The sequence below is a fragment of the Macaca nemestrina genome, chromosome 20 (assembly GCF_043159975.1).
Source record: "Macaca nemestrina isolate mMacNem1 chromosome 20, mMacNem.hap1, whole genome shotgun sequence".
In the NCBI taxonomy this organism is placed as follows: Eukaryota; Metazoa; Chordata; class Mammalia; order Primates; family Cercopithecidae; genus Macaca; species Macaca nemestrina.
The window spans coordinates 67,324,495-67,467,034 of record NC_092144.1 but is presented as its reverse complement, the minus strand read 5'-3'; the positions used below and the strand labels follow the sequence as shown (position 1 = coordinate 67,467,034).

The 142,540-nt window shown below is 44.4% G+C and overlaps 7 protein-coding genes and 1 non-coding gene across 13 annotated transcripts in view; 1 reads left to right on the top strand and 7 right to left on the bottom strand.

Annotated features, from left to right (window-relative positions):
• LOC105488090 (zinc finger protein 547) overlaps window positions 1–3,872 on the bottom strand; it is a 15,895-nt gene extending 12,023 nt beyond the window's left edge. Inside the window, exon 1 of one of the 2 annotated variants that reach the window (XM_011751837.3) lies at window positions 3,666–3,872. In XM_011751837.3, the coding sequence (XP_011750139.2) occupies window positions 3,666–3,872 (207 nt within the window). Of the gene's footprint in view, window positions 1–2,053; window positions 2,189–3,665 lie in introns of those variants that run through there. The other variant, XM_024794861.2, reaches the window with a different exon arrangement.
• Window positions 2,020–3,798, bottom strand: LOC139360537 (trafficking protein particle complex subunit 2B). Of its 2 annotated transcripts, none has more exons than XM_071088086.1 (2): window positions 3,666–3,798; window positions 2,020–2,558 (listed from the first exon to the last, which is right to left on the bottom strand). In XM_071088086.1, exon 2 carries the CDS (start codon window positions 2,537–2,539, stop codon window positions 2,117–2,119), a length of 423 nt encoding a protein of 140 aa, XP_070944187.1. In that variant the 5' UTR covers window positions 2,540–2,558; window positions 3,666–3,798; the 3' UTR covers window positions 2,020–2,116. The 2 variants fall into 2 exon arrangements, with proteins under 2 accessions (XP_070944187.1, XP_070944188.1); XM_071088087.1 differs by lacking the exon at window positions 3,666–3,798 and adding an exon at window positions 3,239–3,633.
• Window positions 3,873–8,638: 4,766 nt separating the features above from the next.
• On the bottom strand, window positions 8,639–17,363 carry LOC105488098 (zinc finger protein 304). Its single transcript, XM_011751861.3, has 3 exons — window positions 16,621–17,363; window positions 14,111–14,237; window positions 8,639–12,782 (listed from the first exon to the last, which is right to left on the bottom strand). Exons 1-3 carry the CDS (start codon window positions 16,651–16,653, stop codon window positions 10,963–10,965), a joined length of 1,980 nt encoding a protein of 659 aa, XP_011750163.2. The 5' UTR covers window positions 16,654–17,363; the 3' UTR covers window positions 8,639–10,962.
• A 20,602-nt stretch (window positions 17,364–37,965) lies between these two features.
• LOC105488100 (zinc finger protein 543) lies at window positions 37,966–47,877 on the bottom strand. Of its 2 annotated transcripts, none has more exons than XM_071088084.1 (4): window positions 47,386–47,877; window positions 44,134–44,260; window positions 41,235–41,330; window positions 37,966–39,844 (listed from the first exon to the last, which is right to left on the bottom strand). In XM_071088084.1, the coding sequence occupies exons 1-4, from the start codon at window positions 47,401–47,403 to the stop codon at window positions 38,283–38,285; spliced, it is 1,803 nt and encodes a 600-aa protein (XP_070944185.1). In that variant the 5' UTR covers window positions 47,404–47,877; the 3' UTR covers window positions 37,966–38,282. The 2 variants fall into 2 exon arrangements, with proteins under 2 accessions (XP_070944185.1, XP_070944186.1); XM_071088085.1 differs by lacking the exon at window positions 47,386–47,877 and adding an exon at window positions 46,128–46,327.
• Window positions 47,878–59,177: 11,300 nt separating this feature from the next.
• Window positions 59,178–89,696, bottom strand: LOC105488103 (zinc finger protein 460). 2 transcript variants are annotated; one of them, XM_011751872.3, is made up of 3 exons: window positions 89,520–89,696; window positions 84,932–85,058; window positions 59,178–76,971 (listed from the first exon to the last, which is right to left on the bottom strand). In XM_011751872.3, the coding sequence occupies exons 2-3, from the start codon at window positions 84,963–84,965 to the stop codon at window positions 75,440–75,442; spliced, it is 1,566 nt and encodes a 521-aa protein (XP_011750174.1). In that variant the 5' UTR covers window positions 84,966–85,058; window positions 89,520–89,696; the 3' UTR covers window positions 59,178–75,439. The 2 variants fall into 2 exon arrangements, with proteins under 2 accessions (XP_011750174.1, XP_011750172.1); XM_011751870.2 differs by lacking the exon at window positions 89,520–89,696 and adding an exon at window positions 88,808–89,160.
• On the top strand, window positions 89,212–112,465 carry LOC105488102 (uncharacterized). Its single transcript, XR_011617993.1, has 4 exons — window positions 89,212–89,365; window positions 92,287–92,363; window positions 96,617–96,739; window positions 99,719–112,465. It is a non-coding gene; the product is annotated as an uncharacterized protein (transcript).
• LOC105488101 (zinc finger protein 805) lies at window positions 99,161–132,260 on the bottom strand. 2 transcript variants are annotated; one of them, XM_071088082.1, is made up of 5 exons: window positions 131,939–132,260; window positions 128,898–129,024; window positions 124,605–124,700; window positions 117,422–119,636; window positions 99,161–101,176 (listed from the first exon to the last, which is right to left on the bottom strand). In XM_071088082.1, exons 1-4 carry the CDS (start codon window positions 131,966–131,968, stop codon window positions 118,006–118,008), a joined length of 1,884 nt encoding a protein of 627 aa, XP_070944183.1. In that variant the 5' UTR covers window positions 131,969–132,260; the 3' UTR covers window positions 99,161–101,176; window positions 117,422–118,005. The 2 variants fall into 2 exon arrangements, with proteins under 2 accessions (XP_070944183.1, XP_070944184.1); XM_071088083.1 differs by lacking the exon at window positions 128,898–129,024.
• Window positions 132,261–135,810: 3,550 nt separating this feature from the next.
• LOC105488104 (aurora kinase C) lies at window positions 135,811–140,564 on the bottom strand. Its single transcript, XM_011751873.2, has 7 exons — window positions 140,272–140,564; window positions 139,812–139,857; window positions 139,364–139,555; window positions 138,906–139,044; window positions 137,734–137,882; window positions 136,303–136,477; window positions 135,811–136,111 (listed from the first exon to the last, which is right to left on the bottom strand). Exons 1-7 carry the CDS (start codon window positions 140,327–140,329, stop codon window positions 135,941–135,943), a joined length of 930 nt encoding a protein of 309 aa, XP_011750175.2. The 5' UTR covers window positions 140,330–140,564; the 3' UTR covers window positions 135,811–135,940.
• Window positions 140,565–142,540: the final 1,976 nt, after the last annotated feature.

Below are 142,540 nucleotides of genomic sequence, written 5' to 3'. Positions count from 1 at the left end.
AATCTCCTGACCTCATGATCCGCCCGTCTCGGACTCCCAAAGTGCTGGGATTACAGGCTTGAGCCACCGCGCCCGGCCTATGCCTCCCTTTTTCTAGGCAGAGGACAAAATCCTTCCTATGGCAGGTCTGTGCCTTTCTAAAGTAAGTGTCCAGCTTATGGCTCCACCTATGGTCTGAACCCCAAGTATCAGCTCTCTCCTCCCTCACCACATAGCTCACAGGCAATGATCTTCAGACCTCCCTACCAAATTGGATCCTCAGGACCCAGTTCAATCTACACCCTCTATTCTTTTTTTTTTTTTTTTTCTTGAACAAACATCTTTATTTAAGAAATCAAATAGGGTGAAAATGATGGTAGCAATTTTACACAAGGATACAAGACAAAGCTTAGAATTACTTGCTCAAAAGTTATTCAGAATGGAACAAAAGTGTTCAAGTGCTCCCAATTAGCACAGGTTGTATTACTTGCTTTTCAATGGACATTTACCATTTTACAGTAAGATCTACTTATCATAGGAACACAGACACAATTCCCAGCCCCCTCTGATGTATTGCCTAAAAGACTGAGTACAAATGTTAATGTAATCCAAGCTTTTCTTTGACAACAATCCTAAAAATTGCCTTACAACTTTTACAAGTACGGGTATCAACAGTTTACTGTCTGAGGGAAAGGAAATAAAAGAATATAAAGTGACAGAAGCAACACACTTCACTGTGGCCTGGAACTGCTCCCAGCCTCCTATGTTACAAACATGATTCAGGTTCTCACATTATAGCAGGATCACTATTCCTACCCTCTGGCAGAAGCAAACATGTGACACATAGCACTGCACAAGTGTTTCTTTGGCTTCTTGAGTAGTGCTGTGTATACTGCCTATACATTTGTATAACATCTCTAAATGCATAACGTCCACATATGTGCTAACATATTTCACTCCCAACTGCAGAATATTTTAGTTTTAAATCTAGCTACCCAATCTTGACTATGACATTTGTTTTGGATTGTTACATTAAGATCAACCTATCTGGGCTGGGTATGGTGGCTCACACCTGTAATCCCAGCACTTTGGGAGGCTGAGGCAGGAGAATCACTTGAAGTTAGAAGCGGAGGTTGTAGTGAGCCAAGTGCCATTGCACTCCAGCCTGGACAACAGAGCGAAACTCCATCTCAGAAAAAAACAAAAGATCAACCTATCTGAATCGGGAAAGTCAAAAGCTTATTCCCAGCCAGGAACAGTGGCTCACGCCTGTAATCCCAGCACTCTGGAAGACTGAGGTGGGCAGATAACCTGAGTTCAGGAGTTCAAGACCAGCCCGGCCAAAATGGTGAAACCCCGTCTTTACTAAGAATACAAAAATTAGCCAGGCATATGGCTGTAATGCCAGCTACTTGGGAAGAAGGAGAATTGCTTGAACCCGGGAGGCAGAGGCTGCAGTGAGCCAAGATCGTGCCACTGCACTCCAGCCTGCATGACAGGAGCAAGACTATCTTAAAAAAAAAAAAAAAAAAAAAAGGAAAGAAAAGCTTATTCCCAATTTTTAAGTAAAAATATTTCATGGCCAGGCGCGAGTAATCCCAGCACTTTGGGAGGCCAAGGCAGGCAGATCACGAGGTCAGGAGTTCAAGACCAGCCTGACCAACATGGTGAAACCCCGTCTCTACTAAAAGTATAAAAAAAAATTAGCCAGGCATGGTGGCAGGAGCCCATAATCTCAGCTACTCAGGAGGCTGAGGCAGAAGAATTGCTTGAACCCAGGAGGTGGAGGGTGCAGTGAGCTGAGATCGTGCCACTGCACTCCAGCCCGGGCAACAAGAGCGAAACTCCTTCTCAAAAAAAAAAAAAAAAAAAAGAAAAGAAAAAGAAAAAAAGTCATTATTATTGATAACGAGCTCTTTATAAATAACACTGTTCACAAGGGAATACCAATTGATCTACTGATATGTGACATGAGACAGAATGTACTATTTTTAAATATAAAAGGAATTTCATTAAGTTTAGATAAGTTGAGAATACACAAAAGTTTTCCAAGCTATTTAATCAAGTAACTTACAATGTACACATTCCTGAGTATACACCACTCTGGTGGTATCATTTATTTTGGAATTTTCTGCATTCAGCTTAAAAGGTGTTTCTTCCCAAGAAACTGAACTTTTCTGTCAAATGCACTTGATCGAATAGGAGAATTGGGTTCATAAAATGGATTCATTGAAAACTTTATATATAAATCATAAACATCAGTAAAGAAGTTCTTTATTCCATCTTCTTGTCTTATGTCATGAAGCATAATAAACCTCATATGCCCCGCGGTGACAAATGCTGACACAAACCACTCGTTGAACTTGTCCACAGTTTTCAAGTACATGTTGTTCGACAGCCACATGTTCTCATCTACGAGGTCGAGAGCAGCATGAGCTATGAACTGGTTCAGATGACGATGGTCGTCTTTGGATTCTGCCTTCCCAGCTGGCAAAAACTCCATTTCAAAAACTGGATTATCATGGTGACCAACAATTACAAAGTAGAAGCTCCCAGACATGGTCTTCAATATATGGCTCCTGCAGCGGGAGGCCGACAACGGAAACGCAATGTCAGTTTCCGCGGAAAAGACCCGTGCTCTGCACCTTTTTTGACACAGAGTCTTGCTCTGTCGCCCAGGCTGGAGTGCAGTGGCGCGATCTTGGCTCACTGCAACCTCCACCTCCCGGGTTCAAGCAATTCTCCTGCCTCAACCTCCCGAGTAGCTGGGATGACAGGCGCACGCCACCACGCCTGGCTAGTTTTTGTGTTTTTAGTAGAGATGGGGTTTCACCATGTTGGTCAGGCTGGTCTTGAACGCCTGACCTCGTGATCCGCCCGCCTCAGCCTCCCAAAGTGCTGGGATTACCAGCGGGAGACACCGCGCCCGGCCACCCTCTATTCTTTTGAAGAAACTACACCAGCTCTCTTCTGTAGACTCCAGACCTTTCTGTCCCCCTACCCATGTGACATTTTCCACTTGAGACGCCTGAGAATGACACTGGCCAAACTGCAACCCATGATCTTCTCCATGAAACCTACTCCTCATGCTGCTGATTTCCCCAACTTCATTCTTTCAGATGTTCAGGCAAAATAGAAAAAAAAAAAATGGCCCCTCACTCCCTATTTTTGCTCACAGACACATCTGATACAGCAGGGAAACCTGTTGGCTCTATCTTCCAGGTCTATCCAGAATCCCATCACATCTCCCTTCTTCTACCATGGCTCTGGTGCAGTCTCTGGGATCCACTGCAGTGGCCTCTTCTCGGTCTCTCTGTGTCAATTCCCCACCCTGCTCGTTCTAACTCTGTACCTGCCCCTCCGACTGGTCCTCCCCTGACAACCTTCCATGGTTACTGGCTGCTCAGGTTGCCATTCCAAGAGAGAATTCACAAAACCCTCTTTCCCGCAGAAACAACACACACTCCGGGCTCCCCGACGCGGCCCACTCGGCAGCGCCTCCATGCCCTGAACCTGAGGTTCCCGAAGGGGAGCTCTGGGGCTGCATCAAACCAGCTGATACGGGGACCCCACACAGGAACGCCACCCTCTTCGGGACAAGGGGCCTGACCGGCAGGGCCCCTTCTGTGGGCTTCAGCACTGGAAGGAGGAGTCGAGCGGAGTTGGGCCTGGGATGGGGCACCCACCTTAGGTTCTTCGGCGCGGACTCCGCCAGCCCAGCCAGGGAAGAGAGGGGCGGGAGCGACAAAGGCAAGACAACGACACCGCCGTCCCCAGTCCTTATCAGCTGAGCCTCTGCCACTGTCAGTTGTGCCTGTGTCACTACCGCCTCTGCGCGGAGGGAACCCAGCCGCTTCTCGCGCTTTTCCGCTCCGTCGCTTCGGTGACGTCATAGAGCGCCAAAGGCCGGAGCTAGTGAAAACACCAGAGAGAACCAAATCAACTACCGCGGAGGACGCCGGAAGTCCCGCCCTCCGACGATGCGCACGCACGCACGCACGCACGCACGCAAACATTCCTTCCTGTACCTTCATTGGGTCAGTTGCGCCTCCGAGAACCGCAGTGTCTTCTGGGTTATGAAGTTTCGACCCCGCTTCTGGACTTGCCTTAGAGCGTTGGTCAGGCTTTATATGGCGGGTAGAGGCTCGGTGGCACCGTCACGGGAGCTGGTAAACGCAGTGCCGGACTCCAAAGACAGGACGGGGCTTGGGTTGCTCTTAAAGGCGACATAACCAGATTTTCTTGAAGTAAGGTCTAGGATACTCACAGAAATGTGAGGGACCTATGATATCGGATTGTGAAGCACAGCAAGTTCCCAGTGGCTACACCCCCCAAAGGGACACCCCATACCATAAAGGCACTCTGTTTCTACTCATGCCTCTCAGCCATATGTTGCTTTTCAAATACACATACAGTTAAGCTTTGACTTCTGTTTATTAAGCTTCAATATGCTTGGTCCAAGAGAACGAAGAAAGACTACATGGTTGGGAATTTGTACAAAAGATGACAGGAGATACCGACGTAGATTGAAAGGGTGAAGCTGTGCCTCTGGATCCAAAAGAAAACATCATTACTGTCTGTACAGTCAGTGATTGCGTTCCTACCAAGAGTACGATGCTTTTATTCTAATAATACTTATTACAGGCCGGGCGCGGTGGCTCACGCCTGGAATCCCAGCTCTTTGGGAGGCCGAGGCGGGTGGATCACGAGGTCAGGAGATGGAGACCATCCTGGCTAACACAGTGAAACCCCGACTCTACTAAAAATGCAAAAAAGTTAGCCGGGCATGGTAGCGGGCGCCTGTAGTCCCAGCTACTCAGGAGGCTGAGGGAGGAGAATGGCGTGAACCCGGGAGGCGGAGGTTGCAGTGAGCCTAGATTGCGCCACTGGACTCCAGTCTGGGCGACAGAGCGAGACTCGGTCTCAAAAAAAAAAAAAAAAGAAAAGAAAAAAATTAATACTTATTACTTCATGTCTGAAATATTTTACATTTATTTTAAAAGTCTCAATCCTATCTGAAAATGAGAGCGACTGATACATGCCATTTCCTGAGAGGACATTTTGTGCCATTCCACAGTTGGAGCGTATGTACACAGGGCACGTATTATCCCCAATAAAAACACAGAGTCTCACTCTGTCGCCCAGGCTGGAGTGCAGTGGCGCGATCTTGGCTCACTGCAACCTCCACCTCCCGGGTTCAAGCAATTCTCCTGCCTTAGCCTCCCGAGTAGCTGGGATTACAGGCGCCCTCCACCACGCCCGGCTAAGATTATCTCCTTCCTGAGAAGTGAGTTATCGTTTTACAGGGAGTTGAAATTGTGAAAATACTTGTGAAATGAAAATTACAGGCCAGGCGCGGTGGCTCAAGCCTGTAATCCCAGCACTTTGGGAGGCCGAGACGGGTGGATCACAAGGTCAGGGGATCGAGACCATCCTGGCTAACACGGGGAAACCCCGTCTCTACTAAAAAAATACAAAAAACTAGCTGGGCGAGGTGGCGGGCGTCTGTAGTCCCAGCTACTCGGGAGGCTGAGGCAGGAGAATGGCGTAAACCCGGGAGGCGGAGCTTGCAGTGAGCTGAGATCCTGCCACTGCACTCCAGCCTGGGCGACAGAGTGAGACTCCGTCTAAAAAAAAAAAGAAAACAAGAAAAAAGAAAATTACAGAAATCTATTAATAATGATTGTTAGGTTTTGAAGGGAAGGCGAGGGTTAAAGAAAGGCAGAGAGTTGGCAGCTCTACAGCAATGCAGGTTTTATGACCAGCACAAGACCTGCAATGGAGAGAACTAGCTTACTGCCAGAACCCACCACCGCTTTCAGGCTGGGGCAATTATAGGTCTGGGTGAGAGGGGTAAGGGGTGGGGTGAGGTGGGGTGGGGGTGGTGGGAGGGTATGGCTTGCTGCCCAGGAGGATGGTGGGGTTTTTGTTTGTTTGTTTGTTTTTTGAGGAGTCTCGCTCTTTTCACCCAGGCTTGAGTGCAATGGCATGATCTCGACCCACTGCAACCTCCGCCTCCCGTAGTTCAAGCGACTCTTCTGCTTCAGCCTCCTGAGTAGCTGGCTTTAGAGGTGCGTGCCACCACGCCGGGCTAATTTTTTTGTATTTTTAGTAGAGATAGGGTTTCACCATGTTGGTCAGGCCATCCGCCCGCCGCGGCCTGCAAAATTGCTGGGATTACAGGCAGGAGCCACTGCGCCCGGCTGAAGGATGTTCAAAAGATGTTCCTGAGGCAGTTTGGCCTTTTTTCCAGCGGGGTGTGATAGTGACCTCCCTTGGACCTTTTCCCAGCAGGATGTGATAAGAAAGTCAGGCAGTTGGTTAGGATGTTTCTCAAGGCCCTCACTCCGTGGAGTGCTTCACTCTGACCGAGGTCTGTGAAATGGCAGAGGGCTTACAGGACGGCGCAGTTTGGACTAACAGTGATTATATTGCTATCCAAAAAAAGTGGCAGAAGAGTCCTACAGAAATCTGCGACATGTGAAGGGGAAAAAAGCAAGCTTATAGTGAAGTTTGAGCAAAAGTCTGAGAAGTCAAAGAATGAAGTTGAGACTGGCTGTGCTGGAACCTTGGACACATTATGCTTCTGTCTCCTATCCGTAATTCTTTTTTCCTACTGAAAACATTGCTTATTAACTGTTTGGAGGGATAAGTAAAGATAATAAATGGAAAGACTTGTCAAAAAATAAAAATGAAGGCCGAGTGCGGTGGCTCATGCCTGTAATCCCAGCACTTTGGGAAGCCGAGGTGGGCAGATCAAGAGGTCAGGAGTTCAAGACCGGCCTGGCCAACATAGTGAAACCCTGTCTGTACTAAAAATACAAAAATTAGCCAGGCGCGGTGGTGGGTGCCTGTAATCCCAGCTACTCGGGAGGCTGAGGCAGGAGAATCGCTTGAACCCAGGAGGCGGAAGTTGCAGTGAGCAAAGATAGCGCCACTGCACTCCAGCCTGGGTGACAGTGCGAGACTCCATCTCAAAAAATAAAAATAAAAATGAATAGGGAAGCTGTGTGATGATGTGTATTTACTGCTCTACAAAATGTTCAATTAGCATGTATGAACTGGGTTTCAGGTCAATGGTAGGTACATGGGACACACTGGGAATAGGGCTGCCAGCTGCTGTGTGTATACAGGACTGTTATGTGTTTTCTTAGATTCTGTATTTGTCTTTTTGGTATTCACAAATCACAGGTACAAACTGACAGCCAAAGTTGTTAACTTCTCTGTCTGCAAGCCACTTACTCAGATGTGTGAAACTCATATTTAAAAAAACCGCAGGCCGGGCGTGGTGGCTCAAGCCTGTAATCCCAGCACTTTGGGAGGCCGAGACGGGCGGATCACAAGGTCAGGAGATCGAGACCATCCTGGCTAACACGGCGAAACCCCGTCTCTACTAAAAACACAAAAAATTAGCCGGGCGAGGTGGCGGCGCCTGTGGTCCCAGCTACTCGGGAGGCTGAGGCAGGAGAATGGCGGGAACCCGGGAGGCGGAGCTTGCAGTGAGCTGAGATCTGGCCACTGCACTCCAGCCTGGGCGACAGAGCTAGACTCCGTCTCAAAAAAAAATAAATAAATAAAAAATAAAAAATAAAAAATAAAAAAAATAAATAAAAAAAACCGCAGTCAGGCTGGGCACAGTGACTCACGCCTGTAATCCCAGCACATTTCAAAACAAAACGAAACGAAACAAAACAAAACAACCCTGCCTTTAAAAAAGAAACCCTGCCTTAAAAAAGAAGATATTCATTGTGTGTTATTAGGGAATTGCGAATTAAAGCAACAATGGCATACCACTACAAACCTATTTGAATGGCATTTTAAAATCCAAAATACTGAAAACGCCAAATGCTGACTAGGATGAGATGCAAAAGGAATGTTCATTCATTGTTAATTGGATGCAAAAATGGTACAGCCACAGCCCGTCACAGTGGCTCACCCCCGTTATCCCAGCACTTTGGGAGGCCAAGGAGGGTGATCACTTGAGGTCAGGAGTTTGAGACCAGCCTGGCCAACTAAAATAGGTGGAGGTTGCAGTGAGCCGAGATCATGCCACTGCACTCCAGCCTGGGCAACAGAGCGAGACTCTGTCTCAAAAATAATAATAATAATAAAATAAAAATGGTAGAGCCACTTTGGAGGACAGCCTGGCAGTTTCTTACAAGACTAAACATACTATATGACAGAGAAAATTGCACTCCTTGGCATGTATCCAAACATGTCTACAGAAAAACTATACAAATATGTAGTAGTTTTTTTTTTTTTTTTTTGAGACAGAGTCTCGCTCTGTCGCCCAGGCTGGAGTGCAGTGGCCAGATCTCAGCTCACTGTAAGCTCCGCCTCCTGGGTTCCCGCCATTCTCCTGCCTCAGCCTCCCGAGTAGCTGGAACCACAGGCGCCGCCACCTGGCCCGGCTAATTTTTTGTGTTTTTAGTAGAGACGGGGTTTCGCCGTGTTAGCCAGGATGGTCTCGATCTCCTGACCTTGTGATCCGCCCGTCTCGGCCTCCCAAAGTGCTGGAATTACAGGCTTGAGCCACCGCGCCCGGCCTGTAGTAGGTTTATTCATAACTGCCAAAACTTGAAAGCAACTGTCCTTCAATAAGTAAATGGATAAAGAAACTGAGGTATATTTATAGAACGGAATATCATTCAGCCATAACTTGCACACGAATCTTCAGAGGTTTATTTGTAGTAGCCAAAATCTGAAAGTTACCCAAACATCCATAACAATTAAGTTGACAAAAAAGAAAACTTGTGGTATACAATGGAATACTACTCAGCAATACAAATGAGTAAACAATTGATTCATGCAACAAGATAATGGATTAACCTTAAAATAGTTATGTTTACTGAAAAAGTCAGAGCCCCACCCCCTAAAAAGTACACACCATATGGTTTCATTTATAAAATTATAGAAAATGCTTGCTGTTGCTTGTGAATTGTGGAAAACAAGATGAGGAAAGACTGAGGATTATAAAGGGACAATCTTTTGTTGTGTTGGATATCTTGACTGTGGTGGTTTCATAGGTGTATACACATGCTGACACATAGCACATTTTACACTTTACATATATGCAGTTTATTGCATGTTAATCATACCTCCATAAAGCTGTTAAATAAATGTTCCTCATTAAAATCTATATATACTGTTCCACTAGGAAAATTAGACGTCAACTATTTTGGCTCTACAATACTCCTCTCCCTACAATTTAGGAGAGTGAGCCCTGCCTCAATGTTGCTAAAAATTGGTGAGCAATGAAGTCCGCGTCCACCTCAGTCACTAGGGATGCTGGCTGGGTCAGAGAAGACCCATCCCTGGATCTCTCTTCTATCACTGCTGAGGTTCCTGTCTGTGCAGTGATGGCTGTAAGGCCAACTGCCCAGGGAGACACAGGAATCCACATTTAGATTATTTCCTCTGACAGTGGCCTTGGCCACAGGAGATACAGATATCTGAAGGTACTGAGAATTTCTATGCACCCCCATCCCACACCATCATAACTGCACCAATATTTGTGGATGCCCTGCTAGAATGTTTGAATCTCCTTTGGTTTGCCACAGTCATCCCCACTCCATTATCTCAGTGTTTATGTACCAATCATGATTTTCACATTGCCCTAGAGGTCTTACAGTCAATGTCACTTGCCTATGGGATTCTGGATATCAGGGACTTGATCCTGTACAGGTACAGAAAACAGCAATCCCTCAACAGTGCTGGGGAGTACGTGACAGTCAAGGGACCCAACTTATGGTGCTTCCAGAAGCACAGATTTTCACACCAACTATGCCCTCATTGGGCTCACAGGAAATCCTGGCAGCCAGGCCACAAAGTTAGGCACAAAATTTTTTTTAGTCTTTCCAGCAGGCCTAGGGCAATGGTGTAAATTAGGTCAAACTAGACTGAGAGCTGTCTTCTGCCATCCTTTGGTCCCCTCTGAGGCACATAAAGGTGGTACCCACAAAAGGTGTTACTCCCTTCACGACAGAACCCAACTCTTTTCTCAATCTAGTCTACACGGTAACAAAATCCCCAAGAGTAAAGGCTGCCACAACAGGCCTTTATCACTGTCTAAACCAGAGCAGCATGGGACAAGCAGTTCCAAACCTGGGCGATTTGGCAATAAGACAAGTAAGTCACAGCGATCACGTTTCCTGACAAAATCTTGTCAGGAAATCCCAGCAGACCCTAGCTCAGGTCCTTTTAGCCAGAGCTAGATCATGTTTGCTCAGAACCTAATCATGAGGGAAAAGATGAGGACCCTCAATGGTGGGGGGTTGGGGGGGGCGGTCCTTGAAAATACTCATGATCGGCCGGGCGCGGTGGCTCAAGCCTGTAATCCCAGCACTTTGGGAGGCCGAGGCGGGCGGATCACAAGGTCAGGAGATCGAGACCACAGTGAAACCCCGTCTCTACTAAAAATACAAAAAAAAAATTAGCCGGGCGCGGTGGCGGGCGCCTGTAGTCCCAGCTACTCAGGAGGCTGAGGCAGGAGAATGGCGGGAACCCGGGAGGCGGAGCTTGCAGTGAGCCGAGATGGCGCCACTGCACTCCAGCCTGGGCAACAGCGTGAGACTCCGTCTCAAAAAAAAAAAAAAAAAAAGAAAATACTCATGATTATCTGCAGGGAACAGGAAAGAAAGCACAGAAGTCTGCCTTCCCTGAGCAAAATGGAGTGATTGATACACACAGCTGGTAGCAATAAGATGGCTTCCGCCACAGGCACTGGCAGTGATATAATTCCATCAAGAACCCTAGACAGTTACAAAGTGCAACACGCCTCATGAAAGCTTCCCACATATGTGGTGCTTATCAGGAATCTCCCCAGGGTGGAATGAAAGTACAATGCTCATCCGCTAGCTGATGGTTCTCTCACAAAAGGTACTCACAGAGCATTGCTCTGGTGTCAATCCTATGAGGATGATCAAGAAGATGACATATTTTCTGCATTCATAAGGCCTTTCTCTTTGTGTGAATTTTCTGGTGTTAAACAAGTTTAAGAGATGCAGCTAAAGGGTCACCAAAACTGGTGCACTCATGAGGTCTTTCTCCAGTGTGAGCTTTCTGGTGCCGAACAAGATGGGAGCTTCTGCTGTAGGCTTTCCCACATTCACCGCATACATAAGGCTTTTCTCCAGTGTGAACCCTCTGGTGTAGAATGAGGCCAGAGTTGCGGCTAAAGAATTTCCCACATTCGCTGCACTCATAAGGTCTTGCTCCAGTGTGAACTTTCTTGTGTTGAACAAGGTGGGAGCTGCTAATGTAAGCCTTCCCACATTCGCTGCACACATAGGGCCTTGCTCCTGTGTGAACTCTCTGGTGCAGAATAAGGCTGGAGTTGTGGCTAAAGCATTTCCCACATTCATTGCACTCATAAGGCTTTGCTCCAGTGTGAATTCTCTGGTGTACAATAAGGTTGGAGCTATGGCTAAAGAATTTGCCACATTCACCACACTCATAAGGCCTTTCTCCAGTGTGGATTTTTTGGTGTTGCACAAGTGTGTCTTTACGGCTGAAGGCCTTCCCGCATTCACTGCACTCATAAGGCCTTGCTCCAGTGTGAATTATCTGGTGCTGAACAAGTGTGTCTTTGCAGCCAAAGGCCTTCCCACATTTGCTGCACACATAGGACCTTGCTCCTGTGTGGACTCTCCGATGTTTAATGAGGCTAGAGTTATGGCTAAAGAATTTTCCGCATTCTATGCATTCATAAGGCCTTGCCCCAGTATGAATTCTCCAGTGTTCAATAAGGTGGGAGCTTTGGCTAAAGAATTTTCCACATTCACTGCACTCGTAAGGCCTTTCCCCAGTATGAAATCTCTGGTGCTGAACAAGTGTGTCTTTACGGCTAAAGGCTTTCCCACATTCATTGCACTTATAGGGCCTTTCTCCTGTGTGGATTCTCTGGTGCTGAACAAGGTGGGAGCTTCTGCTGTAGGCTTTTCCACATTCACTGCAGTCATAAGATCTTTCTCCAGTGTGAACTCTCTGGTGCTGAACAAGCGTGTCCTTGCGGCTGAAGGCCTTCCCACATTCGCTGCATGTATAATGTCTTTTCCCAGTGTGGAATTTCTGGTGCATTTTTAGGTGGTGCAAGTGAATGAAGGCTTTTCCACACTCCTTACACACATGAGATGTTTCTCCACTGTGGATTTTTTTGTGATTAATAAGAGCTGATTTCTCCTTGAACACATTTCCACATGGTAGGCATCTAAAGGGTCTCACCTCAGGATGAGTTATCTGGCTGTCAAGAAGAGTAAAGGTGTCCAGGAAGGCTTTTCCTTCCTCACCACAACTGAGGAGCATCTGTCCATCATAGTCTCCCTGGTGTTGCCCGAGACTGGAGCTGTGTGGGAAAGACTCCATGCATTCAGTCCTTCTGCAGGGACTCACCCTATTGTAAGTGGTCTGGTGCTGGAAGAGGCCAGAGCTGTCCGGTAAGTCCATCCCTTCCTCCCTGCAGGTAAAGGATCTCCCTAACATGCAAACTGTACAGCTCTTCACAAATGAGGCCCCTCCATCATCCCCTCTGAAGCAATTCTCTCTATTATGTTGCTTCTGGTGCTGGTAAAAGTCTGCACTGGATGAGAATCTTCTCCTACACGGCCCACGTGTGCACAGTTTCTGTGTAGGGTGTGATTCCTGGTGTTTGGCCAGGTGCAAAATGTCTTTCAAGAGTGGGTCACACATCTCACATGGGTGTGCTTTCTGGAAGAGACCTGGCTCAGCAGTCCTGACCTGTGACACTCCTACAGAAACACTCTGCTCAGAAGGTGCCTCCTCATTTTCTGCTTCACACCAAAAACCTGAAAGCAAAACGATGCTGGTGAAGTGCGTGTTGACTGTGGTGGGAGGCAGCGGCCCCATCACAAACGTGTGTCTAACACCAATGCGAGTCCACTGGCTTGTTGGCAGGACAAGAGAGCCGGGAGCAGCGTAAAGAAGGGTTGGTTGTCAGTACAGGCCCTGTACAGGTCACAGAATGGAGGAACCCTAACTACGGGGTAAAGACCTAAACACAATGGCATACAGGATCGAGAGTACAGGTTAAGCCTCTAGCTGATTTCTCCGCAAGAGGGTTTCAGCAGGGCCTTGGCTGCTGGTGTCAGGTGAGCTCTGTGCAAATGGGTGTGTCCATGCCCAGGAAAATCTGACTCCAAGTAAGTAGCTAGTTCTCGAGGACTATTTAATGAGCAAAACTCATAACACGTTAAAGTAAGCTAGTGTTGAAGAGAGGAAGTGAAACATGGAGGCCAAAAAAGTGAGAAAACAGCCAAAGGATGGAAGACAGGTGAGAAATGACAAACGGGAAAAGTGCCAAGAATGAGGAAAGAAAAGTAGATGTGAAGAATCACTATGGGCCTTGGCGACAAAACACTGACAAACACAAAACAAGTTGAAGATTCGATTTGAACCCAACCATAACAGACACCCTCTTCCAGCTCCCATTCAGCAGGGCCAGGCCCTCTGCAGGTCTCCTTCACTGTGGCTGCAGTGGTGTCTGCCCTGTCAGGCACCCAAGGTTTTCTGCCCCTGTCCAACTGGGCAACTGCATGGGACTGGGAAAATGAAAGCTGTAAAGCAAACAAAGGGCAGGTGAGTGGCGCAGGTAGGCCCACTCCACAGAGAAAACAGACTGTTTAGAAAAAATACTCTCCAAGGAGGATGTACCAGGACAGCCCTGTAATCACCAAAAGAAGTGATTGTGTCAGCTTGTGAAATTCCTGGCACAGTCAGGCCCCAGGAAATGTCATCCAGAGGATGAGGGGAGAACCTAGGACAAAGAGGTGCAAGACCTTATCTCTGCAAAAAGTAAAAATAGCTGCTGGGAGTGGTGGCATGCACCTACAGTACCAGCTACTCAGGAGGCTGAGGTGGGGGGATCACTTGAGCCCAAGAGTTTAAGGCTGCAATGAACCACGATCACAATACTGCACTGCAGCCTGGGTGACAGAGTGAGACTTTGTCTAGAAAAAAAAAAAAAAAACCCTCAAAATAATAAACAACAAAAAAATGCTCTGACCAGATTCCCAGTGCACTGAAATTGGAGAGATAATTAATTTTTATTGTTTGAAGTTACTAAGCTTTGGGATAATTTGCCATGTAGCATTAGACAACTAAAACACAGACTTACCTAGAGTGGCCACAAGTGCAAAGTTCTCCAGCATCACATCACGGTACAGGAATCTCTGTGCCTCCTCAAGGAGTTCCCACTCCTCCCGAGAGAAGTACACGAACACATCCTCGAAGGTCACACAACTCTGCCATGATGAGTACAGTTGAGTCTACATTCAGCATCTCTCCCCAGAACTCCCTCCTCCCTAGTCTATACACTCACACACCCACCCTTTAGTCCCTCACCTCCCCAGCCTCCCAACTAAGAGGAGATACAGACCTTGGTACCACTATGTCTGCTCTCTCCTCATGTCCCTCTCCCCCACGGTGTCCAGCCCAGAACAGAACCAGGCAAGTGTGCAGACAGATGCTGTCTCAACTCTGGGTCTGGCATGAAGGGTCCCAAACACTCTCCTACCAACCAGTTCTCCTGGTGTTGTCCAGACAATGCCTCTAAACACAACCAAACTTCAGCTCCATCTTCTCCCATGAGCTGCCTATACTAGATTCTTAAGGCCATCAGTTCATACTCCTCCCAAAGCGCACATTACTCTTTGGACTACACCTTCCTCACATCTGAGATCCCGACCACCACTGGTCCATGCCATAGGCACCTCCATGACATCTCTCCTCCCCCATCCCACTCTGCATGCGGTGTCCAGGAAGTGCTGGTGTCTTCACACTATCCACCACTGCCGCCCAGGTGCTTAAGCAACAGACCCAGTTTTCTCTCAGTCTCCAGTTTCAACTGTCTTACTCAATAACAGCATTACCACCATGACTTGAAGATACCCCATCCCACTCCACACACTGGTCACCATTTTTTTCAACTTCTTCAACAGAACCCTTCCCCAGAACTAAAATCCTGTGTGTCTTCTTGAGGCCTCAACTAAGATGTCGACTGAGATCTCTTTTTTTTTTCTTTTTTTTTGAGATGGAGTCTCACTGCTTTGTCGCCCAGGATGGAGTGCAGCAGCGCGATCTAGGCTCACTGCAAGCTCCGCCTCCCGGGTTTACTTAAGCCATTCTCCTGTCTCAGCCTCCTGAGTAGCTGGGACTACAGGCACCCACCACCATGCCCGGCTAATTTCTTTTTCTTTTTCTTTTTTTTTTTTTTTTTTAGTAGAGACAGAATTTCACCGTGTTAGCTAGGATGATCTCGATCTCCTGACCTCGTGATCCGCCCGCCTCGGCCTCCCAAAGTGCTGGGATTACAGATGTGAGCCACCATGCCCGGCCGACAAAAGACCTCTTAACCTAAACATGACCGAAACCTAATTCCTGATATAACCACTAAAAATCATACCTGCTGCCAACTTCTCCATCTCAGTTGATGGCATTTCCATAATTTTACCAGCTACAGCAAAAACCAACCAACCTTAGGGTCATCCACGACTCTCTTCTCTCATTCACCCTTCACATCAAAAATTCCAATCACCCTACTTAACAAACAGAAAATTTACCAACTTCTCTCACCTCCACAGCCACCCCTCTAGACCAGATACTATCAACACTACTGCAATAGCTCATCCCTCATGCTCACAGTCTGTTCTCAACCTGAAAGCCAGAGAGCTTGTTAAAATCCAAGTCAGATCATCTCCCTCCTCTGCTCCAAATCTCCCACGACTTTTACCACACTCAGGACAGGGGTCCAGCTCCTCAGCCAGCCATTCCTGCCTCACTCCTTCCTCTGATATCTGTTTCCAACAAAGGTAATTAAGACCTGAGGTTCCCTGAGCGCTCCCAACTCAGTCCTACAAGCATTTGAGCGTACCTGTTCCTGGGTCTGATATACTTTTCCAGTACTCATCCCATTGGTCACCAGGTGGTGACTTCTCCACATAACTCCATACAACTCATGGCCCAGATTCAGGACACTAAACTAGAAATGACCTCCATTCACCGCCCCCAGTCTCAAGTGAAGAGAGACATGTGAAGAATCCCAGGATATCATTACTACGTCTCATCAGAGAATCTGGTCAGCCTTACTTATAAAATACATACAAAACCCATACATTCTCTAACCTCTGCTGCCACCACTCTGGCCCACACCATCAACGCTCACCTGGACTATTTCAGTAGACTCCATCTTGATCTTCCCATCTATCCTATATTCCCCAGTCTACTACCCACCCTGCAGCCAGAGGAAGCCTTTTAAGAACTGCGTCAGAGGACCTCCCTTCTCTGCACCAAACCTTGCATGACTCCCAGCACCCTTAGAAAAGAGGACCAGCTCCTCGGGCTGCCATTCCAGGCCTACCTCTGACTCCCAGTCCCTGTTCTCACCAGGCACAGACGGTTCCCGGAACTCTCCAAACTCATCCTCATCTTCATGCATGCATTTGTACGAACTGCCCTGTGCCTTCGAGTCCGTTCCATACCTTATGCCATAGATAAGGGGGGCGGAACCCCTCCACATAATGCGACAGTGACCACCCTCCAGGGTGGTCAAGACAAGTGCGCGATGAGAGCGAACATCGCAGGACACACAGCCAGGCCGGTGTGCACTTGAGGGATTCCCCCACTCACCTGAACCCGGTCCATCAGCACCGCCGCTGCCATGAGAAGCAGGTGAACGTGAGAAGGGGGTGAACGGGCTGTGCCCTGTGGGCTCAGCCGAAACCCCACGCCTCCACCGCGCTGGACCCCCTCGGGCTGAGTGTAGCACTGCGAGTCTCAGTCTATCCGGTGTAAAAACGCTCACAAGACTAAGGCGGCTGCCGCCGGCGGAGACAAGGACAAGAGGGCGTGTGTGGAGGCCTCGGTAAGAGTCCAGCCCCGGCAGACACCTCCGCGAGAGGCCGCCCTTCCCACGACAGGGGTCATGGATTGTAACAAAAGTGCGGAGGAAGGTCCTGCAGCCTTCACTGTCTTTCCTTGCTAGGTTCCGCGAGAACCGAGTAGAAAGGCGACCCCATCTAGGACTCAGCCTTCACAACCAGAATGCACAGACCGGGCAAAGGAAAAATACGTCACGACGGCGACGCCAGAGGTCTCGCCCCGCCTCCCCGAGCAGCAGGAAACACCCAGTTTCTGGGCTGTCATTGGCTGCACTCCGGCTACCAATGCGCTGGGCACAGATTTCTGGGTAATGTAGTTTGTACTCTGCATCCAACCAGGCAACGAGCGACTTTCGGGTTCTCCCGGATGTCAGCCAAGAGGCGTCGCGCAGGGAGGGGAAGAAAGACTGTGAAAACGGTGTCTCGGAGGCCAAAGCTGCTTTTAAAGGGTATGCACCCTGATTTCCATGGCCACCTGGGACAAGGCCACGGCACTGAAGTCGCCAGCAAGGGACCCATTCTTTAATCCTCCTGCTTCTGAGGCCCTGGGAGACCTGCTTCACCTCTCAGATTTGGGGATTGAAACGTATGAATAAATTGAACGATGTCTGTATTTCGTTTGTGGGCCTTTTTGTAAAACCTTGAATGATCTTCTAGTTTTTTTTAACATATAAAGAAAAGAGATGTAATTTGCTACCTTTCTGCGGGCTGCACAGGAAGCATGGTGCTGGTATCTGCTTCTGGTGAGGCCACAGGGAACTTTTCTTCGTGGTGAAAAGCGGAGGAGCTTGCACGTAACATGGCGAAAACATGAGCCTCTTCTAATTCATTGATTCCCAATTTGATACGTGGTTTTACAGCATCAGCTTCACTATGAACTTATAAAAACTGAAAATTCTTGGACCCAACCTACACCTTCTGATAAACTCTGGGAATGGGACCCTAGCTGGAGTTCAGGAACTGGAGGACTTTAGAAGTCATTAGCCAAAAAAACAAAGAAAAATCAGTCAGATGAAAAATACTACAGCCAACCTCATTGGAAACATGGGAAGTGAGGTAAAAAGTACTTAACACTGGGCCTGGCATATCGTGCTAAATACATACAAGCTACTATCAGTCTTGCTCAACACAAGGTTCTCACACACACTGTTTTAGAAAGATAAATCAAAGATCTACCTTTTCAGGATCAGTGGTGATTTTGAAAAAACAAAAAACAAAAAACAACAAAAAAAAAACCAAAGTACAGCCAGGCGCGGTGGCTCACGCCTGTAATCCCAGCACTTTGGGAGGCCGAGGTGGGCGGATCACGAGGTCAAGAGATGGAGACCATCCTGGCTAACACAGTGAAACCCCGTCTCTACTAAAAATACAAAAAAAATTAGCCAGGTGTAGTGGCGGGCACCTGCAGTCCCAGTTACTCGGGAGGCCGAGGCAGGAGAATGGTGTGAACCCGGGAGGCAGAGCTTGCAGTGAGGTGAGATCGAGCCACTGCACTCCAGCCTGGGCAACAGAGCAAGATTCGGTCTCAAAAAACAAAAACAAAAACACAACAAAAAAACAAAGTATAATTATTCCCTCACTCATCAAGTAGCATCATAGGTAATAGTTATAATTTTTTTTTTTTTGAGACAGAGTTTCGCTCTTATTGCCCAGGCTGAAGCGCAATGGCGCGATCTCGGCTCACTGCAACCTCGGCCTCCCAGGTTCAAGCGATTCTCCTGCCTCGGCCTCCCGAGTAGCTGGGATTACAAGCGTACACCACCGCGCCCGGCTAATTTTGTATTTTTAGTAGAGATGGGGTTTCTCCATGTTGGTCAGACTGGTCTCGAACTCCTGACCTCAGATGAGCCACCAGCCTTGGCCTCCCAAAGTGCTGGGATTACAGTGTGAGCCACGGCGCCCGGCTCAGTAATGGTTATAACTTTTGCACAAAAACACAGCTATATATCACTGGACTCATTTAATTGAAAAAAATCACATGCAAGAGGGTTTCATAAACTACAGGTAGGTCTATCGTCCAGAAGACACATTCTTATAGGCCATATGATTCAAAACAGAACTATTAAGACTAATTGCTCTTCATAGTTTTTAACTCCACTGTCCACTTAGGTGTCACTGTAGTTAAAATTTTATAACCTGGTTTATTTTATGAGATGACATAGAAATAATTCATATTTAAAGAAAAATACATACACACACATAATGTATATATACACATATATATGCATATATAATTTATATACACACATACATAATTATATATATGTATAATATAAATTATCTGTCTCCACTCAAAGCCAATATAAATTTAGGTGTCAGGGACACAATGGAATAACATACTGAAGCAGTTACAGATACAACTGCCAACAGATTTCTATGCACAACAAAGGCACTGAATAAGAAAAACTGAAATAAGACTATTTAAAGCCCAAAATGAGAAATTTAATGGATAAAAATAACTGGCATAAAATAAAACTTTTAAGATCCTTGTTAAGGTTGAAGGAAAGTGATCCCAGGTGAATGGTCTGTGATGACAGAAGAAAGGAGGACCTGAGACAGGGGTGCATCTGTGGATTAATGAGACCACTCATTATCTTTATAAAATATTAATACTGCCAGGCATGGTGGCTCATGCCTGTAATTCCAGCACTTTGGGAGGCCGAGGTGGGCGGATCACAAGCTCAGGCGTTCGAGACCAGACTGCCTAACATGGTGAAACCCCGTCTCTACTAAAAGTACAAAAATTAGCCAGGCGTAGTGGTGTGTGCCTGCAATCCCAGCTACTCAGGAGGCTGAGGCAGGAGAATCACTTGAACCCGGGAAGCAAAGGTTGCAGTGAGCCAAGATTGTGCCACTGCACTCCAACCTGGGCAACAGAGTGAGACTCCATCTCAAAATAAATAAATAAATAAATAAATAAATAAATAAATAATAAAATAAAAGATTAATACTTACTTCTGGAAACAGAATGGTGGAATTACCATGCATATCCTCAATAGTATATAAACTGATATGGGCAAATTAACGAATGTACAAATTTCTTATATTTCTTGAGGAGAGCAAAGACATTAACTCTATAATGTATTAAATAACTGTTTTAAAGTTTAAACATTAACTGAATCAGAGTATATATCTTACAAATTTGAAGGAAAATGGAAATGTAAAGAGATAAAACATTAAAAAAAAATAAAGTGTACACAATGAGTAAGGCAAAGAAAAGCACACACACAACCAGAGGATGTATATAAACCCAAATATATCAGCTATCTCATGAAATGAGTATGGAATAAATTCTCAAATTAGCAGTTAGTAAGTTTTGATGTGCTAAAAGGCCAGGCACAGTGGCTCATGCCTATAATTTCTGCAATGTGGGAGGCTGAAGCAAGAGAATTCTTGAGGTCAGGAATTCTATTAATAGATCAGCCTGAGCCACATAGCCAGGCCCCATCTCTACCAAAAAAAAAAAAAAAAAAAAAGTAATAGCAGGGTGTGGTGGCATAAGCCTGTAATCCTAGCTACCTAGGAGGCTGAGCCAGGATGATGACTTGAGCCAAGGCTGCAGAGAGTTTTGATAGTGTCACGGCACTCCAGCCTGGGTGACACAGTAAGACTGTCTCTCACTAAAAAATAAAAAAAATAAAAAATAAATCCAACAGTAGTATGGATACAAGAAACACTTCTAGAGTATAATATTAGAAAACTATATGAAACAGCTTTGGGAAAAATATATTTCATACAACAAAGAACACATGAAAATGAAAATTTATATCAGAAAATATCAGTATTAAAGAAACAATCGCTGGCCAAGCGCGGTGGCTCATGCCTGTAATCCCAGCACTTTGGCAGCCCAAGGCAGGCGAATCAGGAGTTTGAGACCAGCCTGGCCAACATGGTGAAACCCTGTCTCCACTAAAAATACAAAATTAGCCAGGCGTGGTGGTGGGCGCCTGTAGTCCCAGCTACTCAGGAGGCTGAGACGAGAGAATAGCTTGAGCCCAGCAGGCGGAGGTTGCAGTGAGCCGAGAGATCATGCCATTGCACTCCAGACTGGGTGACAAGAGCTAAACTCCATCTCAACCAAAAAAAAAAAAAAAAAAAAAAAAAAAAAAGCACAAAAGAAAACAAAGAAAAAAGAAACGATCACCAAGAAATTATATTTTGAACTGTATGTAATGTATAATGCTGACTTGTATTACATAAAGCAACAATTTTAAAAAGGATAAAGACATAAATCTATGAATATGTTGAGCATTTTTATGTCTGTTATCTCAGCAATTAGTAGAAACAACCAATATAAAATTGTTAAAGTTCTAGTGAATTCTCACCCCAAGACTGATAATTCTGGCCTAATAAATACAAATATAGGATGCTTATATTTAGTACAACTGAATATTTACAGAACTATCAATATAGATGACTAAAAAGTATCTTCAATTCACATGGAGTGAAATAAGACACAGGATGCTATCAAGATATGAATCAAAAAGAGAGATACATGGAAAATATAAAAAGAAGCATTTGGAAATTAAGTTACAAGATACTGAATAACTCATGCATCACAAAAGACAGTTTAAAATGCAATATTTTTTCAAACAATGGTACTACAATATATCCTTTTTTTTTTTTTTTTGGAGATGGAGTCTTGCTCTGTCGCCCAGGCTGGAGTGCACTGGCATGACCTCGGCTCACTGCAAGCTCCGCCTCCTCGGTTCACACCATTCTCCTGCCTCAGCCTCCCAAGTAGCTGGGACTACAGGCGCCCACCACCATGCCCGGCTAATTTTTTGTATTTTCAGTAGAGACGGGGTTTCACTGTGTTAGCCAGGCAGGGAAATAGCTTGAACCGGGGAGGTGGAGATTGCAGTGATCCAAGATCAGCCACTGCACTCCAGCCCCTGCGACAGGGTGAGGCTCCGTATCAAAAAAAAAAAAAAAAAAAGAAAAGAAAAAAGCATACAAGGCTCAGGCCACTGCTTGGGGGGCTATGGCAACGTAGTGTGGGTGCGGGACCATGCAAGACCGGAGCACGCATGTTCCTGGAGGGCTCACAGCAAACCTGAGGTGCCAGGCCACCTGAGCCAGTCTGGAACGCTGAGTCTCAGGGAGACAGAGACGGGGCTGGGGCTCTCCATCTTTCTCCAGCATCCCAGAGAGGGCACCTTGGGGTTGCTGTACGGACCACGTGGCCGGAGCAGAAAATACAACAATAGAAAGTTATTTCCAAGGGAAACAGGAAGTCCCTCCCTGACACCACAGGAAACGACCCTCTCCTGAGTTATCATTGGCTCAGACCTTCGTGAGAAAGTGCAGGCAATGGAATTCTGGGTAAAGTCCCATATGTTCCCACGCGGTTGTGCCTGTTCGGTTCTCTGTGGGTAAAGTTAAGCGGTACCACTAGGAAATACTGGGGAAGTTAAGTTCCAAGGTTCCAACCACAGGGGTCCTTACCTCAGAGTACTCACATTTCTGTGGCTATTGGAGGCAGGGAAGACTCGTTCCTGATTTTCCTGCTTGGCCCTGGGCTCACCCCTTCACCTCTCCCAGAGCTGGGGTCCAAGATTTAAAATGAAAAATAAATTCAGTCTTTTGCTCCAGGAGCTGCCAGGCAGTAACATTAATAAACGGGCCTTTAATTCAGTGGTTACAAAGTTGTGGTCCCTAGACCAGTAGCATCTTCATAACCTGAGAACTTGATAGAGATGCAGGCTCTGTGGCCTGACACAGGCCTACTGAATCAGGAACTCTAGGGATGGGATGCAGCATCCGTGACAATACCGTGACTAGAATGGGAAATACTACTTTGCTCCTCATAGGAATGTACATAAAAAATGTTATCACATTGTATTCAATTTTAAAAAGAACTATTGTTATTATTGTCATTAGCATTAACATCAAAATGCTTTCACATATACTCTGTGGGAGGCTAAGCCTCAGCAGGATCCTTGGCATTTATCAAAACATAAAATACAATGACACCCTAACTCAGCAGCTAGCCTCATAGGTGTGATTAAAGGTTTTACATGAAAGCACACATTTGGGTTATTTCTTAAACAGTTCAGAAAAAGTGTTCCTAAAACCATAGGTAGGCATGCTACTTGAGACTCATTATTACAGGCCACAAGATTTAAATTTTGGGACTGTAGTCCCAGTTACTCGGGAGGCTGAGGAGAATGGCTTGAGTCTAGGAGTTCAAAGCTGCTATGAGCTATGATCCCGCCACTGTACTCTAGCCTGAGCAACAGAGCGAGACCCTGTCTGTAATACTAAAATTTTAAAAAGAAGATTCAAATTTTGGAAATAGCAGGACTAATTGCCCTCGGACCTAAGTGGGTGGTAGAGTTCATCCAGTTTCAAGTTTGTGACTTTAGAGGACACTTCCTTATTCATCTTTAATTCACAGTAACCAAAACCTGCCTCTCTACCTCTTGTTCTTCCTTCTGGCACTCAAGGCAAGTAGATTCAATCACAAACTTGATTATGAGAGGGTCCTGCCTGAAACTAAGAGACATAGGTAATGTCCTGTCCTCATCAAAACATCACCAGCTGGGTGTGGTGGCTCGCGGCTTTAATCCCAGCACTTTGGGAGGCCGAGGCGGGCAGATCACCTGAGGTTGGGAGTTTGAGACCAGCCTGACCAACATGTAGACATGGAGAAACCCCGTGTCTACTAAAAGTACAAAATCATCCGGGTGTGGTGGCATACACCTGTAATCCCAGCTACTCTAGAGGCTGAGGCAGGAGAATTGCTTGGACCCGGGAGGCTGAGGTTGTGGTGCGTGGAGATCACACCATTGCACTCCAGCCTGGGCAACAAGAGTGAAACTTGTTGTCTCCAAAAAAGCAAAAACAAAACAAAACAAAACAAAAAAAACACAAAAAACAAAAACAAAAAACTCACCATCACCCCCGGGCACAGTGGCTCACGCCTGTAATCCCAGCACTTTGAGAAGCTGAGGTGGGGGGATCACCTGAGGTCAGGAGTTCAAGAGCAGCCTGGCCAACATGGTGAAGCCCCGTCTCTATTAAAAATACAAAAATTAACAGGGCATGGTGCTGGGCCCCTGTAATCCCAGCTACTTGGGAGGCTGAGGCAGAAGAATCGCTTGAACCCAGGAGGTGGAGGTTGCAGTGAGCTGAGATCGTGCCATTGCATTCCAGCCTGGGCGATAAGAGCAAAACTCTGTATCAAAAACAAAAACAAAAACAAAACACCATCACCATCAACCCATCACCGGAACCTGCAGCTCCCATGGGACCACTAAATTTTGGGAAGGTATGAAAAAGGGAACCACTGAAGACATCTCTAGAATGGTGCACAAATGAAACACAATTAAGACACAATTTCACAATCACTTCTGCCCATATTCCATTGTCCACAGCTCATTCACATGGCCCCAAATTAAGTGTAAGGAAAGCTGGAACATGCTTTCCCCCCAGGTGTTCAGGAACAAACAAACAAATGAAAATGTGATTAGTTAGCATCTAGCCAATTCATGGCACACTCCATCCATTTGTTCACCAGATATAGATTTTATTATTTCTACTATGCACTCTACCCTGTCACTCCTTCATTATTCCAGTAACTCAGTATCCTCCAGTCACTGAGCCCATATCACTGTTACAATCTCTAGGGTGTATTTTCCTTTGCATCAGATTCAGATTTTGTTTCTGCAGCACAGGAAAACTATAGTCACAATATAAATTGTCTCCACTCACATCCAGTATATAGTGACTCATGGATGTAGTGGAAGGATACAGTGAAGTTACTGAAGAAATAAGTGCATAATCTAGATTTCTATTCACAGCAAGAGTGTTTTTCAAGAAAGAGTATAAACTAAGACCATATGAAGTAAAAAATGAAAATTTTAGGTAAAAAGGTAACCCGAAAGGTTATATTTAAGAAAAGTGATTCCAGGTGGAAGATCTGCATGATATAAGGAATGCATCTGTGGATCAATACAATTATTCATTATCTGTATAAAACATGAACAATATCCCCTTGTTGAGTAGAACAACAGAATTACTATGCCTCAATACCACTACATGATAACCTGCCTTATATTATCCAAGAGGAGGGTAAAGGTATTAATAACTCTATACCCTGATGTGTTAAATACATGTCCAATAATTTTCAGCTTAAAGACTAACAAAATGAGTGTATACATTCCAAATTAAAAGGAAAATTAGTATTAATAATCTATACATGTTTTCAAAAGAAAGCACAAGAAACAAAACTGAAGAAAAGATAAGCACAAAATAAGAAGACGCATTTAAGCCCAAATATATTAGCTATCACATGAAAAGAACATGGAATAAATTATTGAATAAGTAGGCAGTAATTATTGATGAGTTAAAAATATCCAGTAATAATTAGTTCATAGCTTACATATCTAAGGTATAATGTCATATAAATATATTAAGTCAAAGTCTAGAAAATACATACCTGTAATTATTAAACACAAACACACAAAAAATGCAGATTTGTATCTGACACATAGAAATAAGGGAGAAAACATCAGCAGGAAAACATACTTTACAATTTTAAACATGAATTCAAATTACATAAAACAATTTTAGTATAATGAGAATAAAGGGTTAAATGTCTAAACAAACCAGTCTGCTTTAATATTCATTATCTCAGTAATAATATCAAAAAGGCAGCCATAACATTGGTACAGTTCTGTTGGATTCACACATCACGATGAACACATTTGGCCTGATAAATCCATATAACGTAACAGACACCAATTGTAGCACGTTTTAGCACAAACAGAATATGAACAAAACAGAATAGATAGCCAGGACCATCAAACATCTCTTTAACTTGGCCGGGCGTGGTGGCTCACGCCTGTAATCCCAGCACTTTGGGAGGCCGAGGCAGGTGGATCACTAGGTCAGGAGATCGAGATCATCCTGGCTAACACGGTGAAACCCCGTCTCTACTAAAAATACAAAAAATTAGCTGGGCGTGGAGGTGAGCGCCTGTAGCCCCAGCTACTCAGGAGGCTGAGGCAGGAGAATGGAGTCAACCCGGGAGGCGGAGCTTGCAATGAGCTGAGATTGCACCACTGCACTCCAGCCTGGGCTCTACAGCAAGACTCTGTCTCAAAAAAATAAAAAAATAATAAATAAATAAATAAAATAAAAAGGCAAAAAATAGAATATTTAAACTTAGAGATAATTCAAGACTACACCTTAGATATTCCCCTAGACCTGTCCAAAAAAAAAAAAAAAAAAGAAATGATATATAAAGAAAACATGCAAGAAAATAATACAAAATTTGAACTTCCTTTATAGCAAATGAAAACATAGGGATGGGGGTACAGATTTAGGAAAGACAACCATACATCCGACGTATCATTTTATATATTCAAAATATTAATTTTGCAAAGAGAAAGGTGTACAGAGCCATGTGGGGGTTTGCACGGAACTCATGGGGAGACACTGGCTGCCACAATTTAGGAAGACTAACAGAAAACCTCATCTGACATTCCTTTAATCGGTGTGGATAAATGGTTTCCCCCCAAAACTGGCAATGACAAGGCTAGAAAATACTGGGCATGTGAGAAACTGGATCCTCCAGAGATTTTAGTTCACTGAGGGACGGGAAGAGGTCTGAGAGGTCTGTAGGGTGAAGGTTTTTCCCAGAACTTCCAAACAGCCTGGGTCACCTCAGAAAATGTTGGACTAATGTTCAATCTAGGTTTAGAGCTTTGCATGGTGAGTGCCACAGAATGGGGCAAAAAGAGGGAGAAGATATTTCAGAAAATGAGTATGAAGTGACAATCTACAGAAGTGAGAGAGGAAAGTGTGAAAACTGGGTGTTCATTAATAGAAATAATTTCTTACTTTTGATATTCTATGGCAGTAAACTGTGAGATTATTAATGGAGTACAGGGAGTTTATCGAGATATGCACTCAGGATGCACAGGAATGAAAATGAGGCAGTGAGATGGAAGAGCGGGCACAATAAACTTTATTAGTGGCCAGGCACGGTGACTCACACCTGTAATCCCAGGTTGCAGTGAGCTGAGATCGCGCCACTGCACTACAGCCTGGTGACAGAGCGAGACTTCGTCTCAAAAAAAAAACAAAAAAACAAAAAGAAAAAAAAACAAAAAAAACACAAACCCTCCATCCCTAACACCTTGGTGACTATGTTTATATCCCTAGAGTGCAAGGATTGGGATGGCTGAGGACTGAGCCTGGTTAACCCTAACTACTAGGTTCCCCTCCCCTCTTCTGCAGTGGGTTTCTTTTTATAGGCTCTGACATGGGACATAAATATCCATTCACTTTGCCCGCTCCAGTAATTTCGTGCCCTTGTTCTATATATACTTGTCACTGATCTGCGATGCTTCCGAACAAGGAGACAAGCCATTTCCCACAAAAATACACATATATCTTTACTTCAGGGCACTTCTCCCAACACAAAGGTGATGCCCACTTGTACTGGTCCGACTTCAGGCCACGGAGAGGGTTTCTCTACATCCCTGGCCACATCACAACCACTCAAGGCAGGATGTGATGTATCAGTCTATTTGCAGCTTACTCCAAACATCAGGATAATCTGTCTATAAATAAGGCTGAGGGTTTTTTCCCCTATTTTTCAGCCAACCAAAAGTATAAGAGTCTGATTCCTTTTTTTTTTTTTTTTAAAGACAGAGTCTCACTGTGTCGCCCAGGCTGGAGTGCAGTGGCACATTCTCGGCTCATTGCAGCCTCCGCCTCCGGGTTTAAGCGATTCTTGTGCCTCAGCCTCCCGAGTAGCCGGGACTACAGGCATGCACCACCATGACCAGCTAAGTTTTTGTATTTTAGTAGAGACAGAGTTTTGCTACGTTGGCCAAGCCTTTTTTTTTTTTTTTTTTTTTTTTTTTGAGACGGAGTCTAGCTCTGTTGCCCAGGCTGGAGTGCAGTGGCATGATCTCGACTCACTGCAAGCTCCACCTCCCGGGGTCACGTTATTCTCCTGCCTCAGCCTCCTGAGTAGCTGGGACTACAGGTGCCTGCCACTACGCCCGGCTAATTTTTTTTTTTTTTTTGTATTTTTAGTAGAGATGGGGTTTCACCATGTTAGCCAGGATGGTCTCGATCTCCTGACCTCGTGATCTGCTCGTCTCGGCCTCCCAAAGTGCAGGGATTACAGACGTGAGCCACCGCGCCTGGCAGGCCAAGCTTATCTTGAACTCCTGGCCTGAAGCAATCCTTCCTCCTTGGTCTCCCAAAGTGCTGGGATTACAGGTGTGAGCCACCATGCCTGGCCTCTGACTCCATTTTTCATATTTGACATTTGACTGTTGCCAGTTTAAAAGCTCCACCTCCCCTTTGGCCCACTTTTAAGCAACCTGATTAAAAAAGCCTACATGCTCCCTCCCTTTGCACAGCAGCAGAGCCAAACTCCCACCCCCACCTAGTAGCAAGGCAGGAGGAGGCAGTGCAAGGCAATGCCGGTTGGCATTATACTTTCACTTCCAGGATACGTCATCTCAAGGCAAGTAGTGAGAGTTGTTAGCACTCCACTCCCTGCAGCCCTCTCCAAAGACAGATCAAGAGCACAAAACTTAAAAGAAGAGAGCTTCAAGAACATTTGGAACAGTTAAAATAGAGACTTAACATTTGGAACAATTAAAATAAAGACCTCACTCAGTTTTTCTGAGTTGCAAAAAGGGGGAAGGGAGTGGGAATAAAAATATTTGAAGAAATAAAGGCCAAACATTTCCCAAATTTGGGAGAAGGCATACACCTAAAGACTTGAAAACCTGAACAATCACGAAACAGGATAAACACAAAAAAATTCCACACCAGGGCACATCATAATCACATTTCTGAAGACTAAAGACAAATATTTTAAAAGCAGCTAGAGAGAAATGACACATTAGTAAAGGAGAACAACAGTTCAAATGGAAGCAGATTTCTCATTTAAAACCAGAGGCCACAGGAATTGCTGCAATGTTTTTCAAGTTTTCCAAAAGAAAAGACTTGTCAACCATGAATCCTATACCACACAAAAAATTTCCTTCAAGAATCAATAAAGATATTCTCAGATAAAAGAAAAAAAGAATACTTGTCACAGGTAGACTTATTCTAAAAGAATGGCTACAGGAAGTTATCCACACACAAAGAAAATGGTAGAAGGAGGCTTCAAGATGGAAGAACAATGGAAAGGGTAAGAAATACAGGCCAAGAGACTATTCTTGTTCTTTCAACAAAGTTTGACATTATGACATAGGACTAGAGATTTCAAATAAATAGGTTTGACAACAGAAGCAGAAATTATAACATCATTCAACATGGTGCAGAGCACGTGGAGGGTAAACGCTTAAGACAATTGTATTAAAAGAATAATGGGGCCGGGCGCAGTGGCTCACACCTGTAATCCCAGCACTTTGGGAGGCCAAGGCGGGCAGATCATGAGCTCAGGAGATCAAGATCATCCTGGCCAACATGGTGAAACCCCATCTCTACTAAAAATACAAAAATTAGCTGGGCGTAGTGGCAAGCACCTGTAGTCCCAGTTACTGGGAGGCTGAGGCAGGAGAATCTCTTGAATCTGGGAGGTGGAAGTTGCAGTGAGCTGAGATTGCACCACTGTTCTCCAGCCGGTGACAGAACGAGACTCCATCTCAAAAAAAAAAAAAAAAAAAAAAAAAAAAAAAAAAAATTAGCATAAGGACATCTAATAAAAGTAACATTTCTACAAATCACTCAAATTGCTATAATGTTGACAACCAGCAGATTGTGACTAAGTTACATAAATACATTTTAATACATAAAGTAACCACTAAAATAATTATACCAAGAAATACACTTAAAAAAAAAACCCACTATATTAAAGATGAGCTTGCTGTTAAATTAGGAATTAAAAAAACACTACAGACAAATCAAAACTGAATTCTTAAAATTGTACAGGTATCCAAAAAAAGGGCAAGAAAATAAAATATGCCCAAAACCAAACCAAACCAAAACAGAAAAAAAAAAAAAGGAAAAAGAGGCCAGGCCTGGTGGCTTACGCCTGTAAACCCAGCACTTTGGGAGGCCGAGGCGGGCGGATCACCTGAGGTCAAGAGTTCAAGACCTGCCTAGCCAACATGTCGAAACCCATCTCTACTAAAAAATACAAAAATTAGCCAGGCGTGGTGGCACATACCTGTCATCCCAGCTACTCAGGAGGCTGAGGCAGGAGAATTGCTTGAACCCAGGAAGTGGAGGTTGCAGTGAGCCAAGATCACACCACTGTACTGGAGCCTGGGCAACAGAGCAAGACTCTGTCTCAAGAAGAAAAGAAAGAAAAAGAAAAACAAAGGAAAAAAATGATAGATTTAGCGCAACATATCAATAGCCACTATAAAGATAAATGGTTTAATATAACAACTAAGAGAGATTTTCAAAGTGAAAAAGAAAAAGAGCAAGACCCAACTATATATTGTCTACATAAAATTTACTGCAAATATAATGATGTAGGCAGGTTGAAAATAAAAGAAATGGACAAAGATAAGCCATGCAAACATTAACTTTTGTTTTTTCTTTTTTTTTTTGAGACGGGGTCTTGCTCTGTCACCCAGGCTGGAGTGCAGTGGCACCATCTCGGCTCACTGCAAGCTCCACCTCCCGAGTTCATGCCATTCTCCTGCCTCAGCCTCCTGAGTAGCTGGGACTACAGGCATCCGCCACCACGCCCGGCTAATTTTTTGTATTTTTAGTAGAGACGGGGTTTCACCATGTTAGCCAGGATGGTCTTGATCTCCTGACCTAGTGATCCGCCCGCCTCGGCCTCCCAAAGTGCTGGGATTACAGATGTGAGCCACCACGCTGGGCCTCAAACATTAACTTTTAACAATGCAGCAGTTATATCTTGTATTAGTATAAGAGAAAATATACTTCAGAGCTCAGAAAATCAAAATGGTCAAAGAAGAAAGTTTCATAATGATAAGAGGGTCAATACATGAAGAAGATATAATAATCATAAATGCATAAGCACCGAACAAGGGAACATTCAAATATATGAAGGAAAAAGTGATAGAACTGAAAGGACAAATTAAAAATTCCACAATTATAGTTGGAGACTTCTTTTAGCATTCTTCTTTTAGCAAAATATTAGACAAAAAATAAGGAAAATATAGAAAGTCTGAATAACATCATTAATCAACAGGATCCATAAACACAGAATATTTTACCAAACAACACCAGAATATACATCCTTTTTACAAGTAACTGTGGAATACTCAACAAGCATGTTGTTTATGGGTTTCTTGTTTATGGGCCCAAAACAAACTTCAACAAATACAAATGTTTTCAAATTAAACGAGCTTGTGCTCAGGCCAAATGTGAAACTAAAAATAACAAAATGATAACAGGAATATTTTAAATACTTGGGAATGAAAGAGCATACTTTTCTTTTTTTCTTTTTCTTTTCTTTTCTTTTTTTTTTTTTTTTTTTTTTTGAGATGGAATCTTGCTCTGTCGCCAGGCTGGAGTGCAGTGGTGCGATCTCAGCTCACTGCACCCTCCACCTCCCGGGTTCGAGGGATTCTTCTGTCTCAGCCTTCCGAGTAGCTGGGATTACAGGAGCACACCAGCACGCCCAGCTAATTTTTGTATTTTTAGTAGAGATGGGGTTTCACCATGTTGGCCAGGATGGTCTCCGTCTCTTGACCTCGTGATCTGCCTGCCTCAGCCTCCCAAAGTGCTGGTGTTACAGGCGTAAGCCACCGCGCCTGGCTGAAAGAGCACACTTTAAATAACCCATGTATCACAGATAATTCCTTAAATGGAATCAGGAAATAGTTAAGCTGAATGAAAATATAATTACAATATAGGAAAATGTAAGATGGAGATCAAACAGTGCTGAGTTTAGCTTATAAAACTAAATGCTTACATTAGAATAAAATAATGATAATCTAAGCTCCCACTTCAAGAAACTACAAACAGCAATATACAACCAAAACAAGCAGAAAAAGAAAATAATGACGATCAGAATAGAAATCAAAGACAGAACACATGGAAAATCAATGACACAGAAAACTGGTTCTTTGAAATAGTCAATAAAATTTATAAACATCTAAGATGAACAAAGACAAAGAAAGAAGACACATAACCACTATTAGGAATAAAACAAAGGATACAACTACAGAACGTTGTGTCATGAAGGGAATAATAAGGGAATGCTTCAAATAAATAACTCCGCAAATTTAAATTAGAAAACTTAGATGAAATGAAACAATTCCTCAAAAAGAATAGTCTATCAAAACCCACCCCATATGAAATACTTGGAGTACCTATTAAGTTGAATGACTATGTAATTCAAATCTTCCACAAGAGAAACCTCCAGACTTAAATGGTTTCACCAAAAAATTCTACCAAATACTTAAAAGAAACGACACCAATTCTACCAAATGTCATGCAAATAAAAGGGGGGTGGCACTGGAGGAAAACTTCTCAATTTATTTTGGGAGGCCAGTATTAGTCCAAACACCAAAGTCAGATAAAATGGAAACAAAAAAATAAAACTACTGACCAGTATTGCTCATTGTCGTGGTCCCCAACTCCCCTGCCTTCAGTGTCCTGACCTAGAAAATGCAAGGTGCCTCGACAGCTCTGTGACCCCGGACCAATTGTGTGTCTTCCCTGCAGGCTTAAATGTAAGCTAGGGATTGGAATGCCCGGGCACTGACAAAGTTACATTGTTGCCCGAAATACTGAGAGATCAAACACGTTGCTAAGCATGTAGAAACCAGCCCTGTATCTGAGCCAAGTTCCTTACGCCCTCGTATACTCTCTAACCCAAACTTCTCATCGCAGACATACACTAGTAGCGCTTTTTGTTTGTTTGCTGTCCAACACAAGGACACACTGCAGCCCCCCAACCCCATATGAAAATTCCTCCGAGAAATGATTTGAACTGATTACCCTGGTGTTTTATGCTCCTTTCCTTGGAATTCCAACAGGTCCTATCTCAGGACTTTTTGAAACAGTCCCTTGTGGGAACCCCTCTGCCACTTTTGGGGAAATTCCAGCCACATTATTTGGCCAGATGGAATACTCATGATTTCAGATACAAAATTTCTCAGTAAAATACTAGCAAATGGAATGTTGTAATTAAAAGAAATCATATTCCAATTAGCCAGGCGTGGTGGCACGTGACTGCAGTCCAAGCTGTTTGGCAGGCTGAAGCAGGAGAATCGCTTGAACCTGGGAAGCACAGGTTGCAGTGAGCTGAGATCGTGCCACTGTACTCCAGCCTGGGTGACAGAGGGAGGCTTCATCTCAAAAAAAAAAAAAAATTATATTCTATGACCTGATGGGGTTTATTCCAGGAGTGCAAGGCTGGCCTACATTCAAAAATTGGCTGGGCACGGTGGCTCACGCCTGTAATTCCAGTACTTTGGGAGGCTGAGGTGGGTGGATCCTTTGAGGTTGGGAGTTCGAGACTAGCCTGGCCAACATGGTGAAACCCCATCTCTACTAAAAATTCAAAAATTAGCTGGGCATAGTGGTGTACGCCTGTAGTTCCAGCTACTCAGGAGGCTGAGGCAAGAGAATTACTTGAACCTGGGAGGCGGAGGTTGCAGTGAGCCGAGATTGCACCACTGCACTCCAGGCTTGGTGAAAGAGTGAGACTTGGTCTTAAAAAAACAACAAAAAATTCTAAAATCAGTTAAAGCAATCCATCCTAACAGGCTAAAGAAGAAAAATTACATGATCATATCAATTGAAGGGGGAAGAGCATTTGGCAAATTAAATGCCCATTCACAATAAAAGCCCTCAGCAACTCAGAAGGGAAACTTTCTAAAGAACACGTACATAAAAGTCTACAGGTATCATACTTCACGGTCTACACGGAATGCTTTCTCCCAAACATCAAGAAAAAGGCAAGTACGTCCTCTTTCAACACTTCTATTCAAAATCACACTGGAAGTTCCAGCTAGTGCAATAAACACAAGAAAAGGAAATAAAAGTAATATAGATTGGGAGGGTGAAGTAAGATGTTTGGGCCAGGAGTGGTGGCTCATGCCTATAATTCCAGCACTTTGGGAGGCTGAGGCAGGAGACTCACTTGAGCTCAGGAGTTTGAGACCAGTCTGGCAACATGGTGAAACCTCATCTCTACAAAACATACAAAAATTAGTTGGGCATAGTGAAGTGTGCCGGTAATCCCAGCTACTCAAGAGGCTGAGGGTAAAAAGTGCTTGAACCTGACAGGCAGAGGTTGCAGTGAGCCAAGATCGTACCACTGTACTCCAGCTTAGGTGACAGAGCAAGAGTCTCAAAAAAAGAGAAATAAGAAATAAGATGTTTGCTAATAACATTAATATTTATAAGGAAGAAAATCCTAAGAAAGCTATCAAAAAATGTTGCTAGAACTATTGACTTCAGCAAAGTCACAGTATACATATAAAAATTATAATTTATATATTTCTCTATAATTGCAAGTACCAAGTGCAAACTGAAATTTAAAACTCAATACAGGCTGGGCACAGTGGCTCACGCCTGTAATCCCAGCACTTTGGGAGGCTGAGACGGGCGGATCACGAGGTCAGGAGATCGAGACCATCCTGGCTAACACGGTGAAACCCCGTCTCTACTAAAAATACAAAAAATTAGCCGGGTGCGGTGGTGGGCACCTGTAGTCCCAGCTACATGGGAGGCTGAGGCAGGAGAACGGTGTGAACCTGGGAGGCGGAGCTTGCAGTGAGCCGAGATTGCGCCAGTGCACTCCAGCCTGGGTGACAGAGTGAGACTCCGTCTCAAAAAAACAAAAAATAAAAATAAAACTCAATACAACATATAATGGCCCCCTAAGAAACTGTCTAGATTTTTAAAATATGTCCATAATCTATAAGCTGAAAATTACAAAACGCTTATGAAATAAATCAAGGACCTCAATAAACAGAGGAACGTACCATATTCATGAACTGCAAGACTCAACAAGATGTCAATTCCCACCAAAATGATCTTTAGATTTAAGGTAATTTATATCAAAATCCCAGCAACATATTTCGTAGAGACAAACATGCAATATATATGCAAAGCCAAAGGAAAAAACTGATATGAAAGCCAAATCAATTTTTATTTTTTATTTTTATTATTTATTTTTTGAGACAGAGTCTCGCTCTGTCACCCAGGCTGGAGCACAGTGGCACCATCTCGGCTCAATGCAACCTCCGCCTCCCGGGTTCAAACAATTCTTCTGCCTCAGCCTCCCAAGCAGCTGGGATTACAGGCACCTGCCACCTTGCCTGGCTAGGTTTTGTATTTTTTTTAAGAGATGAGGTTTCACCATGTTGGCCAGGCTGGTCTTGAACTTATGACCTCACGTGATCTGCCCACCTCGGCCTCCGAAAGTGTTGGGATTACAGGCATGAGTCACCGCGCCCGGCCCCAAATCGATTTTTAAAAAGAACAAAGAGTGAGGAATAAGTTTATCCTATTTTAAAATTTACTAGCTAGCAACAGTAATCAAAATAGAGTGGTACTGGCATAGGTTTAGGCTCAAAGACTAGTGGCATAACATAGAGAACCCAGAAATAGACCAACATGAATATACTTAAATTTTGCTACGGTGTAAAAGCAATTCAATAGAGGCAGAATAGTCTTTTCAACAAATGGAGCTTAAAAAAATTCATGGGCAACAACAAAAGACACTCAACTACGGTTCATACTGTAATACAAACATTAACATGGATCAGATTCAAATGTAGAAGATAAGATTTGTAAGAGGAAATACGATAGAAAATATTAAGGACCTAAAACCTGGTGAGGAGTTCTTAGACATGACATAAAAAGGACAAGGAGGGCCGGGCGCAGTGGCCCACGCCTATAATCCCAACACTTTGGAAGGCTGAGGCAGGCAGATCACAAGGTCAAGAGATGGAGACCATCCTGGCCAACATGGTGAAATCCCATCTCTACTAAAAATACAAAAATTAGCTGGGTGTGGTGGCACGCACCTGTAGTCCCAGCTACTTGGGAGGCTGAGGCAGGAGAATCACTTGAACCCGGAAGGCAAAGGCTGCAGCGAGCTGAGATCTCGCCACTGCACTCCAGCCTGGGCAACAGAGCGAGACTCCATCTCAATTAAAAAAAAAAAAAGGACCGGCCGGGCGTGGTGGCTCACGCCTGTAATCCCAGCACTTTGGGAGGCCGAGGCGGGCGGATCACAAGGTCAGGAGATCGAGACCACGGTGAAACCCCGTCTCTACTAAAAATACAAAAAATTAGCCGGGCGCGGTTGCGGCGCCTGTAGTCCCAGCTACTCGGAGGCTGAGGCAGGAGAATGGCGTGAACTCGGGAGGCGGAGCTTGCAGTGAGCCGAGATCGCGCCACTGCCCTCCAGCCAGGGGGACAGAGCGAGACTCTGTCTCAAAAAGAAAAAAAAAAAAAAAAAGGACCAAGAGATGTCTTCAAAATAATGACATGAATTAATGCAATACAAAATGGCTTTGCCTACAATAGAAAACTATGCATGTGGTCATTAAAGGGCTCTGAGGGCTGCGCGCAGTGGCTCACACCTGTAATCCCAGCACTTTGGGAGGCCGAGGCAGGCGATTACCTGTCAGGAGTTTGAGACCAGCTTGACCAAAATGGAGAAACCCCATCTCTACTAAAAATAAAAAATTAGCCGGGCGTGGTGGCACATGCCTGTAATCCCAGCTACTCGGGGAAGCTGAGGCAGGAGAATTGCTTGAACCCAGGAGGCAGAGGTTGCAGTGAGCCAAGATTGTGCCATTGCACTCCAGCCTGAGTAACAAGAGCAAAACTCTGTCTCAAAAAAAAAAAGAAAAGGCTCTGAAGAGGGAAGTCCCACTAGGACACCCCTCTCTCTCATAGCAGAGAGCTAGTCTCCTTTTTTTGAGATGGAGTCTCGCTCTGTCCCCTAGGCTGGAGTGAGTGGCACGATCTCGGCTCACTGCAAGCTCTGCCTCCCAGGTTCAAGCCGTTCTCCTGCCTCAGCCTCCCATGTAGCTGGCCCCACCACCGCGCCCGGCTAATTTTTTGTATTTTTAGTAGAGACGGGGTTTCACCGAGTTAGCCAGGATGATCTCGATCTCCTGACCTCGTGATCCGCCTGCCTCGGCCTCCCAAAGTGCTGGGATTACAGGCGTGAGCCACCACGCCCAGCCTCCTTTCTCTTTCTTTTGCCTATTAAACTTCTGCTCCTAAACCAAGTAAGTAAATAAATAAATAAGGCTTTGAGGAGTTCAAAGTGAATACATGATTATTTTTACTACTGTACAATATATATTTTTAATATGAGGTAATACTATCACGTGGCTCAAAATCTAGTCTTAAAAATGTTATCAAAAAGGAATTCCAAAATGCTCTAAATGTGTATCATTTTAATCAAGCCTAAGTCCATGGTGACAACTGTGAAAGTCACACTTACCTACATATATGCATGCTGGCTTACGTGTTAAAATTCCAGTTAAAGAGAATTTTCACACACTGTTTAAAAAGATTAAAAATGACATTCCTTCTATGTGTTTGTTTTTCTGAGTTTATCACGATCTTTTAAATGAATTCAGCTACATACTGTATTTTTTGGGGGCCTTAATCTGACCTTTAGAAAAGTGAGGTGGATCTAACTCTCTCAAAGGAGAGGTAAAGAAGCTGAGAAACCACAATCATAGGAAAAAAATTAAGATGCCCGCCCAGGATTACTCTGTGCATGAACAATTACACTATCATCCCTATCCCAGGAAAACTAAAAAAAAAAAAAAAAAGTAAACCCACATCAAGAAAAAGTATGTGTATTGGGTAAAGACATCCAGTGAAAGTTTTTTTAAACAAGCATCTGAAGTGGACAATGTGTCCAAACATACATACATCCTTATCTCCTTATAAAAGTGTTTCATAACTCAAGCCTCCATATTTTTTATAAAGATGTATGCTCCTACACCTCAAGAGTGGAGAATGTTGCAGGACTAAGGAAGCTTTCACCAAATGTTTTCAAACCCTCATTCGTCTTAACTGTTCAGACACTGGGCAGCAGTGAATGTACAAAGAGGAAAAATAAAGGGGATGAGATTTTTTGTTTCTGAAACATTTCCCTCTCCCAAATAAAATAAAAAAGGGATGACAAATTGCCATAGGCTTGTAAGACAAGTCTAAAAGAAGCTGTGTTTTATTCCTCTTCCCTATATCTCCTTCTCCTTTGTTTAAATATCCCTGAGATAATATGTCACTGTAAACTAAGAAGAAAGATGTGGCTGAAGGTTTTCCTAAGTGCATAGTAACCACTGGGTCTCTCTCATGGGTGAATTCTCAGATGGAGAATAAGACTCCAGGCTGCTTCAATTTCTAACATGATTGTTCAGATGACAAATGATAATCTATGACAGGTTTTCTCAAAGACAGGATGCTTATGAAGTTTCTCTTCAGTATGAATGGCCAGATGGTAAGATGTTCCTTTCACCACAGATTTTCTTCAGTGGTGATATTCAAAAACTCTTTCCCTAATAAAAGTCTGTGGATGTTGACTGAAGTCTGTGCAGTCATAAAAGGTCTTCCCACATCTGTCACCATGGTAGGGTTTCTCCCAGTATGAATCCGCTGATGATGTGTGAGGGAGGAGCTGCGATTAAAAGCCTTTCCACACTCACGGCATTCATACGGCTTCTCTCCAGTGTGAATGATGGCGTGTCGAATAAGGTTTGCGCTCCGGCAAAAGGCCTTCCCACACTGGATGCATTCATAGGGTTTCTCTCCAGTGTGAATCTGTTGGTGCCTCGTAAGGTGTGAGCTGCGGTTGAAGGCTTTCCCACACTCCACGCACTCATAGGGTTTCTCTCCAGTGTGGATGCTGAAGTGTCGAATGAGGTCTGCCCTATCACTAAAAGCTTTTCCACATTCTTTGCATTCATAGGGTTTTTCTCCAGTGTGAGTCCTTTTATGCAAGACAAAAGTGGAGTAGTGGGTGAAGGCCTTTCCGCATTCACTGCATTCATAAGGCTTCTCCCCAGTGTGAATCCGCTGGTGCTGCTTGAGGTGTGACCTGCGGTTGAAGGCCTTCCCACACTCCATGCACTTATAGGGCTTCTCCCCGGTGTGGATGATGTGGTGCTGAATGAGGTCTGCACTCTCACAAAAGGCTTTTCCACACTCGTTGCATTCGAAGGGTTTCACTCCAGTGTGAATCTGCTGGTGCCACGTGAGGTATGACCGGCGGTTGAAGGCCTTCCCACACTCAATGCACTCATAGGGCTTCTCTCCCGTGTGGATGATGTAGTGTCGAATGAAACCTGGCCTATCTCGAAAGGCTTTGCCACACTCTTTGCACACAAAGGGTTTTTCTCCAGTGTGGCTCCTGTTATGCAAGACGAAAGTGGAGCGGTGGGTGAAGGCCTTTCCGCATTCACTGCACTTGTAAGGCTTCTCTCCGGTGTGAATCCGCTGGTGCCGTGTGAGGTGTGACCTGCGGTTAAAAGCCTTTCCACACTCCATGCACTTATAGGGCTTCTCCCCGGTGTGGATGATGTGGTGCTGAAGAAGATGAGTGCTCTTGCTAAAGGTTTTCCCACACTCTGTGCATTCATAGGGCTTCACTCGAGAGTGAATCCGTTCATGCTGAACAAGGAGGGAATTCTTTTTAAACACTTTCCCGCATTCCTCACATTTATAGGAATTTTTCTCTTCACGAATCAAGGAATCTGTAACTGGTCCATGTGAATCACATTCATAGAGATCATCTTCTGTTGAAACTTGTTTTTGTGTAATCCTTGTACATATACCATCATCTGACCCCAAACCATCATGTTCAGAACTCATTTTCTCCAGGAGCTTCTCCCCCTGGGAGTCTATCCCTACTTTCGAGTGGACTTCTTGCATTTCAGATGGCCCACCTTGATCCTTGGTTTGCCCTAACTGGGAGTCCTTTGAGACTCCCTGTGTCAGTCGTTCCCGGAGTAAGACTTCCTCAGGCAAGGCCAGGTGAAAAAAGCTAGGCTCTGTGGTCTTGGGTTTTGTGTTGTCACCTGGAAGGAATACAATACACAAAAAGGCTTATTAGAGATGGCATTATAGAAGAAACAAAGGCCAGGGACAGTGGCTCATGCCTGTAATCCCAGCACTTTGGGAGGCCAAGGCAGGCAGATCACCTGAGGTCAGGAGTTCGAGACCAGCCTGGCCAACATGGTGAAACCTGTCTGTACTAAAACTACAAAAATTAGCTGGGCATGGTGGCGCACGCCTGTAATCCCAGCTACTCAGGAGGCTAAGGCAGGAGAATCACTTGAACCCAGAAGGCAGAGGTTGCAGTCAGCCGAGATTGTGCCACTACACTTCAACTTGGGCAACAGAGCAAGACTCCATCTCAAAAAAAAGAAGAAGAAGAAGAAACAAGATCAGCATTTCAGTGAGAACAAGAAGATGAAACAGTACCCTCAGCCTCCCAAAGTGCTGGGATTACAGGCATAAGTCGCCATGCCCAGCCTAGAGTAGATCTTGGATGAGAAAATAATGCTGGGCACGATGGCTCATGCCTGTAATCCCAGCACTTGGGGAGGCTGAGGCGGGTGGATCACCTAAGGTCAGGAGTTTGAGAACAGCCTGACCAAAATGGAGAAACCCCATCTCTACTGAAAATACAAAATTAGCCAGGTGTGGTGGCACATGCCTGTAATCCCAGCTACTCGGGAGGCTGAGGTAGGAGAATCACTTGAACTCGGGAGACAGAGGTTGTAGCGAGCCGAGATCGTGCCATTGTACTCCTGCCAGGGCAACAGTGAGAGACTCCGTCTCAGAGGAAAAAAAAAATTGGGCCAAAAATAGGGTCTGCCTTACAGGACTATAGTGAAGATGAAGTGAAACACTACATATACTACGTTCGGCAGAAAGCAAGGCACTGAGTAAAAAATAAATACATGTTAGCCATAATTTTTTATCATGGGTTAGTGAAGTATATACATCTGGGACCTAACTTGGAAGTACTTAAATTTAAGATGTAAGACGCCAGGCTTGGTGGCTCAGCATTTTCGAAGGCTGAGGCAGAAGGAGAGCTTGAGCCCAGGTGTTTGAGACCCGCCTCAGCAACATAACAAGACCATCGCTATAAAAAATTTTAAAAACTCAGCCAGGCACGGTGCACATGCCTGTAGTCTCAGCTACCTGGGAGGCTGAGGTGGGAGAATCCCTTGAGCCCAGGAGGTTGAGGCTTCCGTGAGCTATGATCACACCACTGTACTCCAGCCTGAGTGAGAGAGTGAGACCCTGTCTGAGGAAAAAAAAAAAAAAAAAAAAGAGGCTCCATGGATCCCAAGCACCCAGAGAGACCACAATAAGACTGCCCGCAAAATTCAGAGGCAGTGTTCACTTTTCCATGTGCAAGCTGCCATGATCCCCACCTTCCCAGCTGCTGGCTCCTACCTGGATAGGAGCTTTGGGAGAGGTCTTTCTTAACAATCCATAGCTCCTCTCTGCGATCCAACTGGTAGATCAGCTCTGGTTCGAACAAAGGACAGCCTGTGCATGGAGAACGAAAGAGGACACAGGGAGTTAGGTTAGAAGAAATAAACCTCTCAATCTGTTCTGGGACTTCAGGATGGGGAAGACCATGAAATGAAACTATTCTCAGCTAAGCAAAGAAAATGTTAAACTGTGACCATAAAACAACTACAAAAACACCATCTGGCTGGGCACAGTGGGTCATGCCTGTAATCCCAGCACTTTGGGAGGCCAAGGCAGGTGGATCACCTGAGGTCAGGAGTTCAAGATCAGCCTGCCCAACATGGTGAAACCCCATCTCTACTAAAAATACAAAAAATTAGCCCCAGCTACTCGGGAGGCTGAACCAGGGAGGCGGAGGTTGCAGTGAGCTGAGATCACACCACTGCACTCCAGCCTGGGGAACAAGAGCGAAACTGCGTCTCAAAAAAAAAAACAAACAAAAACAACAAAAAACCATCCTCATTGGCCCCAGAGACTGTAAGCAGTAGTGCTGGCTGTGTGACAGTATCAATTACTTTTAATCTCCATCCTACAAAAATCTCAACCCTGTTCAGACAAATTTTCTGAAGGGATTTTATAATTAGTCCCCATGGCAGGTAGAAAAGCCCTGGTCTCCATCATCTTGCAAATGGCAACCCTGATCATCTGTACTCTGAGGTAGGCAGGTGACCTATACCAGCCACTCCAAGGAGAGAGAAAGCCTTCATTCCAGGAAGGGCTAAATGAGGGAGGCTGCCACTCCTGCTCCCATGCAGCATCCCGGGAATTCTGTGAGGGAACCTGCCTAAAAACCTTACCAAGAGGAGAGAGCAAAGAGGCTGAGCACAGCGGCTCACGCTTGTAATCTCAACACTTTGGGAGTCTGAGACCAGCCTGGGCAACATGGTGAAACCCCATCTCTACTAAAAATGCAAAAATTAGCCACACCTGGTGTCATGCACCTGTGGTCCCAGCTACTTAGGAGACTGAGGTGGGAGGATCACTTGAGCCCAGAAGGCCGAGGTTACAATGAGCTGAGATCACATCACTGCACTCCAGCCTGGATTACAGAGTGAGACCCTGTCTCCAAAAAATAAAAAAGAAAGTGGGAGCAAAGAAAAACAACTGGCTTGACACCCACCAACCCAGGAGCCAGCCTTACCACTAAGCTTATTCGGTGAGATAATATATTTCCTTCAGGGTTAAGACTGTATGAGCTGATCTGCACATATAGCCCAAAACTTTTCAAAATATAAGGGGGTAAAATACATAAGTACTCTATAGAGAAGTTAATGGCAAGGCAGTAGGACCCACAAAAACACAAGGTGGGATTCATCAGTCATCTCTAAGCAAATGTTCACTCATTTTTGCTATGTGCCTGGCACTGGGTTCAATGACAGTGCAGTGGAAAAGGTGAATCAGACCTTCCTTCAGCTTTGTCAGGATCATGCTTACCACCACCTCAGGGCCTTTGCACACGCCGGCCTGCCTACCTGGAATACTACTTGCTCCTCTCTCTTGTTCCTTCTAATTAACTCACTCTTTGGGTCTCAGCTCAAATGTCACTTCTTGGAGAGACTTTCCTGCTGTGGCTCTCGAATCCAAGTCCTTAATCAATATGCCACCCTGCCACAGAACTTTACTCCTAATAGTAAGTCAATAACTGATATACAATGTAACTATAACCTAGCGAATATGCCAAGCAATTTAAATGCATTGTATTTTATAAACACTGAATTAAATTTAGGCATTAGTTTAGAAAAGAAATAACATATTTGAGATAATGAATCTCCATTCAGGAGAAAGGTAAGTTTCTTCACTGATCTAAGGCTTTTTTTTACATTCTAAGCAAAGCACTACATTGCTACTCCTATGGGCCCGGCATGAAAAATTCAATTTTAGGATTTCTTCACAGGATGCACATTAAGAATGTACTGCAATCAGGACCACATTATACATGAAGAAATCGAGGCTCAGGCAGAGAAAGTGATTGCCAAAATCTGGGAAATGGCAAATGGCCAAGCTAAAATGGACACCTGAGTCGAGTCATCAAAAGCATCTGGCCAATTTAACCACAGAACTATACAAAGTTGTTCCAAAAAATGCTGAGTCCAAGTGTGATCCTGCTGATTATGAGGACAATGATTTAGAGAGCAGTAACAACAGTGACAGCAACAGGGGTCACAATTGCTAACCTGCACCCACCCACCTACCACAACACACTGTACTGAACCATTTGCCCTCACACTAGCCCTGTGAAATAAACACTATATTGCCCCCCCCCTTTTTTTTTTTTTCAGATGGAGTCTCTCTCACACTGTCGCCTGGGCTAGAGTGCAGCGACGCACTTGGCTCACTGCAAGCTCCGCCTCCCGGGTTCAAGGTATTCTCCTGCCTCAGCCTGCCGAGTAGCTAGGATTACAGGCACCCGCCACCATACCCGGCTAATTTTTTGTATTTTTAGTAGAGATGGGGTTTCATCATGTTGCCCAGGCTTGTCTCAAACTCCTGACCTCCTGATTTGTCTGCCGTGGCCTCCCAAAGTGCTGGGATTACAGGAGTGAGTCACCGTGCCTGGCCTGGCCCTTTTTATTCATGAGAAAAATTGAGGCACAGAGATTCCTTAACTTGCCCAGGAATACAGGGATCATAAGCAGTGGAGATGGGAGTGGACTCCTGGACACCAGACCCTGGTCTCCCAAGTGCTACACTCAGAGCAAATGCTGAACACCCCTGTGTGGTGCCAGAAGCCTCAGAACAAGCAGGCTGTGGAGGAGAGAGGGGAACATGAGTAAGAGAACTCAATCCTAAGTGAGGACTGGACCAGAAGGGGCCTTACCCAGAGACACGAGAAGCCCATAGGTCTCCAGCATCACCTCCTGATACAAGGTTCTCTGGGCTGCATCCAACTGTCCCCACTCCTCCTGGGTGAATGTCACAGCCACATCCTCAAAGGTCACAGACACCTGGAAAATTAAACAGAGATAGTAGTGTTTCCCTTGGAACTGTGGAATACAATTAGAACTTGTCACTCCAGCACTGCAAAAGATGCACAGTGACGCAAGAATCCAATCACCAAGCATCTCCAGAGGGCCATGATCTGTGCCAGGCATAAGGGGAATGTGGACACTGCCTTGGATAAATTACAGCAGTGTCGGCCAGGCGCAGTGGCTCACGCCTGTAATCCCAGCACTTTGGGAGGCTGAGACGGGCAGATCACGAGGTCAGGAGATCGAGATAATCCTGGCTAACATGGTGAAACCCCGTCTCTACTAAAAATACAAAAAAAATTAGCCAGGCGTAGTGGCGGGCACCTGTAGTCCCAGCTACTCAGGAGGCTGAGGCAGGAGAACGGCGTGAACCCGTAAGGCAGAGCTTGCAGTGAGCCAAGATTGTGCCACTGCACTCCAGCCTGGGTGACAGAGCGAGACTCCGTCTCAAAAAAAAAAAAAAAAAAAAAAAAAAATTACAGCAGTGAAGAGAGAGAAGCTATGCAGGAAGACACTTGACACAGAAATAAGGTTGGGACAATCCTAAGTGGAGTGAGAGGCACAGACAGTCAGTGTGCTGGGACATCAGAGGAATGGGAAAGAATAATAACAAACAATAACACCAGTAGCAGTAACAACAACAGCACCTGAGTCTTACTGATCCTGCCTGTGAGCCTGCCTCACGCTAATGGCTTTACATGCCATGGTCAAGTGACTAAAAGTCCCCAGCTCAGGAGCCAGACTCCTGAGGTTTAAAACCAAATTCCTGAAATCAACACAAGCCTGCTAAGTGACCTTGGAAATCTCATTTCATTTATCTGAGCTTTGATGTCCAGGTCAATACAGCAGGGTTTTCCACTTCACCAAGAATAGTCAAAAGAGCTGAAGAAAAGTTGTAAAGGAAACATTGAGGCAAAGGGCCACAGCCCCTGAGTTCACCATCATCATCTCCACGTCACACTCAAGAGACTTGAGGTCCAGGACCTCTACTAGTCTACCCAAAGTCACATGTCTTATCAGAAGAGACAGAATTTGAACCCAGGGCCCTATGGTCTATATTCTCATCATGCAACCTGACATTCCTTCATTAGCAAAGTTAATGCACAGTTAATGAGGATGGGAAACACTGAAATACATCCATTTGAGCCACCCTGAAAATATTTTCAGGTTTTTTTTTTTTTTTTTTTTTTTTTTTGAGACAGGGTCTATTTTGCCCAGGCTGGGTTTGAACTCATGATCCTCCTGCCTTAGCCTCCCAAGCTGGAACTACAGACACATGCCACTGTGCTGGCGTTAGCCACTTGAAAATATTTTCATGGACATGGGCAGAGCAGCATAGTCATAATCACCTACCTCACAGAAGAGTCACCTGAGGTGGTGGCACCTGCCTCAAAGGTGGCAGGGCCTGGACCTGCATCTGCTTCCTTGGAGACTACTTCTGGGCCTCACAGATGCCCATTCTCATAGGAAGAATCCACAACAAGCTATCACTACCTTTTCCTGTTTGAGTCCTACCAGCAAGTATCCCTGAGGTCAGGTTACTTCAGGAGCAAGGAACAAGAGTCAGGTTGTAGCCATGAGAACATGGGCCCCTGACTGGCTATGATGTCTGTCCTGGCTAAGGAGGAAGGCACATTTAGCAAAAGACCACAAAATCTTGTGTCCCAAGAGTATAGGAGAAAACCACTCAGGAAACCACTGCGGAAGCCACACGGGTCCCCTGCGGACTCCTTAAACCACCAATATACCATTTTTTTTCTTTTTAAGTCCACACAGTTCCACCAGTATGAAATGCCATGACTCCCATTACCCAAGACCACCTGCTAGAAGGAGGCCTGCTCACCTTGCAGAGTTTACTTTAGGTATCATCCCAGGCCTCCCTAACCATTGCGGGCAAAGAAGAGGGTAAAAACACAGGCTGTGACGGTAGACATACCAGTTGTTAGTTTCTGATACTTAAGAGCTACAGTGATGTAAGGCAGGTAATTGAACCTATGTGAGCCTCAAGCTGCTCTTGTGTAAAACAGTGATGACAAGAGAACCTAAATCTTTTTTTTTTTTTTTTTTTTTGAGACGGAGTCTCGCTCTGCCGCCCAGGCTGGAGTGCAGTGGCCGGATCTCAGCTCACTGCAAGCTCCGCCTCCCGGGTTCACGCCATTCTCCTGCCTCAGCCTCCCGAGTAGCTGGGACTACAGGCGCCCACCACCGCGCCCGGCTAGATTTTTGTATTTTTTAGTAGAGACGGGGTTTCACCGTGTTAGCCAGGATGGTCTCGATCTCCTGACCTCGTGATCCGCCCGCCTCGGCCTCCCAAAGTGCTGGGATTACAGGCTTGAGCCACCGCGCCCGGCCAAGAGAACCTAATTCTAAGGAGTTCAGGATTAAATGAGCTGAGGGTTAAATAATGCCTGCCAATTAGCCTTGATGATTGGACTCTTGATGATCAGCTGTCACTTTTTGCAATTATTTCTTTTCTCTTTGTTCACATAATATCCTAGACAAACTCAAACAGCAAGCTTTTTAAATATCGTCAGATTCCCTATACAAAAATGCCAGACTCTGGGCAAGTGTGTAACGCGCCACTTCAACCGGAATTGCCAAAAAAGGCACCTCCAAATAGGTGACATTGGGACAGAGGCCAGAAGGATGTGAGAGGGAGGCCCTGCGAAGTTATAGGGGCAGTGTTCGAGGTAAAGGGAAGTGCAAAGAGAAAGGCTGGAAAATGGAAGAGGACTGCACGGTCAGGTTGGTGACTCTGAACAGCAAAGGACCAGGGAAAAATGGAGAGACAAGGTCAGGGGTGGTTGGCCAGGTGGATGAGGTAGGGGCTGGCAGGCAGCAGAGGAGGCTGGATTTAGGGGAAGTGTGATTAGAGCCTTGGAAGGAAGCATCATCATTCATCCTTCTACCAAGGACTGAGCACCTGTCGGAGGCCAACACTGTTGCAGGACTGCGGATAAAAGAAGTGACAAGCTACGACCACTTCTCTTAAATAAACGACGGCGACAAAGAAAAATCCTGTGGCTGTCTTGGCTTCCGCCTGCCCAGGAGGCCTCCAGAAGTAGCAGAGCAGCAGCAAGGCCGAAACCTCGTCCACTCACCTGCGCCGAGGCTGCCATCCTGGGACCCTGCAGCCCTAGCGGGGCCCAGGAATGCCGCGGCTCAGTCGACCCCAGCCCTTCTCTGTCCTGGGTGGGGCGACCTCGGCTGACTTTCGCACTCAGAGCCTCAGTTTCCCCAGAGAAAAATGCGCACAAAGCGGGCGCAGCGTTGGGGCTGAGGAGACGGAGGGCGGCTGTGGAGGTCTAGGCCCCGGCGGGAGCCGGCGGAACACCCCGTTAGGGAACAAGTAGGGGGTCAGGCTCCCGCCAAGACGCGGAGAAGGGGCGTAACAGCCTCATTACCCTTCCCTGCTCAGGCCTCTGGACGCGCCCACCCAGCGGTCCAAGCCCCACACTGTTTCAGCGCCAACCCGGCTCACGGAGATGACGTCACGCCAGGAAGCGGAAGTCCCGCCTCCGCCGCCCAGGCCCGCAGAAAATGTCCCTGTCCTGGGCCCAGAGTCTGCGGCGGACGCAAGGGACGACGCCTTCTGAGTAAGGCAGTTTTTTCCTCACATCTACCGGGTGTGGGAACTCACCAAGCACAGCCGACTCCATGTAAGTGTGCACAAAGACCCCTGCGGCGTCTTAGGGCCGCCGCTTTACTGCGAACACAAGTCGGAGGGTCGAAAGGTCCTTTCTAGCCTAGGAAAATTGAGGTCAGGAGGCGGGGATATTCGCCCCGATTCAGATCATGGGCTGGGCCCAGAACTTCTGGCTCACTTTCCCTCTTTTAGGGAGGTAGCTCATGTAATCTCAGTGCTTTGGGATGCCAACACAAAATAATTGCTTGACGTCAGGAGTTTGAGACCAGCCCGGGCAATATAGTAAGATCTTACTTATATCTATTTAAAAAAAGAAAAAAAAAAGAGCAAGGCATGATGGCATACACGTGTAGTCCTAGACAGTGGTCAATGGGAGGCTGAAACAAGAGGATTGCTTGAGCTCAGGAGTTTGAGGTTATGGAGAGAGATGATGAGAGAAAACACACCACATAAACACACTGAGATGCCATCTTATACTGATCAGAATGGCTATTATTAAAAAGTAAAAAACCAACAGATGGTGTGGATGCAGGGAAAAGGGAATGCTTATACACTATTGGTGGGAATGTAAATTAGTACAGCTTCTATGGAAAACAGTGTGGAGACTTATCAAATAAAAATAGAACTGTAATTTGATTTGGCAATTCCACTATTGGGTATCTACTTAAAGGAAAATAAACCATTATATCAAAAAGATGCCTGTACTTACATGCTTAGTGTAGCACTATTCACAGCAGCAAAGTCATCGAATCAACTTAAGTGTCCATTGACAGATGATTGGATAAAGAAAATGTGATAAATATATATATACACACACACACACCATGGAATAATACTCAGTCATTTAAAAAAAATCATGGCTTTTGCAGCAACATGGCTGGAACCGGGGGCCATTCTCTTAAGTGAAATAACTCAGAAACAGAAAGTCAAATACTGCGTGTTATCACTTATAAGTGGTAGCTAAATGATGTATACATATGGAAATAGTGGAATAATAGACGAAATTAAAAAAGATGGGAGGCATTGCCGGGACCCCTCACACCATGGTGCTGCACTCACCCACACCACGGCCATGCCACCCCATTGGCACACACTTGCAGGTAGCCCCCCTGCACTGCCCAAGTGTGCACACTTGCTTGTGGCCTCCCCATCCCCCAGCCACAGTGCACTCTCTGCAGTCCCCACAGTGTTCTGCTGGAACACTTTTGCCAGCAGACAGAGAACACCTCAGCACCTCCAGCACAGCAGGTGCTTCACCCCAAGCAGCCAGAGAACAAAGCCAAGGGCTTAGTCCCCACTCCCCAGGTTTACAGCATGCAGCTCAGGAGTGCTCAGCTGAGCCTTGGCCTGTGAAAGCACCCATAATTGAAACCATTCAACTAAACCCAACTTATACCACAGTAAAACCCCCAAGGGCATCAAATAACATAAAAGCAGAAAGCCCCATCCAAAGGACAGCAACTTCAAAGAGTCAAGGAACATCAGCCCACACAGATGGGAAAGAACCAGTGCAAGATTTCTGGCAACTCTAAAAGTCTCCAAACGACTGCATTAGCTCTCCAGCGATGGTTTGTAACCATGCTTAAATGGCTGAAATGACAGAATTCAGAGTCTGGATGGCAAGGAAGGAAAAATCCAAGGAAACCAATAAAGCAATCCAAGCATTTAAATATAACATTACCATATTAAGAAAGAATCAAACTGGGCCGGGCACGGTGGCTCACGCCTGTAATCCCAGCACTTTGGGAGGCTGAGGCAGGTGGATCACTTGAGGTCAGGAGTTCAAAACTAGCCTGACCAACATGGTGAAACCCTATCTCTACTATAAATACAGAAATTAACTGGGTGTGGTGGCAGGCACCTGTAATCCCAGCTACTCGGGAGGCTGAGGCACAAGTCCCTTGGACCCAGGAGACAGGAGATGGAGGTTGCAGTGAGCCAAGGTCATGCCCCTGCACTCCAGCCTGTGCAACAGAGCAAAACCTTGTCTCAAAAAAAAAAAAAAGAAAGAAAGAAAAAAGAAAAAGAGTCAGACTGAACTTCTGGAAATAAGAAATTAACTACAGCAATTGCAATTTCACAATGTAATCAGAAGCACTAATAACAGACTAGACTAAGCTTGGAAAATAATCTCAGAGCTCAAACACTACTCCTTCGAACCAATGCAGCAGAAAAAAAATAAAGAAAAAAGAATTTTAAAAAGTGAATAAAACCTACAAGAAATATGGGATATATAAAAAGACCAAACCTATAACACATTGGCATTCCAGAAAGAGATGGAGAGACAACAAGGAACCTGGAAAACATATTTGATGATACTGTCTATGAACATTTCCCCAACCACACTAGAGAGGTTGACATGCAAATTCAGGACATTCAGAGAACCCCTGTGAGGTGAGATGATTTTATACAAGATGACCATCCCCAAGACACATAGTCATCAGATTCTCCAAGGTCAATACAAAAGAAAAATATTAAAGGCAGCTAGAGAGAAGTGACAGGTTACCTACAAAGGGAGCCCCATCAGGCTAACAGTGGACCTTTCAGAAACTTTACAAGCTGGAAGAGACTGGGGGCCTATACTCAGCATTTTTAAAAGAAAGAAAGTTGAACCAAGAATTTAATGCCCAGGCAAACTAAACTTCATAAGTGAAGGATAAATAAAATATTTTTCAGACAAACAAATGTTAAGGGAATTTGATACTACCAGACTTCCCTTACAAGAAGTCCTTAAAACAGTGCCAAACCTGGGAGCAAAAGATGAATATCTGCCACCACAGAAACAACTTAAGCACATATCCTGCCGATACTACAAACCAACCATACAATAAAGTCCACATAACAACCAGCTAACAACATAATGACAGGATCAAATCCTCACTTACCACTATTGACCTTGAATGTAAATAGGCTAAATACGCCACTTAGAAGGCACAAAGTGGCAAGTTGGAAAAAGAAATGAGACCCAACTCTATACTCTCTTTACATTAGACACACCTCACATGCAATGAAACGCATAGGCACAAAGTAAAAGGATAGAGAAAGATCAAGCAAATGGGGGAAAAAAAAGAACAGGGATTGCTATTTCACACAAAACAGACTTTAAACCAACAATGATCAAAAAAGGCAAAGAAGGGCATCACATAGTGATAAATGATTCAATTCAACAAGACTTAACTATCCCAGATACATATACGCCAAACACTGGCGCACCCATATTCATAAAACAAGTTCTTAGAGACCTACAACAAGACTTAGACAACCAGACAATAATAGCAGGCGACTTCAACACCCCACTGACAGTGTTAGATTCTTCATCAAGGCAGAAAGCTAACAAAGATATTTGGAAGCTAAACTGGACATTTGACCAAATAGACCTTACAGAAATCTACAGAATACCCAACAACCGCAGAATATACATTCTTCTCATTTGCACATGTCACATATTCTAAGATCAATCACATACTTGGCCATAAAGCAATACTCAACAATTAAAAAAAAAAAAGTCACCGGGCGCGGTGGCTCACGCCTGTAATCCCAGCACTTTGGGAGGCCGAGGCGGGTAGATCACGAGGTCAGGAGATCGAGACCATCCTGGCTAACATGGTGAAACCCCGTCTCTACTAAAAAATACAAAAAATTAGCCGGCGTGGTGGCGGGCACCTGTAGTCCCAGCTACTCAGGAGGCTGAGGAAGGAGAATAGCATGAACCTGGGAGGTGGAGCTTGCAGTGAGTGGAGATCTTGCCACTGCACTCCAGCCTGGGCAACAGAGCAAGACTCTTTCTCAACAATGAAAAAAAGTCACACCAACCACACTCTCAGACCATAGCACAGTAAAAATAGAAATCAATACCTAGAGGAGCTCTCAAAACCATACGATTACATGGAAATTAAACATCTTCTCCTGAATATGTTTTGGGTAAAGAATGAAATCAAGACAAATAAAAAAATTCCTTAAAACGAATGAAAACAGAGATACAACATACCAGAATCTTTGGGACACAGCTAAAGCAGTATTGAAAGTTTATAGTGCAAAATGGCTACATCGAGAAGTTAGATAAATCTCAAGTTAACAAAATAACATCACACCTAGAGGAACTAAAAGAAAAAAAAAAAAACCAACCCCAAAAGAAAGGAAAGCAGCAGGAAAAAAAAAAAAAAAAAAAACAACCCAATATCAGAGTTGAACTGAATAAAATAGATGTGAAAATCTATACAAAGATCAAAAACCGTAAGTTGGTTTTTCAGAAGAATAAACAACACTGGTAGCCCACTAGCTAGAATAATAAAGAAAAAAAGAAGATGCAAGTAAACACAATCAGAAATGTTAAAGATGACATTACCACCTACCCCACAGAAATACAAAATTCTCTCAGAGACTATTAAGAATACTTCTATGCATACACTAAAAAACCTAGAAGAAATGGATACATTCCTTGAAACTACAACCTCCTAAGATTGAACCAGGAAGAAATTGAAATCCTGAACAGACCAATAATGAGTTCTGAAATTGAATCAGTAATTAAAAAGCTACCAACCAGAAAAAGCCCTGTACCAGATGGATTCACAGCCATATTCTACCAGATGTAAAAAGACCTGGTACTAATCCTACTGAAATTATTCCAAAAAATCGAGGAGGGACTACTGCCTAACTTATTCTGTGAGGCCAGCATCATCCTGATACCAAAACCTGGCAGAGGCAAAATGATAAAAGAAAATGTTAGGCCAGTATCCCTGGTAAACATAAATGCAAAATTCTCAAGAAAATACTAGTTAACTGAATCCAACAGCACATCAGAAAGCTAATCCACCACGATCACCACACTCAAGCAGGCTTTATATCTGGCATGCAAAGTTGGCTCAACATAGGCAAATCAAGAAATGTGATTCATCACATAAACAGGACAAACAAACAAAAACCATATGGTTATCTCAATAGATGCACAGAAGGCTTTCAATAAAATTTAACAACACTTCCAACCCTCAACAAACTAGGCACTGAAGAAACGGACCTCAAAATAATAAGAGCCATCTACGGGCCAGGTGCAGTGTCTCACACCTATAATGCCAGCACTTTGGGAGGCGGAGACAAGCCTGGGCAACATAGCAAAACCCTGTTCCTACAAAATGCACAAAAACTAGCCAGATGTGATGGCATACACCTGTAGTCTCAGCTGCTCGAGAGGCTGAGGTGGGAGGCACTTGAGCTGAGGAGGGCAGAGGTTGCAATGAGCTGTGATTGCATCACTGCATTCCAGCCTGGGCGACAGAGCAAGACCCTGTCTCAAAACAACAACAAAAGCCATTTATAACAAACTCACAGCTAAATTCATACCAGACAGGCAAAAGCTGGAAGCATTTTCCTTGGGAACCAGAACAAGACAACGATACTCACTCTTACCACTCCTATTCAACATAGTACTGGAAGTCCCAGCCAGAGTAATCAGGCAAGAGAATGAAATAAAAGGCATCCAAATAGGAAGAGAGGAAGTCAAACTATCTCTCTTTGCAGAGGATATGATTCTATACTTAGGAAACCCCATAGTCTCTGCATAAAAGCTCCTAGAACTGATAACTTCAGTAAAGCTTTAGTATATAAAATCAATGTACAAAAATCAGCATTTCTATGCACCAATAATGTACAGCGAATGTCCAGTCTGAGAGCCAAATCAAGTATGCAATCCCATACACAATAATCCAGAAAAAGAATAAAATACCTAGTAAGAAAGCTAACCAGGGAGTGGAAAGATCTCTACAACAAGAATTACAAAACACCACTGAAAGAAATCAGAGATGACCCAAACAAATGGAAAAACATTTCATGCTCATGGATAAAAAGAAACAATATTGTTAAAATAGCCATACTGCCCAAAGCAATGTACAGGTTCAGTGCTATTTCATCACTTTACCAATGTCATTTTTTACAGAATCAGAAAAAAAATATTGTAAAAATCACATGGAACCAAAAAACAGTCCAAATAGCCAAGACAATCCTAAGCAAAAAGAACAAAACTGGAGGCACCACAGTACCCAACTTCAAACTATACTTAAAGGCTACAGTCACCAAAACAGCATGATACTGACACAAAAACAGACACACGACTAGAACAGAATAAAGAACCCAGAAATAAAGCCACACATCTCCAAACATCTGATCTTTGACAAAGTAAGCAATAACAAGTAATGGGGAAAGGACTGTTATTCAATAAATGATCCTGGGATAACTGGTTGGCCATATGCAGAAGACTGAAACTGGACCCCTTCCTTTCATCATACACAAAAATCAGCTCAAAATGGATTAAAGACTTAAATGTATGACCTAAATCTATAAAAAACCTTTGAAGAAGGGCCGGGCGCGGTGGCTCACGCCTGTAATCCCAGCACTTTGGGAGGCCGAGACGGGCGGATCACGAGGTCAGGAGATCGAGACCATCCTGGCTAACACGGTGAAACCCCGTCTCTACTAAAAAATACAAAAAACTAGCCGGGCGAGGTGGCGGGCGCCTATAGTCCCAGCTACTCGGGAGGCTGAGGCAGGAGAATGGCGTGAACCCGGGGGGCGGAGCTTGCAGTGAGCTGAGATCCGGCCACTGCACTCCAGCCTGGGTGACAGAGCGAGACTCCGTCTCAAAAAAAAAAAAAAAAAAAAAAAAAAAAAACCTTTGAAGAAACCTACAAAATATCATTCTGGACACAGGCTTTGGCAAAGATTTCATGACAAAGTCTCTAAAAGCAATTGAAACAAAGGAAAAACAGACAGATGGGACCTAATTAAACTGAAGTGTACAGAAAAATAAACCATCAACAGAGTAAACAGCATACAGAATAGGAGAAAATATTCACAGCCTGTACATCTGACAAGGTCTAATATCCAGAATCTATAAGGAACTTAAGCAAAGTAACAAACAGAACAACAACCAATCTTATTTTAAAAATTGAGCCAAGGACATAAACAGACATTTCTCAAAAGAAGACATACATGTGGCCAACAGGCATATGAAAAAAAGTTTCAGCATCACTAATGATTAGAGAAATGTAAATCAAACCACAATGAGATGCCATCTTACATCAGTCAGAATGGTTGTTTTAAAGTGAAAAAGTAACAGATACTGGCAAGGTTGTGGAGAGAAGGGAATGCTTATACACTGCTGCTGGGAAAGTAAATTAGTGCAGCTATTGTGGAAGGCAGTTTGGAGGTTTTTCAGAGAACTTAAAACAGACCTTCCATTTGACCCAGCAATCCCATTATTGGGTAGGTACCCAAAGGAATATAAATCATTCCACCAAAAAGACACATGCACCTGTATGTTCATTGTAGCACTATTCACAATAGCAAAGACATGAATCAACCTAGATGCCCATCAACAGTGAAATGAATAAAGAAAATGGTACGTATGCAACCATAAAAAAAATCATGTCCTTTGCAGCAACAGGGATGGAGCTGGAGGCTATTATTAGAAATGAATTAATGCAGGAACAGAAAACCAAATACTGCGTCTTCTCACTTATAAGTGGGAGGTAGACAATGGGAACATATAAACACAAAGATGGGAAAAATAGCCACCGGGGCCTACTTGCAGGGTGAGTGTGGGAGATGGGTAAGGGAAAAACAAAAAACATAAACACTTCCTATTGGGTACTATGCTCACTACCTGGGTGACAAAATCATTTGTACATCAAACCCCAGTGACATGCAATTTACCCATGTAACAAGCCTGCACATGGACCTCCTGAGCTTAAAATAAAAGTTGAAAATAAACCCACAAAACAAGGGGAAAAAAGGTGAAAAATGAGAAATTGTTTATTGGGTGCAGTGTACACTATTTGGGTGACAGTCACACTAAAAGCCCAGACTTCACCAGTACATAATATATCCCTATAACAAAACTGCACTTGTACCCCCTAAATCTAAAAAGAAACAGTTTACTGAAAGACAAAAAATAAACACATACCATATGATTACATTTATATAAAATTTTAGAGAATGCCAACTAATGTATAGTGTCATTAAATCAATGGTCACATGGGGATAAAGGATTGGAGAATAAGAGATTAGTAAGGGGCATGAGGAAACTTTTGACGTGTGTATACATGTCAAAATTTATCAAATTATACAATTTCAATATGTGTAGTTTATTGTATGCCAATTATATATCATTAATGTGTTAAGAAATAAAGTTTCCACATAAAAATCTGAATCAATCAGTCCTGTATTTATTCAACTCTCTCCCTCTTCCCGTATCTTGAGTCAGCCCTCCTTCAGTGGCAGTAAAAACTAGAAAGCAATGAAGGCCATGACTTCCCACATGCTGGCTGGGTCACAAAAGATGCATCATGGACTACAAGCTCTCTTTTGTCAGTCCTGGGGTTCCTGCCTGTTCAGTGATGACTAAAATATCAACAGCCCAAGGAAGTACAGGAATTCACAAACTTTCAGATTGTTTGCTCTCACACTGGTCTCTGCCATAGGAGAAAATGAGCCCAGCAGGTCCTGATAATTTCTGTATGCCCTCATCACAGGGTCATAGTTACATTAAATTTGTGTATCCCCCTTTAGAGTACACACATACCTTCTAGTTTCCCAGTCTCCACTACTCCCTACTATCCAGTGTTTCTGTATGTAGTGTTTCTGTATCTGTTTCCTACTTAGCCCCTGTAGGTCTTACATGCCTACCAGATTTTAGACTTCAGGGGAAATGTCCTCTGCATAGAGGTCCTAGGAAACAGCCACCCCTCAACAGAATTGATGGAATATGACACATCTTCTGGGAAAAAAGGGCTCAACTCATGCTGTTGAGTTGATATCAGAGATCCTGATATCGAGGTCACAAGCTCAGTCTCACAATGTCCTACAGTTTTCCCTAAGAGACGTTGGGCAGCATTGCAAAACAGGCCAAACTAGACTTAGAGCTACTCTCTGCCATCCTGCTGTCCACTCTGAGGCACATAAAGTTGGCGGTCTCTGCTAGCAAAGCCCTTCTTTTCTCAGTCACACACAATGAACAGAACAGATTGAAGGGTTAAACACTATGGCACTTATCTCTGCACAAATGAGAACATCATGAGGTGGGCATATCTAAGGTTGGTGGATTGGGAAGCTGGTTGGAGAAATCCATCTCAGCTACCATGTGGGGTCAACACTATTAAGGATGGGGACCTCTGGAAATCCACAACAGGCCCCAGCTCTGATCTTTTAGGCAGCAGCTGGATCATACCCACACTGAAACTGAGGAAAGAGATGAGGACCCCATTTGTTTCTGATCACTCATGCAGTTGTAAGTAATCTCTACAGTGTGATGCACATATGTCTGAGGTTCAAATCCTGGCTTAGAGCTCCCTCTCAAAGGTTACTCTGAGATTTTCTCTTAGGATCATGCCATGTTAAACAATGAGCACATTCCATCAACTCTTAAGGCCTCTCTCCAGTGTAAATTTTCTGATGCCTAATGAGGTTAGGCCTTCACTGTATGCTTTCTTTTATCTGCTACAAAAGGCCTTATTCTGGTTGACTTTCATTTGGCCAAGCAAGGTAGGAGCTTCTGCTTTCCCACATTTCCTGAACACATAAGATCTTGTTCCACCGTGAATTCTCTGATATAAGATAGTCCATTTCTGCATTCTCACACTGCTATAAAGACATACCTGAGTCTGGGTAATTTATAAAGGAAAGAGGTTTAATTGACTTACAGTTCTGCATAGCTGGGGAGGCCTCAGGAAACTTAAAATCATGGCAGAAGGCAAGAGAGAAGCAAAGACACATCTTACATGGAGGCAGGTGAAAGAGCGAACAAGCGAATAGGAAAGAGCCCCTTATAAAACCATCAGATTGAGGGTTGGGTGTGGTGGCTCATGCCTGTAATGCTAGCACTTTGGGAGGCTGAGATGGGCGGATCACCTGAGGTCAGGAGTTTGAGACCAGCCTGGTCAACATGGCAAAACCCCGTCTCTACTAAAAATACAAAAATTAGCTGAGCGTGGTGGTGCACACCTTTAGTCCCAGCTACTCAGGAGGCTGAGGCAGGAAAATCACTTGAACCCAGGAGGCGGAGGTTGCAGTGAGCCAAGATTGTGCCACTACACTCCAGCCTGGCCAACAGAGCAAGACTCCGTCTCAAAACAAACAACAACAACAAAAAACTCCATCAGATCTTGTGAGAACTCACTATACGATGGCATAGGGGAAACTGCCCCCATGATCTAATCACCACCCACCAGGTCCCACCCTGGTCACTGGGGATTATGGAGATTACAATTCAAGATGAGATTTTGGTGGGGACACAAAGCCTAACCATGGTAGGAATTGTGGCTTTAGAATTCCTCACATTTACCACACTGAGAAGACATTTTTCCAGTGTGGACTTCCTGGTACTCAACAAATGTGTCTTTATAAAGAACTTGCCACATGATCTGTACTCATAAGGTCTTCTCCACTATGAATTCTCTGGTGCTAAACGAGATGAGGTCTAATGATAGAGGCTTTCTCACATTCAGCACTTTTTTTTTTTTTTTTTTTTGAGATGGAGTCTCGTTCTGTTGCCCAGGCTGGGGAGCAGTGGCGTGATCTTGGCTCACTGCAAACTCTGCCTCCTGGGTTCAAGCGATTCTCCTGCCTCGGCCTCCTGAGTAGCTGGGACTACAGGTGTGTGCCACCATGCCCAGCTAATTTTTGTATTTTTTTTAGTAGAGACGGGGTTTCACTATGTTGGCCAGGCTGGTCTCAAACTCCTGACCGTGTGATCCACCTGCCTCAGCCTCCCAAAGTGCTGGGATTACAGATGTGAGCCACCATGCCTGGCCAACACACTCTTAAAGCCTTGATCCTGTGTGAACTGTTTGGTGTATATGGACGTTAGAGCTGGAGCCAAATAATTTCCCATAATCACTGCACTCATAAGGCACAGCTTTGCTGTGAATTCTCTTGTGTAACTATACAATGTTAGCTGTTATTAAAGGTATCCCAGCACTGACTGCACTCATAAGGGTTTACTCCAGCATGGGTTTCCTGATGCTGAAAAAGTATGTATTTGTGGCAAAAGGCTTTCCCATAATTGCTGTACTTGGAATCCCTTTGTCCAGTGTGAAAAGCCTTCCCACTCTCATTGCTCCTGTGTGGCTCTTCCCCACTGAAAGGGGCCTGATGCTGCACAAGTTGAGAGTTGACCAAGAAGTATTTCCCACCCTCCTTGCAAGTGAAAACCTTCTGTGACATGCGGGTAAGCATCTAACCAGTTCAAGGCACAATTCATCCATTTGTTCACCAGATACATAATTTATTATGTTGCTTATGCATTGTACACTGTAACTCCATTATTCCAGCAACTCAAAACCTCATCCAATCACTGGGTTCATCTCACTGTTACAATCTCTAGGGTGTGTTGTCCTTTGCATCAGATTCAAATACTGTTCCTATAGCACAGGGAAACTATAAACACAATATAAATTGTCTCCATTCACATCCAATATACAGAAGGCCAGCGACACAGTGGAATGACATGGTCAACCCAGATTTCTATCCACAACAACAGTATTTTTCAGGAAAAGCACAAAATAAGATTATATCTGGTCAAAAATTGGAAATTTAGTAGAAAAGTAACTCTAAAAGTTATCCTTAAGGCCAAAGGAAAGTGATTACAGGTGAAAGGTCTGCAGTGGTAGAAGGAATAAGAATCCAAGAGATGGATGCATCTGCAGATCAATACAATTACTTATTATCTCTATACAACATGAACAGTATCTCCTAATTTAGCAGAATAATAGAAATGCTATACTCTAATACCAACACGCAATGACATCCTTTGATGTGTTCAAGAGAAGGGTAAAGGTATTAACAATTCTATAATAGGTTAGAGAAGTGTTACAATTCTTATCTTAGACTAATGAATAAAATGAGTATATACATTTCAAACTAAAAGAAAATTAAGAGTGTTAATAATCTATACATTTTTAAAAGCACAAAAAACAGCCCAGAAGAAAACCACAAAATAAGATGCATTTAAAACCAAATATATTAGTTATCACATGAATTGAATACAGAATGTGTGAATAGTAATTTTAATGGATTAAAATAATCCAGTAATAGTTCATAAATTACACATCTAAGATAAAATGTCATAGAAATATATGAAATAGAATGAAAAATGTATACTTATAATTACTAAACACAAACACACAAAAATGTATATTTGCATCTGACAAGTAGGAATAAGGAAGAAAACACCAGTAAAATATACTTTACAGTTTATATACTTTTAAAAATTTTAGTATTACTTTTTATAAAGATGAAGAGTTTCACTATGTTGCCCAGGCTGGTCTCAAATTCCTGACCTCCGGCAATCCTCCTGCATAAGACTTCCAAAATGCTGGGATTATAGGTGTGAGCCACTGCGCCTGGCCTGTATACAATTTTTAACATCAATTCAAATTACATTAAAAAAAATTTAGTATAATGAGAATAAAGAAATATACAGACAAACCAGGATATTTTAATATTAGCTATCTCAGTAACGATTTCAAAAAGGCAGGTATAACATTGATGAGGTTCTGTTAGATTCATACAACATAATGGTCAAATCTGGACTGATAGATACATACAGAACAGCAGACGTCAGTTGCCGAATGTTTTCTTTTAAAACACAAACTGAGTATTAAAAAAACTGACAATATATAGTATCAGAAAAAAATCTTTAACTTTCATAGAATAAAAGAGAGAATACAATCAGTGTAGAGATCAACAAAAGATACCTTGAACTCCTGGCCTCAAGTGATCCTCTTGCCTCAGCCTCCCAAAATGTTGAGATTACAGGCTTGAGCCACCATGCCCAGCCTAGATACCTGTTTTTTTAATATGCTTGAAATTCAAAGTATAAAATACTAAGTAACCCATGCATAGCAGAAACAAAAATTGAAGAATATTTTATTTGTAAAATAATGACAATACCAATTTCATAGGACTTTTTATAAGCAGTATAATAGGAAGTCTTCTGACAAATTAGGAAGATAGGGTCTGCCCTTAGAGTAGGGGCTTGGGCTAATTACCTGACTTCTCTGCACCTCGGCATTGTCATCATTACATTGAAGGGGTCCCTATGGTGCCTTAAAGTGCTCAAGCTCTATTATTCACCACACAGTTTTGTTGTTTTTAAATTATCATGGGATATTCAACCTGAAGTTTTACTTTACGTGCCCACAATGTCATCTCTACATATTCTCATGAGATGCAGTTCATGAATTCTAAAGCAGTATCATTTAATGTATTATTTTAAAGAGATAATTAGAAAGGTATATTCAGACATCTGTAAGAATAACAGTGTATCCAATTAATACAAAAAGCATCTCTACAGCATTATTTCATTTATATCAATTTTTAAATCAGCCAAAAATGTAAAGCTACTATTAGTAATACACATTTAAGGTGAAAGCAAAATGAGTAAGGCAAAATTCTGGATGGTGGCATCCTCTCAAGCGGAGGATGGAATTGGCAATCTGGCAGTCTCATGCCGGGCATGCTGATTTTGTTCTATTATATAATCAAGGGGCAGGGCTGAGTGTATTACTTTATTACATCTATCATGTTTTCCCATTTTTCATCCATGTATAAGTAAAGATTAAGTGGACAAATCTTAATAGCCGGAAGACTGTCTACATGCGTTTCCCATGTAATTCCTAGTAATGCAAAGAGAGAGAACATTCTCAATAGCTTCTCAGGCACAAATCTGCCCTCTCTCAATTAATACTGCATAAATGTGACCATTATTTTGTCTTTTATCGTCATGTACGATGTTTGGTTATGAACAACATAATTCTACAGTATTTCCTACTGTGTATCTGGTATATCACTACCACTCAAGGTTTATTTGAGAGGGAGACTATATATTTGTTATTATTAACGAATCTATTTCCATGACCGCTGTGAAACCCAGGCGGAGTTGACAGTGATGAGCTCTGGCCAGGCACAGTGGCTCATGCCTGTAATCCAACACTTTGGAAGGCTGAGGCAGGAGGATCACTTGAGCCCAGTAATTCAAGATCAGGCTGGGGAACATAAGTCTCTTTTGTAGAGACCTCGTCTCTACAAAAAATTTTAAAATTAGCCAACCATGGTGGCATGCGCCTGTGGTCTCAGCTACTAGGGGAGGTTGAGGCAGGAGGATTGCTTAGGCTGGGAGGCCAAGGCTACAGTGAGCTATGATTGCACCACTGCACTCTAGCCTGGGGGACAGAGCAAGACCTCATCTCAAAAAAAAAAAAAAAAGAAAAAAAAGAAAAGCCTCAAGCGTGTCAGTTCAAAAAAAATTTTTTTTTTTTTTTTTTTTTTTTTAAAGTGATGAGTTCTGGAGGTAACTACACCCACTCTGGATTTTCTGGTTACAATCACTACCTTTTCTCTCAGCCTCAGCTAGAAATCCAGACTCCTGAGGCCTCAATCCCTGACCTTTCATTCCTTGCAAATGCCAAAGCCAACTATGTAGGAAACTTTTTCAGAGAAGAAAACTTTGTCTTCCCAGAAGATAAACTCTCCACTTTGCTCTATGAGGCAGAGAGCAACCTCAAACCACAAACAGGTTGGGACTTGAACAGGCCTGAACTCAAGCATTCTTTCCTGGGAAATTCATCCATCTTGTTGGATAAAAGCAGCAGTTTTAATCAGTTTGTTTTCCTCCATTTACTTACTGTTTCACAATTTACTTAAACATCTTACAAATGACTGTCAATTGAACTATTTACAGTTGTTATTATAAAAGTGTTTTTTTGCTTTTTTTTTTTTTTTTTCTAGAGACGGAGTCTTTGCTCTGTCACCCAAGCCAGAGTGCAGTGGCACGATCTCGGCTCACTGCAAGCTCTGCCTCCTGGGTTCACGCCATTCTCCTGCCTCAGCCTCCCGAATAGCTGGGACTACAGGCGCCTGCCACTACGCCCGGCTAATTTTTTGTATTTTTTAGTAGCGACGGGGTTTCACCGTGTTAGCCAGGGTGGTCTTGATCTCCTGACCTCATGATCCACCCACCTCAGCCTCCCAAAGTGCTGGAATTACAGGCGTGAGCCACCATGCTCGGCCAATTTTAAATCTTTGTATACATGTATTTTGGTGTAAGAAAGCACTCCATCCTAATGAGTATGCCCCAACGTGACTTGTTTGGTTATAAAATATAAGGATGTTTAAATTTAATGTGAAACCCTTAAGTAACACCATATATAAACATTAACTCAAACAGATGTCAAAGCTTTGCAACACTGACTTACACAAAGCCTAATAAGGTAGACAAGGATGGGAGGCCAAGGTGGGAGGATCACTTGAGTTCAGATCAAGACCAGGCTGGGCAACATACTGACACCCCCATATCTATAAAACAACAACAACAAAAATAGGATACCAAAGAACACAAACAACCAAAATATTTTGGATTACATCAAACTTTTAAAACTACTCTTCAGGATACACTGCTAAGATAAAAAGAAAACCAAATACAAATAAATGGTTTGCAAAACATGTATCAGACAAATAACTAGCATTCAGAATATTAAAAGATAAAATGAATTATTAAAATTCAATGTTAAGAAGAAAAAACAGTTTAAAATGGAACAAAAGATTTGGACAGATAGGGTATGGTGCAGTGGCTCATGCCTGTAATCCCAGCACTTTGGGAGGCTGAGGTGGGCGGATCACTTGAGGTCAGGAGTTCAAGACCAGCCTGGCCAACATGGTGAAACCTCTCTACAAAAAATACAAAAAATTAGCTGGGCATGGTGGTGGGGGCCTGTAATCCCAGTTACTTGGGAGGCTGAGGCAGGAGAATTGCTTGAAGCTAGGAGGCAGAGGTTGCGGTGAGCTGAGATCTCGCCATTGCACTCCAGCCTGGGCAACAAGAATGAAACTCCGTCTGGGCAATAAGAACGAAACTCCATCTCAAGAAAAAAAGAAAAAAAAAAAAAAAAAAAAAAGAATTGGACAGATAACTAAAGATATATGAACAATGAACATATGAAAAAATGCTCAATATCAGTAGTCATTTCAGCAATGGAATTTAAATCCACAATGAGACACCTCTACATATCTGTTAAATTGAAAAACTTAAAGTATAACAAAACCAAGTGCTGACAAAGATGCAGGACAGGAGCTCCCACAAAATACTAGTGAGAAATCAAAATGGTACAGCCATTTTGGAAAACAACTTGGCAGTTTCCTATACAGGTAAATATGCACATATCATATGACACAGCAATTCTACTCCTAGTTATTTACAGAATGCAAATGAAAATGTTTCCAACCAAATATCTGTAGCAAGAGAGTGACTTCAGCAAGAAGGCAGATTAGCAGTCTGTAAATGCTGTTCTCCTCCCCACCCCCACACAGCCAAAATAACAAATAAATAACTACATTTTAATGCAAATAACTAAAGAAAAGCACCAGAATATGTCAAAGGAATAACAAAAACTCTGGTGAGCATAGAAACTCAGGATAGCCAAGAGAATGGAAGAAAACAACTGGCCTCCACAACTCCATCCCCCAGCCAAGATCAGCTGAAAACCAGAAGGAATTTCTCTGTATGTGGAAAAAGTGAGCAACAGCATACTAGCAGTGTCCATCACCACCTTGGACACCTACAGTCCTCACCACTGGGGTCCCCTACAGCCCTCACAGGCACTAAGCTTAGCTGAGGGACCCATCTGGAGTCCACACAGCTGTGCTTCCGAGGAAGAAGCTGACACTGTCTTGCCCCCTGTGGCCCACAGAGCTACTGTGCTGTTACCTTGGAACTGCTGGAGTTCCGTCTGGTTCCAGGGGTAAGTGCCAATGGCACCCCTTCATCCCTTAGGATTAGCCATCACCAACCACCCCTACCTGGTGGCCCAACATCTACAAGCAGCTTTTCCACCTTCCCATGTAGGGCCATGCAGTGGCAGAGCTGCTCCACCTACCCCTCAAGTCCCTATACTAGGCTGCGTCCTGTCAACTTAGACTAGCGCTGAAGCTGTGCACTCTCTCCTGGGAAAACAATGCTTTGGCAGATCTCCAACATCCACCTCTCACCATCTACCTCTCTCAGTCTACTTCTCCCAAAACTGCCCTGCTTCCAGGGACCTGAACTGAAGCTGCACCCTGCCTCCTGAGGAAAGGATGCCTTGGCGTAGCTCCTCCACCTACCCCTCCCAGTTGCTGCTGCATCCTGCCCCTCTAGGCCAGAGCTGAAGCAATGCCAGGCATCCTCAGAAAACAGTGCATTGACCATCCAGAGCAGTCACACCCCTCTGTACCTGAGCTGAAGCAGTACCTTGCCTCCTGGGAAAACAGTACTTGGGCCATCGAGAGCAGTCATGCCTCCCCAGTGCCTAAGCTGAAGCAGCACCCTGCCTACCAGGTAACAGCGTCTTGGCCATCCCAAGCAGACACACAGCCCAGCACCTAATCTGAAGCAGCTTCCTGCATCCCAGGAAAATGGTGCCTGGGCCAACCTAAGGTCACACACCCCAGACCTGAGCTGAAGAGGCACATTACCCCCTGGGGATGCAGTGCCTTGCCCAAACTGAGTAGCTATGCAATACTGGGCTGAGCTGGCATGGGACCTCACATTCCAGGGAAACAAAGCAGGGCATGAAATGAGACACCCCACACTACAGGCCAAACAACTCTAGTGCTCACTTCAGGGAGCTAGTTGGATAACCAGCTGCCAGGGGGCTGGACTAACACCCTGTATGAGCTGCTGAGACAGCTCTCTCCCTGGGGAGTTGAGTCATCACTGGGCTGCTCCCTATTGCCCAAGGCCCAAACAAAAACTGTGCTGTGCCAGAAACCTGAGTTGCCAATGAGCCTGAATAGCTCAGATTACCAAACTGCAGCTGTATTCTGCTTCCATGGCCCAATACTCCAGAGCACCACTTCTTCCCTAGTTTGGGCCTGTGCTGTGCCCTGCCAGCCAGAAACAAAATTAAAGCTACAACCTGGCCCTTTGGGCCCAAGCTGCTAGGGCGTACATCAGAATCACAGATCCTGGCTCTGTGGTAAACCTACCTCCAATTCTACCACATGAAGCAAACCTATAGCTCAAAACCCAGGGGCCACAATAGGTTCATCAGATGCTGAGCCTAGAACCCCAGACCCACAGCTGCCCTGAACACCTGCACCTGGAACCCGGAGTCACTGTACCTGCCTATAGGCCGTATCATACTTGACAGCAAGTAGTATCTTCATGGCTAAATAACTTCATTTGGGGGCAAATGAAAACAGGAGGACTCCAAAAAGCCCTTGCCATTAACAACCTGTGCCACCACTGCTACAAACTTACAACCTAGGCCACTGAGGCAGTTACTGCCAACATTAAATACTGTTGATAAAGCTGAACAAAGACTACACCATTTCAAAACCTATCTGGAAACAGTTACTACACCCATCTCAACTAGCACAGTAAGGACCGACTGCAGGTGAAAGCCTCTATGAGAGTGACAGTAGAAAAATGGGAAGAGGCCATTGTTCCACCAGATGCACAGACATCAATGCAGGGACAGAAGAAACATGAAAAAGCAAGGAAATGTGTCACCATGAAAGGAACAGAGTAACTCTCCAGTAACAAACTAGAAGGAAATCTACCAATTACCAAAAAGGAATTCAAAATAATGATCTTTTAAAAACTCAGTAAGGCCGGGTGCAGTGGCTCACACCTGTAATCCCAGCACTTTAGAAGACCAAGGTGGGTGAGTCACTTGAGGTCAGGAGTTCAAGACCAGCCTGGCCAACATGGTGAAACCCTGTCTCTACTAAAAATACAAAAATTAACTGGGCGTGGTGGCACACACATGTAGTCCCAGCTACTTGGGAGGCTGAAGCAGGAGAATCACTTGAACCTGGAAGGCAAAGATTGTTGTGAGCCAAGATCACGCCACTGCACTCCAGCCTAGGTGACAGAGCGACACTCTGTCTCAAAAAAAGGAAAAAAAGAAAAAAAAAAACCCTCAATAAGATACAAGATAATATAGAAAGATAATTTAGTAAAATCAGAAAAACAATTCATAACATGAATGAGAAATTTAAGAAATATTTTAAAACCACCAAACAGGAATCCTGCAGCTGAAGAATTTAAGAATAAAATATAAGGTACAATAGAGAGCATCAATAGCAGACTTACTCAAGCAAAAGATAGATAGAGTTTGTTTGGAATTACCCCGTCAGAGAAGAATAAGTAAGAATGACAAGGAGTGAAGAAAGCCTACAAGACTTATTAGATAACATCAAGGGAAAAAAATTTCATATTATCAGAGTTCCAGAAGGCAAAAAGATGACAAAAGGCATAGAAAATAATAGGCTGGGCACTTTGGGAGGCTAAGGAGGGCGGATCACCTGAGGTCAGGAGTTTCAGACCAGCCTGTGCAACATGGTGAAACCCCGTCCCTACCAGAAATACAAAAAATTAGCCAGATGTGGTGGTGGGTGCCTGTAATCCCAGCTACTTGGGAGGCTGAGGCAAGAGAATCACATGAACCCAGGAGGCGGAGGGTGCAGGAAGCCAAGATCACATCATTGCACTCCAACCTGGGTGAGAGTGCGAGTCTCTGTCTCAAAAAAAATTAAAGTAAAATAAAATAAAATAAAATACATTTAATGAAATAGCTGCTAAGGAGATCATAGCAAGACTAAAAATAAAACATTAAAAAAATGAAAAAGACAATGAAATAATAGCTAAAAACTTCCCAAGTCTTGCAAGAGATATGGACATTCAGATCCAGGAAGCTGAAAGATCCCCAAAAAGGTCATCTCCAAGGCACGTTATATTTGAACTGACAAAAGTCAAAGACAAAGAGAAAAATCTAAAAGCACCACTAGAAAAGCATCAAGTCGCAGTGGCTCAAGCCTGTAATCCCAGCACTTTGGGAGGCCGAGACGGGTGGATCACGAGGTCAGGAGATCGAGACCATCCTGGCTAACACGGTGAAACCCCGTCTCTACTAAAAAATACAAAAAACTAGCCAGGCGAGGTGGCGGGCGCCTGTAGTCCCAGCTACTCGAGAGGCTGAGGCAGGAGAATGGCGTAAACCCGGGAGGCGGAGCTTGCAGTGAGCTGAGATCCGGCCACTGCACTCCAGCCTGGGCAACAGAGTGAGACTCCGTCTCAAAAAAAAAAAAAAAAAAAAGCATCGCATCAAGTCACATATAAGGGAATCTTCACTGGACTAACAGCAGAAACCTCACAGGCCAAGAAAAAATGGGATGACATATCCAAAATTCTGAAAGAAAAGAAAAAATATCAGTAAAAAATCCTACACATAGCAAACCAATCGATCAGAAACTGGGTAGAAATAGCCAGGCACAGTGGCTCATGCCTATAATCCCAGTACTTTGGGATGCTGAGGGGGGCGAATTACTTGAGGTCAGGAGTTCAAGCCCAGCCTGGCCAACATGGTGAAACCCCATCTCTACAAAAATACAAAAATTAACCAGGCGTGGTTACATGCGCTTGTAATCCCAGCTGCTCCAGAGGCTGAGACAGGAGAATCACTTGAACCTGGGAGGTGGAGGTTGCAGTGAGTCAAGATCATGCCACTGCACTCCAGCCTGGGCAATAGAGCAAGACTCCATTTAAAAAAAAAAAAAAAAGAGAGAGAAGTTAGGTAGAAATAAAGTGTGTCTCAGGCAAGTAAAAATTAAGGGAATTTATCACCACTACACCAGCCTTTCAAGAAATGATCAAGGGAACGCAATATCTGGAAATAAGAAGACAATAATCATTATGTAACCACATGAAAGTATAAGATTCACTGGTAGAGGAGACAGGCAAAGAAAAAAGAGAAAAAAAATCAAATCTTATCACTACAGAAAACCACCAAAACACAATGATAAAAAATAAGAAATGAAGAAAAGAACAAAGGATATACAAAACATTCTGAAAACCACAAAATGAAAGGAGTCTTCACCTAAAAATAATAACCTTGAGGTGATTACATTCCTACCTTAAAAGATATATACTAGTTAAATGGATTTTTAAAATGACCCAACTATATGCTACCTACAAGAAACTCACTTCACCTCTAAAGACACAAATACGGCCAGGCGCAGTGGCTCACACCTGTAATCCCAGCACTTTGGGAGGCTGAGGCGGGTGGATCACCTGAGGTCAGTTGGAGACCAGCCTGGCCAACATAGTGAAACCCCATCTCTACTAAAAATACAAATATTAGCTGGGCGTGGTGGCACGCACCTGTAGCCCCAGCTAGTTGGGAGGCTGAGGCAGGAGAAATGCTTAAACCCAGGAGGCAGAGGTTGCAGTGAGCCAAGATAGCGCCACTGCACTCCACCCTGGGTGACAGAGTGAGACTCTGTCTGAAAAAAAAAAAAGACACAAATAGACTGAAAGCAAAGGAAGAGAAGAATATATTCCATGCAAAGGAAACCAAAAGCAAGCAGCAGTAGCTATACATTTTTTTTCTTTTTTTTTTTTTTTTAACCACCATTTTTTTAACCACCATTTTTTTTAAAATCATGACTATATAAGGAGTAGCTATACTTATGATAAGAGACTTGTATCAAACACAGTAGGGATGAAATCAGGAAGAGGATACAACAATTGTAAATATATATGCACCCAATATCAGAGCACCCAGATATGCAAGGCAAATATTATTAGATCTAAAGGGGAAGACAGACTCTAATACAATAATACTTGGGGACTTCAACACCCCACTTTCAACAATGGACAGATCATATACATAGAAAATCAATGAAGAAACACCAAGTTTAAACTGACTTTAGACCAAATGGACTTAAAAGACACTGACAGATCTTTTCATCCAACAGCTACAGAATACATATTTTTTTTCATAAGCACATACAATATTTTCAAGGAGAGGCCACATGTTAAACCACAAAACAAATCACAAAAATTAAAAGAATTAAAATCACATCGGGTACCTTTCTGATCACAATGAAATAAACCTAGAAATCAATAACAGGAGGAACTTTTAAAACAGTAAAAATAAATGGAAATTAAATAACATGATTCTGAATGACCAATGGGTAATGAAGAAATTAAGAAAAAAAATTTAAATGTCTTAAAATGAGTGAAAATAGAAACACAACATATAAAAATGTATGGGATGCAGCAAGAGCAGTTTTAAGAGGAAAGTATATAGCAATAAACACCTACATCAAAAACAATAAAGATCTGGCTGGGCATGGTGGCTCACACCTGTAATCCCAGTGCTTTGGGAGGCCAAGGCAGGAGGACGACTTGATGCTGGGAGTTCAAGACCAGCCTAGGTCATATAGCAAGACCCTATCTCTTAAAAAAAATTAAATTAAATTAAATTAGCTGGTCTTGATAGCGCATACCAGTAGTCCTAGCTATTCTGGAGGCAGAGGTGGGAGAACTGCTTGAGCCCAAGAGTTCAAAACTGAGGTGTGAGGATCACTTGAGCCCAGGAGTTTAAGTTGATTGTGCCATTGCACTCTAGCCTAGGTAACAGAGTAAGACCCTGTCTCTTAAAAAAAAAAAAAAAAAAAAAAAAAATCTAACAATGCTTCTCAAGGAACTAGAAAAGAACAAATCAAACCCAAAATTACAAGGAAAGAAATAACAAAGATTAGAATAGTAATAAATAAAACTGAGACTTAAAAAAAAATTCAAAGGATCAACAAAATGAGAAGTTCGTTTTCTGAAAAGAAACCATTAGACTAACCAAGAGAAAAGACTCAAAATCAAATGCACACAAAAATGACACTGTAACTGATACCACAAAAGTACAGAGTCATTAGAGACTATTATGAACAACTACAAACCAAAAATTTGGAAAACCTACAGAAAATAAATTCCTAGACACATATAACCCATGAGGATTGAACCAAGAAGAAACAGAAAACTTGAACTGACCAATTCTGAGTAACAAGATTTAATCAGTCATAAAAAGTCACCCATCAAAGGAAAGTCCATGATCTGATGGCTTCACGGCTGAATTCTACCAAACATTTTAGAAGAATTAAATATGAATTCTTCTGAAACTTTCTCAGAATAATGAAGAGGAGGGAATTATTCTAAACTCATTCCACAAGCCAGCATTACCATGACACAAGCACCAGACAAGGACACACACATGCAAAAGAAAACTACAGGCCAATATTCCTGATGAACATAAATGCAAAACTCCTCAGCAAAATACTAGCCAACCAAATCTAAAAGTACATCAAAAAGACTGTTTACCATGACCAAGTAGAATTCATTCCAGGGATGCAACAATGGTTCAACATACACAAAACAATAAACATGATACATCAACAGAATGAAGAACAAAAAATGTGATCATCTCCATAGATGGAGAAAAAGCCTCTGGTAACATTCAATATCCCTTCATGATGAAAACTCTTAACAAATTACACATAATAATAGAAAGAACGGGCCAAGTGTGGTGGCTCACACCTGTAATCCCAGCACTTTGGGAGGCCGAGGCGGGTGGATCACGAGGTCAGGAGATCGAGACCATCCTGGCTAACACGGTGAAACCCCATCTCTACTAAAAATACAAAAAATTAGCCGGGTGTGGTGGTGGGCGCCTGTAGTCCCAGCTACTTGGAAGGCTGAGGCAGGAGAATGGTGTGAGCTGAGATCACACCACTGCACTCCAGCCTGGGCAACACAGTAAGACTCCGTCTCAAAAAAAAAAAAAGAAAGAACGTACCTCAACATAATAAAGGAAATAAATAACATACCACAGCTAACATCATTCTTAATGGGAAAGAGCTGAAAGCTTTCCCTCTATAATCTGAAACAAAACAAGTATGCCCACTTTCACATCTTTTATTTAACAAAAGTACAAAAAGTCTGAGACAGAGGTATCAGGCAAGACAAAGAAATAAAGGGCATGCAAATCAGAAAGGATGAAGTCAAATTATCCCTGTATGCACATGACAGGATCCAATATATAGAAAACCCTAAACTCCAAAAGTGGCACTAAAAAACTCTTAGGACTGATAAATTCACTGAAGTTGCAGGATATAAAATCAACATGCAAAAATCAGCAGCATTTCTACACACCAACAATGAATTAGCTGAAAAATAAATCAAGAAAGCCATCCCATTTATAATACTTCAACAAAAATAATATAAGAATACAAGGAAAACTATATAACACTGATGAAGTAAATCAAAGAGGACACACATAAAAATGGAAAAACATCCCATGGTCATGGATTAGAATGGTTAATATTATAAAAATGAACATACTTTCCTGTAAGAGATAGCTTATGGAAAAAAATGAACATATTACCTCAAATGATCTACAGATTCAATGCACTCTCTAACAAAATATCAATGACATTTTTCACAGAAATAGAAAGAGTAATCCTAAAATTCATGATATCACAAAAGATACTGAATATCCAAAGCAATCCTAAGCAAAAGGAACAAAATGGGAGTTTTGTTCACACTACCTGACCTTGAAATATACTACAAAGTGATGGTAAACAATACAGCATTTTTCAAAAACCACACAGACCAGTGTAACAAAACAGAGAGCCCAGGAATAAATCCCATTTACAGCCAACTGATTTCTAACAAAGGCACAAAGAACATTCACTGGGAAGAGGATAGTCTCTTCAATAAATGGTGCTGGGACACTGGATATTCATATGCAAAAGAATGAAACTAGACTCATCTCTCACCATATACAAAAATCAACTCAAAACACCAAGTATGCTGGCTCATACCTGTAATCCTAGCTACTCAGAAGGCTGAGTTGAGGCTGACTCTAGTCCAGGAGTTCAGGATCAAGCTGGGCAATGTGAGACCATGTCTCTAAAAACTAATTTAAAAGCAAAAACAAAAATTGGGAATGTATTTTTAGGGCAATTTGAATCTATGCTCTCAGGATAATCAACTAAAAATGGTTTAAAAGCTTAAATGTAAGAGCAAAAACTATGCAACTACTAGAAGAAAACATAGGGGAAATGCTTCAGGATATTGGTCTGGGCAAAAATTTTATGATGACCTAAAAATCAAGGTAACAAAAGCACAAATAAAGGGATTACATTAAACTAAAAAACTTCTGCACAGCAAAGGAAACAGAATGAAGAGACAACTAGCAGAGTGGGATAAAATATTTGCAAACTATTCATCTGAAAGGGATTAATATCCAGAATACACCAGGAACTCAATAGCAAAAAAAAAAAATAATAATAATAATAGAAAATCTGATTTTAAAATGGGTAAGGTGAATAGACATTCCTCAAAAGGAGACATACAAATGGCCAAGTATATGAAAAAATGCTCAACATCGCTAAACATGGAAATGCAAATCAAAACCAAAATGAGATATAATTTCACCTCAGTTAGGATGGCTATTACCAAAGATAAAAAATAAAAAATGCTGCTGAGAACATGGAAAAGGGGAAACTCTTATATATGGCTGGCAGGAATGCTAATTAGTACAGCCATATGGAAAACAGTAAGGATGTTCCTCAAAAATCTAAAACTATAGCCAGGCATGGTGGTGTGTGCCTGTAGTCCCAGCTACTCAGGAGGCTGAGGTGGAGGACTGCTTGAGGCCAAGAGTCTGAGACCAGCCTGAATAACACAGCAAGACCCCATTTTAAAAAATTAAAAATAAACAAAAGTTAAAAATACAACTACCATATGATCCACTGGTAGTGATCTATGTCACTACTGGGCATATATCCAAGAAAAAAAAAATTCATATGTCAAAGAGAGATCTACACTCCTATGTTTATTGAAGCACTATTCATAATAGCTAAGAAATCAATCTAAGTGTCCATTATCAGATGATTGAAGAAAGAAAACATGGCATATATACACAATGGAATACTACTCAGCCATGAAAAATAAACCTGTCATTCACAGCAACATGAATGAGCTTGAAAGACATTAAGTGAAATAAGCTAGGCACAGAAAGATAAATACTCTCTGTTTCTACTCATATGGAAGCATAAAAAGTTGAGTAGAATGGTGGTAACCAGAGGCTGGGAAGGATAGCAGCGAGGCAGACAGAGATTGGTTAACAAATACAAAATTACAGCAAGTGAGATTCCATTTCAATAAGTTGTAGTGTTCTGTGGCACTGCAGAATGAGTACAATTGGCAATACATTTTATACATTTTCAAATAGCTAGAAAAGCAGACTGTGAATGTTGCTAAACACAAAGAAATGATAAATGCTTGAAGAGATGGATATGCTAATTACCCTGATCATTACTCTTAGCACACATATATTGAAATATCACACCGAACCCCATTAACATTATGTGTCAATTAAAAACAATAAAAGAAACAAAAAGAATACCAAAAGAGAAATTCCAAAATATTCTGATTAAACATATTAATTACTATGACTGGACTAAATCCATAGTGACAACTACCTGCATATACACATGCAGGTTCACCTGTTAAAATTCCAGTCACTTTATAGTCAGCCTACACACAATCTTCTGTAAGACTGAAAAATGAGATTCCTTCTTTGTGTTTATTTTCTGAGTTTATCATAATCCTTTAATTTAGCTACATGTCTTATTTCATTTTTGGTTCCAAAATGTCCTCTAGAAAATTGCTGAGGTGAACTTTTAACTATTTACTCTCTCTAAAGAGGAGTAAAGAAGCTGAGAAACCACAATCAGAGGGAAGAACTAGGACTCCCTGGATTACATTATGTACAAACAGCTACAATATCATCTCCATCCCGCAGAAAAATAAAGAAAAACAAATTAACAAGTAGATCCAGATCAAGAAAAAAGTATGTGTACCGGGTGGTTAAAGACACCTGAAGAAACAATTTTTTAAAAAAATCAAAGCGTTTGAAGTGTGCAGTAAAATGTGCCCATTCATATGTACATCCTTATCTCCTTAAATGTCAAAGTATTTCATAACTCAAGCCTCCATCTTTCTCATAAAGATATATGCTTCTGCTCCTCAAGAGTGGAGACAATGCTGTGGAACAAAGTAGGCTTTCACAAAATGTTTTCAAACAAACCATTTGTCTACAGCACTGGACAGCAGTGAATGTATACACAGGGAAAATAAAGGGGATGAGGCTCTTTTGTTTCTGAAACATTTTCCTCTCCCAAATAAAATAACGAGGAGATGACAAATTGCCATGGGCTTGTCAGGGAAGTCTGAAAGAAGCTGTGCTTCCATTTCTTTCTCTTCCCTATTACTCCTCCTCCTTTGCTTGAATGTCCCTGAGATAACATTTCACTGTAAACTAACAAGAAAGATGTGGCTGAAGGTTTTCCTAAGTGCACAATAACCACTGGGTCTCTCTCATGGGCGAATTATCAGATGTAGAATAAGACTCTTGGCTGTGTCAATTTCTAACATAATTGTTTAGATGACAAATGATTATCTAAAACAGGTTTTCACACAGAGATGATGCTTATGAAGCTTCTCTTCAGTATGAATGACCAGACGGTACGATGTTTCCTCTCACCACAGATTTTCTTCAAGTGGTGATATTCAAAAACTCTTTCCCTAACAGGAATTCGTGGATGTTGACTGAAGTGTGTAAAAGGTCTTCCCACATCTGTTACAATGGTAGGGTTTCTCCCAGGATGAATCCGTTGATGTCGAGTGAGGAGGAATGAGCGGCAACTGAAGGCGTTTCCATATTCACTGCACTCACTGGGCTACTCTCAGTCTGGATGATGGAGTGTTGAACAAGATCTGTGCTCTCGCAAGAAACGTTCCCACTCTGGATGCGTTCATGGGACTTTTCTGCGGTGTGAATCCGCTGGTGCCTTGTGAGGGGTGACCTGCGGTTGAAGGCCTTCCCGCACTCCACGCACTCATAGGGTTTCTCTCCAGTGTGGATGCTGAAGTGTCGAATGAGGTTTGTGGTCCGACAAAAGGCTTTCCCACATTGGATGCATACGTAGGGCTTCTCTCCAGTATGAATCCACTGGTGCCTTGTCAGCCCTGACATGCGGGTAAAAGCCTTTCCACACTGTAAACATTCATAGGGCTTCTCTCCAGTGTGGATGTTGAAGTGTCGAATGAGGTCTTTTCGAATGCTAAAGGCTTTCCCACATTCTTTGCACTCAAAAGGCTTTTCTCCAGTGTGGGCTCTTTCATGCAAGACATAGGTGGAGTAGTGAGTGAAGGCCTTTCCACACTGACTGCACACAAAGGGCTTCTCACCAGTGTGAATCCGCTCATGCTGCTTGAGGTGTGACCTGCAGTTGAAGGCCTTCCCACACTCAAGGCACTTAAAGGGCCTCTCCCCAGTATGGATAAAGAAGTGTTGAATGAGGGCTGTACTCTCATAAAAGCCTTTTCCACATTCGCTGCATGCGAAGGGTTTTTTCTCATTGTGGCTCTTGTTATGCAAAACGTAATTGGAGCGGTAGGTAAAGGCCTTTCCACATTCATTGCACACAAAAGGCTTCTCTCCACTGTGAACCCGCTGGTGCCGTGTAAGGTGTGACCCGCGGTTGAAGGTCCTTCCACATTCGCTGCACACAAAGGGCTTATCTCCATTGTGAGTCCGCTGGTGCCGTGTGAGGTGTGACCTGCGGTTGAAGTCTTTCCCACACTCCATGCATTTATAGGGCTTCTCCCCAGTATGGATGATGTGATGCTGAAGGAGGTGTTTGCTCTTGCCGAAGGCTTTCCCACATTCTGGGCAATCATAGGGCTTCACACGAGGGAGAATCTGCTCATGCTGAACAAGGAAGCAATTTTCATTAAACATTTCCTCGAATTTATAGGAATTTTCCCCTTCGTGAATCAAGGAATCTGTAACTGGTCCATATGAGTCAAATCCATAAAGAGCATCTTCTGGTGAGACTTGGTTCTGTATCATCATTGAACATATACCATCAGCTGTCGCCAAACCTTCATTTTCAAGGCTCATTTTCCCATGGAGATTCTCACTCTGTGGGTCTGTCCCTGGTCTCAAAAAGTATTCCTGCATTTCAGATGGCCCATCCTGATCCATGGCCTGCCCAAAATAGGAGTATCCTGGGACTCCCTGTGCCAGCTGTTCCTGGAGTGAGACTTCCTCAGACAAGGCCAGGTGAGAAGGGATAGGCTCTACAGTCTCAGGTTTTGTGCTGTCACCTGAAGGGAATACAATACACAAAAGAGCTTATTAAGATAGTATAGAAGAAATGAAACCACCATTTTGGTGAGAACAGTAAGATGAAAATAGTGATGATTTGAAAATAGCTATGATTGGCCGGGCGCGGTGGCTCAAGCCTGTAATCCCAGCACTTTGGGAGGCCGAGACGGGCGGATCACGAGGTCAGGAGATCGAGACCATCCTGGCTAACACGGTGAAACCCTGTCTCTACTAAAAAATACAAAAAACTAGCCAGGCGAGGTGGCGGGCGCCTGTAGTCCCAGTTACTCGGGAGGCTGAGGCAGGAGAATGGTCTAAACCCGGGAGGCGGAGCTTGCAGTGAGCTGAGATCCGGCCACTGCACCCCAGCCTGGGCGACAGAGCAAGACTCTGTCTCAAAAAAAAAAAAAAAAAAAAAAAAAAAAAAAAGAAAATAGCTATGATTTGATGGGCTGGGTACAGTGTCTGATGCCTGTAATCCCAGCACTTTGGGAGGCTGAGGCAAGTGGATCACTTGAGGTCAGGAATTCGAGACCAGCCTGGCCAACATGGTGAAACCTCATGTCTACTAAAAATATAAAAATTGGCCAGGCTTGGTGGCAGGCACCTATAATCCCAGCTACTTGGGAGGTTGAGACAGAAGGATCGCTTGAACCTGGGAGGTGGAGGCTGCAGTGAGCCAAGACTGAGCCACTACACTCCAGCCTGGGTGACAGAGGGAAACCCATCTCAAAAAAAGGCCAGGTGCGGTGGCTCACGCCTAAAATCCCAGCACTTTGGTTTGGGAGGTTGAGGTGGATCACCCGGGATCCACCCACCTCAGCTTCCAAGGTAGCTGGACTACAGGCATATGGACCACGCCTGGCTTTTTTGTTTGTGTTTTTGTTTTTTTAGATGGAATTTCACTCTGTTGCCTAGGCTGGAGCACAGTGGCATGATCTCAGCTCACTGCAACTTCTGCCTCCTGGGTTCAAGCGACTCTCCTGAATTAGCCTCCCGAGTGGCTGGGATTACAGGTGTGCGCCACCATGCTGGGCTCATTTTTTTGTATTTTTAGAGATGGGGTCTCACCATGTTGGCCAGATTGGTCTGGAACTCCTGACCTCAGGTAATCTGTCCACCTTGGCCTTCCAAAATGCTAGAATTACAGGCATGAACCACCCCACCTGGCTAAATTTTTTGTATTTTTTTTTTTTTTTTTGAAGACGGAGTCTCGCTCTTTCGCCCAGGCTGGAGTGCAGTGGCTGGATCTCAACTCACTGCAAGCTCCGCCTCTCGGGTTTACGCCATTCTCCTGCCTCAGCCTCCCGAGTAGCTGGGACTACAGGCGCCCGCCGCCTCGCCCGGCTAGTTTTTTGTATTTTTTAGTAGAGACGGGGTTTCACCGTGTTAGCCAGGATGGTCTCGATCTCCTGACCTCGTGATCCGCCCGTCTCGGCCTCCCAAAGTGCTGGGATTACAGGCTTGAGCCACCGCGCCCGGCCAATTTTTTGTATTTTTTTTTAAAGAGATGGGGTTTCACCATGTTGCCCAAGCTGGTCTCGAACTCCTGGGCTCAAGTAATCCGCCCACCTCTGCCTCCAAAGTGCTAGGATTATAGACGTGACCCACCGTGCCTGGCCAACTCTTGAAATTTTTAAAGAGAAACCCGGGGGAGAAGCTCAAGCAGAGTACAGACTGGAATAGAGATCCCCACTCACAGTCAAGATGAGACTAGGTGGACAACATAATGATGACACGGTATGGTGAGCTTGCTCAAGAATATGTCAAGGTGCTACAAGAGGCCAGGGAAGGGGCACTTAATGTAGCCTAAATGGGGCAGGGACAGGAAGAGGCCAAGGAAGCTTCCCAGAGGATGCTTCATGAGCTTAAAGCACATATTAGCCTTAGGACATAGAATATACAAAGACACGGAGTCTTCAGCGAATCTAGGGGACTGCAGTGAGAGGAGGCAGCCCCATGAGAAGTTAAGGCTGGTCAGGATGCAGTGACAGGAAGGGGCAGAGAGGAAGCTGATGCTCAAGATTCTGCCTCAGGGACAGACAGGGATGGCCACAGCTACTCCTAGGACAGAGCTCCTAGGACAGAGGGTGAACAGAATCCTGGTAGACATATAGAATCCACTGTGTCAGGGTGAAAAATAGGCGAAAAGGCTAACAAACAACTGGATCTTGAAAAAAGAAAATAATAAAACTTCTGCCAGGCACAGTGGCTCACGCCTGTAATCCCAGCACTTTGGGAGGCCGAGGCTGGCAGATCACGAGGTCAGAAGATCGAGACCATCCTGGCTAACACGGTGAAACCCCGTCTCTACTAAAAGTACAAAAAATTTGCCGGGCGTGGTGGCGGGTGCCTGTAGTCCCAGCTACTCGGGAGGCTGAGGCAGGAGAATGGCATGAACCTGGGAGGTGGAGTTTGCAGTGAGCCGAGATCGCGCCACTGCACTTCTGCCTCGGAGACAGTGAGACTCCGTCTAAAGACAAAAAAAAAAAGAAAATAATAAAACTTTATATCAAGACAATAAAGATCTACCTGAATGAAGAAATTGATAATATAAAGTTATCAATTCTCTCAAAACTGATCCAGAAATTCAATACAACCCTGAGAAACAGTAACTTGAAAACACTAGAAAAAGACACAATCTGAAAGGTACTGCCTGTAATCCTGGCTACTCATGAAGCTGAGCCCAGGAGTTCAAGACCAGCCTGGGCAACATAGCCAGATCCCATCTCTTAAAAAAAAATAGTAATAATAAATAAAAGGAATGTGTGGATTAGCCTTGGAGAGCATTTAAGAGTAACAAGGATTGGCTATGAGATAATAGATGAAGCCAACATAAAAGTGAAGATCAGAGTAAGAAGAGAACCAAAGTCCAGAGAGAATAGAAAAAGAGAATCTAAGAGGGCCCAATACTGAAGCACAAAATATGAAAACTGTGCTGAATTGTGAGTTCATACTAAAGGGAGGTTAAGAGTGTAGCTCTGGAGTCAGAACATCTCAGTTCAAATCTTGCCTGCACCAAATCAGCTGATGTCAGATAAATGATTTAGCTGATCCTAGTCTCCACTTCCTCATCTGAAAAACAGAAACTCTCAGATTCTGTCTCACAGGGTGTGATGACGGTTAAATAGGAAAATTCTTGGCTGGGCACAGTGGCTCATGCCTGTAATCCTGTTACTTTTGGGAGGCTAAGGCAGAAGAATTGCTTGAGGCCCAGAGTTCAATTGCTTGAGGCCCAGCCTGGGCAATATAGCAATACCCCATTCTCTACCAAAAAAAAAAAAAATTAGCCAGACATTGTAGCGTGAGCCTGTAGTCCAGCTACTTTGCAGAATTGCTTGAGCCCAGAAGTTTAAGGCTACAGTAAGCTACAATGGTGCCACTGCACTCCAGCCTGGGTGACAGAGCAAGATCCTGTCTCTTAAAAAAGGGGAAAATTTCTATAAAGCACTTGGCACAGTGCTAGACAGTACATAAGAGATCGGTAAATTGTGGGCCATCATCAGTTATCATTATGGTCACTGTTGCATTTGAAAATTAGGAATGAGGCCGGGCGCGGTGGCTCAAGCCTGTAATCCCAGCACTTTGGGAGGCCGAGACGGGCGGATCACGAGGTCAGGAGATCGAGACCATCCTGGCTAACACGGTGAAACCCCGTCTCTACTAAAAAGTACAAAAAACTAGCCGGGCGAGGTGGCGAGCGCCTGCAGTCCCAGCTACTCGGGAGGCTGAGGCAGGAGAATGGCGTAAACCAGGGAGGCGGAGCTTGCAGTGAGCAGAGATCCGGCCACCGCACTCCAGCCTGGGTGACAGAGCGAGACTCCGTCTCAAAAAAAAAAAAAAAGAAAATTAGGAATGAAAGGAGTGACCTTACAATGGTTTCTGTGCTGTGATACAGAGAAACCTACCACAGGGACTCAAACAGTAAAATGAAATGATGTTTTTTTGTTTGTTTGTTTTTTCGAGATGGGGTCTCGCTCTGTCATCCAGTCCGGAGTACAGTGGTGTGATCTTGGCTTACTGCAACCTCCACTTCCCAGGCTCAAGCGATTCTCCTACCCCATCCTCCTGAGTAGCTGGGATTATAGGCACCTGCCACCACACCCAGCTAATTTTTTTATTTTTAGTAGAGATGGGGTTTCACCATGATGGCCAGGCTGGTAACTCCTGACCTCAAGTGATCTGCCTGCCTAGACCTCCCAAAAGGGAATGATGTTATCAAGTGATGATGAAGATGTGGAGCACTGGAAGCTTTCACATGTCCATGGTCAGAAAGTGAAATGGTACATTCTGCAGAACTGCTGGGCAGTTTCTTTTAAAGCTGAACATGGCCACACAGGGTAGCTCATGCCTATAATCCCAGCACTTTGGGAGGCCAAGGAGGGGAGATCAGTGCAGGCCACGAGTTCAAGATGAGCCTGGGCAACACAGTGAGACCCCATCTCTACAAAAGATAATAAAGAAAAAAAGAAAGCTGAATATACAACCTACTCCATGACCTGAGGTGTACACACATTAGAGTATATTCTAACAGAATTTACTGTTAACAGAAAATTCAGAAACCAGTATTTACATCCACCAGAAAATATGAACAAGAATACTCTCAGCAACATCCTTCATAATATCCAAAAACTGAAAACAACAGGAACATCCATCAGCAGAGTAATGGACAAATGAATGGCAGTTTCACATACAATGAGAAACTACAACATACTGAGAATGAACCAGCTCCGACTGCATATAAACACGTGAAAAGAATAACACAGACGTGATGATCAAAAGACAGATATGTCAGAGAACACACTGTGCAGTTCAACAACAGCCAACCAATCTGTGCTCTTGAAGTCTAAATACGAGCGAATAGAATTAAAGAGGCTATTGAGGGCATAAAATCCTGATGAGGAGCTGGAGATCGCCTGTGTATTGATGTAGGTGGCAGTTACTTTGGTTTATACATAAGCAAAAATTCAGTGAATGGACTTCTGTCTTTTTTTTTTTTTTTTTTTTTTTTTTGAGACAGAGTCTCCTTTTGTCGCCTAGGCTGGAGTGCAGTGGCACGATCTCGGCTCACTGCAAGCTCTGCCTCCTGAGTTTAAGCGATTCTCCTGCCTCAGCCCCCCGAGTAGCTGGGACTACAGGTGTGCACCACCACGCCTGGCTAATTGTTTCATATTTTTAGTAGAGACGGGATTTCGTCATGTTGGCCAGGCTGGTCTCGAACTCCTGACCTCAGGAGATCCACCCGCCTCAGCCTCCCAAAGTGCTGGGATTACAGGCGTGAGCCACCACGCCCGGCCTCAGTGAATGGACTTCTTAAGATTTTTGCACAACACAGCATATGAGTTACAGCTTATTCAAAAAGTGAAAGAGATGGAGGCTTATTATGATGCCCAGGCTGGTCTCGAACTCCTAGCCTGAAGCAATCCTCCCATCTCAGCCTCCAGAGTAGCTGGGATTAGACGCATCTGGCTTCCATTTCAGGGTTATTAATTGACTTGACTGCATTATTGTTGTATCTCAGAGAATACGGAAGCCCAAGGAGAGAGACAGAGAGGGAATGGCCAGTAAGTGGAGAAGTCAGAAAACACATAACATTTATCGATAAAGCTGTCTTACATGGTGCAGTTTGAGGTGCCTCATAGCAATTACAACAGTAACATCAAAGATCACTGATCACAGATCACCGCAATAGATATAATATTAATAAAAAACATTTGAAATACTGCAAGAGGCCGGGCGCGGTGGCTCAAGCCTGTAATCCCAGCACTTTGGGAGGCCGAGGCGGGCGGATCACGAGGTCAGGAGATCGAGACCATCCTGGCTAACACGGTGAAACCCCATCTCTACTAAAAAATACAAAAAACTAGCCGGCCGAGGTGGCGGACGCCTGTAGTCCCAGCTACTCGGGAGGCTGAGGCAGGAGAATGGCGTAAACCCGGGAGGCGGAGCTTGCAGTGAGCTCAGATCCGGCCACTGCACGCCAGCCCGGGTGACAGAGCGAGACTCCGTCTCAAAAAAAAAAAAAAAAAAAAAAAAAAGGAAATACTGCAAGAATTACCAAAATGTGACACAGACAAAAAGTGAGCACATGCTGTTGGAAAAATGGTTGGGACAGACTTGCTCAATTCAGGGTTGCCACAAACATTCAACTTCTAAAAATACAGTAACTGCTAGGTGCAGTAAAGCAAAGTGCAATGAAACAAAGGTAAGCCTTTTTTTTTTTTTTGAGACGGAGTCTCACGCTGTCACCCAGGCTGGAGTGCAGTGGCCGGATCTCAGCTCACTGCAAGCTCCGCCTCCCGGGTTCACGCCATTCTCCTGCCTCCGCCTCCCGAGTAGCTGGGACTACAGGCGTCCGCCACCTCGGCCGGCTAGTTTTTTGTATTTTTTAGTAGAGACGGGGTTTCACCGTGTTAACCAGGATGGTCTCGATCTCCTGACCTCGTGATCCGCCCGTCTCGGCCTCCCAAAGTGCTGGGATTACAGGCTTGAGTCACCGCGCCCGGCCAAGGTAAGCCTTTTTTGCCACATATTGTCCCATTTTACCCACGAGAAAATTGAGGCACTTTTCTGCACTGGCATGGGTATAAAGAAATAAAAAATTCTAAAAAGAAAATTAAGGCACAGAGGAGTTCAGTACTTTGCCCAGGAACACGCAGCTGACAAGGAGTAGAGCTAGGATTGGACTCTGAGGCATCAGACCTTGGTCTCCCAAGTGCTGTGCTCAGAGGAAATGGAGAACTCCCCTGTATGGTGCCAGGAGTCTCAAAACAAGGAGGCTATAAAGAAGAATGGGAGATACGAGTGGAAAAACTCAATCCTAAGGGAACCGGGCAGCAGAGTGAGGGGTAGACGTGGTGACTCCATACTTCGACATTTCATGAACCACTGAAAAATAAAAAACTGGGAGGGAACTCCAAACAGCAATTTTGCCACATACAGACATTTGCACAAACATCAAAATCAACACTTCACAAAAGAAAGAACTTTTATCAAGAAAAAAATGCAACAAACAGCATCTCACAATGAAGGTATATCTGTTAAACTGAATGAATGAATTTTCTGAGGTGTTCATTGCAATGGCCCTATTATCCTTACTCACTGAGGATGGGGATGCTGGGAAAATTAAGTGAGAAGAGTATCAACAGAGAAACAACAAAAATATGTAGGAAGTAGTAGTGCTAAGGAATGTGTGAGTCTCAGAGAACAAGAACTAGATGGTCACTTTATTCCACACAATAGCTAAGCCAGAAAAAGCCACTATGAAAAGACAGTGACAGGAGCAGACCCATAAAGGGAAGCCAGCACAAGATACCCAGTGTTAGTCCCACAAGGGGCCTGGCTGCAAATCCCACCTTTGGGTTCTACAAAACATCCCCATTTCCTGGTAACGGATCCCTCTCCTTTGGCTGTGACCACAAGCAAACTACATTTCTTAGCCAACCCTTTCTAAGTAAGACACAAAGAGATCAGGAAGAATCAAGTGAGTCAAAATAATGAGGCCAGGCGTGGTGGCTCATGCCTGTCATCCCAGCACTTTGGGAGGTCAAGGTGGGCAGATCACCTGAGGTCAGGAGTTTGAGACCAGCCTGACCAACATGGAGAAACCCCATCTCTACTAAAAATAAAAAAATAAGCTGAGTGTGGGGGCACATGCCTGTAATCCTAGCTACTCTGGAGGCTGAGGCAGGAGAATCACTTGAATCCGGGAGGCGGAGGTTGTGGTGAGCCAAGATCACACCACTGCACTCCAGCCTGGGCAATAAGAGCGAAACTGTGTCTCAAAAAAAAAAAAAAAAAGAAAAAAAAAAAAATTGAGTCAAGCTTTGGGAAACAGGAGGGCTGGCTCCCAAGACCTATTCCACTAGCCCGGCCTGAAGCCAGAATGAAGCTGAATTAGGCTAGAATGAAGCTGCTTTCAGGTGCCCCTGATGTTGGAGAGGAGAGGACAGGCCTTACCCAGTGCGACCAGAAGGCCACAGGTCTCCAGCATCACCTCCACGTACAAGGCCCTCTGGGTCACGTCCAACTGCCCCCACTCCTCCTGGGTAAATGTCACAGCCACGTCCTCGAAGGTCACAGACTCCTGAAAAGTCAAACAGAGCCAGTAATGTTTCCTTTGCAACTGTGGAATAGGATTAGAACCTGTCACTCCAGCACTGCAAAAGATGCACAGAGAATCAAAGGCCAAATCACCAAGCACCTCCAAAGGGCCTAGATCTGTGCTAGGATCAAGGGGAATGTGGACACTGCCTTGCATGGATTACAGCAGCGAAGAGGAGACAGAAGAGGCTGAGGCAGAATTGCTTGAACCTGGGAGGTGGAGGCTGCAGTGAGTTGAGATCGTGCCACTGCACTCTAGCCTGGCAACACAGCAAGACTCCATCTTAAAAAAAAAAAAAAAAAAAAAAAAAGGCCTCATATGCAGGAAACCACTAGAACTTGACACAGAAATAAGGTTAGGACAATCCGAAGCGGACTGAGAGGCACAGACAGTAAGCACTCTGACATATCAGAGGAATGGGAAAGAAGAATAATAATAACATCAACACCAGCAACAATAACAGGAACAGTACCTGAGTCTTACCGATCCTCCCTGTGTGCCTGCCTCATGCTGACAGGTTTACATGCCATGGTAAAGTGACTGAAAGTCCCCAGCTCAGGAGCCAGACTCCTGAGGTTTAAAACCAAATTCCTGAAATCAACATGTGCCTGCTATGTGACCTTAGGGACCTCATTTCATTTCGCTGAGCCTCGATTTCCAGGTTAGTATAACCGTGTTTCCCACCTCATCAAGAATAGTCAAGGCTGGGCATGGTGGCTCACGCCTGTAATCCCAGCACTTTGGAAGGCTGAGGCACGTGGATTACCTAAGGTCAGGAATTCGAGACCAGTCTGACCAACATGGTGAGACCCCGGCTCTATTAAAAATACAAAAAGTAGCCAGGTGTGGTGGCACAAACCTGCAATCCCAGCTACTAGGGAGGCTGAGGCAGGAGAATAGCTTGAACCTGGGAGGCAGAGGTTGCAGTAAGCCAAGATTATGCCACTGCACTCCAGTCTGGACAATGGAGCGAGACTCTGTCCCCCCCCCCCCAAAAAAAAAAGAATAGTCAAAAGAACTAAAGAAAAACTGTTTGTAGGTTGGGCATGGTGACTCACACCTGTAATCCCAGCAGTTTGGGAGGCCGAGGTGGGCAGACCATGAGGTCAGGAAATCGAGACCATCCTGGCCGGCAAGGTGAAACCCTATCTCTACTAAAAATACAAAAATTAGCTGGGCGTGGTGGTGTGTGCCTGTAAGTCCTAGCTATTTGGCAGGCTGAGGCAGGACAATCACTTGAACGCGGGAGGCGGAGGTTGCAGTGAGCCAAGATCGCACCACTGAACTCTGGCCTGGCAACAGAGCTAGACTCTGTCTCTCAAAAAAAAAAAAAAAAAAGGAAAGAAAATGAAACAAAGAAAAACTGTTTGTAAAAAAAGAAAAAAAAAAAAACCAAAAAAACACCGAGGCAAAGGCTACACACGGCATCTGAATTCACCATCATCATCTCTATGTCACACTCAGAGACCTGAGGCCCAGATCTCAGGTCCCAGAAGCTCTACCAGTCTACCCAAAGTCACATGTCTTCATGTCTTTTTTTTTTTTTCCAGATGGTTTCACTCTGTCACCCAGGCTGGAGTGCAGTGGCACAATGTCGGCTCACTGCAGCCCTGACCTCCTGTGGTCTAGTGATCCTCCCACCTCAGCCTCCTGCGTAGCTGGGACTACAGGCACAAGATGCCACACCAGTCTAATTTTTTGTATTTTTTGTAGAGATAGGATTTCCCTATGTTGCCCAGGCTGGTCTTGAACTCCTGGGCTCAAGCAGTCCACCCACCTCGGCCTCCCAAAGTGCAGGGATTACAGGTGTGAGCCACCATGCCCAGCCCAGAGTCACAGGTCTTATCAACAGAGGCAGGATTTAAGCCCAGGGCCCTCTGGTCTAATTATGTAACCTGACATTTCTCTATTAGCAAAGTTAATGCAGTTAATGAGGATGAAGCATTTCAAATCCATATATCCATTTCAGCCACTCCCATGGACAAGCGCAGAGAAGTGTAGTCATCATCATCCACCTCACCAAAGAATCACCTGAGGTGGTGGCACCTGATCAGGTGTTAGGGCCTGGACCTGCTTCCAGGGAGAATTCACAATGAGCCATCACTTCCTTTTCTACCTGAGTCCTACTAGCAGGTAACCCTGAAGCCAGAATATTCCAGCAGCAAGCAAACAAGAGTCACAGAGGGCACAGCAGGTTGTAGCCATGAGAATATGGGCCCATCTGCAGATTATATCTATCCTGGCTGAGTAGGAGAGTACATTCAGCAACAAAACCATACAAACGTGCCCTCTCAGAATATGTCAGCAGGTAAGGGAGTAAGGGGAACCACATATAAAACCACCGTGGAAGCCACACAGGTCCCCTGGGAACTCCTTAAACAACCAATATACCATTTTTTAAGTCTACACAGTTCCACCAGTATGAAAGGCCATGACTCCTCACGCCCAAGACCACGGCTAGAAGGAGGCCTCATCTTGCAAAGTTTACTTTAGGTGTCACCCCCAGGCCTCCCTAACCATTGCAGGTAAAGAAGAGGTTAAAAACAGACTATGATGGTAAACATACCAGTTGTTAGTTTCTGATACTTAAGAGCTACAGTGATGCAAGGCAAGTAATTGAACGTCTGTGACCCTCAAATTGCTCTTGTGTAGAACAATGATGACAATATAACCTAATTCTAAAGAGTTCAGGATTAAGCCGGTGCGGCGGCTTACACCTGTAATCCCAGCACTTTGGGAGACCAAGGCGGGTGGATCACCTGAGGTCAGGAGTTTAAGACCAGTGTGGCCAACATGGTAAAACCCCGTCTCTACTAAAAATACAAAAATTAGCCAGGCGTGGTGGCGTGCACCTGTACTCCCAGCTACTCAGGAGGCTGAGGCAGGAGAATCGCTTGAACCCAGAAGACGGAGTTTGCAGTGAGCCAAGGTCACACCACCGTACTCCAGCCTGGACGACAGAGCAAGACTCCGTCTCAAAAAAAAAAAAAAAAAAAAAAAAAAAAAAAAAAAATCAGGATTACACGAGCTGAGGGTTAAATATTACCCACCGATCAGCCCACAGCAAGGACTCAACGACAGTCAGTTAATATCATTCTTTCTAATTATTTTTCTTTGTTCTCATTACGTCCTTGACAAACTCAAATCCACAAGCTTCTTTAACACCATCAGATTCTCTACACAAAAATACCAGACTCTGGGCAAGGGTGTAAGGTGCCACTTTAGCCGGAGTTGCCAAAAAAGGCACCTCCAAATACGTGACATCTGGACAGAGGCCAGAAGGATGTGGGACGGAGGCCCCCCACTACCGCGGCAGTGTTCGAGGTAAAGGGGGGTCAAGGAGAAAGGCTGGAAAATGGAAGAGGCGTCTGTACGGTCAGCTTGGTGGCTCTGAAGAGCAAAGGACCAGGGAAAAACGCAAAGACACAAGGTCGGGGTGGTTGGCCAAGGGGATGGGGTAGGGGCTGGCAGGCCGCAGACAAGGCTGGATTTAGGGGAAGTGTGATGAGAGCCTCAGAAGGAAGCATCACTCCTCCTTCAACCACGGATTGAACACCTATCAGAGGCCAACACTGTTGCAGGACTGCGGATAAAGGAAATGACAAGCCACGGCCATTTCTCTTAAACGATGGCGACAAAGAAAAATCCTGTGGCTGTCTTGGCTTCCAGCCTGCCCACGAGGCCTCCAGAAATAGCAGAGCAGCAGCAAGTCCGAAACCTCGTCCACTCACCTGCGCCGGAGCCATCCACGCCGCCGCCATCCCGGGAATGCCGCGGATCAGCCGACCACAGCCCTTCTCTGTCCTGGGCGGGGCGACCTCGGCTGACTTTCGCACTCTGAGCCTCAGTTTTCCCCCCAAAAAAATGCGCACAAGGCCCAGGGCGCAGCGTCGGGGCTGAGGAGACGGAGGGCGGCTGCGGAGGCCTAGGCCTCGACGGGCGCCAGTGGGATGCCTCGTTAGGGGAGAAGCGGGGCGTCAGGCTCCCGCCAAGACGCGGAGAAGGGGCGTAACCGCTTCACTACCCTTCCCTGCTCAGGCCGCAGAACGCGCCCACCCAGCGCTCTAGGCCCCACACTGTTTCAGGGCCAAGCCGGCCCACGGAGATGACGTCACACGAAGAAGCGGAAGTCCCGCCTCCGCCGCCCTGGCCCGCAGAAAACGCTCCTGTCCTGGGCCGTCAATGGCCCAGAGTCCGCGGCCGACGCAAGGGACGGTGCCTTCTGGGTAATGCAGTTTTTCCCTTACATCTACCGGGTGTGGGAACTCACCCAGCGCATCCGACTCCACGTAAGTGCGCACCAGAACCCCCGCGTCGTCTTAGGGCCGCCGCTTTAGTATAGGCACACGTCGGAGGGTCGAAAGGTCCCTTCAAGCTCAGGAAAATCGAGGTCAGGAGGCGGGGATAGTCGCCCCGATTCAGACCCCGAACAAAGGTGCTTACCCTGCTGTGGGGCTGGGCCCGCGACTTCTCGCTCGCTTTGCCTCTTTTCTGGATCTTTTCATAGAAGAAAAGGATAAATGAGCAGTTAAAATAGCCACCCAAAGGAGGACGCCTGACAGTGTGCCCGGCCTGCTGGGAAAGGACAGACCGCCCTCTATTGGGCCTCCTTTGGCCGGGCCCAGCCTTCAAAGGATGCAGGGACTTCCGGGTGATGTAATAGGCTTCGCGTTCGCCACGTGTGGACTTCCCATACCCTGAGGTGGGGAGGCTGCTAGTGGAGCAGGCTTGCAGGGAAGCCCAGTACTCCCATTTCAAGCATGATCAGTTTGAAACGTCAGTGAGACCTCAAAGCGTAGTGCCATCTACTCAACCTATGATTCAACATTGGCAGAGGGTTCGAGAATGGATATATAAATTTGAGAGTTACCGTAAACTGTTACTTCAAGTCATGTTATTAGGTGAGGCTATGAAAAGAATGGATAAGTGACGGGAAAGAGGGGAACCCTGGCCCAACCCAGCATTAACTGGTTGCAGACAGGAGACCAATAAAGTCATGTTAGGATTTTAACAATCCTATATTATGCAAAAGATATCTATATTATGCAAAGTCTTCGTAGTCCTCATCAGTAACTTTTTTTTTCTTCTCATGATTATGAAAGTGAGAGAATAAAGTCCAGCTTTCAATGGTTTGACGATATATATGGTTATGAAAATAGAAACAAGGTGTGCAGAACGTACTCCCCAAGAGATTTAATTTCGAGATTGAAAATAGTCAACGAATGGAGATGGGGTCAATTTCCTACACGATGCTATCTATAAAATACTTCTGGAGAAATATTTTTTGCTAAATTAGTGTTCTAGCAACACTGTTATTCATCATTGGCAATAAAAAGACATCATTCTCTTTTTCACATACTTATGACTCTTATAATTAAATCTTTTTTTTTTTTTGAGATGGAGTTTCACTCTTGTTGCCCAGGCTGGAGTGCAATGGCACGATCTCGGCTCACTGCAACCTCCGCCTCCTGGGTTCAAGCGATTCTTCTGCCTCAGCCTCCCAAGTAGCTGGGATTACAGGCATGAGACCCCACGCGTGGCTATTTTTAGTAGAGACGGGGTTTTTCCATATTGGTCAGGCGGGTCTCGAACTCCCGACCTCAGGTGATCCGACCGCCTCGGCCTCCCAAAGTGTTGGGATTACAGATGTGAGCCAACGCGCCTGGCCAGACTCTTATAATTAAATTTAAATGTTTTTTTCAGAGGCATATGAACCAGAGCAACTCCATCTTAAATAGGAGCTGGGTAAAATGAAGCTAAAGCCTACTAGGCTGCATTCCCAGACAGTTAAGGCATTCTGAGTCACAGGATGAGATAGGAGGTCAGCACAAAATACAGGTCATAAAGACCTTGCTGATAAAATAGGTTGCAGTAAAGGAGCTGGCCAAAACCACCAAAACCAACACGGTGACGAGAGTGACCGCTGGTCGGCCTCACTGCTACACTCCCACCAGTGCCGTGACAGTTTACAAATGCCATGGCAATGTAAGGAAGTTACCCTATGTGGTCCGAAAAGGGGAGGCATGAATAATCCACCCATTGTTTAGCGTGTCATCAAGAAATAACCATAAACATTTGCAACCAGCAGCCCTCGGGGCTGCTCTATGGAGTAGCTATTCTTTATTCCTTTACTTTCTTAATAAACTTGCTTTCACTTTACTCTATGGTCTCGCCCTGAATTATTTCTTGCGCGAGATCCAAGAACCCTCTCTTGGGGTGAGGATTGGGACCCCTTTCCTGTAACATATTCCTGGCCACCGCGGAAGAGACTATACTGCAGAAACCCCTGACCCAAAGGCTAACTTTGGGTGTGTGGTGGGATCCAGTAACACCTTTCTTGCAAACCACAAAAGGAACAATACTGAGGAGATCCCCCTGACCCAAAGGAAATAGACTGCAGCACTGATTGGACCACTTTGGATAAGTGGTGGGGTATCCAAGTTAAGAATGGGATTGGGATAGACGCTCAAGTTAGGGGAGTTATAGTCTCTCCTAAGACAGAGTGGGTTAGAGGCCCCTCTTAATAAAAGGCAAGGACACTTGACCGACCTTGGGTTAGAGGCCCAAGTCAGGAGGATTAGAGTCGCTTCTAAGATTTAGGGGATTAGAGACCCCTCTCAGTAAAGTCTCTGCTGGCTAAGAACAGGTTTGGCACCGTGGGATGTTAACTCCTATTCTCTTTGGATTAATCTGCCTTGCATTCTTTGTTGATGACTGTGGGCAACAGGGTTAGGCATGTACAGGATCATGGGACACGGGGAGCTTTTTCCTTCCGCAAAAGGGGAAACTTGAGAGCTGACGGCACTGCCGGAAAAAAATACCTTCACGACAGCAGCCGCAGCCGCCTGAACTTTTCAGTGTCACTACAATGGGTGGGTCTTTCTCTGGCCTCCCTGATCATTTCCCCTTCCTTGGGAAAGTATTGCCTGTAGAAAGTATTTCCTGGGAAAATATTACCTGGGAAAGTATTTCCCTTTCTTATCTTTTCTGTTACTCAGGGCGACCATCTTCCCCAGAGACCACATGTTGAAACTCCAAGTCAGAGGCTGGATTAAAGATGACGGGGCCCATCTGGGGGCAAATTTAAGCCTTGCCATTTTAATATTGGGTGCTAAGCAGAGTGGCTAATGTGTATGTTTTATCGCATGTATTTTGTTCTGGTCAGAATGAAAAAAGGTAATTTTTCTTTATAATGCGACTTGGCCCCCAGGGCAATGCTGCCACAAGCAAGATCACTGGGACCACTCAGAGAAAGGGAACACAGAAACCTCGCATGCCAGCAAAAGGGTAAGAATTTGTTACCAGTCAGATTTCTGATTTCTCTCTCTATGCAAATGGTTGAATGAATGGTAAAATAATAATAATAATAATAACAAATCAATAAATCAGTGTTTATCTCCTCTGTAAAGTTTTGATTAATGTGAAAAAGAATTGTAAGGCTAGTCTTAAGCTGGTGTATTTTGTGCTTTGAATTCATTTTTCTGTAGGATAAAACATGGGCTTAGAACACATGTAAGCCCGCTTTTCAAGACGACCCAGCAAGCTGGTCAAGTCCCTGACACAAACAAACTGGATGAAGTCTCCCCCTTGTTTTATGTCCTTGGGAGCTTGGCCTTTTAACCATGTAGTGGTACCTTCTCTTGGTCTCTGCCTTCTAGGGAACAGGAATTTTAGGGTTCATGTCATAGTCAGCTCTAAAAATCATATTAAGTAGTTAAAAGCCCTTGCAAGCTCAAAATTAACTACTCTAGGCTTCTGTGAAAGGAAGTGGGCATCGTCCTGTACTGTAGCTCAGTAACTAAGGTTTTTGCACTTCCACAGTGGCAGTCTGGGTTTGATACCCCACCTAGGAAGTAAGTCATTTCTGGTTTAATATCTGCGGGACCTTGTCTATTCTCGTCTCCTCCACAGACTGTTTTAAATTGTCCTTTTTCTGTGCACCTAGGAGATAACCTTTGGTAAAGTTCAGAAGCTAGAAATATTGGCTTCTTGGAATGGCTAAAGTTGGGTAATAAGAGATTTGAAAGGATTTCTTTTTTAAAGAGCACTATGGTTAAAAGTTAGCTTAATTAAAAGTGGATAGGCTGGGTGTGGTGGCTTATGCCTGTAATCCCAGCACTTTGGGAGGCCGAGGCGGGTGGATGACTTCATTACTGGAAGCCAGTAATCCAGTTAAAAAACTGGCAAATGAAAAATCTTACAAGTGCTGAATCTTTTGTGTGTCTGTGTATTTATATGTGTTGTATGTTTAGATATAAAAGAGTTCTAATTAGAGTTCTAATTAATTGCCTTAGAAAAATAAGTGCTTAAATCAAATATTTTGTCAGCAAAATAGAAACTGTAATGCATTTTTGTTCTTGTGACTTTAGTAATCTTTTGGAAAGAAAGTTTTAGAGATTATTGGTAAAATAAAATATCTTGAAAATGTAGATGCTTGGTCTAAATTAAGGTCAGATATCAGATTGCTAAATGCTTTCAGGTCAAACTGTTTCTTTAACTTTTGAAAATTGTTCAATTTACCTACCCTTAAAGCCAGTAGATTCTAGGTAAGGCCTGGGGACCTCTGGAGTTAGCCACACCCCCTTTTAACCATAGTGCTTTTAACCATAGTGCTCTTTAGTTATGCTGGAGATTCAATTCCTATTTGCACTTCTGCCTGGTGTGTCCTAGGCAGGCTCCACACCTAGTACATAATTAAAATTCCTTACTTACCAAGGTTTTCACCAAAAATAAAAGTTGCTAAGAGTTAACATTATAACATGTAACTGACACTACTAAAGAAACAATTTTACATGGAAGGGGTGTAAGAAAAGCAAATGTGTTTTTGGTTAAAAAAAAAAAAAGAAAAAGAAAATGATTATAAGAAGGCATGGAAATGTGGACATTTTTTCTGCCTAAAGTGTTGAACGTTTGTTTTAAGTAAGAAAAAAAATCTAAATATTTAAACAAGTTCTGGAAGGTTTATAAAAATTAATTGTAAGAGATTCTGTGTGTGAACATATTGGCTAAAGTTAAAGGGGTATTACTCTGTTTTTCCATAAATTAAACATTCATCTCAAAAAAAAAAAAAAAAGAATCTTACCTTATGGTTAAACATTAAAATTGGGTAAATATGTCTATAAGGGTTTTTTTTTTTTTTTTTTTTTTGTTTGTTTGTTTTTTTTTTTTTTGAGACAGAGTCTTGCTGTGTCACCCAGGCTGGAGTGCAGTGGCACTATCTTGGCTCACTGCAATCTCCACCTCCTGGGCTCAAGTGATTCTCCTGCCTCAGCCTCCCGGAGTAGCTGGGACTACAGGTACCTGGATAATTTTTTTTTTTTTTTTTTTTTGAGATGGAGTATCGCTGTGTTGCCCAGGCTGGAGTGCAGTGGCCCGATCTCTGCTCACTGCAAGCTCCACTGCCTCCCGGGTTCATACCATTCTCCTGCTTCAGCGTCCGGAGAAGCTGGGACTACAGGCGCCCGCCACCACGCCCCACTAATTTTTTTGTATTTTTAGTAGAGACGGGGTTTCACCGTGTTAGCCAGGATGGTCTCCATCTCCTGACCTCGTGATCTGCCCGCCTCAGCCTCCCAAAGTGCTGGGATTACAGGCGTGAGCCACTGCGCCCGGCCTAGTTTTTGTATTTTTAGTAGAGACGGGGTTTCACCATGTTGGTCAGGCTGGTTCGAACTCCTGACCTCATGATCTGTGCACCTCGGCCTCCCAAAGTGCTGGGATTACAGGTGTGAGCCACCGCATCCGGCCATCTATAAGGTTTTATTAAAAATTGGGCTTCACATTAATAGTACATTAATGTAAAGGTGAAATTTGGCTTATTTGGTATAAAGATCATACAGGAAGCATTATCAAATGTGAAATGGTGTTTTGCTTTCTTTGGATTATATTTGCATGAATATGTTATTGGTATATGTTCCAAAATTATGGGAAACTCCTATAATTCTAATATGACTTAGTGTATGTTATTAATAATTATAATTGTTATGTAAAATTTTGTGTGCCACAGAACCAAATTTCCTTATCAATTGTGGCCTTAATAGTGGCTGTCCTGAAACTTTTTATCATCCACAGACAATTGTCTTGTTTTAATCATATTTAGAAGATGGTTTATAATCAACTATAGAACTCCAGGCTGGGCGGGTGCAGTGACTCAAACCTGTAATCCCAGCACTTCGGGAGGCCGAGGAGGGTAGATCACGAGGTCAGGAGTTGGAGACCAGCCTGGCCAACATAGTGAAACCCTGTCTCTACAAAAAAAATACAAAAAAAGTAGCCAGGCATGGGGGCAGGCACCTGTAATCCCAGCTACTCGGGAGGCTGAGGCAGGAGAATCGCTTGAACCTGGGAGGCAGAGGTTGCAGTGAGCTGGGATTGCGCCGCTGGACTCCAGCTCGGGTGACAGTGTGAGACTCCATATCCAAAAAGAAAAAAAAGGGCCGGACACGGTGGCTCACGCCTCTAATCCCAGTACTTTGGGAGGCAAAGGCGGGCAGATCGTGAGGTCAGGAGTTTGAGACCAGCCTGGCCAATACAGTGAAACCCTGTGTCTCCTAAAAATATAAAAATTAGCCGGGTGTGGTGGCGCAGGCCTGTAGTCCCAGCTCCTTGGGAGGCTGAGGAAGGAGAATCGCTTGAACCCAGGAGGTGAAGGTTGCAGTGAGCTGGGATTGCGCCACTGGACTCTAGCTCGGGTGACAATGCGAGACTCTGTTTCAAAAAAAAAAAAAAAAAGTGGGGGGGCCTGGGCATGGTGGCTCACTCCTGTAATCCCAGTACTTTGGGAGGCCGAGGCAGGCAGATCATGAGGTCAGGAGTTTGAGACCAGCCTGAATATGGTGAAACCCCATCTCTACTAAAAATGTAAAAAGTTAGCCAGGTGTGGTGGCACAGGCCTGTAGTCCCAGCTACTCGGGAGGCTGAGATAGGAGAATCACTTGAACCTGGGAAGTGGAGGTTGCAGTCAGCTGAGATTGTGCCACTGCACTCAAGCTTGGGCAACAGAGTGAGACTCTGTCTCGAAAAAAAAGAAAGAACTCTAGCAGGTGTTCTTAAATGCAGGTTTTCTGGCTGGGTGCGGTGGCTCACACCTGTAATCCCAGCACTTTCGGAGGCCGAGGTGGGCGGATCACGAGGTCAGGAGATTGAGACCAGCCTGGCCAACATGGTGAAACCCTGTCTCTACTAAAAATACAAAAAATTAGCCGGGCATGGTGGCAGGCGCCTGTAGTCCTAGCTGCTTGTAGTTCCAGGCTGAGGCAGGAGAATGGCGTGAACCTGGGAGGTGGAGCTTGCAGTGAGCTGAGATCAGGCCACTGCACTCCAGCCTGGGCGACAGAGCGAGACTCCAAAAAAAAAAGCAGGTTTTCTGATAATTTTGGACATAGTGACATTAGAATAGAGGAAAAAACTTTTAGAACTCTCATAGAGAACTGAAATGTTCATAAGTATCAAACAGAAGTTAACTACATGGACTAAACTGAAGAAGTCTAATGTTTTTAACTTTGTTTAAAACATTGCTGGTCCTTTGTTTTGTTTTTCAGAGTCAAGGAAACTTTTCATTTGAGCTATTTGCAGCATTTACTAGTTGAATATACTCCTATGAACAAAATTTGGAAAGTATTTGTTTCTCTCTACCTGATTTCTCCAGAATTTGGAAACTAGTTGTGAGTATTCTTAACTTATGGCAATATAGTTATTTGCATAAATGCAATAAGAATCTGTTTTCCTTTATAACAGGACATAATTGGAGAAATTGGTTATTTTACCAAGGGTTTGACCAGAATGATGTGCTTTCCTTTAAGGAATCAAAGTTGACTTGTAGAGCCAATAAAAGCCCTTTGGGGAACTGGCCTCACACCTTTGCCTACACAGTCCCTCTACAGAGTTTCTGACCTGTGGTTAAGTAAAGAATGTCACTTTCTCACAGTCCAGGAGCTCCACATTATCTTAGGACCTCAAAAGGAGAGGAATTTACCCAACTTATAGGTATTTGAAGGTACATACCCATGGCAGGGCTCAGCTTTAAAAAAGTCTTATCGGAGATTCTCTATGAAACAAAGTTCCATCAAAGCCAATTAAAAAGCCTATGTGGGCCGGGCGCGGTGGCTCACGCCTGTAATCCCAGCACTTTGGGAGGCCGAGGCGACTGGATCACAAGGTCAGGAGATCAAGACCATCCTGGCTAACGTGGTGAAACCCTGTCTCTACTAAAAATACAAAAAATTAGACAGGCGTGGTGGCGGGCGCCTGTAGTCCCAGCTCCTCGGGAGGCTGAGGCAGGAGAATGGCGTGAACCCGAGAGGCAGAGCTTGCAGTGAGCCAAGATTGCGCCACTGCACTCCAGCCTGGGCGACAGAGCGAGACTCCATCTCAAAAATAAAAAATGAAAAAAGCCTATGTGAAAAATAATTATTCTTGCTGCACTTTATATAAATAATCAGACCAAGTATAATAAAGCAAAACAGGCTTACCCTAATTTGTCTTTAGTAAAAATGGGAAACTGGAGAGAGAAATATTGTATTTCAAGAACTATGGTATACTTGTTACTAAATTCTAGTCTCATTAGTTCTTTTTAAGTTTGTTTCTGTAATTTAAGCTAACCCTGCTTATTCCTGTGAACCAACATCTCTGATTGCTGCTCAGAAGAAACAAGAGGGATGGGTAATGTAAAAATCTGGATCAATATTCTAATTCTGGGCACATTATAATCAGCTAACAACCCCATGTCAGCTTAGTTCCAACAGTTGCTCAGTTCATGAAAAGCCTTCTAATTTAGTTTACTTAGAATAACTTTACTTATTTTGCTTTACTCTTGTGGAATATATTGCTGTTATACTCTTTGTGTAGGAATACAGGACAAGCTTACTGAATGTTTTCTTTTTATTCTTTTTTGTTTGATGGAGTCTCACTCTGTTGCTCAGGCTGGAGTGCAGTGGCACGATCTCGGTTCACTCTGCCTCTCGGGTTCAAGAGATTCTCCTGCCTCAGCCTCCCGAGTAGCTGGGACTACAGGCACGAGCCACCACGCCCCACTAATTTTTTGTATTTTTAGTAGAAACGGGGTTTCATCATGTTAGCCAGGATGGTCTTGATCTCCTGACCTTGTGATCCACCCGCCTCGGCCTCCCAAAGTGCTGGGATTACAGGCGTGAGCCACCGCGCCTGGCTGGAAACTTCTGTTTTTAAAACTATCAGATCTGGTGAGACTTCTTCACTGTCATAGCAGCGCAGGAAAGACCCGGCCCCATAGTTCAGTCACCCCCCACCGATCCCTCCCATGACACACGAGAATTGTGAGAGTTACAGTTCAAGATGAGATTTGGGTGGGCACACAGCCAAACCGTATCATATGGGGTCTCACTATGTTACCCAGCCTGTCTGTGAACTCCTAGGTTCAAGTGATCCTTCGGCCTCAGCCTCCCAAGTAGCTGGGACTACAGGTGCACACCACCATGCCCAGCTTGGAAATCAAATTTCAACATGAGTTTTGGTGGAGATGAACTATTTCCAAATCTTAGCATCTCCTTTACCTTATGTGTATAAGATGGGATTCACAAAACACACATAGAAGCACTTATATTTATTTTATTTTTAATATATGTACTGCTAAGGTGAGCACTTACTTGAGTTTTCAAAAATTAAAACCAGTAATTAATAAGGCTTGCCCATAAATAAGGAGAAGAAACCAATCTTAAAAAAGAATTGCAAATAGTATACATAGATATCACCATCGCCTTTCAGACAGTAGAGCTTTGTGGTCTTCCCCTTGAGATGGCTGGACTTAGTGACTAATTGTGGAAAGTGAAAACAGTAACTTGACAGGAGAAACCTGGCAGACAACCACCTAACCAAGTGATCAAGGTTAGCATCACTTAAGTCAATTTTTTTTTTTTTTTTTTTTTTGAGATGGAGTCTCACTCTGTCGCCCAGGCTGGAGTGCAGTGGCACGATCTCAGCTCACTGCAACGTCTGCCTCCTAGGTTCAAGCCATTCTCCTGCCCCAGCCTCCTGAGTAGCTGGGACTACAGGTGCCCGCCACCACACCCAGCTAATTTTTGTATTTTTAGTAGAGACGGGGTTTCACCGTGTTAGCTAGGATGGTCTCGATTTCCTGACTTCGTGACCCGCCTGTCCCGGCCTCCCAAAGTGCTGGGATTACAGTCGTGAGCCACCGTGCCTGGCCCATTTTAGTCATCTTGACATCAAGTAACACCTACTATGATGATACAAGGAGGACACTTTGCCAATCTGATGTTCTTCCCCTTAACCCACAATTCTAGACTAATAATGAAAAAATATCAGACAAATGCAAATTAAGGGACGTTGCATGATGAGTACTCCAGAAGTATGTAGATCATGAAAAACAAGAAAAGATAGAGCAACTGTCCCAGATGGAAGAAAACTAAAGCAATGAGATGATTAAGTGAAATGTGGTGTCCTGGACTGGATCCTGCAACTGCAGGACATTAGTGGAAAAACACTGATGAAATCCAAATGCAGTGCGTAGTTCAGTTAGTAGTAGTAGTATACCGATGTTAATTTCTTAGCTTTGACAAATACGTCATAGACTTGTCACGTATTAACATGAGGTGGAGCTGCATGAAGTTATATAGGAACTCCATAATATCTTTGCTTCTTTACAGCTAAAATTATCAGAAAATAAAAAGTTTAAAACAAGAAAAGCAAGGAGAGACTTCTGGCATGGCAGCATAAGGAGCTCTGTGGGCCCACTCCCCAAGAAAACTGTTGAAAATTATTAAAAACAAAAATGAAACAAAAAAAAAAAAGTCACGTCTCTGGAGTGATAGTCCTAAGGGGATACATCAAATGAAAAAATATTTATTCAAGAGAATCTGTCCTTCTGTAAGAACTGTGAGAGTCAGTGGTATTTGAACCAAGACTATCTCTTTCCTTCAACCTTCCCAATTCAGTGATAGGGAAACTATACTCCACAGTGTTGCAGACAAGAACACAGGGCTCTCCCTCCCAGCTTCCAGACAGGGGGCTGTCTTCTCAGCAGGGTAGGATGTCAGCACTTCTTATCTTGCCACCAGAAACTTGCTGAGGCTAGATCCATAGTGAGTGCAGCCCCAGAGGCAGGAGCTCCCTTCCTCCACCCATCCAGTGTTGGTGAGATGAGGGCTCTTCCTTGGGCACCTTGATGCTGAGTACTGGGGATTCATCACACTTGCCCCACTGAAAGTCTGTAGTTGTGTACCATGACAGGGCAGCTGAAAAGACATGAGGCCAATGGCCACCCACTACCACTGAGCACTCAGCCCTCAAAGCAGGGATGTCAGAAGTGGACCATTTTTCTCACTCCCAGCTTTAGAGCCCAGATCCAGAGATACTGCCTGAGGGGACAAGCAGAGAACCTGGAAAGAAACGTGGGGGTAGGCCAACCTGAGGTAGAACAAATATCAAACAGTTTGGGAACCCAAAAAGCCTGATTTTTTGTTTGTTTGTTTGTTTTTGAGATGGAGTTTTGCTCTGTCACAGAGGCTGGAGTGCAATGGCACGATGTCGGCTCACTGCAACCTCCGCCTCCTAGGTTCAAGCTATTCTCCTGCCTCATCCCAAGTAGCTGGGATTACATTTTTGTAGTTTTTAGTAGAGACAGGGTTTCACCATGTTGACCAGGCTGGTCTCAAACTCCTGACCTCAAGTGATCCACCTGCGTTGGCCTCCCAAAGTGCTGGGACTACAGGCGTGATCCACCGTGCTTGGTCAAGCCTGATAAAAAGCTTTGGAGCAATTTATGCCTCTGGGTGTTGAAAGTGGTGTAATTCTGAACTCGCTTCTCAAACCACATCAGTGGTCTATGGTGGAAGAATCAAGAATACCCAGGCTCTCTGGTTATGAAGGTAATAAATGGGTTCCAACCCTAAGATTCATCTGGAATCTGCTGCTTCCTCTTCATCTCAAGTCTCACTTCATAAGGAATCCTTTATAACCAGTGTTTGCTCCAGTCATCTTCTACTTTCATTCCCTGTAGAATCTGTCTTGTTCTCATGGAGTCAGGAGCAGAAATATATTTCGGGGCCAAAACCATGACTTTCAGTCTTGAACTGGAAGTTTCCCCTGAAGCCACAGGCTGGTTGCTGAGAGAAGAGAAAGGGAAATGGCCTTAACAGCCAGGGGTGACCCAACAGTCCTACAGTAACCATCCTACAGTAACAATCCTACGGTAACAGTCCTACAGTAACCGTCCGATAGTAACAGTCCTACAGTAACCGTCCTACAGTAACAGTCCTACCGTAACTGTCCTACAGTGGTGCCAGGAGACCATGGGGATTTCGAAGCCTCATTATAAAATCCACTCAACATTCACTCTACAAATACTTCTTAGAGAAGCTGAGGAAAGGTACTTTGCAAGATGATGTAAAAGATACCGTGTTGAGCCAGTCCCACCTGGATTGTAGACATGTGGTCCAGGTAATGAGCCTCAGCTTGTATCACCCTTTCCCTTCTCATAGAGGCCTTTAGGGAGCTCACTTTTTTTTTTTTTTTTTTAAATGGGGTCTTGCTCTGTAACCCAGGCCGCAGTAAAATAGCAGGGTCATAGCTCACTGCAGCCTCCACCACCTCCCAGGCTCATGTGATCCTCCCACCTCAGCCTCCTGAGTAACTGGGATCACAGGCCCACACCAGCACACCCAACTAATTATTTTTTTTTTGTAGAGATGGGGGTCTCATTGTGTTGCCCAGCTGAGTCTCCTGGGCTCAAGTGCAAATCTCTTAACCTAAAGTAGCGCCCCTGCCCCAGCCAGGTGTGGTGGCCTGTAATCCCAACACTTGGAGAAGCCAAGGTGGGAGGATCACATGAGCCCAGGAGTTCAAGACCAGCCTGGGCAACATAGTGAGACACCGTCTCTATGAAAAAATTTAAAAATTAGCCAGGTGTGGTGGTGGGTGCCTATAGTCCTGGCTACTTGGGAGGCTGAGGCAGGAGGATCACTTGAGCCATGGCGGTGTAGGCTGCAGTGAGCCATGATTGTGCCACTGCATTCCAGCCCGGGCAACAGAGTGAGAGAACCTCTTTCTTTAAAAAAATAACAATAATAATAAAAATGTTCAGTCCCTCACCCCAATATTACTCTTCTATTTTTCTTTAGGACATTCATAACCATTTGAAAATATATTTTTATATCTTTACTAACTTTAATGAATTAACTCAACAAGTATTTGACTATCTTGTGATGGGTTCTGCTCTAAACAGTGGAGATACAGAGCTGGGCCTGCTGGTGTGTGCCTGTAGTCCTAGCTACTCAGGACGCTGACACAGGAGGATCGCTTGAGACCAGGAGTTTGAGACCAGCCTGGGCTATCTAGCGAAACCCTGTCTCTAGACAAAAAAGCAAAAAGTCACAATGGAGACACATACATACCACACACACAAAAATAATAATAATCCAAAACTCCTAAACAACGTAGAAGGTTAGGAGTGTTGTGGAGATAAGACAAACTAGAGCAGATTAAGAATCAGTGAGAGTGGGATAAAACCAGTTGTGCAGTACAGAGTAGTTGGGACAGGTCTAATAAGACAGTTAGTTAGGCCGGGCATGGTGGCTCGTGTCTGTAATCCCAGCACTTTGGGAGGCTGAGGCGGGCAGATCATGAGGTCAGGAGATCAAGCCCATCCTGGCTAACACTGTGAAACCCTGTCTCTACTGAAAATACAAAAAATTAGCTGGCTGTAGTGGCACGCGCCTGTAGTCCCAGCTACTCGGGAGGCTGAGGCAGGAGAATCACTTGAACCTGGGAGGCAGAGGTTGCAGTAAGCTGAGATTGCGCCACTGCTCTCCAGCCTGGGTAGCAAAGCGAGACTCCGTCTCAAAAGAAAAAAAAAAGTTATGTTTTAGCATGGACTTAGAGGAATTAAGGACTCGTCAAGTAGAGATCTGAGGAAACAGTGTTATCACTCAGAGAAAACACGTAGGACAATGGAACTGACAGAGCATCCTGGATGTTTGAGGAACACCAAGAAGCCTAGTGCGGCTGGAACTGACTATGCATGGAAGTTGGAGAGATAGATGGAAACAAATTGTGTAGTCTTTTATGCCAGTGTAGAGAGGTTGTCATATGTCCTATGTGTTCAGAAATGTACCTGGGGTTTTTTGCAGTATGGTCTGGTAAGAAACTCAGACATGCAAATGATTGCCGGGAAGGAAAAACTTTACAGAGTTTTAGAAACAGTAGGCAAAACACATCCTGCAGGGCTATGTGAGAAGCACCGGGGTGGTATAGGAAGCAGAAGCAGAGGAGAAAGCAGAGCCCAGATCCTTTACTGTGTTTTACACAGGAAAAGAAAGGCAGGGCTGGGTAATCAGAAGAGGATTTTAAAGTTGGTAGACTTTGGGGTCTAGGGGCTGTCCCTGTCTGCCTAGTACCTGGCCCTGGAGTCATTCGGGCAAAAAAAAAAAAAAAAAAAAAAATTGTCTCCTATAGTGTAAGAGCCAGACAGAGATGATTCACATTAGGGGACTCTGGATTTGTTAGTATGCAAATAAAAGGCATGGTTCAGAGTGAGTCATTTGCAATCTCTAAGAATCAGTTAACTCTAAATGACAAGGTCCCAAATTCCATAGCATCAATAATGCAGAAAATAAGAAAATACAGCTAATACACTGTGAAATGGGTAGCCATCATGGGGTTTTGAACAGAGCTGTGATGTTATCTGATTTATGTTTTTTTGTTTGTTGAGACGGAGTCTCGCCCTGTCGCCAGGCTGGAGTGTGATGGCGCGATCTCGGCTCACTGCAACCTCCTTCTCCCGGGTTCAAGTGATTCTCCCGCCTCAGCCTCCTGAGTAGCTGAGATTACATGCACGCGCCACCATGCCCGGCTAATTTTTTGTATTTTTAGTAGAGACAGGGTTTCACTGTGTTAGTCAGGATGGTCTCGATCTCCTGACCTCATGATCCACCTCAACCTCCCAGAGTGCTGGGATTACAGGTGTGAGCCGCCGTGCCTGGACTGATTTATGTTTTAAAAGGATCACTCTGGGTACTCTATGGAAATTGGAATATGGGAGGGGCAAGAGGGAGAAGTCCTGTTAGGGAGCTCTGGCTCTTTTCAGATGTGCAAGGTGGAGGATAACTTAAGCCAACGTAGTGAGAGGGGAGGTGGTTTACCACAAGGTACAGATAACAGTAGATCAAGGAGAACAATGAGTAATTGAATTGATACAAATATATGGAAAAGTATGAATGGCTTTATGGGATGGATTGTTGTTTCTAAATCTATCCATTCCCCCACACGAGCTGCTCCAATGGCTCATCATGTTCACGATGTTGCTGCTGATGTATCTTATATAAATGTTATACTAAATGTAGATGCTCAGTAAATATGATTGTTTTGCTGTAGGAGACTCTGGGCTAGGGCCAGAGCTTGGGTTCTACACAAAAGTATGAATTCATCAGGCTTCAGTTGCTCAGATGCTATACATGCTAAAGAAAGGAATGGCCCTTAGCCAGCTCCAGGAAGACAGTTCTCTTGAGTTTCTGGAATATTTTGCCTGGTAAGAGTAATTTTTAAGCCTGAGTCCATAGGCCTTGATGTATGGATTTGATGAGATAATTTATTCTAAGAATATTGTCACTGAAAAGGGGTCCCAATCCAGACCTCAAGAGGGTTCTTGGATCTTGCACAGGAAAGAATTCAGGATGAGTCCATAAAGTGAAAGCAAGTTTATTAAGAAAGTAAAGGGGCCAGGCATGGTGGCTCACGCCTGTAATCCCAGCACTTTGAGAGGCCGAGAAGGGTGGATCATCTGAGGTCAGGAGTTTGAGACCAGCCAGGCCATCATGGCAAAATCCCATTTCTGCCAAAAATACAAAAATTAGCTGGGCGTGGTGGCCCATGCCTGTAATCCCAGCTACTCGAGAGGCTGAGGCAGGAGAATCGCTTGAACCCAGGAGGCAGAGGTTGCAGTGAGCCAAGATTGCACCACTGCACTCTAGCCTGGGCAATAGAGCAAGACTCCATCTCAAAAAAACAAAAAAAAGGAATACAGAATGGCTACTCCATAGGCAGAGCAGTAGTTTGGGCTGCTGGACTAAGGCTACTTATAGTTATCTATTGATTATATGCTAAACGAGGGTTGGATTATTCATGAGTTTTCCAGGAAAGGGGTGAGCAATTCTCAGAACTGAGGGTTCCTCCCCTTTTTTAGACCATAGGGTAACTTCCTGACATTGCCATGGCATTTGTAAACTGTCATGGTGCTGCTGAGAGTGACTTTTCGCATGTTAATGCATTATAATTGAGATATAATGGGCAGTGAGGACAACCTTGGTTTTGGCCGTCTTGGTTTTGGCGGGTTTTGGCCAGCTTTACCACAAGCTGTTTTATCAGCAGGGTCTTTATGACCAGTATTTTGTGCTGACCTCCTAGTTCATCCTGTGACTTAGAATGCCTAACTTCCTGGGAATGCAGCACAGGTCTCAGCCTCATTTTACCCAGCCCCTATTCAAGATGGAGTTGCTGTGGTTCAAATGCTTCTGACAATGTTCCTCATGGTGAATGCTGGATGTTGCATGCCGCAGGCCCTGGGCCACGCTGCATGTTTGCTTTCTGCAAGGGCTGTATGGCTTGCAAGGACCCTGCATTCCTATGTAAATGACCCTCCAGAAAAACCCCAGAAATGAATGCTTGAGTGAACCTCCCTGGCTTGTATTGTAATACTGTGAACATGTTGTCACACCTCTTTGCTGGGGGAATTAAGTGTGTCCCTCTGTGACTGTAATGGGAGATAACACCCAGAGTTTTGTGCCTGGTTTCCCGTGGACTTCACTCTATGTGATTTTTCCCTTTGGTGATCTTGGTCTATATCCTTTTGTTGTAATAAACTATAACCATAATAGCTTTTCTGAGTCTTGTGTGTACTTCTAACAAATCATGAAGCCTGAGGTTGTATGGGGGAGTAAACCCTGCATAATAGGTAACCTAAAATATCAAAGTGATTAAGGCCATTCATCCACTTATCCATTTAGCAAGTATCTGACTATCTAATACTGACTAGGAACTATGTGCATGGAACAATTAGGATAAAATCCATATTAACATCTGTGCTCTTTTGAAGCTGGAAATCTAGTTGGTGAGACAGTCAGGAGTCAGTAATCAAACCTAAATATATATGCACATGTATGCACACACACACACACACAGACACACACAGATATTTATGAAAGAATGCTTATGACCTAGCTGGGATGAAGGACAAATATGCACTACTGGACAAAGTGTGTGGTAGAAAAGCCCCATGGCAGGTGGGGAAAAGGAAACACAAAGTGAAAACAGAAAGGGCATAAATTATGCAAGATGAAAGGTAATAAATTAGGCACCTCCCAGACCAGATAAAGCCCAAAGGATTGACCATGTAATAATTTGGGAGTTGTTTTTAGAGATGAGGTCTCACTTTGTTGCCCAGGCTGGTCTCAAATACCTGGGCTCAAGCAATCCTCCTACCTTGGCCTCCCAAAGTGCTGAGATTACAGTTGTGAACTACAACACCTGGCCGTGATTTGGTTTTTATCCTAAGAGTTAAAGGAAGCCATAAAAAGTTTTAAGGAAACATAGTGGGGGCAGAGGGAGGGGGAAGCAGAGCACTATTAAATCTGAGATGGTTCTCTGGTTTCAGCTTAGAGAATGAAGAGAAAATGTGGGTAAAAGGAGACTCAGTAATTGAGATGATAGATGATGACTGGATGGACTAGGAAGAGGTGGTAGAGTGGAGAGAAGTGGACATACTTGAGAGACATGTAAGAGTTAAAAATGACGGGGCTGGGCGCAGTGGCTCATGCCTGTAATCCCAGCACTTTGGGAGGCCAAGGCAGGTGGATCACGAGATCAGGAGATGGAGACCATCCTGGCCAACATGGTGAAACCATCTCTACTAAAAATACAAAAATTAGCTGGGTGTGGTGGCGTGCACCTATAATCCCAGCTACTTGGGAGGCTGAGGCAGGAGAATCGCTTGAACCTGGGAGGCGGAGGTTGCAGTGAGCCAAGATCGCACCACTGCTCCAGCCTGGGGACAGAACAAGACTCTGTCTTAAAAAATAAAAATAAAAAGACAACTTTCTGATTGTACATGAGGGAAGGAGAGACTGAGGTAACTATGCTGAGTTGGAAATTTCTAGCCTAGGTAACTAAACAGTGCCATGTAGTAAAGAGGGAAGACTGAAGTAGATCAAAGTCAGGGAGAAGCATTTTATTGATCTCATTTACATCAGGTAAAGAATGAGGTATCTTTGAAACATCTCTGTGAGGATAGCAAGAAGATAACTGGTAATTCAGGTCTAGAGCTGTAAGGATTGCTCAAGACTAGGGTATTCTATTTTCAGTGCTGTCGAAGGAAGATAACTGAAGCCAAGGGCACAGATGCAGCCTGGGGAGAGGCCATATGAGGCAAAAGAGCCTTGGACAAAACCTTCAGGTATTTCAACATTGAGTGGACAGCTAGATATGGATGACTGCACAAAGAAGGGAGAGAGGGAGGGATCGAACGAGGAAAAAGATGTTACAGAGCCAAGGAAAGAGAACATATTTCAGGAATTGAGTGTGAGACACAATCAAATTCTACTGATGGCCCAAGAAAGACAAGGACTTGTGATTTATAAGCATGAAGTCACTTCTGACCTTAGTCACAGTGTCAGAGAAGGTGGCATTATAGCAAGGAGTTCCACAAAGAGTAGAGGTTTGGGAAGTGGAGAGGAAAAAAAGCAAGAAAGAGGTAATGGAGAAGTGAAAATATTACACAAAAAGGAAAACATCTCTAAGAGGCTCCTCTGTTAAAGGAGGAGAGGGACGAAAGGACAAATAATCAAGTTGGAGAAACCCATACACACACAGGAAAGACCAGAGTGGTGGTGACTGACACTCAAGCAGAAGTCAGTTGTGCAAAGATAACTTAGAAAGGGTGAAAGTGACAAAAGAATATGCAGATTAAAAACAGGCTTGTAGGTGGCCATGATGATATCGAAGGCAAATGTTAGGAGGAAACTCAAGATTGCAAAGGAGGTGACCACTGCTTACGTGTGATTCCAGGGATCAACACGAGACAGAGTGAGAAGGGAACACTTCAAACACGTGTCATTTTACCCAAGAGCAGGGATATGGAATGGCACTGGGAAAGGCAAACAGGTACATTGAGAGGCTGTACAACTGCAATGCCGTAGGTCATAAGAGAGTTAATGAAGATGCCTGAGAATATCAAGAAAACAAATGATATAGGTAGGAATGGGAAATAACATACAGAAAGACATTTCTTCCTTCAAACCTCAAACAGCTTGGAGAAATGACAGATCTAAAGTCTTGACTACTGAGATCACTGGGATCCCACCAACACATTGGTCCCTTGGATGTGTTTCCTAGTAATGCACCTAAACAGTCCTTCCTTGGCATCAATCCATCCTCCAATCCATGGTTCTATACCGTGTTGCCTGATGTACATACCCAGCACTCTAGAAATTACATGGAAATTACATGGTGAGGCCAACACATCAGGAAATACTGCCATTGAAGAGATACTTAGCTACACACACTTCCCAAGAAAGGGGCACACACCAGGCAGTGTAGGACCACATGTGGAAGCACGAGGATCGGAAAAACAGCAGGAGTTGGGGGAAAGCATGGGCAGGAAGTTTCGCTGTGCTTTTGCAGGTAAGAATGGTCAAGACAAGGTAAGCAAGCTAAGCAGGATTAGGCTTGACTTTCTTATTTATTTATTTTTTTGAGACAGGCTCTCACTTTGTCACCTAGGCTGGAGTACAGTGGTGCCATCATAGCTCACTGCAACCTCAACCTCCTGGGCTCATTTAATACTCCCACCTCAGCCTCCCAAGTAGCTGGGAGTACAGGCATACAACCACCATGCCTAGCTAATTATTGTATTTTTTTTTTTTTTTGTAGAGATGGAGTCTCACTATGTTGCCTAGGCTGGTCCGAACTCCTGGACTCAAGTGATTCTCCCACTTCAGCTTCCCAAAGTGCTGAGATTACAGGCCTGAATTTCATTAGGGACTGTCCGTACTTGCTTAATATCTGACCCTGGAGTGGTTATGGCAGGAAGATAGTGGCTCCATGTGTGAGGCCTTGATAAAGGGGGTGGTAGAGGGGAGAGGGCACTGAATTGTTGGGTTGCATATCAAAGGCACATACCCAGGGGAGTCCTTTGCTACCACTTAAAATTAGCTAGTCCTGGGATGGGCAGTCTCACAGGATCAGCAAGGCCCCACTTGCCAAACAGCAGAATAGCCAGTACAGTGGCACATGCCTATAATCCCAGCACTTTGGGAGTCTGAGGTGGGAGGATTACTTGAGCCCAGGAGTTTGAGGCTGCAGTGAGTTATGATCACACCACTGCCCTCCAGCCTGGGCGACAGTGAGACCCTATCTCTAAACGAAGCCAGCAAAATAAAAACACATGTGAATACATGGATCTCCAATTAAAGTGAGGCAGAGCGGTTATGAATGTCCTTTCCAGCAGGTAAGAGCAAGGACAGAAAGTATAAGTAGATAGTCTGTCTCCCAGGTTCACGCTCTTGACACTGCTCCAAAAGAGGCAAAAGAAACTGTCCATTTACGATTTAGCTGAGACCATCCAATTGTGAGATACGAAACACAAACAGATTTTGCTAGGAGCAAAAATAATCCATCTCTTAGCAATCATTTAAAATCTTCAATCCTCAAAATTGAAATACATCACTGAGCATTGTGGAGCCTCCCCAGCTTTCCACAATGGAAAGGAAAGGCTGTCTGTGGGCCGGAGTCCAAGTACAAAGGTTACAGAGACCAGATTTCTTAAGGTCTCTAGCATCATGTCTCTGTAAGGGCCCTCTCAGCTGGAGCCAACTGCTCCCACTTCCTCCAAGTGAAATTCACAGACAGATCCATCAAAGTGATTAAGCCTGCAACAACATATTCTTTAATCTCAAATTATCCACATTTAATGATACAGAAATTATGACGAACTCCATATTCTTCAACTATCTCTGTTGTAGCCAGAAGCTACAACTTTCAATAGCAAGAACAAAGAGTGGATGAGAAACTGACATACGTGCTAGGGAAAGAACACAGCATTTACCTACCCATCACATGTTTGCCAAAGTAAAGGCCAAGAAAGAGTATATCTGCAAGTCAAACCACTTGAAGCCTATCTATGAAAGATACCAGGCAGAGGCAAGATCCTTTCTCACAAGACTTCCTCTCTTCCCTGTCATCACTGAATTAAATCCTGGCCAGTTTGTTAAGTATTTTCACTGTGACTCTGATTTTTTTTTTTCCCTTGGTTACAATGGTTTACAGGTATATAAGCCTTCATCTCAAAGCTATGGCTTATTTTTGTTATAGAAAATTTTATTTGCTTAATGTTACAGAAACTTAAGCTAACTCAGCATTTTTCCGTGTAAGTTACTGTGAAAAAGAAACAACACAGCAGGCCAGAGACTGCTATTCTTTGATCTTGCAAGGTTCATCCTTGGCTGGAGTCTGGACTTGAGGTTTCGGGAGGTTTCCCATTGTTCCCAGTAATGAGAAGTAGCTCCATGTGCCTAAATTGTCTGTGCACATGTGGCTTATGCTGAACACCTCCTATTCTTCTGGAGGTCTAGAACTGTGGTATGTGCTAGAAAGTGAGTCCAATATAAACTCTGAGCAATGGGTGCCCAAGACGACTTCCTGGAACACATCTCACACGTGTTGTTGTAAAGTCCCAGATGGAGCTTCAGTGAAGCACATCCTGTGTGATTTCATTAAGATTCTCGAAGATTGTGCCTGGTTTCCTCTGGACTTGGGTCTGAGCCTTTTCCTTTTACTGAGTTTGCTCTGGATTCTTTCGGTGTGGTAAATTATAGCCACTGAGTATGACAAAATGCTGAGTCCTGTGAGTCTTCCTAGCAAATCATCAAATCTGGAAGAGGTCCTAAGGACTCCAGCAGTCATTCATTATGATTTCTAAAACTGTGTACATAGGTCCATAAAGTCCATGTAGATTCTCTTTGAGGTCAAGGTATGCCATATATGGTGCCACCTATATGCACAGCTTTGTGGTAAATGCGCTGAGGGAACTGAAAATTGTAATAAAAAAAAAATACCCTGTTGTGTATGGCCATTTACTAAAACACACATATATATTAAGGGTCTACTAAGGAACAAAAAGGAATGGGGCAGTGGTTGGATGGGGGGATGATAAAGGAAAAAGAAATGGCCACAATGTGTCTGGTTTGAGTAACGACAGAAATTAGGGGGATTCACTGATGTTCTTCAGGCATCTCAAACACACTTAAAACCACATGCATGCCTTAGCCCTTCTCTACTCCTTCTCCCTACCCTTCCCACATTTCCTCAAACCCAGACATTCTCCGTCTTTTCTACAGTCACAATAGCTTATGCAGGCATTAAAGAGTGAGTCTGGTTTATCTCATTTGCTTGAAGGAATGGCCAAGATGTACTGTCAAATAAGAATAGTAGATTATAAATAAATGAGCACAGTTTGACCCATTTTAGTAAAAATAAGTGACCAGGAAACAAAAACCTACCATATGAGAAGCAATGAAGTGGCTGAGGACATGGATTCTGAAGCCAGTGTAATGGCTTCCAATCCCCAAACCCAAATTTCATTATTGTGAAACCTTTGACAAATTCCTTAGTCTTTCTGTATCTCAGTTTTCTAATCTGTTAAAGGGCAGAAATAACTTTATGGAGCTGTAATAAACGTTAAAAGAGCTGATGGATGTAAAACATTCAAAACAATGTCTGATACACAGTAATACTTTATGTTTGTGTTCTCTTATGATGATTATGGGTGCATCCCCATGACCAAGGTCATGGCCACATGATACATGCATATAGGCTCAGTGAGTACAAATACAGAAAAGGTGTGGAAGGATGACCAGTGGGGAATGACATGAGAAACATCCAACTTGGAGACACAGATTTAGGGAAACTCTGTAGATCATTGAGAGTAAAGTGTCTTCAGCATGAATTAACTCACTCATGGGGTGAAGGACAAGTTAGAAAACAGCAATGATCACGATGGATATTGGGAAGTAAAGCTGTTTTATAGATGGAAGAAAGACACAGACCCTACAAAGGAAAAAAGCCAGGAATTCACAGAGGCCAGGAAAGGACCTTCAAGTCAGAGATTTAGCAGTATGGAGGTCCAAAAAGAGAGTGAGGGGGTGAAAAGGGACCTTTCTGAGACCTGCTTAAGTCAGGCAACGGTGGTGGAAGCCATTTAGTAGTGTCTGGGGAATAAAAGGAAATGTAAAGGGGTGGGGACAGTGCACAGAACAGTTACTCAGGGCATATGTGTGGAAGAAAGAAGGAATAACCAGAACTTGATAGGCAAGGAAGGGTGAAATAGGTTGGAAATGAGGCTTGAGATCTGAATAAAGCTATAGATTATGGGAAAGAAGTTGGTTAATAAGGAGAAGTTAAAGACTAAATAAGAGTATGAAAGACAGAGGACACAGACAAATTTGGTTCGGGAAGGGTGCATGGCTCTAATAAAAAAGTCTAAGAGTGATTTTAGAAGAGGAATGACCCCTTCTCCATTGAGGATATAACAAGGCTTACAGAGCTGGAGGATTTTACATACAACCTTCCCCTGGAGTATGTAACTCTGAATGATATGCAGATCACCCTCAGTTATAAGATCTGTTGACAGAAATATTTAAGGAGCCCAATATAAAAGACTACAGGACTTCTACTCCTCCAGATAATTCAGGATTTCTATTCAAATATTGAGACAAACCACCAGAAAACCATGACTTTGGAATTTAGTTTTGTCTGTTTTCTGTGCCCTTTTAGTATTATAAACTAAGCAAAGAAATCAAAGATGTACAAAAGAACCAAATGGAAATTAAACAACTGAAAAATACAAAAACCAAAATGAAAATTCACTGGACAAGCTCAACAGTAGACTGCATATGACAGAAAAAAAAAAAGAATCAGTGAGCTGAAAAAAAGTCAACAGAAATAACCAATATGAAAAAAAGGGAAAAACAGACCAGAAAAAGGGGGTAAACATGAAAGCACAAGAGACCTCTAAGACAGTAACAAAAGATCTACCATTCATATCACTGGAGTTCCAGAGAGGAGAAAGAGTAGGGATGAAAATATATTTCAAGAAATAATGGTTAAAAATTCCCAAATTTGGCAAAGGGCATAAACCTACAGATCAAAAAGCTGAAAAAAACCAAACAGGATACACACTCAAAAAAATTTCATGTCACACATCTCATAACCAAACTTCCGACTGCTACAAAAACAAACAAACAAAAAACAAACAAACAACACTTTGAATGCAGGTTGATAAAAATGACACATTACGAAATAGGGAACAGCGGTTCAAATGGTAACAGATTTCTCATCTGAAAGCATAGCAGACAGAAGGAACAAACATGTTTCTCAAGTACTAAAAGAACTGCAGACCCTAAATCCTGTATCACACAAAAATATCCCTCAGGAATGAAGGGAACATAAAGACACTTTTAGAGACACCAGCAGACCGACCCCAGAAAAAAGGCTACAAGAAGTTCGCCAAACAGAAAGAAAATGTTAATAGAAGGTGGCTTAGAATTTCAAGAAAGAATAGTGGAATGGGTAAAGAGATCAACAAGCAATACTTGCTGTGACTTTTGTAAAATATATTTGACAGTGGAAGCAAAAATTACGTTTTCCAACATGGTGCTCAATTTTGAAGAGGAATTACTTTAGACAATTATATTAACAGGCAAGGTAAAGGGACCAATGGAAGTAAGGTTTCTATACATCAAAGTGCTAAATTTTTCATACCATTAACTGTAATTATGTTACATATGTACATTATACTACTTAAAGCAACCACTAAAAAAATTAATACAAAGAAATATATTTTTAAAACACTACAAATATATCAAATGGAATTCTAAAAAATGTTCAAGACCAAAACACAAACAAACAAACCCAAAAAACTCAAGAAAGAAGCAACAGGAAACACAAAAAACAAAAAAAACTAATCATAAAATAGTAACACTAACATAATTATTGTAAACTTTAAATGGTCCAAATACACCAATAAAAGACAGAAATATGCAAACTGGGGCCAGGCACAGTGACTCATACCTTTAATCCCAGCACTTCGGGAGGCTGAGGTAGGCGGATCACCTGAGGTCAGGAGTTTGAGACCAGCCTGGCCAACATGATGAAACCCCGTCACTACTAAAAATACAAAAATTAGCTAGGTGTCGTGGCAGGAACCTGTAATCCAAGCTACTTGGGAGGCGGAGGTTGCAGATTGCGCCACTGCACTCCAGCCAGGGTGACAGAGCAAGACTCCATCTCAAAAAAAAAAAAAAAAAAAAGCCGGGTGCGGTGGCTCATACCAGTAATCCTAGCACTTTGGGAGGCTGAGGCAGGTGGATCACCCAAGGTCAGGAGTTCGAGACCAGCCTGGCCAACACGGTGAAACACCATGTCTATTAAAATACAAAAAATTAGTCAGGCGTGGTAGCAGATGCCTGTAATCCCAGCTACTCAAGAGCCTGAGGCAGGAGAATCACTTGAACCCAGGAGGCGGAGGTTGCAGTGAGCCAAGATCACACCACTCCACTCCACCCTGGGCAACAAGAACAAAACTCCGTCTCAAAAAAAAAAAAAAAACCCCAGGTGCAGTGGCTCAAGCCTGTAATCCCAGCACTCTGGGAGGCCGAGGTGGGCGGATCACAAGGTCAGGAGATCAACACCATCCTGGCTAACATGGTGAAACCCTGTCTCTACTAAAAATACAAAAAAATTTGCCGGGTGTGGTGGCGGGCACCTGTAGTCCCAGCTACTCAGGAGGTTGAGGCAGGAGAATGCCATGAACCCGGGAGGCGGAGCTTGCAGTGAGCCAAGATCGCGCCACTGCACTCCAGCCTGGGCGACAGAGTGAGACTCCATCTCAAAAAAAAAAAAAAGATATGCAAACTGGATATAAAATCACAACCCACATATATGCTGTTCACAAGAAACTTACTCCAAATATAGTGATACAGATAAGGTTTTACAAAATGGTGAAAATGTATAAATCATGCAAACATTAACCCAAAATGTAAGAGTGACCACACGAATATCAGATAAAAATTGATAAGAGTATTAACAGGAGCAAAAAAGGACATTACTTAGTTATAAAAGGGTCAATACAGCAAGACTACTAAGCAAACCTATATGTGTATATATCAAACAACAGAGCTTTAAATTATGTGGAGCAAAAACTGATAGAACTTAAAGGAGGAATAGATAATTCCACAATTATAGTTCGGGACTTCAACATCCCTCTCTTGGCAATTGATAGAAATACTAGACACAAAATCAGCAAGGATATAGGAGACCTAAATAACACCACCAACTAACAGGATCATACAAACATTTATAGAAACTCCACCCAATGACCAAGAACACACATTCTTTTCAAGCAGCTATGTAAAACAAGATAGCCTATATCCTGGATCATAAAGGAAAAAAGTCAACAAATTTAAACAGTAACATCAAATGCAAAACAAATTAGAAATCAATAACAAATAGCAGGGAATACTCCAAATACTATTAAACAATATACTTCTAAATAATTCATGGGTTAGAGAAGATGTCTCAAAAGGAATCAGGAAATCTTAGAACTGAGTAAGATACTCAAAAACATATTAAAACTTGTGGGATGAAACTAACAGCACTGTAAGAAAAATGTATAGAACTTAAAGCTTACATGAAAAAAGAAAAAAGCCTCAAATCAATAACCTAAACATCCACCTCAGGAAACCACTGAGTCAAATACAACCAAAGCAAGTAGAAGGAAGGATACAATACAGATCAGAGCAGGTATCAGTGAAATTAAGAACAGAAAGTGGAGAAAAATCAGTGATATAAAGTGCTATTTCTTTGAAATGATCAATGAAATTGACATATGTCTACAAAGACTGACAATAAGTGATACATTTTCAATATCAAGAATACAACAAGGAACGTAAGTACAGATCCTGCTGCCAACAAGAAGCTAAAAGGAAATATTTCAAAGAATGCTACAAATGAGAATATTTACATAAAATGAACACTTCCTTAAGAAAATCTATAAAAATTCATCCAATATGAAATACTCTGAATAGTTCTATACCTTTTAAATAAAATAAATACATAATTAAAAAGCATCCAAAAGGAAAATCTCCAGGTCCCACTTGTTTGCTGGAGAATGCTACCAAACATTAAAGGAACAAATAACACCGATTCTACATATGATCTTCCAAAAAAACAGAAGATAATTCCTTCCAACTCACGTTAGGAGGCTAGTTATCATCTAGACATCAAAACCAAACAGTAACAGTTGAAGAAAAAAAAACTACAGATTATCACTCATGAAATTAGAGGGAAGCTTCCTCAACAAAATACTAGCAAATGAAATACTGTTGCATAGTATACAAACAAAATTATACTCCATGAGCAAGTAGGGCTTATCACAAGGATGTGAGGCTGGTTCGATACTCAAAACTCAGTCAAGGTAACACATCAACTGACTACAGAAGTAACATGACATAATTAAATCAATCAGTGGAGAAAAAGCAAGTGACAAAATTCAACACTTATTAATAATAACCAAAAAATCCCAGCAAATTAGGAATAGAGAGAAACTTTCTAAACTTGATAGAGAAACTCTTTGGAAGAAACTTTCAATATCATATTAATGAGAAACCGAACATTTCCCCCCTAATATCATGAACAAGGCATGGATAACTTGTCACTATTTGTATTCAGTATCACACTGGAAATCCTACCTAGTGCAATAACATGAGAAAAGTAAATAAAAGGTGTACAGATGGGAAGCAAGAAATAAAACTGTCCCAAATTGCAAATGATATTTCTATGTTTAAAATCTTAAGGATTATCCCAAAGGAAATGGCAAGAAATGATGAGTTTAGGAAAGTTGCAAGACAGCAAAATAAGATGGAAAAAATAATTTTTCTGTATACTAGCCAACATCATATGAAAACTGAAACTTTAATCAATGCCATTTACAATCACGCAAAAAACTATGAAGCTATAAATCTTATTTTAAATGTGCGGGAGTTATACTGTGTAAACTATAAAACAGTAATGAAATATATCGAAGAAAATTTAAATAAATGAAAAGATATGCCATGTTCATGAATTGGAAGGCTAAGATGCCAATACTCAACATATTGATCTACAGGTTTAACTCAATTATATCAAAATCCAAGCAAGAATATTTGAAAAACAGAAAAATCAATCCTAAAGTGTATATGGAAAGTCAAAGAAACTAGGAATGCTAAATGAATTTTAAATAAAAATAAGAAAAAAGAAAATCACATTACCTAATTTTGAGATTTACCATACAGCTATAGCAATCAAGTAAACCAACAGATGGGAATCAAGAAAAATTCTGTGTTAAGTGTTCAATACCCATTAAAAAAGGATTTTTTTTTTTTTCTCCAAATCAAAGACTTAAAACAGTCTTAAGTGGTGGAATAAAACGTGCACATTCATGTTTCCTTTAATCCTTAAATATAAAAGTATTTCATAACTCAAGCCTTCATATTTCTCATAAAAACAATGCTTCTTAAGAAGAGACAATGTTGTAGAACAAAGACATTCAGTAAGTTTCCAGACCTTGCCTTACTAACTTTCCTGATGTGGGACAGAAACGTACATATAAGACAACAGTATAAAAGCAGTGTCTGCATTTCATTTTTTCTGTCACCTCTTTTTATAAAAATTCCTGAGATAACACTGCACTGTAAACTAACGACAAAGATGGAGCTAAAGGTTTTCCTAAGTGCATAATAACCACTGGGTGTTTTTCCAGGATGAATTCAGATGGAGAATAAGGCTCTAAGCTGTGTGATTTTCTAATATGACTCCTTAGGTGACAAATGGCATTTGGCAACAGAAGGTTTTCTCACAGTGAAGACACTTGTGGGGTTTCTCTTTGGTATGTATGATCAGATGCCATGTAAGATGCTTCCTCTTGCAAAAGATTTTCCTCAGAGGTGACATTCAAAAAGTTTTTCCCCAATAAAAGTTCTTGGATGTTGACTGAGGTCTGCCCACTTGGAAAAGGTCTTCTCACATCTGTTACACTGATAGGATTTCTCCCAGTATGCATCCTTTGATGCTGAGTGAGGGATGAGCTGCGACTGAAGGCCTTTCCACATTCACTGCACTCATATGGCTTCTCTCCAGTGTGGATGATGGAGTGTCGAATTAGGTTTGTGCTCCAGCAAAATGTTTTCCCACACTCAATGCATTCATAGGGCTTCTCTCCACTATGAATCCGCTGGTGCCTTGTGAGGCCTGACCTGCGGTTGAAGGCCTTTCCACACTCCATGCACTCATAGGGCTTCTCTCCAGTGTGGATGCTGAAGTGTCGAATAAGGTCTGCCCTATTGCTAAAGGCTTTCCCACATTCTTTGCACTCGAAAGGCTTTTCTCCAGTGTGGGCCCTTTTATGCAAGATAAAAGTAGAGCAGTGGGTAAAGGCCTTTCCACATTCATTACACACATAAGGCTTCTCCCCAGTGTGAATCCGCTGGTGCCTCTTGAGGTATGATCGGTGGTTGAAAGCCTTCCCACACTCGAGGCACTCAAACGGCTTCTCCCCAGTGTGGATGACATAGTGGTGAATCAGGGCTGCGCTCTCACAGAAGGCCTTCCCACATTCACTGCACTCATAGGGCTTCTCCCCGGTGTGAGTCTGCTGGTGCCACATGAGGTATGACCTGTGTTTGAAGACCTTGCCACATTCAAAGCACTCATAGGGATTCTCACCACTGTGGATGATGTAGTGTCGAATGAAACCTGGCCTATCTCGAAAGGCTTTGCCACACTCTTTGCACACAAAGGGTTTTTCTCCAGTGTGGCTCCTGTTATGCAAGACGAAAGTGGAGCGGTGGGTGAAGGCCTTTCCGCATTCACTGCACTTGTAAGGTTTCTCTCCACTGTGAATCCGCTGGTGCTGGGTAAGGTGTGACTTCCGATTAAAAGCCTTTCCACACTCCATGCACTTATAGGGCTTCTCCCCAGTGTGGACCATGTGGTGCTGCAGGAGGTACGTACTCTTGCTAAAGGTTTTTCCACACTCTGTGCATTCATAGGGCTTCACTCCAGAGTGAATCCTCTCATGCCGAGCAAGCAGACGTTTCTTGTTAAACACTTTTTCACATTCACTGCATTTAAAGGTATTTTCCTCTTCCTGACTCACTGGATTTTCACCTGATCCATGAGAGTCACAGTCACGGACATCATCTCCTAAGGAGACCTGATCCTGTATAACCCTTGAACACACACCATCAGCTGTCCCTAAACCATCATGTTTGGGGCTCATTTTTCCAGGAAGCTTCTCCTTTTGGGAATCTAACCCTGGTCTCAAGTGCTCTCCCTGCATTTCTGAAAACCCATCCTGATCCTTGGGTTGCCCCAACTGGGAGTCCCCTGAAGCTCCTTGTGTTAGTTGTCCCCAGAATGAGATTTCTTCAGACAAGGCTAGCTCACAGGTGGTCCGTTCTGGGTTCTCGGGTTTTCCTTCGTCACCTGAAAGAAATCCGATACACAAAAGGGCCTGTTAGTAATGTAAAAAGAGAAGAAACAAAATCACCACTTCAGTGAAAAAAATGAAGTTGGAAATGGTGCCTTTATGTCTGTTATATTTTGCCATCTTGAACCCCAGGTCTGTAATTTGTTTCTTTTCTTTTCCTTGGATTCCTGACTCCTTGAGAGGGAGACCAGGCAGAGAGACCAGGTGAGGGGACAAGGCCTAGGGTGGAGATATCGCCTCAATTCCCGACTGAATATTTATATAAAGGTAACTCATTATGGGTCCCTAAATAGTTTATCCTAAATAGATGACTCTGGCTGAGGTCTGGTGGCACCAGAAAGACCAACCAGTGAGTAGAAGGTTAGGTCTCTGAGCCACAAGATATCAGCTGAACTCTGGAAAAGGGGCGAAGGCTGGAAACTTCACATGGCACTATGGGCAATGTCTCGATCAACTGCGCTTGTGTAATAAAGCTCAATAAACTCTAAAAACCAGAGCTCCACTGAGTTTCCTGGGTTTGCAATGCTCTGTGCACATATTTTACACATCAATGCTGGGTGGGTAACAAGTCACCGAGAAAGCTTTGTGTTTGGAACACCCTCAGCCCCATATCCTGTGTCCTCTTCTAATTTGTATGCTTTGTCTGTAATAAACAAAACTGTGAGCATAATAGGTTTTAGAAAGTCTTGCGGATCTTTTTAGCAAGTTATGAAACCTGAGGGTGGTTTCAGGAAATCCCTGAATTTGCAGTTGGAATTAGAGGATTTGGGCAGACTTGACAAAGTCCTGGAGGACTGTGTCCTTAATCTTGAGTTTGGCTAATCCTGGGTAGAAAAAGGTCAAGGCGTTTTTCCAGTAGAAGATACCCAGTGAAGTAAGTCCTACTGGTCACGAGAGAAAGTGGGAAAGACACTATAGCCTTAGGAGACAGAATATGCAAATGAGCTATAGCACATGAGAGGGTTGTGGTGATGAGAATCTAGGGAAAGAAGAGGCACAGGGGAACTGATTCCTAACATTCTGACCTAGGTGACAGCTGTGAAGAGCAGTGCCACTCTCAGGACAGGGCTCATAAGGCAGAGGTACCACTCTGGCACAGACACGATGCCAACTGGGAATAAAGAAGAACGGAGAGCTCAGAAATCCCCTTGCACACAGATGGGGCTTTGGTAGATGGCAAGGAGGCACAGCACCTCAGTAGTGAGAGACTACTAAGGAAATAGAGCTAGAAAAAGTGGCTACCCACATGGGGAATGGAAATATTGTATTCTATCACATTTTATACTCAAAACCAACTTCAGATTGATAAAGACTTAAATGCCAAATGGCAAGTTTTACAACTGACAATAAAATAAACAAGAATACCTTTTCAATATTAGGGTAAAGCAACATTTTTTCCACAAGGCACAAAATCATTAATCACGTAAAAAAAAAACATAAATCAGGCCAGGCGCGGTGGCTCAAGCCTGTAATCCCAGCACTTTGGGAGGCCGAGACGGGCGGATCATGAGGTCAGGAGATCGAGACCATCCTGGCTAACACGGTGAAACCCCGTCTCTACTAAAAATACAAGAAAATTAGCCGGGCGAGGTGGCGGCGCCTGTAGTCCCAGCTACTCGGGAGGCTGAGGCAGGAGAATGGCGTGAACCCGGGGGAGTGGAGCTTGCAGTGAGCCGAGATCGCGCCACTGCACTCCAGCCTGGGCGACAGAGCGAGACTCCGTCTCAAAAACAAACAAACAAACAAACAAACAAAAAAAAACCATAAATCAGACTACACTATGTAAGGAACTCACTGAACAAAAGATACTTTAAAGAGAGTGGAAGGACAAAATGAAAAACTAGAAGAATATACCTGCAGCAAATGTAACTGATAAAAGATAGGTATCTAGAATGTATAAAAATCAAATAAAAAGAGAAAGCCAAAGAAGTTAATTGAAAAATAGGCATTTATCACCAAATAACATCTCACAGAAGAAAATACAGATTGGCTCAGAATTGTGAAAGACACTAAACAACCTTACCCATGAGGAAAATGCAAATCAAGAGCACAAGAGAAAATATTTTGTTTCCATTTGATCAGCAAAAATTGAGGGGTCTTATAGTTTCAAGTACTAGATAGGATATGGATCAATGGAAACTTCCAAAAATTCCTGAATTTTTTGATATAGGCCCTTTAGAAAACAATGAGAATGATCTTGCAAACGAACATTTGCATAGTTTATAATCCAATTATTTCACTCCAGAAACATCAAAAATGTGCCCCTACACATGTGAAAGATGAACAACATATATAAATGTCCACAGCATCACTGATATAAAAACGTAAACAATTAAGTGCTCAGAGAGTGAATGAATATATGAATATACTGTGAACCATGAACACTGAATTGTTGAATTTTCTTCAAGGATAAGGAAGTTGAGCATTTTTATGTTGAGTACAGAAAGGATGAAGTTACAAGACAAGCAGAATATAAGTGAAGAAAAAATGTCCATGAAAAGGTGTGATACAAACTCTTCAAAAAAACTGACCGTGGCCAAGGGCAAGACCTCTTTCATCAGGGGAAGAGAGAAGCTACCAATATGAGAGGTTGAGAGGAATGTCTAAGGATTGCTGATTAAACAATATAAGTAGATGATATTGTCAACATGAAAACCTGCTGATACATCAGCAGTCACATGCTGAGTGGCTGGGGAAATATTAACTGTCTGGAACAAGGTCTGAATGCTGGAGTACCCCATGCAGGACAAAGAGCTGACCAGAGGCACAAAGCAGATACAGAGATTAAGTTTTGGGAGTCTATTAACATGCCCTAGAAAAAAGATGGTAAGAGCTTAGAGTAAGAGCCTAAGGAGGCTGGGCGCAGTGGCTCACGCACATAATCCCAGCACTTTGGGAGGCTGAGGTGGGCGGATCACCTGAGGTCAGGAATTCGAGACCAACCTGACCAACATGGAGAAACCCCATCTCTACTAAAAATACAAAATGAGCCAGGTGTGGTGGCGCATGCCTGTAATCCCAGCTACTTGGGAGGCTGAGGCAGGAGAATCGCTTGAACCCGGGAGGCGGAGGTTGCGTTGAGTCAAGATCATGCCATTGCACTCCAGCCTGGGCAACAAGAGCGAAATTCCATCTCAGAAAAAAAAAAAAAAAAAAGCAGAAGGATAGGTCTCATGGAGGTGATAGAGGGATGAATTCAGGAGACATGCATGATGTGAAATCGAAAGGCTCTGGAGATAGACTGGATGCAGGGACTTATGGAGGCGGAGGGGTTGACCTGTCTGAGGTTGGATCCAGTCCCCTAATCTGCCTGGATGGCAGAGCCATTCACTGAAACTTGCGAGGTGGCAAGAGCGAGCAAGATCACGGGTTCCTTGTTAGGCATGTTGAGTTTTGTGCTTTCGGGATTTTCAAGGGGAGATGTGGCACTGAAGAAGGGACGATCTGGAAGAGACTCTGAAGGGCTGAATAGGGACCGCATAAACACTCAGGGTTGGATGAGCAGCTCAAGGAACCCATGCGGGCAGACGCCAAGGCTCTGTAGTGGCACCAATCCACACACCTGACAGATGGCCTCATGTCCTCAGCAGCCTGAGTGTGGGACAGAGGTCAAATGTCACCCTGAGGATTTTTGGAAAACAGGAGATATAGGAGACATGGAGGAAGTACTGCTTCTTAGTGTCTGATTGACACTAAGGGAATGAGTGGAAGGAGAAGGTGGGAGAGGCTAATAGGCAGAATATAACTGGAAAGAGAACTTGGGAGAGTAAAACAGGCCCTGCTCCCCAGAGTTCAGAAGGAAATGTAACGTATCATCACTCATTAAGGTTTATATGACATGAGTAACACTCACAGCTTACTTTGATGAGTTACTTACGTAACACGGCTCAGAATCTATGCAGTTTTATGCATTAATGTATCACATGATTACATCTTCAAACTGCCCAATGGCATAAAAATAATGTTTTTCTTTTTTTTTAACAAAAATAATTTCTGGGCCGGGCGTGGTGGCTCACGCCTGTAATCCCAGCACTTTGGGAGGCCGAGACGGGCAGATCACGAGGTCAGGAGATCGAGACCATCCTGGCTAACACGGTGAAACCCCGTCTCTACTAAAAATACAAAAAATTAGCCGGGTGCGGTGGTGGGCGCCTGAGGCAGGAGAATGGCGTGAACCTGGGAGGCGGAGCTTGCAGTGAGCTGAGACTGCGCCACTGCACTCCAGCCTGGGCAACAGAGAGAGACTCCATCTCAAAAAAAAAAAAAATTTCTAATAGCATTTTTCAGGAACAGACTGAGTATAGTGGACTGAGTAGGTGCTCACCAGACCATCTGCTCTTCTCCTTGGACAGGCAGCTCAGCCACAATTCCTAGACTCATGGACCCAAGTACAGCCAAATGCCCAGTTCCCATGGGTGAAATGTGAGGGGAGGTGGTATTTCTGGAAGTGGGTATGACATCCCTTATTCCCTTAATTCTCTACCAGCAAGAGGATGTCAGGACAACCTTAAAGCAATAGGTTGACGACAGAAGGACTCTAGGTCCTGAATAACTGTGGTACAGAGTTCCCTCCGACCCACAAAGACCTTGGTATGAGTGAAAAGAGTTTTCATATGTGAATCATTTAAATTTTGGAATTTGTTGGATACAGCAGCTGGTGTTAACTTAGCCAAACTCATATACAAACTTCACTAGGGTCACAGAGTAGCTGACTGGCAAACCAGGTTTCAGGCACACAAGGTTGGAGCCCCAGGACCAATCTCAGTTCATACACCTCACTCCTCCCCAGGAGTGGGGACAAGTGTGACAGGGCTAGGAAGACGGAGAAACCACTAAGGGCTCCAAGGCTCCCAAACCCTTAGAGAAGCCACAGTGAGAAGCTTCCCAAGAGATCCCAGGGCCGGTGGTCTCCATCCAGTCTCAAGCCAGCAGGGACTCCGACCTCCCCAGATCTTGGCTCCTACCTGGACAGGTGTCTTGGGAGAGGTCTTCCTTCCTGGTCCATGGCTCCTGCCCATGCTCTAGGTGGTAGATCAGCTCAGGTCTGGGAACAGGACACCCTGTTTATGGAGAAAGAAAGTGGACACATGGATGTTGGTGAAAAGAAATAAAGACCTTCAATCCAGTCTGGGACTTCAGGATGGGGACCAGACCTTGGAATGAAGCTACACCTATCCATGGGAACAAAAAGTTAGCATGTGATCTGGAAACCAAGGGCAGGCCATGTCATGCTGCCACAGAATCTCTACTCCTAATAGTAAGTCAAAAACTAGTATTTGTAGGCTATAACCATGTCCAAGGGACTATGCCAAGCATTTAAATGCATTATGTCATTTCAAAAGTGAACAACATTTATGGAATATCTTAGAGAAAAAGTGATACACTTTAAATATTAAATATTGATTCTTTTCATTCAAAACAAGGTATGTATCTTCATTGATCTAAGTCTTTTTTTTTTTTTTTTTGAGACGGAGTCTCACGCTGTTGCCCAGGCTGGAGTGCAGTGGTGCGGTCTCGGCTCACTCAGCCTCCCGAGTAGCTGGGACTAGACGCGCGCGCCACCACGCCTGGTTAATTTTTTTGTATTTTAAGTAGAAATGAGGTTTCACTATGTTGGCCAGGCTAGTCCTGAATTCCTGACTTCAGGTGATCCACCCGCTTCAGCCTCCCAGAGTGCTAGGATTACAGGTGTGAGCCACCATGCCTAGCCGTTAAATGAGGATTCCAGTTGAGGATTTCCTCACGGTATACCCAGGATGTCCATTATCATAATCAACACCATTTTGTTGACAAAGAAACCCAGGCTCGGGGAGGTAAAGTGATGTGCTGAAGAGCACAGAACTGGTGAATGGCTGAGTCAATAAGGAAACCCAGGTCCTGCCATCTCTGTCTGTGCTGTTTAACCACAAAGCTCCACAACGCTGCCCAGAAAGTGCCAGGTCAAGGTATGCCCCTGACAATAATCGTGATGAGGATGACGGTAATGGTATTGGTGGCAACAGAGATTGTAATGGCTCCCTGCACACAGCCTGGTCTCCCAGGTGCTGTTCTGAGCCCTTTTCATAAAATAACCCTTGACCCTGGCAACAGCCCTGGGATGCGAACAGGATAAGTCCTCATTTGAACAATGAGAACACTGAGGCACAGGCAAGTTCAGTAATGTGCCCAAGGCCATGGAGTTTTTAAAGAGCAGAGCTGGGGCTGGACACCAGGGTTCTGGCTCCAAACCTTGCTCTCCCAAGCAATACACTACGGAGGAAACCAAGAGCACCAGAGTGGGTGGCAGAGGGTGGTGACGAGGCTGAGATGTGAGCTGGAGGATTCACCCTCAGGGACCAGTGGCCAGGGTGAGGGGCGGGTCAGTGACTCCAGATCCCAGCATTTCATGAACCATTCAAATATTTAAAAACTGAGCATCCGGCCGGGCGCGGTGGCTCAAGCCTGTAATCCCAGCACTTTGGGAGGCCGAGGCGGGCGGATCACAAGGTCAGGAGATCGAGACCACAGTGAAACCCCGTCTCTACTAAAAATACAAAAATTAGCCGGGCGCGGTGGCGGGCGCCTGTAGTCCCAGCTACTCAGGAGGCTGAGGCAGGAGAATGGCGGGAACCCGGGAGGCGGAGCTTGCAGTGAGCCGAGATCGCGCCACTGCACTCCAGCCTGGGCAACAGCGTGAGACTCCGTCTCAAAAAAAAAAAAAAAAAAAAAAAAAAAAAAAAAAAAAAAAAAACACCTGAGCATCCTACTGTGATATGGTTACATAAGGATACTGACAGAAACTTCATATAGCAGCACAGTGGCTCACATCTGTAGTCCCGGCTACTGGAGAGGGTGAGGTGTTAGGATCACAGTGAGCTATGATCTTGCACCACTGCACTCCAGCCAGCCTGGGCAACAAGAGTGAAACTCCACCTCAAAAAAAAAAAGTTCACAAAAGAAGAATTTTTACTACAAAAAAATTCAGTGGTTTCATAAAATGAAGGTGTTTCATCTGTGCTGAGTAAGTTAAACTGGATGCGGGACTCGTAGGAGTGGCTAAATTTTCCTTATTTGCTGACGACAAGGATACTGTGAGAAGAAATGGAGCATGAACACTGCCTGGAACAGGCCTGAGACGCCCAGTCAGTGCTCTGGGGATCTGGACTGTTAATTGCTTTTCTTTTTCTTCTTTTTTTTTTTTTTTGAGATGGAGCCTCACTCTGTCAGCAGGTTGGAGTGCAGTGGCGTGATCCCAGCTCACTGCAACCTCTGACTCCCTGGTTCAAGTGATTCTCCTGCCTCCACCTCCTGAGTAGCTGGGACTACAGGCACGCACCACCATGCCTAGCTAATTTTTGTATTTTTAGTAGAGACGGGGTTTCACCATGTTGGCCAGGCTGGTCTCTATCTCCTGACCTCGTGATCCGCCTGCCGTGCCCTCCCACAGTGCTGAGATTGCAGGCGTGAGCCACCGTGCCTGGCCTGCTTTTCCTAAAAGTGACTCACTTGTTATTTTTCTTAGATTTCTTCAAAAATGGAATCCTTATCACTCTGGTAAATGGAAAATCCAGAGTCACTTGTCTTGATGGCAGGTAACCATAAAAAAGCAGCAATAAATCAAAACAATGTATACAAAAATTAGCTGGGTGTGGTGGCACCTGCCTGTAATCCTAGCTACTCAGGAGGCTGAGGCATGAGCAATGCTTGAATCCAGGAGGCAGAGGTTGCAGTGAGCCAAGATCACACCACTGCACTTCAGCCTAGGCAACAGCGAGACTCTGTCTCAAGACAAACAGTGCTGTTTGGTCCCTGGGAGCTCATGCTGCTTGTTCAGGGCTGTGAGCCTAAGGCTGCTCCCTCTGTAGAAAAGGAGAAGTTACCAACAGTTTGCAGGATATTAAGACTCAGCACTAAACCAGACTTTTCCTCAAATGCTAAGAAGCCAAGACAAGATGCAATAAAAGAACAACTTCCTTGGGGGTGTCTCAGCACCAGCTGAAGTAGTGTCTGTCCAAGCACTCTCTGAAAAAGAGCTTCTCAACCTTAGCACAACTGACATTCAGGTTCAGATAATTCTTTGTGAGATCGGGGGAAGAAGGATCTGTCCTGTGCATTACAAGGATGTTTAGCGGCATTCCAGGTCTCCACCCACTAGATGTCAATGTCATCATCTTAGTGTTAACAACCAAAATGTCTCCACATATTGCCCAGTGTCCACTGAAGCTCAACATCGTCCCTGCTTGAGAACCACTAGCTTAGAAAGACATGAACAAGGTAAAGGGAGGAGGCTGTGGTGAGAAAGGGGCCTCCCCAAGATTCGGTGGTCAGGGAAGGGCTGGGTGAGGAGGCAATGGCGGTGCTGAGAAGCGGCGGCCATGTGAAATGCTGAATTACCCTGAGAACACTCATCAAACAGAACAGCAAATGCAATCGCCTGAGGGGGGTGGGCACTTGGGGAAATAACAAGAAGCCCAGCAAGGCTGCAGCAGAGTGACTTTAGAATCAAGAGGACATGAAGGTGATTAAAGTGTTGTTTAGAATAACACCTGGTAGTACAGAAGGTCAAAGTTTCCTGGGGGCCTGCCTGACTCAACCCTTCTTGGAGAACACCCCACCACCCTTGACACCACAGACTGCGCTGTGGAGCAGATACACAAGCAACCAGGCTCACCCAGGCAGATCCTGCTCTGGAACTCAAAAAAAGAACTGCAGACGGAGGCCAGTCCATGCTGGGCAGTGGGTGAGAGATGGAGGCAAGTATGAGCTGGAGGTGGAGCAGCATTTGCTGCCTCAAGCAGGCCCCACAGAGGCCAGAGAAACAAGACAAGAAATCTGGAGGGGAAGGAGGGGTCACAAAGAGTAAAACCTGGGGTCGTTATTCTTCCCTTGAACTTGCTGAGGCAGAAAAAAACCACACAGAGTAGACAGTGACATGAGCAGACCCAGACAGAGAAACTAGGACACCATCGTGGTGGTTCTCAGCTCCTACTTCAACCCCTCATAACATACAGCTGGAAATCCTACCTTTGGGGTCTGCAAAACACCCCATTTCCTTCCACCACCTCCTTCTCCTTTGGCTGGGAGCCAAAGAGTACACTATTTCTTGTCCAAAGTGATACAGGGAGACTGTTCAGGAAGAGGTGAGTGTAGAAAATGACTGAAGTTGTGGGAAGAAGGCAAGCAGGTTCGAGAGGCCTTCTTGACCCATCAGGCCTGGAGTCAGGGGATGGAATGAAGAAGTGGCAGGTCCCCTGCATGGTGGAGGGGGAAGGCCTTACCCAGAGATACCAGGAGCCCACAGTTTTCCAGCATCACCTCCTGGTACAGGGTCCGCTGAGCTAGGTCCAGCTGCCCCCACTCCTCCTGGGTGAAAGTCACAGCCACATCATCAAAGGTCACAGACACCTGAAATGTCAAATAGAGGTAGTAGAGTTTGCCGTGGGACTGTCGTATGTGGTTTGCTGGAAAAGGTGCAGCAAGATCAAGGCCCAAGTCACTGAGGACCTCCTGAGGGCCTAACTTTGTACCAGGCTGAAGGAGGAAGGCAGACAGTGCTTTGGACAGATTACTGTAATGTAAAAAAGAAAAGCATCCTATACAGGAGCCATCAGAGAATGACAGAAGACAATGGCAACAACTTGTGGACGGTGAGATGTAGACAATTACAGTTCGAGGACATCAAAGAAATGAGGAAATAATGACAATAATAGTAGCAATAATGTTGACAGCCACAGTGCCTGAGCCTCACTGGTCCAGCTCATGCTGAAGGCTTCACGTTCTGTTTTAAAGCTACTACAACTCCCAAACTCTGAAGTCAGACTTCTCACGTTTGAATCCAAACTCCTGAAACTGACACTTGCCAGTTTTGTGACCTTAGGGACCTCATTTATCTCTGCCTCAATTTTCAGATTAATACAGAGTTCCCATTTTCCCAATAACAGACATGAGTTATTCAGAGCTTCATGGACTTTGGGATTTTATTAATCCTCCCCCAGCCCCTGAAGTATTACTAAACACCACCGCCAATCACCTCCATGTCACAGTCACTGACCTGAGGCTAAGGGAGCTCCGTGGATTCTCCTAGTCTTTTGTGTTTTCTGTTTTTCGCTTGTTTGTTTTTTTCAGAGACAGGGTCTCACTCTATTACCCAGACAGGAGTGCAATGGCATGCTCAGAGCTCACTGTAACCTCGAACTCCCGGGCTCAAGCGATCCTTCTGCCTCAGCTGCCCAAGCAGCTGGGACTACAGGCATGCACCACTGCGCCCAATTATTTCTTTTTGGTAGAGCTGGGATCTTGCTATGTTGACCAGGCTGGTCTCGAACTCCTAGCCTCAAGTGATCCTCTCACCTCAGCCTCCCACAGCATTGGGGCTACAGGTGTGAGCACCAAGCCCAGCTAGAGTTTCACATGTTATAAGCAGAGACAGAATTTTACCCCAGGTCCCTCTGCTTCAGGGTTTAATACTGTGACCCCAACAACCCTCCATCACCAACGTGAATCTACAATACAGTTGTGAAACATTTCTACATATTTTTGCTATTTAATCTATTTTAGTAGCTCCTGAAAATATCCCCAAGACGTGGGCAAAACCCTCATCACCAAATTCACGAGTGCCAAATGCCGGAGGAGTGACAGTGCCTGGACCAGCTCATCCTCTCCCCTGGACCCCAGAGAGATTGCATAATGAACCATCAGCCTTTTCCTTCCCTGAGTCCTGCCAGCAGGTATCCCTAAGACCAGTGTACTTCAGGACCAGGAAACTCAAGTGGCTGAGGATAACGCGGGCTGTGGTCACAAGAACCCCGGCTTATGACTGGCCAAAATGCCTTATGGGCTGAAGGCAGGATGAACATCCAAAAAAGACCACAGGATCTTGCCCTTCCAGGCCATGTCTCAGCAGGTGGGGATGGGGTAACCATGGTAACCTCACAAGTCCTCTTGGACCTCCTTAAACAACCAACACACTTTGCCTTTGTCTACACAGTCCTCTGTAATGGAATATCTGCCTTTCACTTCCGATGGCCACTGTGACTTGCTGGAGAAAGACTGCAAAGTTCACCTCCAGGGCTTCTCAGCCAACTGACTGTAAAAACAAAGGCTCTGGTGGTCCACACACTAAATATGAATTTCTGTTACTTAAGTGCTGTGTGTCAGCAGGTAACTAAACAGGTTGGAGTCTTGACCTCCTCTTGTGTACGGCAGTGTTTATAATAGAATGTCACTTTAAGGAGATCAGGATTAAATGAGATGATAAATAATGTCCATTTCTCAGTTCACATCAAGGACTCAATGAAGGCCAACTGTTACAGTTCTTGTGTTAATATTGATGCTCTTTGTCCCCACAAAATCCTTAAGACCTCAACTCAGTAGCTGTCTAAAATTTTGCCAGATTCTGTATACAAAAAGTTAGACCAATGGCAGGTGAGAAGGGGACTACCTTAGTCTGAACTGCCACGAAAGGCTGCTTCAAAGAAGTGACATTTGAGCAGAGCTAACAAGATATGAAAGGGTCTTGCAGAGATCTGAGGATAGCGTCTGAGGCTGAATGAACTGTAAAGGTGAAGGCTGAGGGATGAGAAAGAACTCTGAGTGATCATATTCGTGTGTCTGAAGGGCTGAGCCAGGGAGGAAAGGAAGGAAAGGAGGACAGAGGTGGTCAGCCATAGTGGACCGGGTAGGGACATGCAGGCCATGGCTGAGTTCGGATTATGTGTGTGACAAGAGTCCCTGGAGCGGAACTTCATTTATCCTTCAACCAATTATTGAGCACCTATCAGAGGCCTGACACTTTTGGCGGTGGAAAGCTGCAGAAGGGCTTGGGGCATCGTATGTGATTGGTTAGGCTGAGCACGTATGGCTTTCTCTGCTTGGTCCTCTGCTGGAAGCGGAGGCAAAAATTAGAACAGTCAGTTACTAATCAAGTCCTATTTGGGGCCTACTGTTCCAGGAGTTACCGTTTAGCTTCCTGAAATGTCACCAGAGAGTAAACTAGCTCCTTGCAAGACTAAGTTAAGGCAGACTGGTTTCCAGAGTTGTTTAATGTAGAACAGGAGGTTGGTTTCCTGGGCAGGTGGCTACAAAAAATTGTACGTCACAGCCCTATAATCTACGTATAGTCTGGCTACTGTCCACTTGAATATTCAGTCTCTCAGGTACTACCACGACAGAAGATAAACTAAGTGACGAGCATGCTCCACGTTTCGTAAACAAACAACACTACAAAGAGGAATCCTGTGGCTGTCTTGGCTTCCGGCCTGCCCAGGAGGCTTCCCCGAACTAGCAGAAAAGCAGCAAGGCCGAAAGCGCGTCCACTCACCTGCGCCGGGTCCGTCAGAGCCGTCGCCATACTGGGACCCTGAGGCCCGAGCGGGGCGGGGGCTGCGGCGAGCAGGGCGGGTCTCGCGGGCTCAGCCGAGCCCCACCCCTTCCCTGCGCCGGGCGCGGTGACCTTGGCTGACAGTCGAACTCTCCCGTTACGGGGAGGCTCACGGTTCGCTCCGAGACGCGGAGGTCGCTGTCGGCCTCCTACCTGCTCATTTCCCCAGAGCCGCCAGGGAGGCGGCCACGGAACACCGCCCCCTCCCTACAGCAGGCGTGGACGGAACCGTCGCGCCCAAATTACGTCTCCATCCAAATGCCGGAAGTCCCGCCCCAAGCTTCGCGACCCACAGGAAACGCCGCTGTCCTGGACTATCATTGGCCCCAGGGCCCGCCGTCGCACCTGGCAATGCCTTCTAGTTAATGTAGTTAAGGTTCTAGTTAATGTTCTCAACAAACCACCTGCAAAGCGGACCGATCCTGACCCGGCAGACCTCAGTGTAAAAGCCGCAGGGGGCCTACAGCCCGGCTCAGGCCTGCCTGGGTCCTGGGGGCACAACTCGGAGGCCAGGGGCCAAGCGTGAGACCGTCCATTCTTCGCCGGAGGAAATCGAGCCCCAGCAGGCAGGGACATTTGTCAGGGTCAGGGCCAGTGCAGAGACCCTGGACCAGGCTCCGGACCCTGACTTCCACCTTGCGTTTTCTCCCCTCCGGATCCTCTTATACAGATCAGTGGGCAGTCAGAGTAACCAAAGGGGGACGTCAGGCGGCGCGATGCGGCCAGCCTGGAATCCCAGCGCCTTGGGAGGCCAAGAGGGGCGGATCGCTTGAGCAACGTAGGGAGACTACCAAAAAAAAAAATTTTTTTTTTTCTTTTAAATAGCTGCGTGTGCTGGCGCACACCCGTGGTCCCAGGAGGCTGAGGCAAGGGGATCGCTTGAGGATAGGAGTTTGAGACCTGTCTCCGCGACAGAGCGAGACCTCATTGGTACAAAAAAAAAAAAAAAAAAAAGTAGGCCGGGCGCGGTGGCTTACGCCTGTAATCCCAGCACTTTGGGAGGCCGAGGAGGGTGGATCACGAGGTCATCCTGGCTAACACGGTGAAACCCCGTCTCTACTAAAAATGCAAAAAATTAGCCGGGCGTGGTGGCAGGCACCTGTAGTCCCAGCTACTCGGGAGGGTGAGGCAGGAGAATGGTGTGAACCCCGGAGGCAGAGACTGCAGTGAGCCGAGATCATGCCACTGCACTCCAGCCTGGGTGAGAGAGCAAGACTCCGCCTCAAAAAAAGAAAAAAAAAAAAGAATTATATTATACAAAACTTTAGTAGCCTCCATTGGTGACTGCTTTTTTTTTTTTTTTCTTCTTATGACTATGAAGGTTAGAGAATAAAATCCAGCTTTCAATGATTTGACAAATACATTATGGTTATGAAAATGGAAACAGGGTATACAGAAAATGCCCTCCAGAGATTTAAAAGTGCAGAAAGTATCATGACAGGATGTTAACTGGGTGGAAATGGACATGGAATCAATTTTCTAGAAGGTATTATTTATAAATTGAGATTATTGAGTAATGTGGCTTAATTAGCATACAAGCTGTTAACACTGTTATCCATCACTGACAATACTATTTCGCCCAATTTAGAAGAGAGTCATAATTCTCCTTTTCACATATGTATGACCCTTAGGTTAGTTTTGGCTTTGGATGCAGAACAGATATTAAAGTTAATATGTTTATATTCCATCATGGAATGTCTGGGATCAGTGCAGGTGAGGAAAGCTATGTAGATACTGGTGACAATTTTTTTTTTTTTTTTGAGACAGAGTCTCACTCTGTTGCCCAGGCTGGAGTGCAGTGGCACATAGCTGGGACTACAGGCACGAGCCACCATGGCCAGCTAATTTTTGCATTTTTTTAGTCGAGACGGGTTTTTACCATGTTGGTCAGGCTGGTCTCGAACTCCTGACCTCGAATGTTGATCTGCCTGCCTCGGCCTCCCAGATTGCTGGGATTACAGGTATGAGCCACCACACCCGGCCTGGAGACACTTTTAAATCCCTCATGTAAGGCATGTCAGTGTCTTCATTATTTAAACATATATCATCTGGTGATCAGTGCTGAGGCCCTAGTGATTTTTCTATCCTTACCTGCCAAAAATGTGCCCAGTGATGTGTTTATCCAGCACCTAAAATGTATAAATAGCAGAGTTTATATGTATGTACCAGTTAATTTATTAGGAATTGCCAAGTGTTTGAAATGTTAATTCAGGAAAACTGATAGGATAAAGCAAAGCATAGAGGTAAGCACTGTGTCTCCTCATGCAGGTAAAAGAAAGAAAAAAAAGAGAGGCAAATACTGAAGGTGCAGGTTAAAAACCATGAACCAATGTCTTAGAGTATTTAACTTATAAATCTGCAATAGTGGGAGCTGCTCATCTGAGTGAAGTAGCTGAATTATTTATACTTACGTTAGTGGGTCTGGTCATAACAGAAATCATGCCTGCAACTGCTGGACATTTCACAATGAGGAGCCTTTGTAGGAGTAACATTAACAAGGCAAACTCCATATAAAGTGCTTAACAACTGAAGTTAGGAGAAATACTGGTGTAACTGACTGCATTGATCAAAAAACGTATTTGAGCTTACAGCTGAGTAGTTTAGATGCTTACTGTGGTAGTCAGTTTATAATGGGTGCAGGGAGCAGATGACACATGAAACCATCACAGAAGGTTACAGAAGGCTGGAAGGCCACTCCCCAAACTGCAGCATGCAGTAATTTCAAAAGAAGTGATGTTATATTTATTATGAGGAATGACTTAATTTTTTTTTTTTTTTTTTTTGAGACGGAGTCTTGCTCTGTTGCCCAGGCTGGAGTGCAGTGGCCGGATCTCAGCTCACTGCAAGCTCCGCCTCCCGGGTTTATGCCATTCTCCTGCCTCAGCCTCCTGAGTAGCTGGGACTACAGGCGCCCGCCACCTCACCCGGCTAGTTTTTTGTATTTTTTAGTAGAGACCGGGGGTTTCACCGGGTTAGCCAGGATAGTCTCTATCTCCTGACCTCGTGATCCGCCTGTCTCGACCTCCCAAAGTGCTGGGATTACAGGCTTGAGCCACCGTGCCCGGCCGGGGAATGACTTATTCTAATGTAATCAGAGTATGACACAACACAGAGGTGCTAATGTATTCATTTGAGAATTGGGTTGCACTGATGTGCAGTGAAATATTTTATTTCTAAAACAGCAGCATATTGATGTCCATAAAAAGAGAGTGGATCTTTCGGTTGATGACAGTCTTGTTTTACAAATGGCGTACTCCTGAAAACATGGAGAATAATAAGTTGGATCAAGGAGCCACTGTGATAGGGGGCAGGTTATGTACCCTCAAGGCATTTATCTGCAGAAAGTAGGCAAGAGTTTTTTTTTTTTTTTTTTGATACGGTGTCTCACTCTGTCTCCCATGCTGGAGTCCAATGGCACGATCTTGGCTCACTGTAGCCTCTACCTACCGGGTTCAAGTGATTCTCATGTCTCAGCCTCATGAGTAGCTGGGATTATAGGTGCCCGCCACAACGCCCGGCTAATTTTTGTATTTTTAGTAGAGACAGGGTTTTACCATGTTGGCCAGGTTGGCCTCAAACTTCTGACCTCGTGTTCCACCTGCCTCGGCCTTCCAAACTGTTGGAATTACAGGCGTGAGCCACCATGCCCAACCTGAAAGTAGGCAAGAGTTTTCAAGGAGAATGAAGTCACCATCTCCAGAGGTGGAAGGTGGGGGTAGCAGGGAGAACCACCTTGGGCAGCTCTCATGGGAAAGAGTTCCCACAAGAAATATTCTACCCAGTCTCATACTAATTCACACAACTATGAAGAGCTGGTTCGAAATGATTCAGCTTTTATTAATTAGCATCTTACATCTTAAAAGAAAAAAAATAAAGACAAATGAGGTGGCAGAGCCAGGAGAGCTCCCTGAACACACACAAAGGAACAGAGGCAGACAGGGCTCAGGAAGCCATCTGAGCACAGGGAGGCAGCACCCTTCGGGAGTGGACCTGAACCCAGGGGTGCTTCAGGATCTGGGCCAGGGGCAGTCGCTCCAAGGGCTGGTATCTGAGAAGCTTGGAAATCAAGTCCCGGGCCCCCAAAGGCATTGATAGTGGAAACCTCACATCTACCTGATGAGGCCAGGAAAGAAGAAAGAGAAGTCTGGTTAATTTCTTTGGTCAATGTTCTCCCTCTTCTTTGAGCCTTGTTAAGGCGTTGTTCTGGACCACAGCAGACAACCTGTGTGTGTGCCCCAGTTCCCACAGCCCAGCAGCCATCACTGACCAGTTCCCCCATGAATGCCCAACGGTGACTGTCCCACCTTGAGGATGCGTCTGTAAGTCTCGCTGTGGGAGGTGCTCTCAAAGGGTGGATATCCCACCAGCAGCTCATAGCAGAGCACTCCAATGCACCACAAATCCACCTTTTCATCATATGTTCTCCCCTCAATCATTTCTGGGGGCAAGTAGTCCAGTGTCCCACACATCGTCTTTCTCCTAGAGGAAGGCAGAAAAGGGAGTAAGTACGAAGCAGAGGCCCAGGATGAGGGAAATTCTCCTTCCCCAGCTTTCATTGAGATGTGGAGACCCTAGGACAGCCTGGAAAGTCTCTCCCAAGCACAGGAGTTTGGAGAGACAAATTTTTAATATGGATCAAGGTTCGGAGAAGGTAAGTACTGGGACGGACTATTCATAAATCCATATTTTGGAAGTATAGTGATTTAGCTCCACAATGTTTTCACAGAATAGTCTCAGCATTAAGAAAGATCTAGAACAAACTGATGGTGATGGTGTATCAATGAGAACCAAGTAAATAAATTACGGTAAGAAAATTTCTGTATGAAAATTATTCATACAGAAAAATGCACTGCTGGAATTATGGAGCAATGACTTTCTTTTTTTTTTTTTTTTTTTTTTTTTGAGATGGAGTCTCGCTCTGTCGCCCAGGCTGGAGTGCAGTGGCACAATCTCGGTTCACTGCAAGCTCCGCCTCCCAGGGTCACGCCATTCTCCTGCCTCAGCCTCCCGAGTAGCTGGGACTACAGGCACCCGCCACCACGCCCAGCTAATTTTTTGTATTTTTAGTAGAGACGGGGTTTCACTGTGTTAGCCAGGATGGTCTCAATCTCCTGACCTCGTGATCCACCCGCCTCGGCCTCCCAAAGTGCTGGGATTACACGCGTGAGCCACCGTGCCCGGCCAGCAATGACTTTCTTTACATGCAAACTTACTGGTATAGTTATATATTAACAAAGAACAGAAAATAAAAGGTTTGATTGGATCACATTATTTAAATTTACAAATACATATTAAGTATATGTGTTTGAAAAAGGCAGCATAGGCCAGGCGTGGTGGCTCATGCCTGTAATCCCAGCACTTTGGGAGGCCAAGGTGGGCGGATCACCTAAGGTCAGGAGTTCGAGACTAGCCTGGCCAACATAGCAAAACCCCGTCTCTACTAAAAATACAAAAATTACCTGGGTGTGGTGGCACATGCCTGTTATCCCAGCTACTTGGGAGACTGAGGTAGGAGAACCGCTTTAACCTGGGAGGCCGAGATTGTGCCCCTGCACTCTAGCCTGGGTGAAAGAGTGAGACTCCGTCTCAAAAAAAAAAAGAAAAGAAAAATGCAGTATTCCAATACAAACCCCAAGTTCGTATCTAGGTTTTACACATGGACACATGAAATACATTAAATTGGGTCATTCCTAACTGGTACTCAGAACTCACCCTACCACCACCACCTGACTTACCTCAGGGAGGGGGTGTGCACAGACCAGCCAAAATCTGCAATCTTCACCTCACCCCTGAACCCCAGCAGCAGGTTCTCTGGCTTAATGTCTCTGTGAATCACTTTCTTCTCATGGCAGTAGGTCAGGGCATCTGCCAACTCCTCTATTATCTGTGAGTGCAAAGAAAAGTCACCCTGAGGCCGGGCGCGGTGGCTCAAGCCTGTAATCCCAGCACTTTGGGAGGCCGAGACGGGCGGATCACGAGGTCAGGAGATCGAGACCATCCTGGCTAACACGGTGAAACCCCGTCTCTACTAAAAAATACAAAAAACTAGCTGGGCGAGGTGGCGGGCGCCTGTAGTCCCAGCTACTCGGGAGGCTGAGGCAGAATGGTCTAAACCCGGGAGGCGGAGCTTGCAGTGAGCTGAGATCCGGCCACTGCACCCCAGCCTGGGTGACAGAGCAAGACTCTGTCTCAAAAAAAAAAAAAAAAAAAAAGTCACCCTGAAAGTGAAGCCTGCCACAATTTCCGTCTGAGGTGGAACACTCATCATGAATTGAATGACTGCAGTGGAATCTTTTTGGTCCAGCAACTAATTGCACCAGTTACTGGTGTGTGGGGTGTGGATTTCCTCTCCTTTTTATGTGGTCTTATAGGATGGATGGTAAAATGGACACAGATCCTCCCTGTTGTCCTAGCACAGCAAGTAGCCAGATACAGAACCTACACTGAGCCACTCAGATGATCTCTTACAGGACTTGAGGCCTGAGGAAAGGAAACAGAAACAGGAGGAAAGATGGAAGACCACTCGTCCTGGCAGAGCAAGCTGACTGGAGCATTGCTGCTGGGAAGATCATTGCCATGATTCCCTTTCCAGCACCCTCTAGAAATCTCTTTGTACCTATCTCTAAGCCAGTTCTAGCTGTTTATTCAGTGAACTCCTTCACAGGCTTTCAATATGTTTCTTTACATAAGGCAGTGGAGTTAGATTCTGTTGCTTACAACCAAAGAATCCAAACCTATACACAGTACTTCTTAATATTCTGGAGATGCAATGAGGTTAATTAGGGTATCCAAGGATGAAAGTAAACTTTTCAAAAGGCAATCCGGACCCTCCTGACAGCCACAAACAGAGCTCCCACCAGCCCACAATAAACTCATAGACCCCAGAGCCTCCAGTCCCCCACCTCACCGTGGCTGTGCGCTGTTCATCTAATTTCTCGCTTTTCTGCAGCTCCTTGTAGAGCTCTCCCCTCGGAGCAAATTCCAGAATCAGGTACACCCGGCGTGCATCATGGAAATAGTTATACAGGCGCAGGATATTGGGGTGTCTGAAGGATTAATGTTGGAAGAGTCAGATTTCTCCCTGAGGCCTATCATATGATGCCACTGTCACTGCCTGGTCACACAACTGGCAAATTATGCTGGGACCAGAATAACAACAGCCCTATCTGGGAGCGAGTGAGGGGAAAACAGAGAACAAGAACCAGGATTCGACTGTCTGACCCAGGGTGGGAGGTAGTGTAAATGGAATGAGTTGCAGAGAAAAGTCTTCAAGGCATAAGTGAAGGGTTTACTTGGGGTTAGTATCTGGGGAAAATGCTGGGCTCTGACGTCAAAGATGAAAGAGGAAGCAGAGACTGTCCTTACTGTAGATGCGCCTGGATCTCAATTTCCCGGCGCAGCTGGTGCTCCAGCCCTTCCTTCTCTATCTGCGACTTGAAGAGAACCTTCAGGGCCACAATGAAATGGCTTTCCTTGAGCCGAGCCAGGTACACATTCCCAAATTTCCCCTTGCCCAGGGGACGCCCGATTTCAAAGTCATCGATTTTGAGGCGCCGCCTGAGAGGAGAGGAAGAAAAGAGCCTCAGCTTGGGAGGTAGGGTAGGTGGAGGGACAGTCAGGGACCCCAATGCTTTCCTTCCTCTTTCACTGTATCCTTCCTCTGCCGCTTTCCCTTCTCACACGGGCCTAGTCCTATGTTCCTCAGGACAGTAGTTCTCGGTCCCAGGAGCCAGCACCCCACACACCCAGCCTGTTCTTCATCCCCACGTCCCACCTCCCTTCCTTTTCCAGATACCAAACCCAAGGGGCTCACATGGCTGGGGTGCTGGGCTGCTGGGCTGTTTGGTTTGCTGCAGTCACTGAAAGAGAGGAAAGGAGAGGGGAGGGAAGGAGAAGGTGAGACAAAGAGGGGAGGGGAACAGTAGAGGGAAGAGGGAGCGAGAGGTGAGGGGAAGAAGGGGAGGAGAAAAAGAGAGGGAAGGGGAAGGCAGGGGGAGAGAAGGCGGGGAGAGGCGGAGGGAGAGGTAAGGGGTTAGAAGAAAAAGTATGGTAAGGGAGGGAGGGGAGGGAGTGGTGAAGAGGCAGAGAGAAAGGAAGGGGAGGGCAGAGTAGGGGAGGGAAAGGTGAGAGAAAGAATGGGAGAGAAGGGAGGGAGTGGGTAGGAAAGGAAAGGGTTGGGGAAGGGAGATGTCAACAGATGTGTCTTCTGCGCACCCGACCCCTGGCCCAGCCCCCAGCCTTTCCCGCGTCCTTTCTCCGGCGCTGGCTCTCACCCGCTTCGCCTGCAGGCTGAGCTCTGCCCAGCTGCACCGCAGCTTTGGGGGAGCTCATGGGGAGAAGAGGTGACGGCGCGGACGCCTTCCTGAGCCCTCTGGATGGCTGTTCCCTTTCACAGCGTCCTGAAAGGGGTTGGGGGTCACTTTCTGGCTGATGCGCTTCCAATCCTGCTCGTCCTGCGGCCTCACGAGGTCCCAAACACACACAAGCCCCGGTATCCGCGGCCTCGTGAAGAGCCGTGGCTGCGCGGCCTTCTTTTATACCCGGCGCTGCCCGCTCAGAGAGGTACTTCCTGGCTGACTCCCATTGGCTGAAATTCCTGACGCCATCGGAAGTGCGCCCAATAGAAAAGACAGAAATGGGACTCTCCGCCCAGGGCGCCCGGGTCGGGGCGGAACTGGAGCGCGCAGGCCGGGGCTGGGCCCTGAAAGCGAGGCCCAGGGGTGAGGCCCGAGAAGGAAGGAGGCAGAGGGTGCGGCGAGGCGGTGATGGGAGCGGGCCAGAGAGCATGAACAATGCATACACCCACGGGGTGCGCATGCATCACCTAGGAAAGAGCCGCGATGCACGTGAGAATGAACAGACGCCCACTCCTGACATGCGGGAGCCTTGTGCAGCCCGCCACCCGAAACCACCTCACGCCTCGTGCAGTCCGAGACCCCAAAACCACCTTGCTTCAAGGTCACATCCGATTCAGGCCACTGTCCAGGGTCACCGCGACGGGGCTCCCTGAAGCCTGTGGCTATGCCTGCTCACAGCAAGGACGCCACGAGCCCAGCTCACTTACCCCTCTCCTCCCACTCGCCAAGCCTTTGTTGGACCCTGTAATCAGTTTGTGGTTTTGGCCTTAGATCGTAAAATCAGCCCCCACGTATTTATTTGTTTAGCAAACACATAAGTTTCAAAAACATTTAAAATTGAATTCTTTTAGACAGGGAACATATCTTGCAGAAATACAATTGAAGGCCTGGCATGGTGACTCACGCCTGTAATCCCAGCACTTTGGGAGGCCGAGGCGGGCGGATCACTTGAGATCACCAGTTTGAGACCAGCCTGGCCAACAGGGCGAAACCCCGTCTCTACTACAAAAATTAGGCGTAGTGGCGCATGCGTGTAATCCCACCTACTCGAGAGGCTGAAGCAGGAGAATCGCTTGAACCCGGGAAGCGGAGGTTGCAGTGAGCCAAGATCAGCAAGGTCCCATTTGTCAAAACATCAGAATAAAAACACATGCTGAGCCAGGCGAGGTAGCTCATGCCTGTAATCCCAGCACTTTGGGAGGCTGAGGCAGGAGGACCACTTGAGCTCAGGAGTTTGAAACCAGACTGGGTAACACAGATCTCATCTCTAGATTAAAAAATAAAAAAATCAGTGGGGCATGGTGGCAAGCACCTGTAATCCCAGCTACTCAGGAGGTTGAGGCGGGAGGATCACCCGAGCCCAGGAGATTGAGGCTGCAGTGAGCTACGAATGCACTGCTGCACTCCAGCCTGGGTGACAGAAGTTCATTAAAATCACCTGGCCAGTCAACACAAGGCCCATGGCTCATAACACTTCCTGAAGAGGGTATTTCTTCTCCTTGGAGCAGTTCAGTTGAGATCACACAATTTTAAGATGTGTAACATGCCTGTGGCAAAGATTAAAAATCTTTAACCCTCAAAACCCAAGGACACCACTGAGCATTCCAGAGGCACTCCAGCTTCCCACAATTGAGGCAGGAAAGGCCATGCTGCGGTATGATAAAAAGGGGTGCTATGCAATTCCCACGAGCCAGATTCCCATGGGTCTCCAGCATCCCGTCTCTGTAGGGGACCTCTCGGCTGGAGTCAGCTGTTCAGCTCCTCCAAAGTAAAACTCAGACACCCATGATTCCAATAACATACTCTTTAATCGCAAGTTATCTGCATTTAATAATGCAGAAATTATTATAAATCCATATTATTTAAATCTCTCCCCAATGAAGCCATGAACTAGTTTCAAAAGCAGCAACAAAAGGATGACGAATTGTTTACACATATACTATAGAAATACACATTGATCTGGCAATAACATCTTTACAAAGGTGAACAAAGGGAGTACCTGCAAGTTGCACCACTTGTAGCCATATATATATATATATTCATACACGTGTGTGTGTGTGTATATATATATCTTGAAGTGGTCCATATAAACACATACATACACACACACACACATATATATATAGAGAGAGAGAGAGCGCGAGCAGACCAGGTCCTTTTTTAAAAGACTTTCTCTGTACCTTTT

Excerpts from the sequence above, each read along its gene's own strand:
- LOC105488098 (XM_011751861.3), bottom strand. The coding sequence starts at position 16,653 with ATGGCAGCGGCGGTGCTGATGGACCGGGTTCAG. Across the intron at positions 14,238-16,620 it reads TGCTGATGGACCGGGTTCAG|AGTTGTGTGACCTTCGAGGA; the intron begins GTGAGTGGGGGA and ends TCATCATGGCAG. Across the intron at positions 12,783-14,110 it reads TGCACTTGTGGCCACTCTAG|GTTTTTGGTGTGAAGCAGAA; the intron begins GTAAGTCTGTGT and ends TTTTGCTTTCAG.
- LOC105488104 (XM_011751873.2), bottom strand. The coding sequence starts at position 140,329 with ATGAGCTCCCCCAAAGCTGCGGTGCAGCTGGGCAGAGCTCAGCCTGCA. Across the intron at positions 139,556-139,811 it reads CAGCCCAGCACCCCAGCCAT|GCGGCGCCTCAAAATCGATG; the intron begins GTGAGCCCCTTG and ends CTCTCCTCTCAG. Across the intron at positions 139,045-139,363 it reads GAGATCCAGGCGCATCTACA|ACACCCCAATATCCTGCGCC; the intron begins GTAAGGACAGTC and ends TTAATCCTTCAG.
- LOC139360537 (XM_071088086.1), bottom strand. The coding sequence starts at position 2,539 with ATGTCTGGGAGCTTCTACTTTGTAATTGTTGGTCACCATGATAATCCA.
- LOC105488103 (XM_011751870.2), bottom strand. The coding sequence starts at position 88,837 with ATGGCGGCGGCGTGGATGGCTCCGGCGCAG. Across the intron at positions 85,059-88,807 it reads CGTGGATGGCTCCGGCGCAG|GAGTCTGTGACCTTCGAGGA; the intron begins GTGAGTGGACGA and ends TTGACTTTTCAG. Across the intron at positions 76,972-84,931 it reads TGGCCTTCTGGTCGCACTGG|GTGACAGCACAAAACCTGAG; the intron begins GTAAGGCCTGTC and ends TATTCCCTTCAG.
- LOC105488100 (XM_071088084.1), bottom strand. Across the intron at positions 41,331-44,133 it reads TGGGCTTCTCGTGTCTCTGG|GCTGTCCTTTGTTCGAACCA; the intron begins GTAAGGCCCCTT and ends CTCCATGCACAG. Across the intron at positions 39,845-41,234 it reads CTCCCAAAGCTCCTATCCAG|GTGACAACACAAAACCCAAG; the intron begins GTAGGAGCCAGC and ends TATTCCTTCCAG.
- LOC105488101 (XM_071088082.1), bottom strand. The coding sequence starts at position 131,968 with ATGGCGACGGCTCTGACGGACCCGGCGCAG. Across the intron at positions 124,701-128,897 it reads TGGGCTCCTGGTATCTCTGG|GGTGTCCTGTTCCCAGACCT; the intron begins GTAAGGCCTTCC and ends CTCCATAAACAG. Across the intron at positions 119,637-124,604 it reads CTCCCAAGACACCTGTCCAG|GTGACGAAGGAAAACCCGAG; the intron begins GTAGGAGCCAAG and ends GATTTCTTTCAG.